Source organism: Calypte anna, chromosome 1 (assembly GCF_003957555.1).
Source record: "Calypte anna isolate BGI_N300 chromosome 1, bCalAnn1_v1.p, whole genome shotgun sequence".
Taxonomy (NCBI): domain Eukaryota; kingdom Metazoa; phylum Chordata; class Aves; order Apodiformes; family Trochilidae; genus Calypte; species Calypte anna.
Window position 1 is genome coordinate 103,794,344 of NC_044244.1, and position 144,179 is coordinate 103,938,522.

At 41.5% G+C, this 144,179-nt stretch overlaps 1 protein-coding gene across 2 annotated transcripts; it reads right to left on the reverse strand.

Moving 5' to 3' along the window:
- Positions 1 to 14,551: 14,551 nt before the first annotated feature.
- Positions 14,552 to 72,296, reverse strand: CYYR1 (cysteine and tyrosine rich 1). 2 transcript variants are annotated; one of them, XM_030469461.1, is made up of 4 exons: positions 72,184 to 72,296; positions 69,972 to 70,074; positions 20,457 to 20,614; positions 14,552 to 17,146 (listed from the first exon to the last, which is right to left on the reverse strand). In XM_030469461.1, exons 1-4 carry the CDS (start codon positions 72,284 to 72,286, stop codon positions 17,013 to 17,015), a joined length of 498 nt encoding a protein of 165 aa, XP_030325321.1. In that variant the 5' UTR covers positions 72,287 to 72,296; the 3' UTR covers positions 14,552 to 17,012. The 2 variants fall into 2 exon arrangements, with proteins under 2 accessions (XP_030325321.1, XP_030325320.1); XM_030469460.1 differs by having other exon boundaries at positions 69,972 to 70,077.
- Between the last annotated feature and the right edge of the window lie 71,883 nt (positions 72,297 to 144,179).

Genomic DNA, 144,179 nt, shown 5'->3' on the forward strand with positions numbered 1-144,179 from the left:
TCTGAAACTGTTTTAAAAAGTGGGATCAACCCATCACAGATCTGAGAACAAACCATCCGCATAAATCTCTCTCTTACCCTCAGAAGCTCAGCATAAGGTTGATGGACCAGTCTGGCCCCTTAACTAAGCACTTTCCTTTAGGGATGGTAAATTTTTACCATCTGTCAGATCCCTCATATTTGTCCCTGCTTCTGTTCTCAGGATCATTAAAGAATGAGTTCCTGCAGGTTCAAAGGAGACTGAACCTGAATCATAGGATCCTTTTTCCCCCCTTCATGCCTGTTTCCTCAGACTCTCTGGGTGATCTAAGCCAACACAGACAACAAACAAAAACCATTTTACTGTGCTAATATACAGTTACAGAGCAATATCCAGTTAATTAGTGTGCATGTTCCACAAAAAACAGTTTTATTATTATTTACCTTGCCTTCATTTATGCAGAATGCTTTGGTTCTGAAAGAAAGTAAGAGACAGTAAGAAAACTGAAATAATGACATCAAACTAGAGAAAGAAGGAAACTGCTCCAGTAAGACTCTTAAGGCCAAGCAAAACAACAATATCTCTGGTTACTGTCCACATTATTCTCCCAAAAGGCCCACTGAGCTGTACCAACTTCTGTTAAACCACCTATGTTTGTCCTTTTCATAGTCTTGAACAGTAATTTATTCCTAGATTGTCTGAAATATTAAGTCTTTGATGTTACCACTACAATGCTTAGGCAGAACATGCTGCAAATGTAGGACAACTGCTCGTGTGTGTGGTTATGTGTGTCAGAAGTGTTGAAAGAAGGGTACTTTGAGGAGGCACACAATCATGTAAGGGGACAGCTCACCACCACAGGGACTTACCAGGCCCACAAACCAGCCTTGCTGGTGGTGGGTTTCCCTAGGCTATGAGCTCAACCCAGCTTTTCACTGGGTGTAGTGTCAGTTCTTTCTTCCAACTCTAATACTCAAGTCCTTCATTTTACTCTCTACATGGGCAGCCTAGGCAACCCTCTTCAGACCTAGGGCCTCCTGGCCTGTGGGAGAGAAATATCCATCCTTGAGGCAAGACCTTGAGGCAGGACGAGGCTTTGAGGTGGCTTCAGGGGAGCTTGTAGAGTTTCATTCATTTTTTGTCTTTCATGAATGCACGCACACAGCAAACTTCCACAGCCTCATTTCCCTGCTTGTTACAGGCAGCAGAGATGATGTGAGTGGCAGTCTCCTAGAAGACTTTTGGCTAGCAGACAGGGGCACACCAACCCATTTATCACTTCAAGTTCTTTAATGGGGCCTCACCAGAACCTCACCTGGACTGCTTGCCAACTTTCAGTGGTTCTGGTGAAGAATACTGCAAAAAATGCTGTCCCTACTTTACAGGGAGGGAAGTGAGGCCTGGCAAAGATGAGATGTTGAAAATTATAGCGGTGGCAGAGTTACAAGCAAAAGCAAAGTACATCCTAGCTGTTCCATTCATTCAAGTATCCTATTAACATTATATATATTTGGAGAGGAAAATGAGGTTGAAATAATATGGGAAGAAGACATTAATGGAAAGAAAGGAACCACAAGAAAGATTTACTGTCAACTGATTTTACTGCGTCATCAGGCAATTGCTTTCCACTTTGACTGCTTTTGAGTGTCCCCTGTTGCATAACTAAAATGGCATTTGGGGCAAGTTTCCATATTGCATTTCCTGCTGCTGAAAAGTGGTGGGATGTAGGGGAAAGAGAAGGGCCACTGGACATGGGAGCAATATTTGGTTGACCCAGGAGCAATACTGATTACTGCCCAGCTGCTTCTAAGCACTTCAGGGGTATGGAGCTCCAGGTACTGCCAACTCTAAATGAGTCGACATTTTGTTCTGAGGAAATGGCTCAGAGCTTCAGGCACTGAAGTTTTAGAAGCTCAGGACAAACTCAATTTGAACATTTGAAAAATGGCACAGAAACATAAGAAAGGGAAACCCAGCCATTCTACAAAGTGAGCTAGAGTCACTGTCAACAAGATGTCTCATAAACAGGTTTATTAACGTATACTCACATTTGGGAAGCTGTTTGAAACTCAAACAAAAGCTATATTTAGATAACTATATAAACTATACTTTTCTAGACTAGTCCTCCTATTTTAATCAGGTTTTCTTTTGCAATAAAACAAAAAAACCTAGTCATTTACCTACCAACACCCAAGATGATGCTTTTAGCATAAAAAAAATGCAGATTTAGAGACTTAATAATAAAGTATAGATTATGTTCTCGAGAAAAAATAATATCTTCTTAATATATGGCTTGCAATAAAGGGTAAGCCTTGGATTTCATGCAGCAGTATTAATTACTAAGGAGAGAGAAAGAAATCACGTCAGATTAAGACACTTCTGAATCACAGCAAAGATAGAGTGCATCTTCTGAATAAACAGATTATGTTACAGGGAGTAAAATTAGCAAGCAATCTTCAGCGATGCCTGCCTCGAACAGTTCTCCATATGACTTTTTGTGGGCAGGCCCAGGGGAGAACAACTGATGGCAGAATGATTATTTCAGCTTTCCATGTTATTATTCTGCAGCCTTTCTCAGAGCGAGGGGATATTAACTATTCCACCTCTTCTCTGTGCTGTGAGGAAATTAGACTTCACATCTGCATGTAATGCGTGTGTAACAAATAATTGCTTATCACAAAAGCTGTTTGATCTGAAAGTATGAGAAATAGCAAGCAGAAGAGAAAGGACTTTGTGTGTTACTGCTGGAGGAATGATAAATTTCAAATAATTGATGTAAAATAGGATTGCTATCAAGAAAGAAGAGAAATAACCACAGGCTCAGCTGCATGGAAGACAGAGGTACACACTTTACATATTGCAGTAAGACCATTCCCAATGATTTTGGTGGATTCAGGAATTCTCCCTGCAGACCAGCATACTGCCCTCAGCAGCACAGGCCTCCCAGGGCAGCCATCAGCCTGTGTTATAGGGTTGGGCTGTCCTTCTCTGGTTAATGCTGCCTTTTAGGTGCTGTTCTTTAATGAATATATACACAATTCATCCCTCCCACAAACATGGTCTGTGAAAGTCCTGGGCTCTGAAGAAATCTCTTGCTGGCTGCCTCTGAAAAAAGCTCCATTTCCTGACGAGGTGACAAGAAAACTAATGACGTCCATGGCACCAGAGCCTGCCAGTCTGCACAAGTCTTCCCAAGACCCTTCTGATGTCACCAGCAGCCCAGTAGTAACCCCAGCTTCATGCCTTTGAATGCCTCAACCTTGACTTTATATTCTTCTCCAGCCCAAACCATTCTATGTTTCTATGAAATAACCACCTAATAAGAATGTTTAAATACTTACTAAGGAAGCAACTGGTTTATATTGTGCTTGTAGGGGTGTCCTACCTTGTATCTGGGGGAAAGACCTTATCTGGGGTATATCATCGGTCCAGTCTTGTTCAACATGTTCATCAATGGATGAGGGGGCAGAGGGTATCCTCAGAAAGTTTGCTGACAATACAAAGCTGGGAGGGGTGGCTGGCACTCCAGAGGGCTCTGCTGCCATCCAGTGTGACCTGGGCAGGCTGGAGAGCTGAGCAGAGAAGAACCTAATGAGGTTCAACAAGAGCAAGTGTAGGGTCCTGCACCTGGGGAGGAAGAACCCCAAGCACCATTAGAGGTCAGGGGTGAGCATGCTATAAAGCAGGAAGGATCTGGAGTCCTGATAGACAGCAAATTATCTATCTAGCTAGCCGTGTGCCCTTGCTGCCAGAAAGGATGATGGAATCCTGGGATGCATAAAGAACAATGTGGCCATCAGGTTGAGAGAGATCATTCTCCCTCTGCTCTGCCCTGGTGAGGCCACAGCTGGAATACTGCAACCAGTTCTGGGCTCCCCATATAAAGAGAGGGAACTAATAGGGAGAGCCCAGCAGAGGGCTAGAAAGATGATTGGGGTAGTGGAGCATCTCTCCCACAAGGAAAGGCTAAAAGATGGGACTCTTTAGCCTGGAGAAGGTTGAAAGGAGACCTTATCAATGTCTACAAGGATCTAAAGGATGGGTACAAGGAGGATGGAGCCAGACTCTTCTCAGTTGTTTCCAGTGACAGGACAAGGGCCAATGAGCACAAGCTGGAACACAGGAATTTAAATGTAAGAAAAATCTTTACTATGAGGGTGACAAGGCACTGGAACAGTCTGCCCAGGGAGGTTGTGGAGTTCCCTACTCTGAAGATACTCAAAACCACCTGGATGCAGTCCTGTGTAATGTGCTCCTGGTGATCCTGCTTCAGTGGGAGACTTGGAGCAGATGATCTCTAGAGGTTCCTTCCAAATCCGATAATTCTGGGATTGTGTGATTCACAAACCAATGGAGGCTGAGCTGGCTCTGGAAGAAGAGGTAACCATATAAATTTGAACTCCAAAAAACCCAAGCACCTTGGTGGAGGAATGGAGGAATTTTGCCCATTTCACTGCTCACTTTGCTCCCTGTGCTTTAGCAGCCTTGTCTCACAGCTGCTCTGGCAATGGGGAGCTAAGAGGAAAAAACCAAAAACCCAAAAAAACCCCGCTATGATAAATTGCTTCTAGTGATAACAAAAACGGTGCTTTATTTCTGACATTATGTGATAGTTTCTTGCTATTCACTGTCTTCTTTACAATAGTCAAACAATCTTTAAGGCAATGGGATGTTTTTTATGCAAGCTTGGCTTGTTTGGGTTTTTTTAGGTTTGTAAGGTCTCCAAAAGGAGAAAGGGCTCTGCCTTGGAGGGCAACTTAACATGGATGTACAGAGTTTCCATGCCTTTCTGAGAAGCTTTCACAACTAAATGGTAGACGGTACATTTGAAGCAGTACAACTTTCCTTATTTCCCATACACTTACTGCCACCCTGGAAGAAGAGTGCAATGTAGCCACATGAGGCAGAAATCCAAATTATACACTAGGGAATGGAGAAAAGGGAAAAAAAAAATCTCAGGTACTAAAGCAGTTATTAAAATAAAATAGTAATGTTTCAGCTCCAGATGAAGCATAAAGTCAGAAAAAAAGACATTTGATAGCATGGAGAAGTAAATGTTGGATGACAGATAGCCCCCAAAATCACAGGTCAGTGATCCCTGCTCTGCAAGAGAGGAGGATCCTTTACAAGAGTAAAGGTGTTGTCTGGTGTTTCTTCTGGGAACTGCCATGATTTGGGCTTAGGCACTGCCCAAAGTGGACTGCCAGGTGACAGCACAGAAGCACAGGTCTCATTGTATATTTCCACTTACAAGTTGTTTTTTGGTTTTTTTTCTTTGTCTTCTGCTTGCTTTGATGGGACACAATGAACGGCTGTATCACTGGATGATGCGGTCATCTTGTGTTGTGGTCTCACCTGTCAGTGCATTCAGCATTCTTTCTCAAAAAAGAGAAGCAAAGGGCTCAAAGCTGCCACTCACCTTTGGGGTCAAGGGACTTTTAGTCATGTACTAATACTTTTGCTCAACCGGGAACTTTCGAGGGAAAGGGAGAGGGAACTGATGTGTGAAAATTAACTATGGATATGAAGAGATAATTTTCCAAACTACCTGCAGACTTCAGTCTTATTAATCTCACATTTCCAGCAATGTTTTGTGAGGAACGTGGCACATCCCAGCTGGAGATGAGGTGCCAGGTGCCAGGGTTGGAGGCAGCCCAAGGAGAGGGTCTGGCAGGGCCACCCAGCCCACCTCAGGGCTCTGCACCAGCAGTGCAGACCAACTCCCCCCCCCCCCCCTCCCCTGCCCCAGAGTCCCCTCCAAACACAGATGCTGATGGCATCATCACAGAGAGTCAGGCACTGTGCTACTTGTCTTGTTGCAATAGGGCAACCATCAGGATCCACCCCATCTGGCACATAAAAAATTGAATTTCACAGCTCAGGCTCAGGTTTAAATGGGAAGGGATCTCTTCCTTTCTATAGCTCAGTTGAGATTTTTTGAAAGATTATATCTTCTCTACATGCAATGTAGGTATTTGCTTATTTTTTTGGAAGCTATGAGATATCTAATTATCTCAGTGAAAAACGGTGGTGGGAGTGTTACTCCTGCTGCTTGCAGAGCGTGATTGAAGAAAGTTGCTGTCAATATTAAGACAAACAACCCTGAATTTTATTTCTACTTGATTTTTCTGTAAGATAAATAAGACTTGGTATCAGCTTAGCCTTTAGTAAACCATTTTTTTGTCATTTTTTCCCAGCAACCTTTATTTAAGCCTAGAGATTTCCTGAGCAGAAATATGAATGCATGCACAATAAATCCGTATTTTCTGGAAAGCTCTGTGGAGATCCTATAAATCTATTTCAAAGGTAACATTAATTTACCACAGGGAGCAGACAATCAGCAGCATATGACCTGAACACCTCTCTGCCCCTTCAGGGCCCCATCAGGCCCGTGGGGTGTGCAGGAGGCTGTGGCAGGCAGCAAGCAGCCTTCCTACCTGTGAATCTTCCATAGTGGCCTCAATGGTTCTGCTGTGTGGCCCCAGCAAAAGTTCTCAAAATTTGCCAAGAAAAAACATTTGGGTAGATAAGGAAGACAGAGAAAAACCCATGAAAACCTGGGAGGCAAGGTCATCTTAGGCCAGGCAGGCTATGCCCTCTGAGCAGGTGGAAAGCTTTCCTGTGTTACGGGGATCAGGGCAGGAGTGGAGGCTTCAGCCATCACAAGAACTGATTCCAGTGGCATAATTTCAGCAAAAGGTTTAGATTGTTGAATCTGTCTGTATTACACTCCAACACAGGGAAAACTAAATTTCAAGATCAGTGAGGAAAACCAATGGTGAGCCTTAGTCAAGCTCAGTATTACTGCACAGGTAATAGAAAAAATATTACTCACCAGTGAAGCCAAATACACCATGGGAGCTTCGTGTTCCATGTGAAAATATGCTCAGAACAAAAGGTTTCTTTGACATTCTCTCTCCTTCTATACTCTGTTCTCACACTGCCTTCGTGGGCTACCAGATCTCACTCATCTCAACACACCCAACTTACAGGTACAAGTAATGACATGGGCAACAGCAGCAGCAAAGCCACTGGGGTAAGGGATTTACAGCAGTGGTTTTAGAGTGGGGTGCAGCCTCTCCACAGCCCCTCTGTATTTCTCCATTGTTGTGGATGTTGTGTCCTCTCTGCTGCCCCCCAATTTCCACGCAGACCTAACCCGAAAACTTGATGGCACATTTAAATGAATGCTGCTAGCAAGACACTTAACTGTTGACCTTGTTTTCAATATTTCTGTGGGCAAAACTGAATTATTTTGTCATGCTCAATTATATTTTTAAGGTCAAGTCTTCATTCAGACCCTAGCTACACGCTGAGTAATTTTCTTTCTGAATTACGCAGAGAATAAAAAATCATACATAAAGGAAACCATAAAAAAAAAATCTCTTCTGTGATTGCATCTCCTCTAATAAATAGAGACTATGAAAAGGTATTATATTCAGTATCAATTACTCATATTTTCAATAAGTAACTGGCACATCCTCAAGTTACAACTTCAATCAATACTGACTATAAAATACCACTTTCGTTATGATTGGAAGGGCTGTTACTGACTGTCAATTAAGACATATATCATGTACCAGGCAACAGAAGCTGGTAACACCAGGAATAACACCTGTCAGCCACTTGGGAAATATAGAGGCAAGAGAAGACTTAAAGATACTGAAGATCTTAATCTACAGCTTCTTACTTTTAAACACTGACCTCCAAGATATGAAGAACACGAAGATTTATCTGCATTTGAAAATTTCCCTTGCTTCCTGTTGTTGTGTTTCTTTTTCAGAACCAGGAGAAATGAAATATTTCTAATTTACAGATTGCACTGCACATATTTTGAAGAAGTAGCACTACAGTTGCTACCACCTCACAGCACAAGAAATTTCTCTTCGCAGAAATCCTTGGCTGTCATTTTCCAGCCCTTGTACCCAGGGTGAACTGGAGCTAATTTCCTCAAGTGAGGAAGTCTTCAGGTAAAGCCCAGAAAAGATTTACCACTTTGACTAGCCCTTAGATCCACTGAAATTTGCCTTTCATTGCAATATATCATTTGTAGGGGAAAGAGGTTTTTCTCTTTTTAATGAAGCTAGAAATCCCAACAAAATATTCTCAACTCTTTGGTATGCATCCAGATATGAAAACAATTTACACAAAAACCTCCTACAGTGCCTCAAAATTTAACAGGCTGGAGATTGCAGAGTTGGCCATACAATTGCCCAACAGTTCCCAAGGCTGGATGCAGATGCTTGGAGATGTGACCATTCCCTTCATCAGTGCTGCCGCAGCACTCTGCAGGAGGGCAAGGACAGGCAGAGAGAGGGACTGCTTGTACTCTAATTTCTTACTTCTGGGGCATGGAAGAAGGAAATGGCAGCCATTTAATTGCCCTTTTCCACTGCAGGGGTGGAAAATAGCAGCTCATCAAATAGATATAAAATGAATAAGTGTATTTCAGGATGTAGATCCCACTTTGCTTAATCCAGCTTCATCATGCAAGTCTTATGTGATGGTCATGCTAATCAGGCACCAGGTGAACCAAGCACTTTGCTTTGTCTAGACCAAAATTATTCTTCCATCATGGACAGAACCAATCACTGTTGTCTTATTTGATTTATGAAAATTCTCATCAAATACCTTGACTGCTATGATCAAAATAAATCCACCCATGGATGGAGAAATGGTTTAAAACTCCAGTGAATTTTGAGCTTCTGCTAGTGGGATGCTTTCTTTTCCCGCACTTTCCACAACCCAAGACCTAAGATAGGAATCAATCCCTTTTATTATCTTTACTGGTTTCAGAAGGATCATTGATGAAGCTTACCAGCAAGCAGATCAGGCTTAAAACAGGTAATCCTCTGAACTCATCAGCTAGAGAAAGAACATATTTTGGTCTCCTGATCCTTTTTAAAAATAAATTTGACAGGTGTGGAAGGGATAGGAACATCAGGATGCTACTCTTCTGACTTTAAAGTCAAGCATCAATAAACCTACATGTCTACATTGTGACTTTCCCCAGGCTCCTTGATTATCAGGTCAATTTTACCTTTCTACAGGACTTTGATCCTTGTGACACACAGCATCCCCTCTCTCCAAAACATCACTAATCACAGCTTGTCTTCACTGAGGCTGACCAGAAATCATAATCAGTAATAAACACCAGCAACCAGAAGGGATTTAATGATAGATTTTTCAATGAAAGTAAGCCTTGACCCTTGCCAAATTGATTGCCATGTCCCCCAATCTTTTTTCCACCCTTGGGTGCTGCACCCTAACCCCTACAGAAACAGGGAGCAGCCACTTGTACAGTGGGGCGTGAGCACCCATGGCTGGGGAGAGGAGCCCTCCCCAGTACAGAGGAATTACTGAACTGACCTGCTGTGATTGTAATCTTGAGAGCTCAGTCTCTCAGATGGGACAAGGACCATTACACATTGCTACAGTCTCCTGTAGATTTGGAAGACAGATATACTGTGATAGCACAGCAAGGGCTTCACAGCTTGTCAGTAAGGAGCCCAAATCTATCACCCAGCTGGGATAGTTCATCTCCAGGTTTATCCCTATGGACACAACCACGTATCAGCTGATTTCCCAGTCTTGAATCAGATGGCTGATCCCCCACCCTCCACCTCAGAGGAAGAGCACCACCACATGAGGAACAGTAATGCAGAAAACACGTATTTAACTTTGTTCCTCACTCTCAAGAATTTTCCTGATGAGGTCTCAGATGAGGCACAGTAGTGGAGACTGCACCACCACAGCACTTCTTTGGTAAATGCCCACAAGAGCTCTGCCTTGCTTTTTTAACACAGAAATAATGATGACTGACAATCAATAAGGGCAGTTTAAGATTTCATAAATTATTTTTATATGAGATAGCAGATACAGAAGAAACCTTGTCTCTTAGCTGTCAATAAAAGGTGGGTATCCTGATATCCCTTTATGCCTTGGAGAGTGGTAAACCACCACCAAGCCCATTACCACCCCGATACCACAGGGGCTCACTGCCTGATAATGAGCCTCAAGCAAGGGACAGTCACCAGTACATGGATTTATTCCATGTGTATGTTCTGCATATCCTGCTGTACAATCTACATTATCTGTAGTTGTTGAGTTATTGTTCAAGTTTCATGGTATAACTAAATATACAACTCCAAGTTTGAGTCTCACTGTGTGGAATCACAAGATTCCCAGGAATAGATTAACAGTTTGTTTAATTAAACATAGCCCAGTCATCAACAAGTTACTGCCTGTGTAAGGCCAAGGGACACCAGATATCTGAAAAAAATTAAGCCAGAAAGCATATTAAATTAAAACCAACAAAAACAACAATACAAATAAACAAACAAAAAAACCAAAACAAACCCACAAAACCCAAGAAAAAACAACACCAAAAAAAGGTAAAAACCAACTTTCTTGTTGAGCACTTCTTCATGAAGATCCATACAAAACAGGGAGCTATAGGTACTGAAATCACCAGGCATTCCCAGGGAACGTTTGGGCTTTGCAGCTGCACACAGCACACCCTCCCCTCCTGTTAAAAGATTTGAAGATGCTCTACAGTGAAGGAAAACAGAAACATCAAAGAGGAAACATGCTATCAACTTGATAGCTGTCAGCTGTGGGCATGACTTCCTTTTTCCATTTTCCTTGCCTCAACACACTGTCCACCATTTGGATTTTTGGAAAGCAGGGAGAGGAGCGGAGCTATACCATAAGCGAGGCTTGGGACGAGGGTGATCTCAGGATAGGTGCTAAACAGCTGCCCTTCCATTCCTGCGGAAGAGGGGATGGTTAAAACCAGAATATGTGTGACTCTGGTAGAGCCCAGCCTCCCCCAGCAGCTCCTCAGGGTGATGATGCAAGGGTGCAAGGGAAGGGGTCTGCTCAGAAAATGTTTTCCCATGGTCAGAACTCTATGGAAAAGCTCTTTGGTAAGCAGCAGTAAAAGAAGAATGCAGCCCTGAGGGATCTTGAGGAAGCATGTAAAATAAGGGCAATGAGATGAGTCACTGGTAAATACGCTATCATGTAAAAAACAACCAGGCAATCTGAATAAACTGGTGAAATCAATCTCCAGATGAGTTCCTATAATGGAGGACACCCCATCAATACCACATAGGAGCTACTGAAAGTCACAGATCGCTTCCTGGCCATAAACAAATGGTTTTGCTGGTGTTCCAGAAAACCACAATATCATAGATGTGTTGCAAAGGGTTAAGATGTGTTCTGTTACAGATGGAGAGAGCCATCTTGGCATTTATGCAAGAAAGGAGCACTGTGGGGTTCCTGTGAGTGAGCAGAGGGCTCAGGTGAGGACTGAGGCCTGGGAAAAGCCAGCATCACACAGCTCCCATTTTGGTCTCCCTCCTGCAGGCTTCAGCTGTTAAAAATCATCTGCCTTTGCTGGCTGCAGGCCAGCTTAGCTCTGGGAGGGAACCAGCTTCATATGCTAGGCTAACAAAAAAGCTCTACTTTCTTCAGAAACACCTGAGTCCTTGGGTTTCCTCTTGTTACTGTTGGCTTTAGTCCACTCTTAGTCATCACTGTGATAGCAGTGGCATCCAAAGGCTGCCTTTCCCTACTCTTCACTAGAGGTACAAAATACTAATGGTGCATAACATAAAGAAATTATTAATGTTTTCCATTTCCAGTGCTGTGTAAATACTGACCATCTAATCTTTACAGCAAACTGGACAAACATTACAGCTCTGGTTATTGCCCCCAGCACCTTGAGTAACATAACCAGAGCCAGAGCTCTCTGGATTCTTCTCTGGGCTGCTCTCCTGATTGCATGGGGCCTCTCCTGCACACTCCATGCTCATTGCTTTTGCTGTTTCTACAGTGACAGTCACTAGCCACAGCACGAGCAAACCAGTCCCTATAGGTCACAGAAGACCAAAAGTCTTGACCATTTTGCTTTTCCCCATCTGTCCTTCCCTTCTGTAAATTGAGGGACCACCACTCCTCCTTTTCTCAATCCTTTGTTCATCTCTTTCATCTGCACACCAGAACCATAACAGAGTGGGAGGGGTGTTTTTATAAAGGGTGTGCTGCAATCCAGGCTTGGACAGGGGCTCTGCTTTTCAGATGTCACACACATTGCTGCAATATAAAAAAAAATCCACCAGACTGTGTACCCACTGGAAAGCAGTAACAGGGACCACTTGATAAAAGTTTCTGGTTGTTTTTTCCTCAAGGTTTTTTTTCCAAGCATTGATGTTTTAGTGAAACTGAAGAAATATATTCTGTTTACCTTAATTCTTTTAAGCTATTTCTTCCTCAGGGCATTATATACTATAAGTGTGTGCTGTTGAAAATACCTGTTGTGTTTTATACCAAGATAGCTAAAATAATTATTTTTCCAGTTACTATAGCATCTGGAGAACTTCCAAGATGAAAGCGCATACAGAAATGCCAAACATTTACTTTTCTAACAGATAGCCATCAGTACTTTATGAACTATCCCATCACATCCCAAAAATATCACAGTGGTTTCACAATGGGTTTTGAGAACATTTGCTTTTGAATTGAAAGACACTATTATTGCTATACCATAAACATTTCAGTCCAGGTGCTCTACGAAGTAATCTAATTTTTTCATTGTGGCACTATTGAAAATCTGGTCTACTACACTTGTAAAACTGAAACTTTCAAAGTTATCGGCATTAAAAAAGCAAACAGTTACATTTTTCATTAATTAAAAAAGGCTTATAATAGCATTAATGATCCTTTCATCAGAGTGTATCACTTAGGCAACAACAGCAGCCTAGCACATTAACTTCCCTTGGCTTTGCCTTGGCCTTTTAACGCCTCCAACTGATTATTAGCTAATTTGTAAAGTCTCCCAAATGGGTCATTAGCTCTTAAATACATTTCTCCTGCTGTTTGGTATATACTCTAGAAACAGTAGGCTGATAGAGACAACTGGTAGCTCTTTCTGGGGGAAAAAAAAAAGGTAGAGAAATGCCAGATTAAATTAAGTTTGCAAAATGAATCATGGTTTGAAATATCCCCAATACCTGATTAACTAAGACATCATAGAGAATTCATTTTTTTTCTACAAAAGAGGACTGGCACCAGAGTGTATGCAAGCATATGTGCCCTTGTAAGCACCTGCAGCTCCTGCTGCTTCCAATCCTTAACAGAAATCGTGCAACCAGGCAGTCATCTAATGTGCTAAACAAGGAAACCAAGGAGAAAGGAAGGCTCATGGGATCAGGTCCTGTATTCCTGATACAGTGACCTTCCCACTCTGCCTCCCCAGCTCAGCCTAGAAATCATGAGCCAAAGGCAGAGCAACCTGAGGCCACAAGAAAATCAGCAGCATCTGGTCCAGGAACTGCCCAGGGCAATGCTGCATTCACTGACCAAATCAGTGATACTGCCCATGGCCAGGTGAGAAAAGCAAAAATGGTTTGGCCTTTCCCAGCCAGAGATCACATTTATCTATTTTTTTTCTTCCTTTACAGAATCACAGAATGATCAGTTTGAAGGGACAATATGATGCAGTGCATGAGACTGAAATAAATCAGTATGACTAAGCAAAAACTCTTGATACTAACCCACTCATCTGCAAGCTATTCAGAATAAATGACTACTTGCCAGCAATTATCTGCACTGCAGGAACTTTGAATATGGAGGTGTTGAATAAAGTATATGTTTCCACACAAATGTAATAACACTTAAGGTATAACAACACTTCAACTTTTTTGAGTTAAATTCAACTAATAAAAATTTAGTATTAGCAATTGCTCCCATTTGTTTATGCATCAATTTCTTTGCATTATTCCTCTACTTCCAAAAATCTTTCTGGCTCCCTCCTCCTCTTTGGCTATCTCAGCTTGCTTGCTTATTTTCAGTGCAATCATCACCTCTTTCTGAAAAGAGGTTACTCTGTGCCAGTTTTACCTGGTTTTGTAGAAGAGGAATGCCTTTATGTTTTATACCCTTAGCAAGGATAAGAGATGTGGCATCCTTTGAGATAAAAATTACTGTACCTGAAGAGGGCCAAGAGGAAAGCTGAGGGGGGGATTTTTTACAAGGGCATAATAGGATGATGGGGGGCAGTTTTAAAACTTGAGGAAGGGAGATTTAGGTTAGACATTAGGAAGAAATTCTTTAGTGTGAGTGTGGTGAGACACTTGGCACAGATTGCCTAGAGAACCTGTAGCTTCCCCATCCCTGGAAGTGTTCAGGGCCAGGTTGGATGGGTCTGTGATCAACCTGATGGAAATGGGAGGTGTCCCTGCCCATGCAGGGGGTTGGAGCTGGGTGATACATAAGGCTCCTCCCAACCCAAACCATTCTATGATTCTGTGATTGTCTGGTATGTTCCAGCATATGTGCATCTGCAGAATATCAGCATCCTCGCTAGTGTTTTCATAGAAAACAAACAGTTCTCTATGATTACTAAATATTTGGTATCCTATTTCCATAATTTTCTCCTGAAATAAGCCATGTGTACATTGTAGGTATGTTTATCACTATGACCTTTATGCAATATTATCAGAAGCAACATGCAAACAAAACCCTGAAAAACAGAGGACTCTATGATTAAAGACTTTTAGTTGTTTTCTAGAAATGCCTTTTTATTTAAGAAATCTGCTTTATAACTTGTTCTGACAAATGTCACAGCCGGGGAAATTTTTCCTCTAATGAAAGATTTACGATCTATTGAATAGTTTTCTTTCTTTGTATTTTTCAAGAGACTGGATTCATCAAATACGAACTGCCTTTTGATTTGTGTGTCTGCATGTACAGCACAAAGAAATAAAATACAAGAATGGGAAAAATGACAACACTTTTTATCTATAGGTAACTTTTTGGCACAGAAATATCATCCAGTGTAATCAACTGGAAAGTACTGAGATACTATCACAGAATGATGTGGCAGGAACAGAATTTCCTGCAGAGGAAACTATGTTTATTCTGTTCTTCATGCTGGCCACCACGCTGGCAGGCACATCAATACCACAGTATAGGGTTTTCAGCAGGGACTGACAAAACACCCCACAGAGAAGGTTGCCCTTCATGGGGGGTTATCAGATCTGGCTCTTGAGAGGTCATGGTACTGGCTGAAATGTTGCAGGACATAGCCCAGAGCAGAAGTAACTGTAAGGATAACCTAGTTGAGGACAGAAATGAGTATAGAACTTTCCTTCCTTAGAGAAGATTCCAAGGAACCAGCAGCATTCAAAACCTGTGACACAGCTCGGTTATCCTGACTGGATTACAGATTCCTAGGTAGCTCATGGGCCTGTGACTCAAAGCTCAGTTTGGCCAAGGGCCGTAACACAGACCTTCTGAACTTACAGTGGTGAGGACTGAGGCCATTTGAGCTCTTAAGTGGGGTTTCAAGAAGACAAGCAGCCTGGAAAGAACAAATACAGTTAAAAAATCTAAGCAAGAAAAGTCAATAAGGTCTTTTTTACAAGAAGGCCTCTGAATATCTTTTGTGCTCCAAGTTAAAAGGTTGCTTGAGTTCCTCTCTGGATCAGGTCTGAATGCCAAAAATATCAGACTTACATGGTAATGAAATGTTGTCATCTGTTGTCACCTGAAAGAAAGATGAGGGTTACACTGGAAAACATATCAATGTATCCTGATCTCGCGGAATCAGTGGTAACCTGTAGTCTTTTCCCTGAAATGGACCTGATGCCACATCCTGAGCTCTAGGTGTTGTATTTTAGTAACCTGCTATTTTGGCTGTAGCATCTCCACCTGCCCAGTCACCCAGCTCAAACTATGTTCAGCACTTCTACACCTCTGAAGAGAATCACTGTTGTTATGCTTTGCATATAAAACTGAGCAAAATAGTAGTCTTATGACTGAAGTATGATGCTTTAGGTAACAGGATACTCCATCCCAAAGTCAAACAGCTGCTGCTGAATTATGGTTATTCCCCAAAGTACATGAAATGTTTTAAATCACAAAGGCTGGTACTTTACACAGTGGAGATTAGGTAATTTTGAACAGTGTGTGACAAATGCAAAAGATATTATTTGGTGACTTACAGCTTAAAAATGCTCAAGACAATGTTCAAAAGTAATTTGATGTTCACAGCCTCTCTGCTAATCTCTTTGGTTAGAGATTATCTTGGTTATCATTATTACTGGTAAACAACATGATTTTTATTTTTAAAATATTCTTTATGCAATCCAATTCAAGACAAATCTATGATATTTTCATACTTAGTTTATATTTCTTCTCTCACTTGTGAGTTTTCTTAATTTTTTTTAAAAAAATGAAGCATCACTTGCTGATAAAAAAGCATTATACATATGTCCAATGTATACAGTATCTAAGACCATGTAAAAGTAAATCAGCTATAAATTAGTGTATTTTACATATAAAAATGCTCTTTATGTTTACATTACAGGTCACAAAGTAGTCTCAAACTGTTTAAAATCAGGCACTTAAAACAACTTATGCTTGGTAACAAATAATATCCATTATTTGTTGGTTACTGAGTAGTTCCAACAGCACTTCTCTTCAAAATCTGCTTATCAGACCACAACTCACAGCTGATCATCAGGTACCATCAGCCTGCAGCAGAAGCTGAAAATAGCTTCAGTCTTCCTTGGTTTTCGTCATTCCTCTCATTTCAAGAGAAGGCATTAACACACGCCTGAAGACAACAGCTGGAGTCTTCCCCCCAAAGTATGCCTCAGCAGCTGCCTCTTGTGCCTTCGACACAGCTTGCTGAACCATTTGTGCCACTTGCATGTTCTTACATGGAAAGCCCTCCACTCCCACACGCTGTAACAGGATGCAGCTGAAGCAAAGCACTGATGCTAAGAGCTGCTCATCAGGCACTGACTTACAGGAACTGTTTCTTTGGTCACACGCTGTTTAACCAGGAAACGTGACAGTCCAGAGTGGACAGTGTTTTTCTTCAACCTGAGCCATGGCAGCCATCCCAGATTATTTCAACACCTGGCCACATGTGTTGATGCAGACCCCATCCTATTGGTCCCTGAGCTGGTAATAATTGTCCCAGTGGTGCAGGCAGTTAATATCTGTGTGAAGCCACGTAATTATTTCCCGGAATATCCAGGGTAAGGAGGGGGTGGGGGATACTGTATCGATGCCTGTGGAGTTGGTGTGTAAGGTGGAGGTAGGTCAGCTGGGTACTCCATTTCATATTCATAACTGTATGGTGGTGGAGCCACTGAAATGGGAGAAAAAAAGAAGAAATAGTTTAAAATCTTTTCTTCAGATGTAGGCCCCTATGTATGTCCTAGCTGACTAGCTAACGTTGAGACTTCTATACAACAGGTATAAAGTCTCCTGACAATGTGCTCACTTTTTTTTCAGACTGTGATTATACAGTCACTTTGTCAATGCACGTCCTTGCTTATTGCCCTTTCCTTCTGTGCTTAGTCACATGCCCACTGCCTTGTTGTGCTGGTAACAGAGCTTGAATAGCTGAATGGTAGACATACTAGGGTAATGTGGCAGAGCTCAACATTTTTAAGGGAGGAAGGCTGAGATTTATCAGATCCATTCCCTTCCACTCCCTTCAGCAGCAACATAGATTTATGTCATCTTAAAATGATAAACTATCCAGCGCTTTCGCTGATCTCCAAAGACCTCTCACATACCCTCTGCATCCCCAGGAGATGTGTGACATGATATGTCATGTCAAACACAGCAGCATCACACCTCCCAGGGCAAACGCTGGCCATCTTCCCAGGATATTCCCAGGGCTTGGGCTGAGGAAGAACAGAGCTTTCACCTTGTTCACCCCAACAGAGAAATCTTAGATCCCAGTTTATGTAAACTGGGTCAGGCATTTAGAAACAACAAAAATATTCACAAGCAGCTGAAAACATTTTCTCAGCTACTTCTAATAACCTTAGAGAACAAGACCCCACTAGAGCAGACTCTGAAAATGTTAAGGTCCAGGGTCTGCTCATGTCTGTGTTCATGTCACCAAGGGTGCCTTCCTAATCCTTCCCTAGATGTTTCAAGCAGACTGGCAGTGAAATGGCACTTGAACACAAAGGAAACAGAAACCTAGGATGTTTTTAATGGGGGGAAGAGATTAAAATCCCAGAAAAAACATACCCTGCTCTCTGAAAGCCCAGATACCACTGTGGGTGAGGCCAAAGGAAGGGCAGTTCCTGTCCAAAACAGGTAGTGGCAGGAGGAAGAGTTGATCACAAACCATGCAGCAAAAAGCCAGGTCAGTCATTACTCCAGAAGCCTTCATGACAATGGGGATCACAGAAATAATTTCTGAGCTTCCTCGTCCTCCAAAAACTGCTGCTGCTGGGAGGAAGAAGCACTCAAACTAATGTTTGCACCAGGAACAGGGAGAGTGCAGTTAAACTGCCTGGAGGTGGAGAGAGAGTGGGGTGAGACATTGCAGGAGCAGAGCTGGGGAGGAAATGGCTACAGCCCTGAATCTTTTATTTTGCTTGTTTTTACAGCTTGCTGTGACTATTAAATTCTGAACTAGCTCTTCAGCAACTCATGGTTGAGAATATTGCAGTTTTCTTTCATTACTCATCACTCTATGCAAAACCGTGCTGCAATGATAAGGGTGATTATAGATTATTTAGTTTAACTGGAAAGTAAGAGCATGGGGGAGAAAACAGACATTCAGAGCAGTGAATGCAATAAAGCAACACATAATAAATATTGCATAGGTTGCCTATAAGCATACCTAAAGCATGTGGGATTTGCTACAACCTTTGCAACAGGAGGGAATATAAAGGTAGGGAATCTCTTAAGAGTGGGATGAGGGGACTTCATCCATGAAACAACATTGCCTTTTATTACAGTGAACTCTCAAGTTATCCCAAGGCAATCTCGCCTAGATTTGTTATTGGCAGTGTCACTGAAGCAGAGACACATCTGTACTGCATAAACACCATTATGCTGCTTGGAGAGTCAGCTTTGCTCTTTAACAATGTGGCCACTCTCACGTGGTGAGAATCCCAGACAAATGAACCTTGCAGAGCTCAGCTGGCTTGATTCAGATCCCCCTTTGGTACCCCTAAACCCCAATCCTAGACAGGTATGACTTGACAAGTGCAGTACCAAGACTGGGTCTGCATGGAGTTAGCTCAGGTATAGTCTGATGTACCAGTTCCCACTCACTATGGACACAACCACACTGGAGCAGACTTATAAGGGGTCCTTGCTGTCCCCTGGGGTGCCCAAGAGCCTGTGACAGCTTGCCAGCTCTGTGCCAGATCTGACTTAGTCTCTGGGCCTTGCTTGGTGCTGCCCTACACCTAGGAAACTTAAACCCAAATCATATAAACCCACAGTCAAACCTGCACTAAGCACGTCCAACAATAAGAGCTAACAAGCACTGCCAGATCTCAGCTAACTTTGACCAAGGCACAACAGGCACCTCTGCACCATGCTCACCATGCTCATCCCTCATCACTCTCTACAGCTCCCTGAAAGGAGGGTGTAGCCATGGGGGGGTTGGTCTCTTTTCCCAGGAAACTCTCAGCAAGACAAGAGGGCATGGTCTTATATTGTGCCAGGGGAGGTTTAGGTTGGATATTAGAAAGAATTTCTTTACGGAGAGGGTGATGAAGCATTGGAATGGGCTGCCCAGGGAGGTGGTGGATTCTCCATCCCTGGAGATATTTAAAAAGAGACTGGATGTGGCACTCAGTGCCATGGTCTGGTAACTGCAGCGGTAGTGGATCAAGGGTTGGACTTGATGATCTCTGAGGTTCCTTCCAACCCAGCCAATTCTATGATTCTCTGATTCTATGCTCCAAATTCCCATCAGTTCAGGCATTGTGCCAGGCAGATGCAGAATGCGAGCCTGGATCCAGCACATAAAGCAGACAGCAGTCCTTCCTGGGACACACAGCAGAGAATACACAGCAGAGGTGCCCCTGTACCTTAGTAGAAGCCACCTGCGATCCCACAGCACCCAGCAGGGCTTGTGAGCCCTGCCCATGGACCAGCCAGCTTGGGCAGCATTAGGCTCCACGTGACACCACTTGAAGCCTTTGTGCTATGATCCGCAGGCCTCATTGTCCAGGTTTTCCCCTCCCTGTGGCATGCTAGGCCCCAGGTTTACTGTACCAGGCAAGCAAGCTGACCGCGGGTGAGCGAGAGGAAACGCAAGAACCGAAAGATAAAAAAGAACAACTGATGTGTTGCCAGAGAGCTGCTGGCACAGGGAGAAGCACTATCTTGCACAGTGCAGCACTGCCCATGGGGAGGTCTCAGCGTGGTTCCTGAGGGCACTGTCAGCCACACAGCTGTGTGAGGGTGGCACCCAGCCAGACCTCAGTCACCCACAGAGCAGCTGAATAAATCAGCCCAGGGCAGAGCGATGGATGCACTGATGAGCGGCGCGCACGCGGAGCAGGCCTGGCCCTCTGGACTTAGAAGAGCTGCCTGCTGTATTCACATCCTGCCTTTACTGCAGAGCCATCACTTCTCAGCGATACCTATCTTCTGACCCCAGAGGCAGGGGGTGTGTAATTTTGCTCCCTTACCTGGGTATGTGCTGATGGTGTTGATGTGTGTAGTGCGGATGACCCCTACTCGAGTCCCACGGTTGTTCTTCATGCACATGCAGATACAGATGGCAATCCCAGCAATCACTCCCATTATAAATACTATTCCGAAAACAATTCCAGCTATCGCCGTGCCTCTGCGAAGGGAATGGAAACGTGCAGTCAGTCTGAGGCAAACAATGTTACCAAAACAAAATCATTTTCTCAGGAGTGGCCCCCATTTGAGAAAAATAACCTGGTACTGATTACTGAAAATGCTACAAATGTTGAATAGAAGGAATCGGAATAGAAGAAATGAAAGAACTCTGATCCCAAAATAAGAAACTCTTAAAGTTGCCTTTGCAATTGTGTCAGATCACTTTGCTTATTTACTATAAGTTAAATCCTCCCATTACAGGGCCTTCTGAATTTAAGAACTTTTATTACCGTGAATAATTTCTTCCCTGTCTCTTCATCACACAAGTCTTTTTTTGTTTTTTTCCTAAGGGCATCTGTATGATTTTCTTTTGAGAAGAAAAGAGTAAGCTATCCCCAGTAATATATTCCAGAAGCATCTAGAAGTGCCTGCCTGCTCTGCTTCCACAGGAATGGTTTTGTCACTGTTTTATCTTAGGTCAAAAAGTCCTTCTGCTGTGCTTCTGAGCTCACAGATTAAGGAGAGCCTCCACTTCTTGAGGCTGAGCAACAAGCAAAGCAAATGCCCACTCTTTCACACATCTGCTGCTGCAGCCAGCACAAGTATTTGAGGCTTAAATGATTGCTTTTAAAATGGTCCAGAGGAAAGAATTTAGCTCAGCGCCTGAAGTAATGAATCAGACTTTCCTTTAAATTATATAGGAAAAGGAAAGAAAACCTTTCTCTATACAGGAGAAAAACCTCACCAAGAGGCACTGGAGAGCTCCCAATAATATTGAGGGCAACATTGGCCTTTCTGATGAGCCCTAGCTCACTCAGGTTTTTTGTCATGCACAGGCAGTGAAGCATATGCTCTATGAAAAATGGTATTTATAGCCTGCCCTTTTCCAAAAAAAAAAACCTCCACCAGTGACTTGCCAGAAACATTCTGGCTCTGTGCATCTCTTCATCTTCCGGCAAGGATTTCACACAGCAAACTTGCTGGCAACTTTTTTACTGGGCGTTTTAATCAATCCAAACTGATAGTTTGTCAACAAAAATAAGCTCCACTTAGGGATTATTGCAAAGCAGGGAATAAAGCAGGCACTGCAATACTACAAAGACAAATAGTAAAAAAGATTCTAAAAAAGTCTGGTTTCCCCATACAAGTGTGGGAGAAAGTAGCAGGCCTGATTTTCAAAATGTCGACAGCCTATTTGCTCAGCCCAACTCAGCAAGAGTCAGGATGGACTCAGTACCTGAAAAAGGAGACTTCCTAATTAGCAATCTAAATATGAACTGACGAACTAGGTTTTAGGCTCCAGCTATTCAAGAACTTGGCCAAGATTTGCAGTACAATTACTGAATTGTATAGTATGAGTAAACACACAGAGACTTTGCTGTCTTACTAAAATACAATGCCAGGGAGCTAAACTGCTCTGTGCTGCTATGTAGCAATGAATAGAGAGTGTGCAAGGAGAGTAAACCTATTCATATTTTGCAGAATATATAAAGGTCAAATTTAAAAAACCCTAATTCACAGCAGAAATCACCTGGCAGTAAACCCAGTAGCTCAAAACACAGATGTGATCAAGTGTTTTGGTTTTAACCACCATGAGTAACTGAGAAACAACTTTATACCCCCCTGCATCCGCAGTAATTTGAATATAAAAAAAGAAAGTCTGATAGTTTTGGAAAATGTGACGAAGAGCCCTCCCGTTTTCCCATCCAGCTCTCTGTTGGAACATTCTTTCTACCTTGAGAGAAACTGATGTATAAGAAAACATTTCTTGCACTTCTAAGAAGCTGCAACCTGAGGAAAACCCAACCTCCTTCCTAAAGGCTGACAGAAGTGGGTAGCACATAGCACATTACCTTCTAGGTGCTAAATTAGGTCTATATTAATAAATCCCATTTCAAACACAGTTTAAATACAGTTTGCCTCAGCTGTTTCTGAAGGCAAAGGTGTCCCATTTTTTCCAGATGTGGTCAGACAGATGTCATTTGGTCCCTCGCCCTGAGAGACACACTCCTCATCTGCTGGTGCCTGCCATGGACACCCCAGACCCTCACCCAAACCCCGCTCTCCCCTTCTGCATGGACAGCAACTGCTCCAAATCAGTATGGTTCCAATCATTTAAATGCCAAATTCTGTGACAGTTTATGTAAGAGTGTTCAGAAAGAAAGGAAAAAGATGAAAAAATGTCTGATTCCATCTTCGAAAGGAGTTCCCACCTTTCCTGAGACACCAGGCAGGTATTTACATATACCTGTTAGCTTGTTGGGGGTGACACAACTGAGATCTTAGGGCCACTTGCAGTTCCATTGTTTTCCTTATTGTCCCTTTGGTGGTGTTGGCTGACTGGCACAATCTTGCCTCGTGCAAAGAAACAAAGTGGCAGGGCAAGGCACAGATGTAGAAAACCCCTCTGTGTCTGCCTGTATATGAAATTCAAAAAGGGGTGAAATCCACTGGCAAAACTTCCAAGTTTGAAAAGGCCTCTTAGTCTAAACAAAACTACACTGGAAAGCATAACCCACTTCTGCCAGGCTTGCAAACCTTTGTCAGTAAGGATAATAAGGAATATCTGCTAAAGATTCCTGTTGGTGGCCCCCACTGGAGTTCCTGCTGGTATAGCCATGAATCAGGAAGGAAAATTGTCACAAAAGAAAATATTCACCAGAGTAGCTCTGCTGACGAAACTGATGATGGTGAGTCTTCCTCATGGGTTTGAAATCAGGACAAAAATTGGCTTAAATAGCTAGATCCACTGCTGCTTGTGGATTTAGGTTTCCACACTGCAGTGGTAAATTTACACCACCTATGGATGGTTATGCAAAAAGAGCCAGAGATAGGGAACAGAAGATGTAGGTCACTCCTTAAATCTGGTTGCAGCGTGACTGAGTACCAGCAGAAAGGCACTCGCTGGTCTTGGTGGGCTTTAGATCAGACTCAGTGCCACACATGTGAAACTCTTCCAGGAAGTAGTTTGTTTGGATTGAAAAGGTTTGTTTGAGAGGACATTAGGAGATGTACTTTCCCAAATACCTGTAACAGAATATAGGTAACATTCTCTGATGGAGAGTCAAAGCATAAATCCATCCTGCTTCAGAGACCTGCAGCCTCTGCCAATCGGAACAGCCCCCAGTAAAATTAGAAGCTCTGCCTCTAAATATGAGGCTGCATCTCCTTAATCGTGGCAGGACAATGGTTGTGCAGTAGCTCTTCTGGGCACAAAACACAAAATAAACTCTTGAAGCATGTATTTTTTATAAAATGGTGATGTTTCCCTTTGTGATTTTAGTCAATTTTTGTAAACAAATATCCTGTAAGTATATATTTTATATTTTATACTAAGTGATACTTGCTTTGTCCCTCTTTCTCTCACTGATGTTTTAGACTTCTGTCTAGAGACAGAAAGGGATACAGTGATTTTTCATGCTCCTGCCACTGCAGAGCTGTTCAAGGGAAATTGCCTAAGAGAAAAGGGATGCTGTACAGCAAAAGACCTAGAAACCAAACAGCAGTCACACAGCAACTAGGAAGTTTGAAGGGGAAACTTTGAAATAGAAAAAATGGATGGAAAACACTTGCAAAGGACTGTACATAAACAAAACCAATGAAGAGAAGAAGACTGTCATAGAAAAACTATGCACAGAAAAGTAAAGATGGAGAGCAGAAAAATAATTTTAATGCAGAAATGCCAAGTGATGTTCTTGGGGTAAAAATCAGATATTCACAGAAGTAGCTTTCCCACTGCTTTTAGCAACATCCAAGCTGGAAAGAATTTCATTCACATGCTTAACATTTCTGGGCCGGCAGAGAAAGCCCTGTGCAAGAGATAAGGCCTTTTACTGGGCAGCACCAAATCTGGTATTTAGCAATGCTGAAACCCAGCAGGGCTCTGATGGCTCTTGCCACTGGTGTGGCTGAGGTGCCTGGAGTCAGAGAACCCATCCTTCAGGGAAACCAGTAACTTGGGTGTCTTACGTGGCAGAGGCATCACCAGTTGCTCAAGTCTGCAACCACTTGAGGTGACTGGAGCAAAGGAGAGAGACTGAAGATCAGCCCTGCTCCCTCAGGTCCTAATGGAGAAGGGAATGGAGTTCATCTAGTACCCTTTCCTTTGCTAGCATATTACTAATTTGGAATTTCAGCAAGCAAAGTGTATGTGAAACTTACTCAAGATAAGTATCACTTCTGTGGTTATATCCACTTTGGGAAGGTGGATCTTGGATGCCTAAAAATCTTACAGCTCAATAGGTTAGCGTTTCCTGAAGGAACAATGATTGCTGCATAAGCATCAGTTTTGAAATGCATTGCCAAAATGTGCAGGGGGATGCAGGTATACATGGTCTGCACTGCTGCATGACACAAACTTTGTAGTTTGTTGACCTTTGCTTTTACTTCTTGGGTTCTGCCCTAACTTCACATATGATATGTCATGGAGAATAAAACTTTCCTGGTGAGCGTGTTTTATTAGAACAAAACTGCAAGTAAAACTGCAAAGAAAAAGCCTTTTAGTCAGCTTGTCCAGAAAGCCCACAGGCTGTAATGTAAAATATTTTAATCCCATGCACACCAAGACAGTCCCTCCTGGGCCTGCCCCCTACATCCCTGCTTTCCAAGCAGAGATCCCCAGCAAAGTGCCCATCACAAAAATTTGTGCCACTGCTCCCCTGGCCTCTTCCTCCTGCTGCTGAGGTGTCCTCAGCACGGGGGCACGGTACAGGTCAGGGCAAACCAGGTGAGGCAGAGTCTGACCATCCAACCTCACGGCAGCAGAGACCTCCATCCAGCATCCAATGCTGCTTCAGCCTCCACCTAAAACCCTCCTGCTGAGGTTTGGGTTGCCCTCTTCCCCTCAGGTTTGCACTCTTGCCTCCACAGCTGCATCTCCTCAGTGTGCTGGGACAGCCTCAGCTGCTGGCATCATTCTCCTCTGAGGATGCCATGGGGACTGCTTCCATTTGCACACACCCCCCACCTCCAACTGGAAGCATCCCTTGCCCCCTGGGTGCCTTAGAGGGCATGGGTGCTGCTCAGAATTCTGCTGGCTGTCCCTGTGTCCCCAGCTCTTCAACTCTGGGTTATGTGACCCTCACAGACCTGCCCTTTTTGCATTTGTTGCCCTTCACAAGCAGATGTTTTTTCTTCATTTCTGTTTTCCTTTAGCCCCCCCCCCCCCTCTCCCTGGAACACCTTTAAAGGCTTTATTAAACTGGAGAAGCCACTAGGGGCAAGCAGACAAAAAGACAGCTCTGGAAGAGCATAAGAAAACAGAGAAAACCTGTGTATCTCTCCTGGACCCCTTCAATGTTTCACAGCTTAGCAACTTTCTGACCCAGGCAGATTGGTTTTGTTTTTAGCTCTATCACCCAGTGGATTTCTCCTCTGCAAACCTGCCCAGCCTCATCCTGAGCTCATGCAAATTTTAGCATCCACAGCCTCATGTAGCAAAGAGCTTCCCAGCTTAATTATGTACTTTAAGAACTGTCTCCTCTGATCTGTGCTGAACCAAACACCTGGGAGTTTCACTGCAGCCCCTTAGTTCTCAGCTTGTCAGCTGCCAGCTACCCCTTCTGCCCTACCTGTGATTTCACAGACCTTTAGCATCCTGCCTGGCAGCCAGTATCTTCCTGCTTTGCAGGAGCCCCGTTGTACTCAGCTGTTCTGCATAAAGGGACCACTTCATGCCTCTGATCACCCCCACCACCCATTCTCACACTTTTTCTCATCCTCTTCTGTTGTTTTCTGAGAGCCGCAGCCAAAGCACATGTGACAGAGGCAAAATAGCATTTGATGGGTTTATCTCTAATTCCATCTTCAATAATACAAAGTATTGGATCTGTGGGTTTTTTTCTTGACTTTCATACAGTTGGGAACTGTGATTTTATGGCATTATTTACCATAATACCAAGTCTCTCTTCTCAGAAGAAATGTCAGCCCAGAGCCCAGCAATTTGTGTGGTAGTTTGGGCTGTTTTTCCCTGTATGCAGTATGTAGTGTTTATGGGCCCTGGATCTCCTTCCTGGACTTGTGCCCTCTGCCAGAGGACACAGGATAAAGCTATAGCAGAGGTGAACTTAAGCCACCAGTTTGTCCAAAGCACAGACCACTCTGTAATACTGTGTCAGTCTAGAAACCAGGAATGCAGAAGTTAAAGAGCATCACACCAAAGATGCACTTAGATTGGCAGAAAGGTCTTTTCATCCTGTAATAGCTCATGTTAGCAATTTTGTAGAAATTTGACTGAGTACAGCAAGAAGTTGTTAGAAGCACGCTAAAATCAGTATTCCCACTCTGCCTTAGCTATTACTTATCACATTACTACAAGACACACCACTCTCAGTCTTCCCTTTGCTCAGCTGCTCTCTTCCATCTAATCATGTTTCCTAATTTCCAGTACTTTTTTAGTTCTCTGATTAATTTATTGCCAACTCTCTGAATCTGTTTTGCTAGCACTACATCTCTAGAATAATATGAATAATAACGCACGCAATACATTTTTTAATAGTACTGCTAATAATAATAAACACCCTCTATTTTTTTTTCCCTTTCAGCCATTCACGAAGAAGCTGAAAGGGCTTTTTAAAAAAAATCATTCCCTGAGATAAAATAAAATTTTAAAATTCCATGATCTTTGATCTTCCAGCCCAGACACTGACATTTTGAAAAATGTACTCTTTGGACTCTTAATCAGATTTGTTGCTAGTTGGAGGGAAGGGGTGTTGGACATTTATTCAATTTGGTTGGCAAACCCCAGTTTACCTGGACCAACAGCCAGACCTGCTTTAGGGGGTCTGCCCCTCTCTCTGGTTGTCCTTTTATTTTCATAAGGACAAAAACATGTAGGAAGTAATCCTCTAAGAGACTGGCTTTGCTGTCCAGGGGATTTTGGTTTTATGGCTGGGGTACCTTATGAATGTAGAGAAACAAGATAAACCAGGTGCCTCGAGTTGCCAAAGAGTGGGTGTGAGTCCACCTGTGCCTGATTAGGACAGGCCCCTATTGGTCATGAGCAAGACCAGGGGGCCAATAAAGGTGGGACCCACACCCACAGAGAAGGCTCACTCTGGTGTGAGGCATGGAGAGGCCAGCAGCTCATTGAGCCTCAGGAGCAAGAAAGGCTCCTCCTGCTGCTACATATGAATCCCATGGTAAAAGCTGACGGAGGCACAAAAGTACCAGTTGAGATACCCCATGGCTGAGACAGCAGCTTTCTCACCACACAGTCCTTCAGCCCTGGAATGCAGACACCAGGGTAGCATGGACTGAATAATCATCCAACCTGGGAAACAGCTAAGTAGTCAGCTAGTTGCTGCCTCCTGTTTTTAAAAAAATAATTAGTGTACAGAGTAGCAACCTGAAGGGACTAGGCTTGTCTTTGAGGCTTTACTTTGCAAGTTTTGCTAAGACAAAATTCCTACTAGTACTTCCTTTAAATACACATTTTACTGTAGGGAGGAACATGATTGTTAGCTTCTGTAAACAAACCCTGCCTGCCTGTTAAAACTGGGTACAAACCGTACTTAGACTGCATTTCCGTTTTTGTTTTGTTTTTTTTTTTTTCTCCTACTAGGTTTCATTTAAGGTGTGTAGTTAATGTTTAATTCCTTTTCCTCTGTGTCGTTCCCTTATTACCCTGTTGTATTTGCAAGATTATTAACTCAAACACCAAAATATCCTGAGCTGCAGCTGTACAATGAAAGAATAATGTGTAATCATTCCAGATCCTGACCTGTCTCCTCCCAGCTCCTTGTGGGTCAGTCATCACTTCCATGTTAAGCTAAATAATCTTGCAAAGGGTTAAATGATAGTACCTTCCATCTTTTAATGTTGCCAGTGCCTGAGCAATATGGTACCTTCTATAGCTTGTTAAAATGCTGCTGAGCCCCTGAGGCATATAAAACCATGGAACACTTGAAAAAAAAAACAAAACAAAAACCCCAGAGAAAATCACATAAACTGCAAACCAAAAGGAGATGTAATTACAGCTTGTTCTGGAAGGGGCTATCGTCAGACAGACTTTTCAGACAATTGGCCTTTTGAGAAATACGGGGACATTTTATGCTTACTTCCTCTATGCCAAGCCATACACTTTTCTCCCCACCACACTGCTGGGGGTGCTGCTTGGCCAGCAGTGCTGCAAAGTGCTTCAAATAAACAATCCTGGAAAGGCCAACGTAGCCACTACAGTGACGGAAGAGGAGACAAAGCAAACTCTTCCTCTAGCTGTTTCCCAGCCTGTGGATGAGACAGGCCTGAGAGCCTCCCACTGCCCCAGACAGAGGAGGTGGAGGGAGGGATGGCATGGCTTCCCCTCTCTTTAAGACTCAGTGCAGGTCTGAATCAGAAATAATTTTGTGGATAGAGGGAATGATGCATTATGGCAAGCACAATACTTAACACACTGGTGTTATTAACTGATCATGGCTAAGCAAATACATTTTGATCAGTCTCAGCCTGGCCAGCATTTTCATCATAATACGTGCACATATGCAGATGCTGGCTTTGAAACACTGAGTCCGTCTGGCACTTCAAACAAGTCAGAACATTGCCAAAATGTGAAAAAAAACACCAACCAACAAACCAATAGCTCATGTTTAAATCAAAATAAGAGATTTTAAAAAGTCAGAAGTAACAGAGGGCAGGGGGGAGCTTTTTTGTAAAAGACTTTTAAGTAAAAGAATTCTGATAAGACATTGCAAGATTTCCAGTTACCGCTTTTCACCCTCATGCTCTCCTGCTGCTTCTCTGTCCTCGTTTTGCAGCAGCTCCTCTTGCCCCACCTTTCCCTCTCAGACATCCTGTGCTGTTCCCTGCAGCCATGACCTTCCCTCACTCTGTAATGTGCTTCACATGCTTCCCTGAAAAGGAAACAGAAGCCAGAATATAATGCAATTTCCACTTTCCAGAACATTCCTCACTGTGCTCACGAATCCAAGGCCCAACCTGACATACTGACTTCCAGAGAAAACGATAGCAGAATTGTAGCTAATATAGCATTTGCTATAAATTAAGGATTTTTATTCTTTGTCTGCCTGCTGTTTGCACTGCTGTCTAAGCCTGCTGTTTAGAACACTTTCTGAATCACCAGCACTAGGAGAGGCTGAAATTGCTGCCCAGCTTCCAGAACTTTGAGCATCAAGGTGAGTGAGGTCAAGATGATATGGTGGGCTTCCAAGGAGACCACAAAGTTAGTAACCTCCAGTAATAGCTCACTTTGGGTCCAGGTTACTGCGGGTAAACACCTAGGAGAATTCCAGGATTATCTCTCTGCTAATTCTTAACATAGTCTTTCTGACAGTGCTTTTATTTATACAAGCTCTGCAAACACTTGACTTTGCATGCTCCATGAGCTCAGAGGTAATAAAGCCTGCAGCTCCCCTCCCAGGAAGCTCTTGCTATAGGAGCCTGACTTAACTATAGATACTTCTGGACCTCTTGCCTTTCAGATCCTTAAATCTCTGTGCTATTGACACTCAAACCTGCCTTGTTTTACCCAGGCATGCATATGGAGTATATTTGTACCCAACTTGAAGCCAAGCCTGTAAAGACATGCGACATGCTTGCCATCAATGTTGATAGTTCAGCACCTTTTAACATGCTTGCTTCCTGCTTTGTGCCTGTAGCAAACCCCAAAGCCATCCCAGCATGATGTGACTCTGATGTTCCAGGGAACATGGTGCAAAAGGCTGTGTTTTGGTCAGAGAAACAAGAGAGCAGGCACTAAAGGAAAGGGACAAAATATGGGGCTCTTAACTGTCTCCTTGAGGCAGAGCAGCAATGTCCTCCCTTAATTTTCCTGCTGTTGGCCTTCATGTCTATCCTCAAGAGTTTCACACCACTCCTTCGAAGCAACCTAGCTTGCAAAGTTTTGCATGGTGAAGGCTGGTCTGTACTGCATTTAATTTTCTCCATGTAAGACTCCCTCCTTCTCAACAGCCTTGTGTGTGCTCTATAGCCACTACCCTGAGCACTGTGACGAAAGCTGTAGCTGCTGGCAGAGGTGTGAGTGAACTTTTCCTCTGCTGTCACATTTCCTGCAGCTGGAACAAAGAAACCAATGAAAGAATGAACTGGTGGCAGAAAACTCTCTACCCCTTTCATGTGACAACCATGCCTTTATAAGGCAGTTTCTGAAGAAATAACAACAAAAACAACAACAAGAAGAGTAATATCACTCTCCTCTCTGGGATTCACTTGGGTGGCACAGTGAAAGCTGACAGGCACCCAGGTGACTTCTCTCGGCTGTTAAGATCTGGGACCTGATTCCTGGCAACAGCAGAGACCAGAACCAGGTGGCTCAGGAGAGCATCACTGGAAAACACTTCCCCTGCCATTCCCAGTGGCAGCACAAACTCATGCCAAACTCAACTGACTGTGTATCTCTGGCTTAAACTCAATGACTGAGTGAGCTGAGATAACATGTTATTTCCCTGGCATTTAACCACAACCAAGATTGTGAAGCAAAATGATACTGAGTGTAACTATGACACTTATTATTTGGCTCATTAGTGGGAAACCTGTTTGTACTCTATAAAGGTGCCTCTTCAAGGCTACAACCCTAGACTTTACAGGTTCCCCTCAGGGTTGAGGCATCCCATCTCAAAATACTCAAACTACAAATGTTCAAGGGCAGGTTGGAAGGGGCTTGGAGCTATCTTATCTAGTGGGAGGTGTCCCTGGCCAAGTAGGGGGTTGAAACTAGATGCCCTTTAAGGTCCCTTCCAACTCGAACCATTCTGATTCTATGAAATGGAAGTAAAAGCCCAAACTTGGTTTCTTCCACTGAGTCCATGCTTCATATAAAATGGCATGTTGCTGGTTCACGATCTCCTTCCAAGTTATGGTAAAGTTGAGGCCAACAAAAACATTTTTTTCCTTCTTGGTGGTCAGCTCTGAAGAAAAAAGTAACCAGGATGATGCTCTAGTAGATTATGTAAATCACTAAGACATATTTTTTATATTGAAGGATATCTGCTTAGATGCAACATAGCCCCTAAATACACTGTTGGTGAATTATATTGCAAAGAAGAGCCCAGAGACAGCACAAGCCAAATAAGGGCTTTCAGAAGAATGAAGACCACTGGGTGCAGAGGGAGAAGCCACCAAGCAAATGCCACAGACCAGATACTACAAAACCAATTGCAGCTCTTTCTTGTGCAAGATGAACTGGAAATGCTTTATAGAGACCTTCATCCCTGAAATGCTCCCTGCTCATTTAGCCATTTTTTCCAGGAGTCCATCATTTTTCCTCAAGGGGGGTCACAGATCTTCCTCTGGCATCCTGGTCGAAGTTACATGGACAGCAGCACCATGAGAGAGGGAGCACTGGGACTCACTTTCTGAAGCAGTGTCAGGCCTGGTGTCATTACCTGGTGACTAGGAAACAATTTTGAGGGTGAAAAATGAAGCCCTTCCACTTCCTGCAATGCTCAGTGCATGTGACACTCAATTCATGTTCCCTCTCTACATAACAATATTTCATTTGTACTATTTCATTGGCATTAGTGAACTATAAATTACTGCCAGAACACAAACTTACTCTTTTTTTTTCTTTTTTTACCCCTTCTTCTTAGAGATTGAGGGAGGAAGGAGAGGATTTTGCCTTTTATGCAGCAAAGAGGAAGACTGTAACCAAAAATCTTTTTTCGTAACAACAAAGTGAAGATAACATAGAATAAATCAAAGCAATAAAATACCTGAAAATGAACAGATGCTTGCAAAAAACACTACATTGTGGACCAGATAAAAAGGAGTTTTCAGAACATAAATGGCGGCCCCCCAAACACATTTATGCTTTATTAAATTTCAACTCAAACTGGACGACTGCACTGCTTTTAGAATTCTGTTAGCTAGACAAATTAAAAAGATGTAGGATTTTTTTTGACATTGAATAATCTCAAGTGGTTCCTAGAGGATCTGGGAGAAAAAGTCTGGATTAAGAGATTAAAAACCCAGCGTCATGAATTATTTGATTCCATTTTAAAAAGAAAATTATAAATTATGTCTATTTCCTGAGTAACAGTGCAATAGCTTTTTAAAGAGAGAGTGCTAGCTAGCACTGTGTATTTTGAGTCTAAATAAATCCATCTGGGCTTTGAATTATCCAGCATAGGGATTTTTCCCTCATAACTTCCAATAAAAATAATAAGACACTCAGAGTTTAATTTTAGAAATGCTGGAGCATAGGGGAAGAAAAAAAATGTTTTTCATCTTCTCTTTCCATCTCCTGTTTCTAATGTACTTTAATATTCAACTCTTATCCCCGTGAAAGCAATAAAAGAGCCTCTTCTGCATTCTTTTCTGTATCAGATTTATAACACCGATTCAATCATTTTTCTGATTGTCTCTTCCCAGGTGCTGCGTAAGAGCTTATGAGAACCACAAAGACCCACTGAGTCCAAGCCAGTGGGCATTCTGGCTCTAAGTCACCATTTGCAAAAACCTACAATAAACTTGAAAGCATTTACATAAGTCTTTGCAGGATTCAAACCTTATTATCTAGCATAAGCAAATTATGGTTTTAGTGGTTTGGAATATCCTTGGTAAGCATGCATGATGTGCCCTTTGCAAATGTAAAAGGAGTTAAGTGCTTGGATATATGAATCACTTTATGTTTCTGGAGAAAAGGACTATGAGTCAGAAAACTAAAAAAACCCTGAAAATTAAACTGTAGTTGCAAAAACATGCTGTGGCTCTTACAGATTCCATAAAATGATGAAAGCCTTTTTATCTGACGGTAAGTATGCTGAGGATGCAGAAGTCTCTGCACGATAAAACTATGTGCTCATGCTACATTAAATAATGTTGAGCTAGATTTGACCTCTTCCACTTCAGGAGCTGTTTGGGGGCTGGAGGAGAGCCAGTTTCTGATGAATCAGCAATAACTTCCCTTGCAATGTGTGAAATCCTTGCTCATCTGCCTGCATGCCCCAGACTAAGGACAGGGAAACCCCACTGAGCAGCAAGGGAGAGCAGGGTGAGGACCCAGTAAGTCCCTTCCTCCTGAGACAGGATGCTCCTTATTCCTGTAGAGCTGTGCAGCAGAGACCCCTTTGTCCTGGTCCCTTCCTCACAGTTTCTGCTGCCACTTTGCTTTTTATACTAATGAGAGGTAGTAAATTAACTGCCTTGATTTCTTCTGGCAGAGAGCCCAGTGCCTTCTCCTCCTCCCATGCAGGGAAGTTGAGAAGTGCTTTCCTCAAGGGCCTTGCTTGAAAACCTCAGGAATAAACTTATACATACGCTTATATTTAAATATCACACTCCTAGTGAAGTCAACAGCTTCCACATGCTTTGTTGAATAACAGCCTAAATCCACTGTCTGTCAGACAATTAAAATGTTATCCTTCCATTTTAGTTTTGCCTAAGGTAACAGCTCTGACACTTGCTTGAGTATTTGAAAAAAATAATAAAAATGCTCTGCTCTGTCCTCTCAGGAACAGGAGGAAGCCTGGCAGAAGCCTCTCCCATGCTGTGATTATCAAATTTGACAGTAGTTAAACACAACCAGGAACACCAAAGTGCAGCCAACCTTCAGGTGTCCTTTGCCATACTACACGCTCTAGTAGGTTCTTGTTCTTCAACAGAGCTGAGAATTTGTCATGGCTGGGTGAAACATCCACAAGCCAGAAGAGCTGATATCCATGCAAGTGTCTCTGGCAGCACAAATAGAGATGTAGCTACTATCTGAGCTATTTTGACAGAGCCATCTGTAAATATAACATTTTGTGACGTTTTCCTAGAAGCATCGAGTCCTGTTGTTATGTCACGACCTATTACTAATCTAAACTTTACACCCTTTTGTAACAGTGTGAAGGTAGCGACTGAATGCCATTATAAGGTTTGCAAAACATTCAACATCAAATGCATTCACAACCATTAAACTGCATTCGAGTACAGTTTTCATTAAGGTAGGTGCTTATGGGGTAATTTTTTTCCCCAAGTGTCACAATCCATTACAGTCACTTCAGACACACGTGTAATTGTTGGATAAAGCAGACAGGTCATTCAACAACAGTGTGGGGAAATAACTCAGAAAAATTTTTCCCCTGGAAAACAGACCGAATTCTGACTCTCAGTGTAAGCAAGCGATGGACACTCCTGATTGAACAGGAATTATATTCTTGAATCAAGAAATGCAGTTTAGCCAACACAGTTGACAAGAATGCTGTGATACATCTCCATAACAATTCCAGTCTGGAAACAGCATTGCTTAACAAGGGCTCAAAATAGCTGTTTCACAGTTTTATATCAGAATGGCGTATGCAGAGTCAATTTAGAAATGTATCCCAAGCATTACTAGTAGAGGAAGCTTGCAAAATAGAACGTTTTCACTGATCAGAAGAGTACGGCTCTGAACAGTTTTCCAGAAGATGGTGCAGGGGTTAGTAGCCACTTGAGAGGTCTGAATACTGAGCTTGACAAATTTAGGAAAGCAATCACATGATGGGTTGCCTGTGATAGAGAGAGCTTGGTCGCAGTGACCCAGGAGTGCAACGCAAGCAAAAGTTCTGAATTCAAAGCTAAGCTGCGGTAGGTTTAAAAAAAAATATGCAAAGACATCAAAAGGACTCACGTCTCTCTGAGTCAGTGCTAAGTCACAAAAGCTCTGGGAAAGCTCTGGGCTCAGAGATTAAGAGGCAGATCTAATTAGCAGCCTCCATTCCAAACTTCTCCAGACTTTTAATTTTTTTTTCATTCTGAAGCATAGGCATGCATCAACTATTCCCATACAAAAGCACAGGAACACCATTGTATTAAGCAAACGTTTAGTCCAGCACAGATATCTTTATCTTGTCAGGAAAAACACAGGTGAGGTCAGGTCTTGTCATGGCATGGGAGTGGCATTCTTGGTCACTTGCCTGATGGTACCAGAAGCATGTCACAGACTAGCCAATTTGAACTGCCAACTCAATTAAACTAATTGTACTGTACATTTTTCTGAGGTACAAAATAGAATTATGCTTCCCAGCTCTGGGGAAGGCAATTGGTAAATGAAAGAGCAGAGTGATGTGAAGCAAAAAGGCAGATGGCAAAATAAGGCAAAGGAAGTAAAAAATGGGTATCTGAGAGCAGCTACATTGAAGAACCAAGAGAGACTAATAAAAGAAAGACTTAATTGGTCCTCTCTCTTCTGCTCAGCATCTCTCCTTGTACCTTTTAAACTTTCAAGGCTACTCTTCCTCAAACAGGCCAAGCTGAATGCAAAGGTCCTGACTCAACAAAATGCTTCATCTCTTAGAGCTGAACATATGTTTAAATGCTTTGTGGCACTGGGACTCCAGCGCTAAAGGGAAACAAGGAAAGCAGGAACAGAAAAATATGTTGGACTTGGCAGAAGCAGCAGATTGCAAGCAGCAGAATGCACTGAGTCTAATACTTGACATGAACTGAAACAGAAGGAGGAACAGAGTTAAGAATTAACAGGGTTTTAAGTACCAACAGCCTAGCTGGCATACTGGCCGAGAAGGTCTAATGCTAAAGTTAAGTGAAGTTAATGAGCCACACTGATTTCTCTACAATGGATCAGTTTTATGAGCAGTGGTGCCAAACCCTTGGATTGTGCCTTGCTTTTTAAACAATGGCCTTGCTGTTTCTCTCCCTTTATGTGAATGGTGAACACTTACACCAGACTGAAGGTCTGGGACAGGTCCACTTTAGAAACAGCACAGCAGTGGCACCCACATTGTGGGAGATATCAAGGAGGGGGTGTATAGGGGGTGTGGGCAAGGAGAGTGTTCAAATTCCAGCTGCCCAACACAAGAGTACCAAAAACTTGCAACTGTATGACCTGGCACTCTTCTGTCATCTCCTGTCAGGAGATCACATCATGGGAAGCCACGACACTACTTTTTGGCCACATGATGAAGATACATCCAGACACAAACTGCAAAAAAGGCAATGGAGAATGAGAGCAGTAGTTGAGTAAGGCATCAGCTGCATTAACTTGCAAATTGGTACTCTCATATTGGAGGAAATTTCATCACTGTACAAAAGCAAAGCACCACCAGGAACACTAAAGAAAAATTTTAAGACTTAAAAAAAGGGAGGAAAGCAAAACATTACTGTGTAATGAAGAAACTAGAGAAAACGGAAAAATACAAAAGTGTTTTATCATAGAGTTCTCATTTTTAGGCTTTTTCAATGGACAGCTCATATTCTGAGTGTTTTTTTGGCAGTTTCATTATTTCATACTTCAGCTATGTATGTCTGCCTGAACAAAAAACATGCCTCAACAATCAGGTAAATGCATTTTTATCTGCCTGTCGTAATGCCACCCTCTTATCTACAGCAGTGAATAGAAGGTAAAGTCGATACAAAACCCATAAAGCAAGAGAATACAATGACCAGTGACTATGACTTAATGGTGTAATTTAATGGACACATTTCCTGCCATAAATATGCACTTCTACCTTTCTTATGACCTGCCAGCTTGTGAGTAATGAAGTATGTGATCTTCTAGCTACTTAATTACTGTAATGTTTCTGTAGTCTGGCTTTGCTTAGGAATTATTTAATAATCCTTTTTCTACTCATTGTGACTCTACCTTGCTTTATCACATAGATGATTACAAAGAGAAAGATTTACATCTTTTTTTTTTTTTTTTTTTTTTTTTTTTTTTTTTTTTTTTTTTCAGAGAACACATACTTGTATGTTTTATAAGACCTTAACCTCAGGACATAATTTTCAGCCTTCAATTCCTGTACTCACCAAAGCTTATTTTGGGACAAAATCACTACTATTTTGAAGAATAAAACTGCATTTTTTAAAGAATGTAAAATAAAAAGTAGTCCCTTTGTATTTCTAAGATACTTATTTCAGACTAAGAGTTCATGCCTCACAGTCACCACACTAAGATACGAATGATGCAGCTGCCAAAGAAGTATCATGAAATATCTAAGGAATCATTTCAGTCCCACTGTGCTTTTGCTTTCCTTTATCAGCAACTTATCTTGAAAGGTGTTTCATCTATTTCAAAATGTTTTTACAACCCAGCCCCCTCATTTCTCTAACAGGTTTGGTGATTATGAACAGACCCTCCCACCACAAGGGACTCAGATAATGCTCAGATACACATCTGTTTAGAGACTGAAGGTTGTGCTAGACCCATTACCAGATTATGGGTGGTCTGGAGACCCCGTTGTAAACGCTAACTTTAGAGAAGCAGAGCAAGAGATAAATTAAATCCATTTCAAAACAGCAATTTGGCAAAGTGCTTTTTCCTATTTTCCCCCCTTCAAAAACAGGGATCAGGAGATTTCAGAGAAAAAGGTTTTCACTACAAATGAGAGGCTTATCTGAAAGCTCCTATGATTTAAACCACGGTGTTCCCTTCTTCCTATTTCATTGTCAAAGGGAACAGCCATGTTTTAATGTTGCCTTTTCATCATTTACTAATTGCACAGAGAGTTGTTTCATTTAGCTCAATTAGCTCCTTACAGAATTAAACTCTACAAAAAAAGTATGTAAATCATGCTCAATCACTGACAGTTCAGGCTACTGGCAAGCAGTTAGGTCTGATTTGAAGTAAGAGGGAATTTAAATGCGTATTTGATTCAGAAATGATGATCAAATACTCTGCTTTACCTAGCTTTACAGATGTGCTGGATTTCCAGAGATGCAAACCACAATTACTGCCTTTGACTGGCATTCGCCTTTGACTGGCATTCTGCATCACACTGCTGGTCCCACTACTCAACCTTCAGCCTCAGGTGTTTAAGAGAACTCAGGCTGAGGAGAGGCCGGAGGTGGGGAGAAGCTCTTTGTTCCTGCTCTCTAAAAAGCTGCACTTCTTTTTTATTAAATAATTGACACCAGGCATGTCTGACAATAATCACAATACGCAAAATAGCTTCTCCTTTCTTTCCAGGAAGGACAAAAAAGATGTTTCAGATCTCCAGCTGGCTTGAGACTATGTAGACCTATGAAAACTGACAAATATTAATGTGGATATTCACAAGCCAAGGACCTAGCTCAGGGGGTTTTAGAATAATTTCTCCTAAGTAGCATTTAAATGACCCTTACTGTATTTCCTCTAGTGGATGGCAGAAGCAGTAATTTCTCCAACTCCTATGGCACTGTACCAAGCAGATATCCACTCTGCAGCCCACTGAGGAGCACATGCTGGAGCAGGGGAAAAATGTGGTGAGTGTTGTTGGGCACACCATGCTCCCCATTCCTCATCCTCCCTGTGCCATGCATGAGGTAGAAGAGTTGGGGATGAGGAGGGAGGTTGGGGAGCCTAGGTGGGGGAGTGAGGTAAAGGGAAGGTGTTTTAGTTTTTGTCTGTCTTTCTCACCACACAACTCTATATTTAATTTGCAAAAAATTAAGTTAATTTTCCCCTGGTAGAGCCTGTTTTGCCCATGATGGTGACTGTTAAGTGATCTAACTGTACTTATCTTAACCCATGAGCTTTTTCATCTTATGGTCCTCCACATCTCCAGCTGAAGACAGGGAGTGGGAGAGAAGCTAGACAGGCATCTGGCACTCATTTATGGACAAACCACCAAAAGCAGATAAATGATCTAGAGCCCTAAACCTAATTTTCTTCGATTTCAGCTCTCAGAGTAAGATGTTCCATGATACCCAAGTACCCAGCACCTAAGCCAGAGGAGTCAGATTTTTAATTCATTAGAATGGAGGATCTGTCTTGGAAATCCCCCAAGACCAGACCTTAGCTGCCTGCTCTTCCACCTTCCCAGAGATTTCCATCCACACTGCAGAGATTGTTCAGGTTTCTGCTAACTACTTACTCAACTGCCACAAATTACAGCCTGATACATTGTGAAAACACAAAACTGGAGCAAGTTTACCTTAACTGCATGAAGCTTGACTGCCATGTTAGGGTAGGGGGTGTAGTTTTTCATTTATGTATGGGCTTCTTTCTTTTTTGGTTTGTTTTGGTAATATTAATGTGACTTTGGAATCAGGGCAGTATAAAGTTCTGTCTCTTCCACACTTTTCCACTTGATGAGAAGACGTACAAAGTAATTCACTACAGAGATAACACAAGTGGCACAGACCAGCAAAGAATACATCCTATTTAAAAATTTAGCACACAGGTGCTCAGAGGTTAAGCTCACCTATTCTGGTCTCAAGCTGACATAATAGAGAATCAGAGGTAGAACAGCTTTTGTGAACCGAGCTGAGGGAACAGGCCATTCATTAAACTGTTATACTGAAAAACTGGAGGTAAGTGACAATAGTATTTTAACTAACTAGAATGAAAAATAGAATGAGAGGGGGAAATACCTGTGGTCCAGTAACATTTCAAATGACTTGACAGTAGCTAGTTAGCCATCATTTCCAGAAAAAAAACCACACAAACAAACATCTCCATTATTTAATATGGAAAAAGAGAATAAAGACAACCCCAACACAACAGAAAAAAAGGAAACATATTTTCTCTATTTAAGACTAAACTCATCAAACACTTGCATATCTCACAAGAACCTGCTCCTACCTTACTAACTTTATACAGGGTAACCTTAGGCACTTTTTCTAGGATGTGAGCAGCATCCTATCATGTGAAGCTGAAAAGAAATTAGTCAGTGCTAAAAGGGCAAAGCTGGGAAATGCAGCCAAGAAAATCATAGCCTAGAAACTACAGAGGTGGCAGAAAGATTTGCAGCTCTCCTGGGGCTAACAGGGAGGAGTGGATGATATTTAGTCCTTTCCCACTCTAGCAGTCTCTACTGCTGGGGAGAGAATCTGACTAAATTTTACTGGCACAATCAAATAAAACGGAGATGTCATGCTGGAAGCGACAGCATGGCTGGACAAAGTAGAGGTCACAGAGTGGGTTTTGCCTCCAATGCCTGTCTTCACTATCTGAAAAGACAAATGGATTCTTTATACACTCACTCCTATGTAGCAGGTTTCCTTTGCCAAGATAAACACTAGAAATCACATTTTTTCAGTTGTAGAAGATGATGCTGGTGTCTTAACTGGGTTTTACAAATCTTGTTTAGGACAGCAAATAAGCTTTATAAAAGGGAAGTAAACAAGAATTCCATTTTATGCAAGGAGGTACAAGGGACTGAACTGCAGCAGTTCCTGAGAAAGGAATCCAATCCTCATACCTATTAGCTGCTTCCCATAGGCAGCCATCTGCTTACTGCAAAATAAAGCTTTATAATTTCCAAGTGTTTTACTGCACTGATGTGGAGCAGCACCAGAGGCTTCCTCAACAATGAGAGCACACGGATCTGTACAGAAATGTGGAGTTTGATACAGGCTCTAGGATCCTTCTCTTTCCCTTAGCATGCACATTGAAAGGGTCTAATGCATAAAGAACGTGCTCTAGAAATCAGTGCCAAGCTGAAGAGGCCTCCAGTGGTTCAATCTGACTCCAGGCTTGAATTTCCTTCACTATTTTCAAGTTCTAACCCAAGGAAGCTGGCAGTCATAACTGTACAGCAGTTTGTGGCTATCAGCAACTTTCTGTGCTCTGTTTGTTTGGATCTGGGCTAAATACAACTGAAGCAGAAGAAGGTAGAGGTCAGGGCACTGAGGTATAAGCAAGGCTGGCAAGAAATGAAGAAGTGCAGCCCCAAAGCATACCACAGGTAGTTTCAAGCTCATCCAAGGATCCCTACTCAAGAACAGACTTTGGTTTTATTGGGTCCTTCTCCTGCCTCAGGTGTGGCAAACAGGACATTTACTGAAACACCAACCCTTCATGTGCTCAATACCTAAGCATTGAAGGGTGAAGATTAGCTGAGTGTACCTGATGGAAGTAGTAAACTTCAAGCATTTTCTTTCTTTTGTACAGTAACCTTTTGACATTTTCTCCCCCTTTGACTGGAGGATGAATGGAATGAGTGAATACAAGACAAAGAGGTTTGTTGGTTTACTTTACTAATTTTTACTACTTGTACTTTACTTGTTGTGTAGAAGAGAAGAAAAGGCCTCCAGCTTTTCTGAGATCCAGGCAAATACAGAATAGTTCTTTTTCTTGGCACTAAGTCATGGGACAAGAATAGAGTAACTTCTCAGGAGAAAGACATAGGTCTTCTCAACTATCTGCTAATAAATAGGAAAAAAATCAGCAGCACATCATGCTCTTCATTGCATTTTCCACTTCAGTGTGGCCTTTCACGTTCATGCAAAATGACAGTGCAAGCCCACAGATTAGAAGGGTAGCAGTTTGCACTCACTTTGCTCATGTATAGACATGCAAGATGAGAAGCAATAGCAGGACAGAGGGTGAAATTGAATCAGGCAGTGCTTCTAGCAGTGGAAGGAAAAAGAAGATTGTAATGCTTTTGGAAAATACTCATGGCAGATTGTAGAAGAGCCATTTATGCACAACACTTGAGCCCTATGTGCTATGCATGGCCCTAAGCTCCCGTTCAGTCTCTCGTGAGGTTTCTTCTTTCACACAATTGGTGCTGTAGCAGAGGGGGAGTTACTTGATAAGCAATGTGCATTCCTCATATCGTGACAAAATGTGCAGACCTTAAAACCCAGGAATGAAATGGTGGCACAAATGTAACACAGGAAGACAGCACCCTGTCCCCTGAGAGCCTTAATGGCACTGATGTGCACTTTTGAACCAGGCATAAAAGTCAAGGCTGTATGTAAGAAAATGCAAATGAGTTTATATAGAACAAGTCCGTCTAAAAACCCCACCAATGCATTTTCACACCTTCACGATTTGTTTTTTTTAATCTTCATGTCAACTTCCCCATGTTTCAAATGAACCAGGAACTATTACTGTATTTTCTTCCATTTCAGGAACAAGGCAGACTCTTGGCTCATGACTTGGTGATTGCAAACAGATAGTTTGCCTAAGCATTGAGTCTCCATGAACATAAAATGCTTTGGAAGCCATTATGGCATTGGCAACATAATTTTTCTATGTTATCTATGCAGTAGTGTAAATCTAACCTTTTTCTAAATTCATTGCCTCCAGGCAAAACTATTCATGCCTAATACATATCTTGGAGTTAGACACAAGATTACTGATATTATAATACTCCCTATTTCCTTTGTCATGGAAGCTCTGCATTCAGGAAAAAAAAAAAATTACATCTCTCATAAAGAAAGACTTCTCAATTTCGTTTATTTCTGAGTACTGACTCAAAGTTTGGCATCAATCTAAGAGTTACTCCTGTCCTTCCTTTTCATAAAGTTTTGAATTTGTTTCCATCATTCATAAACTACCTACAAAGTGACACCTAGAGATAGGATACTTTACAGAATGCACAACAGCAGTACAAGTAGTGGCATGTGTTATAAAGACAGTATTTATCAGTCATTCTTGGGGAAATCCTAGCTGTAACATTCTAGCTGCTTCATGAAAAATGTAGGAACTCTGAGGTAAGCCTGTAATTTTCCTCTGAAAGCCACATGGCTAAATTCTGCTAATATTCTTCCTGCAGAATCACATTTAAGCTTTGCCTTGTCATCTTTTTGAATTTAAGCTTCTCATTAACCACCCTGACAGGAGAAATATGGGCATATGCACTGTGTTGCCTACATGTGATAAGGGCAATGAGTCATGGATGCAGATATTTACAAAAAACAACCTCAAAACAAGCTAACTCTCTGTGTCAATGGTTTAGTGCCTGCTGTGAAGTTTGCAGACTATGGGAATTTTAGCTTTACTGATTGCAGTTCTTACCTCTGGGCACAGATGATCAGAGGGCACAGATGCCTGTGGGGCATTCACAATGGAAATCCTCCTGGTTATGGGAAGTCTCAGGACCCAGCATCAGCCCTGCACTAAGAAGGCCCAACCCTACCCCACATGTCCATAAGCATGACAGAAGAATGCCCAAAGAAGGCTTTGACAGGTTGCAGAATTATAGTTTTCATTGCATCCAAATTAGTGACAGTATGTCTATTGATGGAGGGAAGTATTTGCTTTTCCCATCTCACCACTGTGATTTTTTAAACTAAGTGATAAAATCCAGTCTACTTTCACTTCAAAATCTCCAATGACACAGCTCTGATTTCCCTGTTGCTTTGTTCAAGTTCCCCTTTTTTTTCACTACACTTCCTTCATCCTGGTTCATGTCTCTGAGCACTGGTGTTTGCTCTGTTAAAGCCTACAATAGAAACATGAAATGGTTGTTTCATAGGAGCTAATCAGTGAGGGCAGTCTTGGGAAAGTCCATATTCACACCCAAGCAGCAGCATGGAAGGTAAACTTGCTGGCTGCAGCAGTGCTGCAAGACCTGGAAGCTCCTGTGCTCAGTTTTTAAGCGTCCTGGGGTAGCTGGTTTAAAGAGGACAGGAAGGGACTCAGTGTCTGGAAGCATCTGTGGTGTTTGCCACCTCTGCAATGCCTCGGAAAACACAGCTGCATGCAGGGAGGCTCTGGAGCTTCTCCAGGAAGTTACTTGGTTTTTCAAAGTTTGAAGCAAGGAAATGAGCACTGCTACTGCTGAGCCAGTACCCTGCAGTCGTGGTACTGGAGCTGTGTCTGCAGGGAGCAAACCTTTCAAAGGAAAACAGTCATCATGGAGATGGATGCATGGAGAGGGACGGCCATGCAGCCCTGAGCTACAGCTTGTGTCAGTACAGAGTCAACACATGGCACAGTTAGGAGGAGTTCAGGTCCTCTGTGTCAAGACCTACACACCCTGCCTGGGGAAGCAAGGATGATGGGAAATACTGGAGAAGATGGACACCTCAGGAGGACACAAATGTGATTGCCAGAAGAGGAGAAAAGAACTTCTGACATGCAACACTTACTTTCCATTCAATTAAGAACTAAATTTAGTCTTATATCAGTAATCATTTTAAATATGTGACACTACCACTACCATTTTGGCAAAAGTGACTTTTCCTTCTGAGCAGTCTTTCAGGATTATTTGTATCCTGCACTTTTCCACATTTGGCTGGGCTGATCTCTTGCCAAGGGCTTCTGCTGAGCTTTCCACTCCTTGATCTTCTCAAGACCTTTACCAGTCCTCACTTTCAAATCAGGACCAGGAGCAAGAGGGTAGTCTGGACAATCAGCCCTGGGAGAAGCCAACCTCTCAATCCACCAACCAAAGGGAGCCATGCCACTACCAAGAAGGGCCAGAAACAAATCACATTCCAATGACTTTCTCACGTAACTGTTTAAAGCCCACAGAGAAAGAAAAAAACTCTCCTTCTTACCATGCCCAGTAGGACATTTCTTTCTGCTGATCCAGTCTGAAATAAAACACCAGGGCCTATGCCAGCGCATGCAGAAGTAGAAGCAGATGCAAACCATGCACTGTTCTTCCAGGGATAAAGTGACACAAACCCCAGAAATTCAAGACTGGAACTTTCCATTTTAAAATTATGCCAGGATTTGTAAAGCTGATACAAATCCTGCCAGGATTTCTACCATTCTGATCCATAAATCAGTGATTTCCATCCCTAGGGTAAAGAAAGGATTTATATTCAAAAGCATATTTAGGATTTATTGTCAGGATTTGGACTGTAAAGGCATGGAAGGATTTGTAAATCTCATTTCTCACTTACAAAAGCTTTTGAGGATTTTAATATGGTAAATCCAATTAATGTAATTTTAATGTCTTAGTTAAAAATCACTCAACCCTGCACCCCAAGATTTCAAACCAGTGAAAGCCATTGGAATTAGTTAGGGTGCCCTGCCACAGTATGAGGTTGTCTGGAAAAGCTTACCACAGAGACAAGGGATGCATGGAATACAGCTTCCAACGATGGGTGCTGGACAAGAAGAAACACTGATGGTACAGAGGTCTTCAACTTTATTTTCAGTACCTTCTTCTTTCCTTGCTCATCACCATCCCTCCTGAGCCTCAGCAGGGAAAGAAGCTCTTAGCCCCAGAGAGGCTGATGGAAGACCACCTCCTCCTTCAAACCCAGCTGTGTCATCTGTCCCAACTCATCTGGGGCAGCAGATTTGAGGAAGGAAAGGACCTGGTGGGTGATTAACCCACAGTTTGGGATGGCTGTCTGTGTAGCATACCTGTATCCAAGCTGAAGAACCTGATGGTACCTCCTGACACTTTGATGAACCTGCCTCCTGCATTTACTCCTGTCTGGGTCAAGGCACCCTCAAACACGCGGGGATGGCTAAGCTCACAGCATTCATAGCGCTGCTTCCCACCAGCAGATATTTATGCCAGAGTTGCTTATGCTTGAGTAAAGACTGCCACCAGCCTTACTGCCACCTGAAAGACCAATGGCATCCTGGCCTGTATCAGGAACAGTGTGGCCAACAGGTCCAGGGAAGGGATTCTGCCCCTGTACTCAGCGCTGGTGAGGCCACAGCTTGAGTCCTGTGTCCAGTTCTGGGCCTCTCAGTTCAGGAAGGAGATTGAGGTGCTGGAGCAGGTCCAGAGAAGAGCAAGGAGGCTGTGAAGGGATCCAGCACAAGTTCTGTGAGGAAGAGCTGAGGGAGCTGGGGGTGTTCAGTCTGGAGAAGAGGAGGCTCAGGGGAGACCTCATCACTCTCTACAACTACCTGAAAGGAGGGGGTAGCCAGGGGGGGGTCGGTCTCTTTTCCCAGGCAGCCATCAGTAAGACAAGAGGGCATGGACTTTAGCTCTGCCAGGGGAGGTTTAGGTTGGATATTAGGGAGAAATTTTTTACAGAGAGGGTGATCAGGCATTGGGATGGTCTGCCCAGGGAGGTGGTGGATTCTGCGTCCCTAGAGGTTTTTGAGACTGAATGTGGCACTCAGTGCCATGGGCTGGTAACCACAGTGGCAGTGGATCAAGGGTTGGACTTGATGATCTCTGAGGTTCTTTCCAACCCGGATGATTCTGTGACCAAGATCTGGACACCACTGACCCTCGAAACACCAGCCTTCTCATGCTGCGTTATCTCTGTAGGCTGTTTTTCATGACCTAAATTAACTTAGATCCTAAACAGAATCAGGTTTTCTGAGCTTTAGAAGCTCTCCTGTGTGCAGGCGCCCCAGGTCTGCCAGGATCCTCAGGGTCCCGGTGGGGAGCTGCCCCGTTCTGGCCCCAGCCAGTTCCAGACGGATCCAACCGAGCCCCGCAGGGCAGGGCTGAGCCCCGCAGGCACCATGGCCGTGCCTCAGGGGAGGGCTCTGTAAGGGAGGGCAAAACACTGCCCGGCCCTGAGGGGAAAAGGGTGAGAAACAGCCCTGAGAGCTCCGAGGGGAGAGGGGCAGGAGGTGCTCCAGGTGCCAGAGCAGGGATCCATCCCCTGCAGCCCCTGGAGAGGGCCCCAGGCTGGGTCAGAATATGCCCTAAAGGAAGCTCCAGACCTTGGGAATGAACTATTAAGGAGCAGGCTTGTCCTGAAGAACTTCAGCCCTTAAAGACCCCCACACTGGAGCAGGGGAAACGTTTGTGGAGTAGCAGAGAGGCGGTGTTATGGACCCACTGGAACTCCTAATTCCTCAAAATACCCCTGTGCTGCTCAGAGGGGGAAGGCAGAGGAGTTGGGGATGAAGGAGTGAAGTTGAAGTGTGGGAAAAGCTGGGGTGGTAGGGATAAGGTGGTTTAGCTTTTGTCCTTGTTTCTCACTATCCAACTCTATTCTAACTGGCAATAAATCATTTCCTCCAGTTCAAGCCTGTTTTGTCCATGATGGTAATTGGTAAGTGATACCTCTTTCTGTCCTCATGCTACCTCAAGTTTTTTTTCATCTTTTCTTCTACCTGTCCACCTGTTGAAGAGGCAGAATGAAAGAGCAGTTCAGTAGGTATCTGGCAACCAGCCAGAGTCAACCCACCATAGAAACACAGGAGATGTTGGCCCAGTTCAGGCTGGTAAGGTAGCAGTACTTGTACTATCCTTTTTCTGTGTCTCAAGTTTCACATTTGGTAACTCTTTCTTGCCAGTCTGTCAGTATTTTTACTTGTTTATCTAACTATGAGTTTATATTTTAGAGAAAAACAACAACCACCCTGTTCCTGATGTTTCAGATGGCTAATGCAAGCCAATAGAATTCCAAGTACTAAATTATCCACGAGAAATGAGCTGATTATAATGTTAAAAAAACCACACAAGAGTATCAGTATGCACTTGTATTTTAAGCAGAGTCAGTTTTCTGCATCCAAATTTACCAATCAGTTTCTAAGTCTCCTGTGTCAGCAGCCAGAACAGCTTGTTTCTTTTCAAACAATGAAAATTACTTTTAAAGAAACCAAACTCCAACTTCAGAGCCAGCTGTCTGCAGGGTAAGATCAGGGACTGAATCCATTAGCTATGCCAGGCCCTGACAATCTGCATCTGGTAAAGATTTGCATAGAGATGCAGTTAGTGGAGCAAGGGACCAGATCCCGGCAGAAATAAGGTTTCAATGGTGATATAATTCCATCCCTTGCGCATTTAAAATGTTTAGAAAACTCACTTCATTTCATGGTCCCTCACTGCAAACACAGAGGGGAGGAGAAAGATGATTTTCTGCTACTTTCAAAAGGAGCTGTAAAGCAGTATCTGGTTCCTAGCAGCTGTGGGACTGTGAGCAGCATAAAATATGGAGGTAATTCTGATTTAATTTCACTCAAATTCTGTCAAAGTGTGTCCAGTAAACAGGGAATATTCCTTATTATAACTAACAGTACCACAGGGTTCCAACCAGGACTATGAACCTACGCAGCCAGGAAAAAAAAGAAAATAAAAAAGACTAAACACATGCTCACAGATTTGGAAACACTTGATTCCTTCAATGTGAAGGAAGGCCAAGCTAAAGACAGCTTTGTCCAGGCTGCCCTGGGCATCAGTGCCAGAGCCAAGAAATTACCTGTGACTTTCACTAGTCTTAATCCAGCCTGAATTCTGTACTGGATGCTTTCAAAAAATGAACCAAGAGGGAAGAAGTCCCAGTATTAGCTGAGATAATTCTGATGAATCACACAAACTATAGACTGCCTGGAACACGTGTTTCTCTCCCATGCATCAGAAACTGGGATGATGCAGATAATATCCAACAAAGTACTGGGCTTGGTAAAACAATTAATTACTGACCCTTTAAAGGTTTAACAGGATAAAAAACCCCGCTAACAGAACCGTACCACGTACAATTAAGTTTGATCTTTCAACGAAGAAACCCCATTTGTACTAAAATATTGGGTGATTTATACTTTGTTTCAACAGATCGTTTAAGATTTAAGAGATTGCTGAATAAATTGTTTAAATATGCAAATCATCTGGGCATTTTGTAATATTTCTCCAAGGGCCTTTTCCCAGTAGTTCTCACCAGATCATGCAAATTACTAGTGACTCAGAAAAGAAAGCATATAATATTTTAATTGACAGAGTGTTTATTTCAGCTCCAGTTCTTTTACATCTTTCCTCTCGGATAACTAGAAACATATGACCTCCAGGAATCCCATATTCTGAGGGGCTCATGACAAGATCGAGTCTTAGGAGAGAGGGAGCACAGGAAATTAAGTGGTTTATGCAGATAAAACGAGCTGACATTATACTGGGAATACAAATAGCACTAAATTTCACTATACAGCCTGCCCTGCACACCTGATTTTCATGATGAATGATGATCTGTAATGGCAATTCATGCATTCCTTGCACAGCATCCCCAGGACTTCATTTCTCCTCTCCCCATGTCCTGCTCAGAGGCTGCAGCTGCCTGCTTCCTGGGGGTCCATGGGCAGCTCTGTGAAAGGGGTGCCAACTACTGGGGCTCAGCACCACCTTGATGCTGGGCGTGGGGGCAGCCCACCCGCCTGTGTTTTCCACCACCATGTGCTGCTGCTGCTGCAGCCAAAACCCATTCTCACGAAGCACTCCCAACTTGCTTGTTCAGGGAATCCACCTTTCCACCCCAAAGCCACAAAAAGAAAAGGAGGTTTTCTCCTTTCCCATAACTGTCTCCTGAGACCAACTCTTTAATTACCCTACTTAACCACCAGCAGCCCAAAGTCTGAACTCTGGGCCAGAAAATGAAAAAAAAAAAAAAAAAAGAAAAAAGAAAAAAGAAGGAGGGAAAAAGGCAGCTTTTTTCTTAATGAGTCACGCACTGATTTCACTTACCTGCTACCTGGTGAAAAGGGCAATGCATTTGAAATTGTAGTACAGAATAATATTAGACACAGCCTTTTTTCTTTCCTTTTTTCTTTTTTTTATCCCTATTTTCTTATAGCTCAACCTCTGTACTGACCTAGAGAGCAAGCAACACAAACCCCACGCAGTCCCTGCTAGCCAAAAGGTTGCCCCCACACGCCTCTGCTGAGAAGCAAAGCCTGCAGTGGCAGATTTGGGTATGCTGGCTTCAGCACATGCACATTTCCCCAGTGATCCACTTCAATCAGAATCCGAAAAGAGCAATTTCAGCCCTGCAGCGTGGTGTGAGCTCTGCTACCTTATGCATTATTTCAGCATGAAATATTTATAAATTGGAGAACAGGGGTAAGCTACTTCTTTAAAATGTGTAATGATTTTTTTTTAATGTATAACCACAACTTGTAAGTCTGCAACTTGTTTGGTTCCCTGGGTTTAATAGCTCAGTCTCCACTCCTCAAAGGAGCAGAGATTTCACCTAACAAGCAGTTTCTCTGAACTTTGAGTAAGATGGTATTTTTATATTTACATTAGCTCTCAACACCACATTTGCATATTTTTGGTAGAAAAGAAAAAGTAGCAGTATTTGTATCATAATTATCTTTCCCCTCAAAGTAATTTGTATTCTGTAATTAAAATGGTGGTCACAGTTTACAGTGACACACTGTCACAAAATTGGTCCTTGGAAAGCCACAGGGGACTGATGGAGGCAAATATGACAACACAGAGGGCCAAACCAATATTCCCATAATACAAAACAGTTGGTAGAAAAAACCACAGGTACATTTCTTAGCTCTACCAAACTACACCTGTAAAATGTAACACCAGTTTTAGCTGGAAACCAGCAGGTGTGACTTTAAAAAAGCTGGAAGGAAACTGGTCCCCTGTGGACACTAAGGGTCCTCAGTGAGTGCAGCAGTCCTATAGATCAGAGGACTTGGGACTGAAGATCAAACATCTGCAAATTATCCTTCTGCTTTGACACATTACTCTGCTAACAAATTCTGCAGAAGCAGTTACACATTGACCTGTTCTCTGTAACACTGATGAAGCTTTATTCTTTTTTTACCTACAGATTTAAAAATATTTACCAGCAGAGAACTAATTGACTCTCAAGAGAACAAACCCAATTTTACTTTCCTTGAAACATCAGAAAAATTATTCCAGATGTGTAGCATCTAGCAAGCAGGAATACACCATTTCTGAAGTAATTTGATTACAGAATAACTAATTACTTTTATTTTTCATGAAACACAGAGTGAATTGATATACATATATTGTATTTCCTATTTGGCAAAACAAAGGTTAACTGGCCTGCCTTCCCTCAGCCCTAAAACATGTCCTCTCTCTGTCACCTGCTAGTGTATGCCTTAATTTGTATTTCCAGCAGGCCTGCACTATAAATAGACTTCTATGCAGGTACTGTGTGTGCAGAGATCCTTATAAATGTCAGGACCACTGTGAATCCCTCCCAGGGAGCCAAGAGATGTGTGTGGAGATGAACAACCAAGAATGGCCACGCAGCCTCTGCTGGCTAAAGGGAGCACAGCTTTCAGAGGGAATGGGCAATTCCTAAGTGCTCTGCTTTAAAAAAGGTCAGTAAAAGAACACTAAAACTTAGTTACAACTTGGATTATTTGTGGAATTTTAAAATTCCCAGTTTGGAAACTTCACTGTTTATACATCAGGACAGATGCACCACAGCTGCCTTAGCAAACACAAATCCTCTGAAGATATTTGCATCCCCTTTACTGAAATGGTAATAGGAGAGTACTAAAGTGATTATTAAAAGGATAACACTTTTACTTTTTTAAGTAACCCACCTGGGGTCATCACTCCTCTTTGATTATTCATTCAGAGCACCAGCAGATACTGCAGTGAAAGATACTATGTGGGGAACAGAACTCTCTCTTTAAACTAATTCTATCTTTCTGGATATATCCTCAACACCACCACCACCAAAAAAAGGCCCCATTTCACTCAGTGAAGCACAGGCTGTGCTAAACCTATGCCATCTGGTGCAGATGCACACAGTAAGTACCAAATGAAATTTAGAAGCAGTTACAGCATGACCTGGTGCAGACCACAGCAGTAGATATTCATGTCTGAGCAGCATTATGTGCTTCCATTATTGCCCTGTCTTTCAAATGGAGCCCTAAAGCTGACAGCACATTAGCTGTTTTTGTAGGAATTTTCTCTGTCACACTCTGCCTTCTTTGTGGCAATACAACCAATGAACTGGAAGCTGACAGAGGTGGACTATACATTGCAATATACACTGTCCAGCTTCCTGGCATTAAGCAAATAGATTAAAAATGTATCTGCTTTACATTGCAGTACCTCTCTTGCAGCCAAACTCTGAAGTCCTGCTTTTAGTATACGATTTTTCTTCAGGTTCTAAATGGAGATTTAAACTTTTTACACTGATTTTTAAATGCTCTTCTTGAGATCTTGACACATCCTGGGGAGCTGTAATAAAATATATTTCCTTGTCATCAGTTCAAAAGTACTGCTCTAAGATCAGCAGTAAAATTATTTGAGAGTTTCCGTTCACTTTTTTAACAGAAAGGGGTCCAGCTCCCAGTAACCATAAGTGGCTATTAAGCCACCATAACTGGTGCCAGTCATGATGCTTACTGGTCAGCTCAGCAGCAGGACTGAAAAGCAAATGCCATTTCTGCTCAGCTGAAGTAGAAGAGGACAAGATTACCACTAGGAAGGTGATAGTCTCCCAATATTTTCCTCCACAGCCCATGGTTACAAATCCAGCAGGGTTAGAGCAAATCCATACGCTCTCAGCACATTTGTAGTTGTAAAATAGACAGCATTTTAGACAACACTTTGATCCTTGTAAAACAATTCAAGAAATGTTACAACATCCCTTAGCATAAAACTGCTGTTTCCCACTAAACATGAAAGCTTTCAGGAACTTGTACCAGTGTTGGAAAGGTCACTTAGGTTCAGACCACTATGTATTTTGGAATAGATGCTTCCTTCTTATGCCCCATTCCCAGCAAGCTATCTGAAAGCACGTGTCCCCCTTGCTGCCACCACTAGGGACAAATGCTGCCTTCTCACCCTCCTCACTGCCCTGGTGAGGTGGGATGGGAGACCTTGGGGATGGGTGGTCACCTCCACATGGCCATGGGTGAGCCAGACATACTGAGGAGTGAGCTGCCTTTCCATGAGCTGCTCATGCAGCTAGAGTGCCAGCAACCTGGCAGAAGGAGAAGGTGATTCATGAAATGGCTTTGGCTGGTTTCTGAAATCCTTAAAGCTGGCCAAGCTTCTGGAAAAAGAGGGATTAGGAGGATGATATTCCTCCATAACCCCTTTCAGCTCCCATGCTCTGCAGGTCGCTCCGTGAGATGTGCCTGGGAAGTGGCATTTATGTTTGGAGGATGACAAGCTCTGTCACCCCTTCCCTGCCTCTCCTCAAACACAAATCACCCCTGGATGGGGCAGATATGCTCCACCATTGCTCCTCATTTCTCATACCTGCCTGCTGAGCCCTGCAGCCACATCTGTGAGAGTCTTCTGGCAGACAGCTTATAATGGACTAATACCATTACGTAAAATAAACCAAACTGGTCACTTGACAGAGCTATTAAATGACAAGATGCAGAAATATTTTGAAAATTTAAAAAAACTCCAGTAAATTCACCCTGGCTTTAAATCAAGCCCCTGTCTTCTTAAAATTGCTAAAAATTTCCCTGCAGGAAACCACAGGGGAGGGAATCCCCTTCAGCAGACAGTCCCTGCACAGATTTCTAGAGCCCAACTACTTTATCAAGTTGAATGGTACAACGTCCTGCTTCATGAAGAGATGGAAGAATTACAGAAAGATTCTATACTGATAATATATTGCTATGATGATCGAGTTGCAACTGTTGTTTCCATCTATTTTAGCTCAGAGATTAAAATACCAAACAAGCCATGCATCAACCATTGCTGTGCATATGGATCAGAGGCATTTATTACCAGCTCAGTTCTACAGCCTCAACAAGATTCCCATTGACTTGAAGATAAATCAAGTTGGTATTTTCAAGACCACTGGAAATCTGTTTTCAAAATGTAGAAACTGAGCCCAAGACAGACATATAAAGGTAGATTTTTAATTTTTCTAAAAGACAGCCTCGAAAATATCTTCATAAAAATACAAGTTAAAAAATCCTGTTTCACAGATTAAATATAACACTGCTATGAAACCTATGCTAAGTATCTTAAGAGAATGAATATATTGTTACTGAAACCTATTTCAAACAGGATTGAGATTATTATCACTCTCTTTTTGACCTTTGTTGAGAAGATGCCCTGAAACCCTAGATATTATGTATTGCATCTAATGGCTCTAATTCAAATGTGTTTTCCAAGCTATATTCAACTATCAGATATTACAACACAACCAAGCTCCACCCCCCTCCATCATTTAATTCCCCATCTTGGACATTTTTCAAAAACAGGAACACAGTCACATCTGATTAAAAGCTTATTTATTAAATGTCATGGTTTAGTAGAAATAATGTAAAGATGTTAGTGGAGAGCATGGAAGGATCAAGAATCAGAGCAACTGAGCAAGCAGAGAATTGTGACAGCTTTTTAAGGTTTGTTTTTTTGGTTTTGGTTTGTTTTGTTGGGTTTTTTTAAGTAACAGGAAAGAGCCAGGATGACGAGGCTAAAATGTCAGGAAGTGCACACAGTGTACACAAAGACATGTAGTCTTCCAATACAGGGGGTAAAATTTTGGTGAAGGAAAACAAGTGTCCCAGAAACCAGGTGTGAATCCACAGGAGTCTCAACCTGCAGGCACAAAGTCTAGCCTCCTGCTGGATAACATGGAAATGGGATCTGGGACCTCTAAACACTTTTGCACATAGAAGCAGGAAAGCACTTTGTTATATTTTTAATAAGGCTGCATAGGTCATTTCTCATTGTATTATCACTGAATGCCTGAAACACCACAATAAAAATGACAATTAGTATGCTGAAATTTTTGTTGTCTTTTGTTAAGATGCTAAAATGACAGGAGAACTCATCTTGTTTCTCTTCAGGTAAGTCATGCCACAGAAAACACGAAAAGAGCATCTCTGCACTTCCTTGCTAGTTGTTCTTTGTCCTGGCCAGGAGGTACTGCTTCTCCAAGGAGAAAGCACACTCTGTTCTCTGGCCCTTGTACTTCTGGTTTGAGCTATATCCAACCAGTAATTTGCCTGGCACCAGCTGTGATGAATTTTGGTTATCAGCAGTAACAGCTGGAAGGAGGCCAGCAATTTATTTCATTTGAACTGGTAAAGATTTTTGGCAATCAAAAGCCTGAGCCTCTTACAGACCTGAACTCTCCCATATCAAGATAAGAGAGGGGCTTCTGCTGTACTGCATGCCATAAGCACTAAAGGGCCACCTTTACATTTGTAGAGATGTATGTATCCTTCTGTATTGAAAACACCTCCAGGGAAGATGTATACAAATGTTATAAACACACTGCTCCATGAAAAGCACAGAACTGAAGGCTGCACCACAAAGCATACAAAAGAGGAACAAATTAAGGCAACAGAAACCCCCTTAATCTGTCATCTGAGATCTTCCAAAGTGGGTTAATTTAAAATGTATCTTTCTCTCACACACTAGGGATTTTGCATTTACATCTTAGGTCCTGATTGGCACTGGAAAATTTTCAGCGGTAGTACTAATCCCAGAAGAACCTCACTGTAAACAACCCTCATTACACAATAACTCTTTGCTGCCTCCACTTTCTGACATGTCAGCCACTTCTTAATCCTTTTCACTTCTTAATGAAGGAGTAGTTACACAATGGCATTGCCTCATGAAAAGTCACCGATCTGTCCCCTGAGAGCAGTTCCCTGGCATGTGGCAGGGAGGAAAGGGCTGGGATCCTGCTCACAGGGACAGACAGCTCTGAGACACACACCCTCTGCGAGGATGGGGATGACAGCCTGGGAGAAGCAGCAGCTTGCATTTAGGGCTTGAGGAGTAATGATGCTGCAAGGCACAGTCAGTCCCCTCTGAAGAGATGTTCTCCTTGCAGCTGGGCTCCCTGGGTGGAGCTGCAGCCCTACCTGGCAGCTGATCCATGCCTCCCTGCATCCCTAGAGAAGAAGAGGCACAGCATCGTCCCTCCAGGGGAACAGCAGCAATGACACAGAGTCTGTGTGAAGAACAGAAAGGACAGCTTTTTCCTTCAAACTGTTTGCAACCCTGTGGTGGACAAGCAACATTTTTTAGCTCAAGCTGTTTTTGTGTTTTGGCTACTAGGCTCGTTTGGAGCTGATACAGCAGAAGAGCAAATGCCTGCTGAGGGAGCTCTTCCAAGTGACACGGTTGAGGCTGAGGTTTTGTGTTGCTGCAGTCATCATGAGGGCTTTCCAAGTCCACTGGCAGGCCAGGTAGGTGGGACAGAGACAACAAGTAAAATCAGCTGGCTATTTGCTGAGGAAGGAGAAGCTAAAAACCAAAGAATAAAAAAATGACTGGGAACACTTAGCTACAAAATAAAGGCCAGTCTGAAATTCAGCCTCAAGCAACTTCTTAAGTAGGTCAGAACAGAAACCCCAAATCTGAAGATTTGAACTCAAAGGGACAGAAACTTCCAATCCCAGTTTTCTGTGTTGTTCTTACAAAGCCAGCATGAGGATTTTATTGACAATACCAAGGAAAAGGGTACTTCTGACACCTGACCGTGGCCAGTGGAGCACAGAGAATCCTTACAGTGGCAGAATTGAAGCTATGCTCTTCTGGACAGGCACAAGACAGCAAAAAATGTGTTTGCCAGTTTTGGAGGAAAATCTCATAAGTCTTTTCATGCTGGACCATATTTTCAGCCAGTGCATGTCAGTGCAAATTAAGTGACTTGAGGATTTTTCCCAGTTAATTGACAGTTTGTATGTTATATGTCCTGACACAAGCAAAAAAAAAAAAAAAAGAAAAAGTTATAAAAATCTATCAACAGCTATAGTGGTGCTACTGGCAGTTATGAAGGTGCTGATAGTTCTGGCAGTTATTAAAACCATTCAACACAAGTGACAGATAACAGTAATAAATCTGCAGACTTGTTTCAGATATCCACACATTGTGTTTTCCATGGGCAGGGCAAGTATTCAGCCTGAGAAACAACAGCATCTCATTACAAAGCACTATCAGCAACTGCAACATGTATTGAATTATTCACATATAATGAAACCAAAGTGAAAATCCTCACTTGAGGCATAGCTCCTTCAGATTTAAACAACAGCTGCTAACTGGTAACTTGCTTTCCAGCTATGAGTCTCACAGAGCAGTAATTGCTTTTATATTAGCTAAATGAGATATTGCATATTCCCTCACTCTAAGGCCTGTATACTGATGGGGCAGCCTTCAGAGTCTCCTAGTAAGGAGCAAGAGCACATCCTCACCACATGCAAGGCCTCAGCATCCTCCTCATTGAGGTTTCAGACTCTCCCAAGGGACCCCTCCAACCACTCCTTAGTCACCAGGTGAAGGCTGAGCATCAGGCTGGACCAATGCATGTGAAGCTGCATCCTCCCTGGAGCAAGGCACCATGGGCAGGACAGGGAGGATGAAACACAGGTGTTCATCAGGTAGCAGGGTCAGATACTTCCTAAGCAAGCAAACTTCAGAGAAGAGCTGATAGCCACAGAGATACAGCCTGTCCCTTTTCTTTAATTATGGAACACAATATATCATGAACAATTCTTTAAACCTCAGTATAAGACAAGGCATAGCACTGGAGTACCAAGCAACATTTTTCCATCTTCCAAACAGCCCTGCCCTCTCTGTCACACTGTCCAGGCAGCTGGAAGCTTTTCAGGAGGAGTCCTGATGATTTTCTGGATGACCCAGTAAGCCTGACCCCTGGGGAGTAACTTCCCCACCTTGTAAGCAACAAGAACTTTCAAGTAATGTCACTTAATGGAAATGATGAGTCAACCTTTAATGAGAGTATAACCTAGTTCTTGCTAACAGGGGATTGATTCCAAGTAGCTCCAAAATGATAACAAATCACTTGAAGGAAAATAAACCATAAGTATACAGAAGCTTACCTGACTATACCTGAACCTGACAGATTTCAAATGACATGGAGATAAACTACAGGCATTACTTTCCTGGATTCCTGAAAAATGTTTGATGATCCGGTGGACACTCAGAAGAGAAGCCATGAAGAAGCCCTGGACTGGGCACCACATACAACAGCTTCCCTGCAGCCTCTCACTGTCTACCTGCCCAAGTGGTATTCCCTGGCACAGCTTCCCAGCCCTTTGGAGAGGACTGCAGGGTTCCACAGGACCCTGGGGCACCTGTCTGGGTAACCACTCACAAATCTGCAGAACAAACCCTCCTTTGTAGGAGGTAAAAAAAAAAAAAAAAAAAAAGCCCTTCTTTTAAAAAAGGATCCAAAAACCAAAACAATTGTGCTTTGTACCCAGCTAAATTGGAGTGATATAAACCAGGGCTGTTTCCTTAGCAGCACATGGGCCAGTTCAGATGCTGAAGTGGCTTGTCCTTGATGGATAAACAATACTGATCATCTTCTGCTACACCAGCGCCAGCCTGGAAGTCATCTTATAAGCAGCTGCTGTCAGCCTGTGACTGCAGAGGAATGCAGAAGAGAGACCCTGTGCCTACCAGCTTTCTGAGAGCTTTAAAATGTTTGATCAGCTCAGACCCAAAACAGAACAAATTCTTACTTCTCTGGCTAGTGTGAAAGGACTTTCCTAGGCCATCAAATCCATCACCTGCTAACACAGGCAGCTGCACCACAGAGGCTATTTCAGGAGCTGATTGATCACACTTCCTCACACCTTTCAGAAGAAAGGAGGACTGGGGAGGGGCATGAAAAGCAAGCAGGAAAAATTTCCTCTCCTGAAGAATACGGAATTTTAATGCGAAATAAATTATGTTAGAAGACAGAGACAACATCAGCTTACCAAATGCAGATGTGAAATAGCATAGGTCCCTCTTACACCACATTATCTTAATGTAGCATACTATTTGGAATACACAGCTGACATCCCACTGTATTTACAGCACCCCTGTCATATGGCAGTTTTGAAAGCATTATTGTCAAGCTGACATTTTATTACATTTCTGGAAACACGCTAATTCAATCATTAAGTTTCATTCAACAATTGTGAAGGCTAAGGCTGCTTTACTTCAGGCAGTTTAAAATGTTGTTGAAAATGGAGAATGAGGGTCATAACTTTTAATCCATCCCCCACCCTCCTGAAGCTCTATTCTTTTCTCTCCACTGGAATTTAATATCGAATTATCTCTGCAAGGAGCCACTGGAGGAAAGCAATGTGAGGTAAGCAGACTGGAGATCCTGTCATCCATTTCCATAATTTCAGTTTATGTAAATAGGCTGTCTATTTCCAAGCCAAACACAGGATTACTGCCATGGACTGAAAAAATAATATTAGCTTTCAGCCATGCAAATATATTAGCTATCATCAGAAACAGCCTCATCGAGGTCTCTGGGGACTAGCGCCACGCAGCATAGCAAGTGGTCAGCACACTGCATTGTGACAGCAGCTGCGCTCCAGAGCAGGGATGTGGGCAAACAGGCAGACAAAAACAACTGTTGGCTTAGAAGAATGCAAGATTTGCACATGAGGTGCTGTGACAAAATAGGTTTGTGGGAAAGTTACTAATTGCTTGTATTAGATTAACATTGAAGCATCACACTCACAACTGAGAGAACACACAAGGACTCCACACACAGGACCATTTTCTACCCCTTGAGAGGTTTCTTGCTGGTGAAGGGATCCAGCACAAGTCCTGTGAGGAAGTGCTGAGGGAGCTGGGGGTGTTCAGTCTGGAGAAGAGGAGGCTCAGGGGAGACCTCATCACTCTCTACAACTCCCTGAAAGGAGGGGGTAGCCAGGGGGGGTCGGTCTCTTCTCCCAGGCAGCCGTCAGTAAGACAAGAGGGCATGGACTTAAGCTCTGCCAGGGGAGGTTTAGATTGGATATTAGGGAGAAATTTTTTACAAAGAGGGTGATCAGGCATTGGAATGGGCTGCCCAGGGAGGTGGTGGATTCTCCGTCCCTGGAGGTTTTTAAGAAGAGAGTGGATGTGGCGCTCAGTGCCATGGTCTGGGAACCACAGCGGTAGTGGATCAAGGGTTGGACCTGATGATCTCTGAGGTTCTTTCCAGCCCAGATGATCATGTGATTCTGTGATCAATCTCAATAGTCTATGTCCAGCCATCAAACTTTGGCTTCAAGTAATCAAAATTCTGCCCCTAACTCAATTAATCTTTAACAGTGGTAGTTCTTAGAACTGGGTAGCCCAACCCCAGCAGTACATACCACCAGACAGGCAGTGATGCCCAGACACTGCTGCCTTCCCTGACAGGATACTATGAGCGTAAGACTGAAACAACTGACAATTGTGTTTTGAAAGCCTCAGAAGATAATGCTACTCAAGTGGAAAATAAAGATGATTACAAAAAAGCTGTGTTCTTTATACAAAACATTCAGTAACAAAATTCTTATTGCTCTTCCAGGAAAATCTCAAGGTTTCCAGGAGATGTATTTCAAGAGAGTCTTGTATAAAATACTGCCAGAGTTACTTTAGTCCCAAAAATTAAAATTAACGTGTTAAATTTATGCTGCCTGCATATTTTCTCTCCTCTTGGTTTACATTTCCAAAGCAGCAGATGAAGAGAGGTCCAAAAGTTCAGGGACTTGAAGGATTTGGTCCAAACAAAAGAATTAGAAGCTGCTGTCATGTACAGTTTAAACACCATCATATCATAAGTGCTATTTATACATAAATAATTAATTTTGTGTCTCTCCACAGCCTGATTTCCATTTCTGAATTTTCCTCAGTCTGCTAATAGAATACTTATACTTCTCTTTTTCTCCAAAGGTCTATTTCAGAGGCACTGTGATATAGTAACAAGCACTCTGCAGCACTCCTCTAAGCCAGTCACAGAGGGAGCTGGCCTGGAGTGTTCCTGACAAGGAGGTCTCCCAGGCTCCACTAAGCCTCAAACTCAAAATGCTGACTGCTAGAGACCAGCATCACTGATGTGGTGTTTCAACAGTAAAGGGATTAGAACAGAATCCTAATGCCAGCCAGTTCTCCAGATGGTTTTATTGTTGCTGGAAAATGGCATAGTAGAATTTCAGTAGAAGAAAAACACATTATGACAATTATGTGTATACATACACATGTATATATGCACACATCATGTAGGAAAGATAACAGGTAGCAGCTGCAGTCCCCTGCCTTCTCCTTGACAGTCTTCACAGTTTATGTTACTTTAGCCAGAGGGCTCCAAACTGCTCCTGGGGGGTCTCTGTCCTATGAAGTCCAAGACATCTGCTGGTGAAGCTGGAGCCTTTCTCTCCCTGGTGGGATGTGCCAATCTCCAAGGCTCACTGCTTTCCTCCTGACCCAAATAATTATTTCTGTTCTGTTCCTTTTTACAGGGAGGAGGAAACAGCACCAATGGTAAGGGGAGGAGAGGCGAGGGGAAGGGGCAGTACTTACATCCAGGCCCCCCCTTGCCCTGCTGTTGGAAGGGAAAGATGAAACGTATGGACACAACATGAATAAGCAGTACCAAGTACTGGAGACAAAACTGCACTTAATGTGCTAGTATAAGAGCACACATTTGGGACTGCACTTTTTAAGTTATTCCTAGCTTACTAAAACTGGTGTGCTATGGGCTGCTCGGCAGATGGGAATAGCTTACAGGGCAGTGGTGCCCTAATTACACCTTCAACAGATAACCTTGACCATGGAGTGTATGAAGGACTGGGTTAGAAATAGTTTGTATACGTCCCTTTACACTTCAGTAGCAGCGTAGCAAATCCACAAGGCACCTAAAAATAAGGTTCACTGCGTCTTGGCTAATCAACAGATGTTTCAACCATAGCTGTAGATCCTTAGTACCTCTTGTGCGTGTTACAAACTGTACCACAGGCCTCAATAAAGAGAGAGAACCTGGACCATTCAGCATTAAACAAAGCCTTCCTTGTGAGCAAAGGGAATAACTCCATTTAATGATAGCAGTAAAAACCTCTTATCTGTGTGGATGAGCCAACAAAGGGAGACATGATGATAAAACATGTCTGACCAGTCTGTGCTATTACTGGCTCTCCATCTGACACCAAATACTTATGTATGGAATGAGCCCCAGCACAAATCTTGTGTTTCACAAAAATAATTCATTACAGGGGAAAAAAAAAGGCTTTCATGATAGTGGAAGTGATTCTGAAAGTAAATATCACATAAGTAAATCAAATATCACAAGTAAATATCTATTTTTTAAATAGAGAAAATAATTTAAGAAAACTTCAATGAATTTATAAGGATTATATTAAGTGTAGAATTTCTATCTAGTTGTGCTTATAAAACTCAAAGCAACTTGTGGCTGCTCTATGAATTAATAATTAATTTCCTTTAATTTTCAATAACTCGCTTACATATGCTAAGCTTTGTTTCTATCCCTTAAAGAGGAACATTAAGATTAGAAAGAGAATTTATCTTTCTGGGGCAATATTGGTCAAACACTGAATTAGTGCTATGGGTTTTATTTGGATTGGCTGCACTTACGCTGTGTGCAGCATCAAATGGCTCTCTTCCACAGCTTTTGACCCAGAAGTATCGCCAGTAATAAACCTGCTGAGTTGATGCAGTATTACTTACTACAGAGCAACCAGCACAAAATGCAACAGACTAATCCTCTGAGAATCCTGTGAGCTCACTGAAGTATCAGAATTAGCCAAGAAAACAGAAATTCTCCACCTGTGGGTAGGGGAGTCAGGTATGCACTGGGTGTGCAGGGAGTGGATGACTCAGCTGAGGTGGGACTTGTCCTTTGTATCTCCCAACCCTCCAGAAGCAACACACTTTATTTGGCAGCACTTGAACTGGAAGCAAGGGTGCATGGAAGGTGAATAAAAATAAAAAAAAAAAGTATATTTTTTTCCTAACACTTGGATTCAACAAGCAACTTGATCTTACAGCTTGTCCCATCAGAGCCAGTGCATGAAGTCCCCACTGAAGTAATTATCTTATTGATTTCAACAGGATGAGGACTTCATTGCATCCACTCACTGCCTTGAAATGACAAATGCATTTAATTCTTTTGCTGAACTGGTGCTTATCATGTTATCCAAATTCTCTCAAAAGCATTGGATGTACAGATGACTGAACAAAGTTAAAGATTTTTATAAATTCAGAGGTGGACCTTTCCCCCACTTGAAAAAGGAAAATACGAAGGGGTATAAAATAATGAACAGAAGAGAGTGCAGTTCTCTTGTGATCAGCATAATCCTCAGACTCAGTCTTTACATCAGTTTTACTAAGTGTTAAGAAAACATTTATCCTTTACATGACCGAATCTATGAAAGAATCCTACAAGCTTCCAAAGCAGACCACTGCAAGTGATAAACACAAAATTATCTCTAATTTTTACTGAAAAATATTTTCAAAATAAGCAGTGCAGTATAAACAAGCTAGTTCACTGAATTCCTTATGAATACTTGCTTTTTCCCCTTAGTGATTTTTCTGTAAGCCACAGGGAGCATTTCATACCTTAGTGTTTCCATTTTCAGGCCAAATTCTAACAATCTTCCAAATGATGAAAAACAGACGATCCAGAGATATGTCAACAACTCAAGTTTTGCCACAAAACTGTGCTAGCTTTTCTGAACTTACACATTTACAAAGACCTGCAGTTTTCACTAAAAAAAAAAGTATTCTAGTTCTTATGGCTACCTACTAAATTAAAAAACTGTGAACTTCCAAAAATGACCAAACAAACAAGCCAGGTCCCGTTAGCCTTCAACATTTAAAACCAGTTAGTCAGATACAAAAAAAAAAAAAAAAAAAAAAAAAGAAGTGGGAGCTATATTTTGAGAGCCACTGTTTGGCAAGCAAAACAATTCTTTTCCCATTCTGAGCTGGCTGTCACAACACAGGGTCAGAAATGAAAACACAAAGGGCTAAAGAAGAGGCACCCTGTCTTTTAATTCTGGTGCTGACAAGGGTTTCCACTGCAGCCGTCGTCAAGAACAGATACAGCTCCGGTCATAAATCTGATTGCACATTCTCTGGTGAAGGATATGAACTGAGACAATAGGCATGGAAAAAAAAACAACTTGGAAGTTCAAATACTTCACCAAGGTCACATTTTGAATACCAGTTCCCTCGCCAGCAGATCTCACAGTGAAAACATGGTTCTAGATCTTTATTTGACCTACTCAAACTGTTGCAGAGAGCGTTGGATACATCTCTGGCAGAGGTTTTCCCAGATTGAAGCATGTTTCCCTGCATGAAAGACTGCTTCCACAGGTAATCCAGATGCTGAAGAGCAAACATTAAATGGCTGAACTGCTATTCACATATTAGAATGAAAGAAAAATGTTTTTAGCATAATTATCAGAGTCCTACCCTTGCCGATGACACGTTTACAGCCAGCCCCCAGCACTCAGCACAAGCATCCTCAGGCTCTGCTCCGTGTGCTCATTTAGGGAGACTTTCCTGATTAGAAACCACAACTCAAATCAAATGGAAAAAATAATTACTGAACCAGGTCTTTGGTGCACCTCTGGCATCGCATCAGAAGTCACAGAGCCAGAGGCATTACAGTGGAAACTGCCAGGTAAATTACAGTTTTACAATTGGAATCATGGAAAATTTGGAACATTACATGGATGAAGAAAAATACAATTTTATTTTGCACAGAGTATCACACAACTCTAGCACAGACACACAACCATCCCCAACTCATATGTTGCTTCACATGTTTACCGTGGGATAGCTGAAAGTGTCTAATTTCAATTATTTGGTACCTACAGCAAGTGCCAAGCTTCCTCATGTATTTTTTTTATTATTATTATTATTCGTTATGAACTCCAGAGGCTACAGGTCTATATTCCTAACTCTTAAAATGTTAATTCTGTTCTTTGGTGCACTTGTCCTCCATACTAACCCTCCATCCTGTATATTCATATCAAGAGAATCAGCTTAAGGAACATTTTTCCTCTCATGAAGGAAAATGGCACTGAGGTCAGCTGCTTATCTGGAAAGTACTACACAATATAAAGTACTTCACAACAAATCATACACTCAGACACACTACACGTGGCTTTTTCTTGCAGGCTGAGGCATGCACATGATTTTCATGCTAAATGTATTCTCTGCCTCTTTTCCTCCCATTCTCCCTGACTGCCTTCCTTCCTTCCTGGCCACATTGTACAACCTCTTGACTTAATACAAAAAAAAAAGCCACACCTAAAAAACACACCCTTTCCAACAAAAATTAAGTTCATGTAAATAACACCTGGTATTTCAGTGGTCACTGAACAGGCCATTGCTTCCTCATTATCTCCAGTAAGATTTTTCCACCTACTCGCTAGCAAATCACCATCCACTACCTGTAATGAGATCACAGTTCTCTAAAGTTTTTATTTACTTTTTACTCCAGTTACTGTTAAAGTTCTTGGAATCCTGTGTTTTGTTTTATTTTGCTATTCTAAATGAAAGCTGCCTCAGAGTAAGTCAAGCTGAAGTTTACCAGGAAACTTTATACACTCTGCAATATAATGTAGCATCACTGCATCTTGGCTTTCTTCTTCTGCTTATGCCAGCATTATAATTTACTACTCTTAAAGACTTACAACCCAATCACCAGGGCTGAATATTTTATCAGTGAGTTTTCTTTAATACTGTGGGCCGAACCTGGGTTTAAGTTTCTTGATTGCTGCTGAATATTGAATTGGCTCAGCAATACTCAATGGAAAGAACAACTGGACTACTTGTCCTCTTTGCTCCATTATTTACCTGGAATCTGAGATTATTTGACTCTGAATCACAGCTGTGGGCTATGAAATTATGTGAAAGGGCAAAGGCAGCCTCCAGAACCACCCCCAACAGCATGTAACTACTGTACCCTCTGCCCAGGTAACTCCTCACAGCTCAGAAGTTGCCTGTGGGCCATGACAAACACCAGGCACAATGTGGTGGAAAAGATGAAACTGGAAATTAGCCCACAGAAAATCCATCAGGACAAGTATGTGGGACAGACAATGTGGGGCCTCTCAGAAGCGAGTACAAAGAGCTCTGTCAGAAACACACTTTAAAATTTGGATTCTGAAGAAGAAATCCCTTTCATACTGACTGCCACCTCTGAGGAGTTTTGGCATTTCAGCCTGGAGCTGAAGGCAATGACCAGATGCTCCAATACCCTGAGTGACAGAAGGGAAAACACTGGTGATTGGTTAGTTATGGAGACAACTTTTGTTTTGGGATAACCTGGAGAATCAGCCATGGAGAAAACGCTCTGCAGTTCTCACAGCCCCTAGCCTGGCAGCAAGCTGCTGAAACAAGATGCAGCACAGGGAAACTGATGAAAGATCAGTTGCAAATGATTCAACAGTTTAGAAAGTAGCTTTGGAGGAAGTTTGAGTTTCTTGACTTAAAAGGGCTGTCATGATGCTCAAGGCAGGGAAGGGTGCCTCCAAGCTTTCTCCTGGTGGGGAGTGCAAATGTGAGCAGGATTAACAGTCTGAACACTCAAACATCTCTGTAACTTTTCCTTCATCCCACAGAAACAGGTCCATTATGTTCGACAAGTCCAAACATAAACCTGTAATTGTTCCAAGGAAAAACAAAACATTTTTAGAAGGGCTAACAAGCACTAGACATCAAGCAAATAAAAAATAAAATAAACAGGAGGACATGAATATGCATCAGAGGAAATAATAACAGTCTGTAGCTACTGAAAGCTAGTAGGAAGGGAAATACAGAAAGAACATTAATGCTTTAACAGCTTGCTCTGAAAGGCTACCATGAGGGGTTCTGAGGAGGAAGAATGTGTTATTTTACATTAGAGACACTAATGGGATTACAGGTGACTCTACCACAGACCATGAATGGTTACAGATGATACCTATAGTCCAGCTAAAGATGGAGGTACTGGAACACCTCATACAGGCCGTGAAATCCTGATCCTAAAGTGGGCTGATAACTTTGCATCTGTTCTTCATGTGTGGAAAGAAAAACGGGCTAATCACAGATGCACACAGCCTGGAGGATGTTTGCTGAAAATCCCATCTGACTAAAGAAAAAAAATTCCCTGGTGTCCTAAAAAAATGATGATGCTTTCTTAAAATAGAAAATTCTAAAACCCTACGTGGAATATCTCAATGCTGAATCTCATCTTAATGAGTGAAGAAGAGTTAATTAAGCACCTACAGGCTACAAGCAACCTAAGTTTCAGTGATCATGATCTAGTCACATTGACTTAATTTTAAAATCAGTTTTTACTGCCTGGTGTTTACAGTCTGTTTGCACAATTGCTGGCATATGAGTCTAGAAAGAGAAGAGTGGAGGTGTGAAACAAAACAGAGAATCCTTTAAAAGGAACCTACTGCAGGCCAAAAGATTTTTCCAAAACTGCAAGAGACTTTAACACGTGAGAGAAAAAACATCCCAGAGAAGATAATGACCAGAAACTTTGGAAAGACACACAAATTTATAAAGAATGGAGAGAGCTGACAAATTAGTGGCAAACAAATGAAGAAGCACTGGTAACCTGTAAAGTAGAGGAGCCAATACAACACTGACTACAACTAATCATCTTTAAGACAGTTTAAAAAGTACTTCTGAATGCACCCACGCAGAAGAAGTCCATGGTTCATGTAGACAGTAGGATCAAAAATAACATGGGAGAAGAAGGATATTTAAAGAACAGCATTATGTGGAATCATCAGGATGCAAAGCTTGTTGCATTACAAAATGGTTATTTAAAAGATTTCAATACACAGTTGTTAACAGAAAGCACAAAGGTTGCTAGTGTCCATTTCCATATTCCAAGGATTGTGTCTTCTAATGCAATTTCATCAATTTGTCATTTGGGGGCGAGGTAACATGAAACTTCTGTGGAAAAATCTTGCACATTATAAAACCAAACAATCAAAAATCCTAATGTAGTGCCAAATAAAGAAAAAGTAAGGTTATTCTTACGGACTATTGTTATAGTCACAATAACATCTTTTGAAATACAACTAAATGCAAGGTAGTAACCCTAGCAAAAAAAAATTGCAAGTTTAAAGCAGCAGACATGCTTTGTAGACTTCAGGAATTAGAGCTATAACAAATTGGTAAGTTCATTTATGTCTTCTCTGATCATCACTGATAGCTGCTTCATAACAGGTACTCAAGGACACAGGAAAAAATAATCCTAGCAAGGCTTCTGTCAAAACCCTGTACTAACCACACTTCAAGGATGAAGGGAAAATACAAGAGAGAGCTCAATGGAAGGCCAAAGAATTGACCTCTGGGCAAGGCAAAGCAAAACAAAGCAAATCTTACACGTGAGACTGACAGTGTTCATCCAGCTCAGCCATAAGGCTGGGGAGCTGTCCCGATGACTATTTAGAGCCACATTTCAAACTTGCAGATAAGCTAAGAGCTGACAGTAAGAATTCCAACCTCAATTTCCCTGCAAAATTTCCTAGCTGTGTTAATAAACGAACTACAGAACAGTTTACCAGGACAGATGGTCAACTCATTAGTGTCTGAGGTTTTCAAAATGAGTTTACACATGTTCAAAGAAGACACGCCCCAAACAGCTTTTTGTTGCTCAATCATGCAAAATGTCAGGTCAGTGGAGTATAATGATTCCTCACTGGACTTGGAGTATGTGAACTGGAGTACTTAAACATAAAAAAATTAAAAGAACCAAACATCGCCTGTAACAGACCCTCCAGTACTCAAACCCACCCAAATACACACAGACCTTTCCAATGCAGCAGAGCCACTCACACTCAGCTCTAATTCCATAGCTGTTTATACTTGTTAAATAAACGTACAAAAGACTAGGTGTCACATGGTTTGAACATTTCAGCAGCCACTCTAAAGACTCCTGCTCAATCCTTTCCAAAGCAGAGCTCTAACATTAGCCTAGATGCCAGTGATATTCACATAGAAGTGGGACCAAAAACCCGCTTGTGCTTTGTTGCTCTATGGGAAGCTTCCTGCTTATAATGTAATACCCTAAGCTACTGTGCCCGCACTCTTTGCCACATGTGAGCTGGAACAAGTTATTCAAAAGCTGCTCCTTCTTCCATGTAAATGGAAAAGCAATTCTAGAATGAGAAAAGAAAAATAAAGAATCAAAGCAGACATTCCCTAGGTGAGTGGGGAAAAAAAATCACTTGCCATTCTCTAACACTAATCAATCTTAAGTATACGCTTTTTTATTTCCAGGGGAATGAAAGGTTCTGGTGCTCTATCATAATTTTATTTACTTTAGCCCAGGAAGTGTCTGATCTGCGTTAAAAACTGTAGATCAATCCTGTATTAAAATACCATCACCCTGTCTACTCCTTCAAAGTGCTATAAAATATGCTGGCATGTTCCCCAGGTAGCACAGCTAAAACAAAACCTGCATCAGAGGAAGCTTTTTTAGAAAAAAGCAACTAACACCTTCCCACTCCCTCCTCCCCAAGTACCGAGCAGTCCTATGACAAACCTCTTCTTGCTTTTCAGGTTTTAGTCAAGAGTACAAACCAAAAAAATTTACAGACTGAACACTAAAGGCAAAGGAAATTACTGGTGGGAATGACAAAACAGGAGGCAAGATGTCCTGCCTTGAAGAACAGCATTTTATATTTTGTTTAGGTTTGTCCTCCCACATGAATGGGATACTTATGGGCTGTCACTTAAATTAAGCCCAGAGCCTAGAGTCAGGTCAGCACAGAAGCTTCTCTCCTTCCTCACCTATGCAGAGCTAACACCTGCACTGGAGCCTGTGTTTTTAATCAACATTTAACTCTATTTTTCTCCAGATAGGAAATATTCACACCCACTCCATTTCACCTGCTGTCGTTCTTTTTAAACACTGTGAAACATGCTATTCATACTGCAGTATTAAAAGGTCAGGTTACTCTCACCTGGACTCTATTCAGTACATTTTACCAAAAGCCAGAACATCATTTGACAAAAACAAATAAGTCCATAAAAAGGAAAGAAAAGAATCTCAAGTTAAAGTCATTTGAACTGTGGTTTGACCCAGGTATTGTGACAAAGCATTTCCACAAGACCCACAAGATTTCTGTTCACACTGTTTTCATCTGAACAGCATGAAAAAACGTTTTCACCACCTCTACAGATTACATCCACTAATTATGTAATAGTACACAATCTAAGGACATAAGCCTCAGTTTTAGCAGGCTTCAAAAATATATGCAACATTTGGGGGAATAACCTTGTTTGTTATCAGCAAGTGAAAAAAACAAAACAAACCCCCCAAATCCTGCCACTGCTCATTGCCAAAATACAGTTTCTCACAACTGGATTTTACATCAAGTCCATGAACAGTGCAAATCGATTTTTTTTCTAAAGCTCAAATATACTTACGAAAGGACATTCCCAATGTAGGCATAATATGAACAGCAGTAGGGAGTAGTCCCATCACAGCAGTAAGCTTTGCAGTCATTATCACACTGAGCCAGACAATCTTCTGCTGAATAAAAAATAACATTCATGTGGTCAAACAGCAGCAACAACAAACTGCTGTACAGCACAGCTTAAAAGAAAATGCAATCTAACAGCTTTATACAATCAGAGACTTCACTCGAGGTGTGACCTGACCCTGTAATCCAAATGGCAACCCATTCTCACTCACATGCATTTCAGTGGAAGTTCAGAGTTAGGTCCTTTGAGTATGGCTACTATGTAGCTGGCCATATCAGTTCCTTCTCATACTTAATAACTTCAAAGAAATAAAATGTAAAAAGAACATTCTGAACAACCATTCATCATGGATCACCTTTTTGCATTCTACCAAGGAGTTCAGATGGAAACCTGAGGCTGGGCTGCCTGTCCTGCTGAGCTGCAGCAGAGGAGAAGGAAGCTGCTTGGGAACTTGCCACTTCCCCCAGCCCCTGCCCAACCCCAGCCTGGGGTGTAAATTAGAGCTGCCTGGGGTTCCCTCATCCCTTGCCAGCTGGCAGCAGCTGCCCTTGCTCTGTTCCAGCTCCAGGGCCAGCGTGGCACAGCAGCATCAAGCACAGGGGCCAGTGGTGCCATCTCTGTCCCATCCCTGTGCCAGACTGTCCTGCCCAGCCAGGGCCACAAACCCTTCCAGACTGCTGGATCAGCAGACTCAGGAACAACACAAGAGAGCTTTTTACAATTAAGAAACTGGAAGAACACACATAATTTTATTAGTGTGAGAAATAACTTTAAAGCTATCAACTTCTTGTCTCTGGGTACTGCCAACACACTGCAAAAGCCGAGGCTCACACTTCCCAGATCTCATCCCCATCTCTCCTCCCCCACTGCCCAAACCTCAGCTGTAGCCTGCATGAACCCACACCATCATCATCACCCTTGATCACCTCTTCACACAAATGCACCCTGCCACAGTGGAAACCCCAAGGCAAAAATGACAAACCATGCTTCTGCATCCCAATAAATACACTGTGGCTCCCACTCCCCAGGCAGCAGATCACACTAAGGGGTTCCCACCCTCCCCATAGGTTTTACTTTCATTCACATGTCTGCTTGTTATCTGTGCTGGCCCAGCTTTGAGTGTGTTGGGACCCAGGCAACCCTACCTTACCTCAGCTGCTGCCATGTTCCTGTACCCACCCGTACCTCCTGTATGCAAACTCGCCCCTCACACCGAGGTTCCGAAGCTGGCAGACTGGCAGTGAGGGGCTTGTGCTACTGATACATCCCCAAACTTTACTCCTGCTCACTATATTGTAGCAAGTCAGCTCTCTGAACCGCCTCACGCTTGGGGTCTGCTTGAAAACAAGCACCAAAGGAGGAGGGCTTGGGAGGGCTGTGCGAGGCAGCATGGATCAGCCCATGGAGTTGCACACCAAGCCTGTGTAAAATTACCCCTGTTTTAAAGATGCACAAAGAAGTGGAACAACTGAACCACCCGTCTGAAGAACAGCCTGCCCAACAAGAGAACCAGGGCAGACAGAGGGACAGCCACCCCCAGAAGGAGAGGGGTGACTGGCAGGGGAACTGACGACCACAGAATCATAGAATAGTTTGGTTTTGAAGGGACCTAGAGATCATCCAGTTCCAACCCCCTGCACAGGCTGAGACACGTCCCGCCCGTATGCAGGACGCCCCACACCAAGGCTTTTGCTCTGTGGCCTTTGCAGGACTCCCCACACCATCAGTTTCAGACTTCTGCACTGTTACCAATCCTCTGGCACCAGCACTACCGTCCTCCGCTCTGTCCCTCCGACTCCTGGCCCGCCCGGCTCTTCGACGGAGCAGCGAAGGCAGCAGCGCCGGTGGCTCCTGCCCGTCCACGAAACCCGTGGCGGCGAGGCCGGGACCCCTCACGGCGTCTGGCCCGCAGGGCGCAGATTTAACCACCCCTTAGCCGAGAGGGACTCACACACGGCACATTCTGCCCGGGAGAGCTCTGCAGAGACACCCCGCAGGGCTGGGGCGAGCTCTGGATGCCAGCTGGATCACCGACATCAAGGAAAAGCCCCTGCGTCTGCCTTAAACTCCCCCTGCCCCGCCGCCTTCCCCGCCCTTCTTGCACCCGCTGCCTGCGGCTTCCCACTGCCCCACGCACCCACCCGGGCCCGCTGACCTGCCACGAGGAGGAGGAGTAGGAGGAGGAGGAGGGAAGGCGGGAGCAGCACCCCAGCAGCGGGGCGCCCCTCGGCCCGGCCACGCCACCCCGCTGCCTCCATGCCGGCAGCGGGCGCGGAGCCGCCGACCGCCCCGTCGCGGCACGGCGCGGAGGCGGGTCGGTCCGGCTCGGGGAGGGAAGGAAGAAGGCAGGGAGGGAGGGAGGAAGGGAGGTAGGCGGTGGCGGGCGGGCGGGCGGGCGGCGCCGTCGGGGCCGAGCCGGGGCAGCTGCCCCCCGCCGCGCCAGGGCCGCCCCCGAGCTGGCCGGACGGCGCCGTGGGTGGTGGCGGCGGGGCCGCCCTGTCGCGGCACGGCCCCTCACTCGCCTCCGCCCCCCCGCCGCCTGGGTCCGACTCGGACCCGTCTCTGCTGGACCCGGGCCCGGGCCCGTGGGGGGCAGCGGCGAAAGAGTGTGGGGAGTCTGGACCGGACTTCCTTTCTGCTTCAGTCCGACGCTGTGTTCGAGGGGGGTTTCTACGCGTGTTCAGATCGTGTTTGTCAACTGGGATTCGAATCGCTTTCTGTTGGCAAGCGCAGGAGGAGACCGGGCGGGCTGGGCAGGGTGGGTGCCAAAGACGGCAAAACTGGGCTGCAGCCATCGTGGCTGCCGTGGCCCCAGCTCTCAGCAGCCTGTGGTCAGGGAGCCTCAGTATCACAGTGGTCCTATCTAAAACCTCAAACACTCTTGTTCGTGCTGTCTAACATTAAAATTTTTCCATGAGCGGGCCAAAACCCTACTCCGTCTTTTTAAGAACTGATTTTATAACCTGCCTTAACCCTGTGCAACAGTTTCCAGAGATGGGGCCCAGAGGCCAAAATTACTTACCCCTTGGTCTCACAAAACAAAAGGGTTACCTTTGACTTTGCTTGAAGAGCTACAGGTTGAGGAGTGCCCTCTGAAAGGCTGAAGCATGCACACAAAAATGAGAAACATCCACAGGTGTTTCTGCTCATAAAGGGCTTCCTGCTGCTGGCAGCTTAGAAAGGAAGGCTGTCACAGAAACACATAATTTAATTTTGTTTTTTAAAGGATTTAGCTATTCTACACTGATGACAGAACCCCAGACCACCAAGCCAAATCACTTGAAAGCCAGTGGTTTTGTTTATCAATGCACAGCTGAGTGTTTTTTCGAATGTATGCCAGAACCTGACCATCAAGGAAGAAAAACAACTTTTCATTATTTTTACTACCCTGCAGTTTGTATCCCTTAGTTTATGCAACAGCTTGAATTAAATGTATGAAAGGAAATGTCAGTTATATTTTAGATGCTGGGAGTGAAATTTGGACCAGGTAGGCCATTTGCTTTCAAAAGAATTGCAAATGCTCCTTGTGTCTTCAGCTGGTCACAGGCCCTGGATTGTCCCTGAACAAATCCCTGAAAAAATAATATTGTTTTGCCAATAGATAGCATTGGTAGTAAAGTAAAATAGTTTTTCAGACAAAGGAGACTCAGATCTGGTAAATCCCGGAAACTCAACATCTCCCAGTTTTAATTTAATTAATCATCTTTGAGCACCGTGCCTGACTGTTTTTAGAAAAGCCTTTTGTTGCTATTTATTTTTTGTTCTTCCATTTTTGTTATTGATTCCTTCCCTTGCAGTCCTCTACCTTTCATAGTTCTCTCAGCAAGTCACATTGCAGTATTTCCCAAAAGATGTTGGGTAAAACTGCCCAGTAGTTTTAAGCCAGCACAGCACATTTGACTTCAATATTCACTTTCACAGCTGATGTCTGTGGGGGTTACTTCTTTCTGTCTGCAGAGGACAAGTTCTGTGAGCCTCTAACACTCCCTAGCCCAAATTATTACTTCCCAAGTACTGTCCTTTGGACATACAATTGAATGGTCCATCTGACACGAAGAGAAGTATCTCTGCCCTCTTTCCACAGTTCCCAGCATCATGGAGGGCATTTGTAGAAGGCTGAGGAGAGGGAAAAACAATGCCAAGGTGATCCTGTCTGGTTGTGCTAGGGTGAGATTACATCCTCCTGGGACCAAAATCTAGTTCTTGTCCTCAGAAAGAGATTTTAAAGGAAGACAATTTCATAGCAGAGAACAACAAAGCATTAGAGCTAAGTTCCTAGCCACAGCAGTACTCCTTAGAAGACTCTGTATCATCCCGGTGTGATGGCAAAATCATATCTCATCAGAAATGTTTTTTAAAAGATCATTTTGAAAAGCATGCAAGATTGATAAAATTATGTTAAGCATACAAGCCTTGAAATGCTAATCTTCAGACACAGTTGAAGGAGAAAATCCCACTCCTAGTGCACTAGTGTTTCAAAACTCACTATAATCAGGCATCTGTGTCTCTAGAAGCTTAATTAGCAGTTTAGAAACAGTAATTATCACACCTAGAGCACTAGAGGAAACTTGATAGAGAGAGAGGCACATGCTTAGGACAAGCATTTTAACTGCTTTACCTCTAGACTACCTCTAGAGAAATCACTTCAAAACAATTAACAGGGTGTCTTATATACATACAGAAGATGTCTTCTGTTGAACTCCAGCTGCTAACTGGCTGAACATGAGGGATGATAAATCTTCTTAATGTTTTACAGCATGTAACCAGCCTTCCAACTTCAGGGCTCCTCCAAAAGAACCTGGATATATTTTGCAGCAGGAGGGTAGCTGGTGAGTTGGGCAAACCCCTGGTTACAGAAAGAGTGGAAGGCTAGGAAGAGGTCTTTTCATCTCTGTCCCATATTATCCTCTAATGGCAATGAAAATAGTCTCATCTGCTGAGCATGAGCCACCTCTGAGCACCACCTTTTCCTCCTGGCTCTGCAAGATTCATGCGTGTGGTTCTCAGTCAGGAGTGGTGGCTGTATCTGCTCTAGTATTTAGGGAACCTGTGAATCTCACCCTTATTTTCATGTAGGTTTCTTGTGTAAAAGTCAACTGGCAGGGAGTATAAAAGATACACTGTACTTCAGATGACATATATAATTTCATCATACATTTCATTTTGTATCTTCTCTTTTCCTCCACCACGAAGGAACAATCAAGATTAGACAGAGGGCATAGTCTAACCTCTGCTGAAGCTAATGAAAGGCTTTCCAATGACTCCACTGATAGCTGGACTGGGCTTTTAATTTCTGATTCCCTCCTATTTCCCTTATTTCATCACCAGTCAAAAAGATTTAATCTTTTCTCCTCCTATTTAAATGGGAATAATTTAGCACTTCTAATCAGTTTCATTGCCACTTTGGGATGCTCTTTTTGCAAAATGTTTCTTTCTGAGGGTGGCCTGAATACTAAATGCAGTATTTAAAATGGATTTTTCATATCAAACTGTCCTCCTTTCACAGAGTGCCATGTCTTTTCCCTGACTGCTCCATTAGCATTCGTTAGGTCTATTGTAGTGTTGGCATATACTTATGTGTGCACTATTCATGACTATAACAGAACTATGACACACAAAAAAACTCCATGCTTGCTTTCTTTTTAAAAAATGTTGTCTGTGATGAAATTGCTACTTATCTCCCCACAAGCCATTTTATTATCTCCTTTAGGGTTCCTGACTTCTGTCAATATCTTTGACACTAGAATTTATCACAGGGCTCCTAGAAGGCTACAAGACAGTCTTCTTCCTCCCTGCACTTACTGCTGGTCTCTCTCACATGAGGAATGTTCTCAACACTCCCTCCAGTTGCTGTACAAAGCTCACAAAAAGTGTAACATGGGCATTCCATTTTTTTGTAGGCAGCAAGCAACATATCTTATGACCCCTTCAGTTACTCCTATTGTGTTAATGTAGCTGTAATCTCTGCAGTATAGCAGTTATATTCTACAAAATTATTCTAATTCTACAGGTAGAAACACATTAATTTTGCAGACCTGCATAAAAGCTAAGTGAAATCTTTACCTATATTTTGCCTTTGGAAAAGATCAAGGAAGCAGAGAAGAAGATAGGTGGATATTTTTAAATTATTTACTATGCTGATATTCCCCTGTTCATATCATTTTCATGCATTTGCCTACAGGAAGGAAAATAGTGGAATAGTCTTGAGCAAGAAATGTCGCAAAAACACAGTGCCCTTTCTGGTAGAGTGCCAGTCAGTGATTTATAAACTTATGCTGACCATAGGCATCTCCTGAAAGGTTCAATTTCATTCAGACTCAGTAAACACTATTTAAAAATACAGGAACTTGTGTGCTTTATTGGTTTTCTTAATGAACCATTTATTCAATAAACAAATCAGAAGCACTTGGTGAAGCATAGCAAACAGTAACGACAGCTCGGAAAAATTCACTGACTGCAGCAGTTTATGTGTTAAAACTGATGCTTTTTCTCTTCCGAATCACGTTCCTCCCAAACAAGCAATTTTTAAATTTCAGAAATCAGTATGAGAATTCAGAATCTGAGTAATGAAATAGTCTCTCTTAGAAATCATGTTGCTTTTGAGGACATCAGGAATATAAGAACTTAGTCCAAACTAGAATTCAGTTCCTTTTGAAACTAAGAATGAGGTGTTACACACTCATCTATGACAGAGTCCATGGCTGAAGTGAGTTAACTAGCAAAGTAAAAGGTACTGGGAGAGCTAGATTATCATCTGGCCAGTAATATTTTTTTTCCCTTTTGATTTAAAACAATGTCAGGAGGTTTATTTTGCAGATAGTATCCTGCACATGGTTTTAGGGTACAGTGGTAAGTTTTTGTGAACAGCATCTTTTTTTTTTTTTAGAATGACAGGGAGGAAGGCATAAGAGGATGAGGAACAAGCTTGAGATTACCAAGATAAAATGTGGTATAAATGTCCTGGTCAGTCACTTTTCAAATTCCTTCTGCAGAGTATTTTAAGTGATGAGTCAAGTCTTCAATTGCATTTGAAAACACTGAGATAGTATGGATAACTATGTAACAAACCATCTAAGTGGCAGGCAAAGTGATGTGCCCCAGAAGTCAGTAAATCCTTAGAGTTTGTTAGGGGCTATTACCAGCAGCCAAGATTTAGCATTATTCTAATACTTAGTTTTGTGCCTTAGGAAAAATCCAACAGCCCAGGATTCAGGGAACCATTAGTATAACTTCAAGTTTTCTCTCCTGTTGATTCAGGGATCCTCTGAACTTTGCCTGGAATTTAAAAATTATATAAAATACTTGCAGAAGATATTTATAAGTTACAAATATTTTCTCCTCTTTAACAAAGTTGACTGTTTAGAAATATATATCACTGAGCTGTAAATTTCGTAGGAAGCATTTGCCTCTGCCACATTCAATGCTAACAATCCAGAACCCCTGAAGACATGGCAGAGGCTAACATTAACGAACTATTTACAAGAAGCAGATGAATATCCCAACTTAAAAACAATTAACTTAGTAAACTTCAGGTTTCTACTCCAAACCAAATGCTTTTTTCAGTCTTAAACAGAATAATTAAGAGCACAGTCTAAATGCCTTCACCATTCAATGCAGAATAGGTTTTTTAAAGATTATGTGTGGGACAGGTACATGAAAGTTTCATTGGATCAGCAGTTACTATTGCTGGATGCATTGGTATCCAAAGAACAACTCTGTCTGGAATGGTACATTTTCTCTTACTAAGTTGACTCTATTGTGAATTTTCCCAAACATATGTATTGTCTCAGTTTGTCATTTGGCACCAATGATAAGAGCAGAATGAAGGGGGGGTAGGAAAGTCTCTATGTTTGGGGATTTCTTCCCCCTCATATATTGAACCTACTGAAATTATTTTTTCTAAGAAATGTACAGTGCAAACAGCCGAATGTCACCTTTTCTTGCAGCATCCAGCACATAGGGTGAGTAGCCTCAAGTTCCCTTAACAGTGTCCATTGTAATTACTGATGCTTGACTGGGAATTGTGACCTTCACAATTGTGAAAAATATTGCTTAACTTACTTTTATTCTTTGCTAAATAGATCTACATAGGAAAACTTGTTATAGAAACAGACACCAGTGTAGTGAAATGAGGCAAGCAGGTGCCACTATTACCAGGTAGTGGGCATGAGCTTGTGTCAAGCCCACCTGTGCCTAATTAGGGTGGGCCCCCACTGCGCATGAGCAGGACCAGGGGGACAATAAAAGGTGAGTCCTGAAGCCCAGGCTCAGCTCAGTCCTGAAACTCACAAGCTTGGCATGCTTGGCTTTAAGTGCTGCTTTCAGCACTGCACTACCTTTATTGCTCCACTAGAGCTCATCACCATTAGGGTGAGGCTGTGAGGAGTCTCGAACCCACAGCCCCAGAGCATTGCTCAGGTTGTGTCATTACATGCTTAGCCAGCTGCACTACTCAAGCCTCACCCTGCTGGCGATGAGCTCCCCTTTTATTGTCCCCCTGGTCCTGCTCATGCGCAGTGGGGGCCCGCCCTAATCAGGCACAGGTGGGCTTGACACAAGCTCATGCCCACTCCTTGGCAATTAGTGCCACCTGGTTGCCTCATTTCGCTACACACCAGACTATAGACAATTCTTTTAAATCCATTTGTAAAGTGGATTATGAATTCATACACTTATTTACTTGAAGAAAGATGAAATAGCAAGTAGCAGAAACCAGACAAGACTGCTGGCAAATGAAGAGGAGCATACAGGGTGCAAACTGTAGCTTGTATTTAGGAGGGAGGAAATGGTTATTCTGCTGATCCTTTAGGCCTGCAGTTATAAGCACTGAAGCAGGTTTTCTTCTGTAGTGTCATCTTCTTACATACTTGATTGGGTGAAGACCTATTTGTTATTTTTAAGAGGACATCATTTGTATAACATGGCTTTAACCCTCATGGTTGCAACAAAATACATGTGACTTGCAATGCTTGTCAGCTTGCATGGCCTGACACAAACCAGTATTCTGGAGAAAGCTTAATTAATCCTCTTTATACCTAAGGGTATATATAAGTTTCCAGTGTGAAAGAACAGCAGTCCAACATGCTGCTCCTGGAGATGCTGGTGGAATGTTGCTAGCCCAGCAGATACCCTGACTAATGGGCCTGGTCATGCCCTTCAGTATCCTATTCCATGGACAGAAATCAGGGAGAGGTATTTGGTAACATTCTTAAATTCTCACACAAGAACGAACTCAGTCCCCACTAGCTAGACTCAGCACCTTGCCCGTCAAAATACTTTTGGCCTGTATATCTACCACTCAGATTCTCACTGCTAAAATCACAACTCTGCAACTATGAAAGGGTTTAAAGTCATGTGTCTCAAGGTGGCCACTTTTGTTTGCTGTAGTATTTGCATTTCTCCACTCAAAATGCAGTTGCTCTTCCTTCAGCAACTTCAGAATGTGGAAGCAAATCTTTGGCTATTTTTCTGTCTCAAATAAGGATCCATCCAGAAGTGGAAGCATGCTTTCACTGAAAAAAAAAACAGTTTCTAAGCTTGTTGGTTAAATAAGATGATAAATGTTTTGGAGTAGAGTAGAACTCATTCAGGTTGGAAGCAGATAGAAGGGTCAAAGCAGCACAATCTATATTCAGCAATGTTCCTAATAATCATGGCCAATGGCACAGGAATTACTGTTCAGATATATGCTCATTAGCACCTTGGCAGCTTGATAGTTTGCTAAAACTGGAAATAGAAACATGTGCTTTATATTAATAAACTAGGGGCAAAACACATCTTTAGAATTTCTGGATGGTTTTCAGCTTCCAAAAAACCCTCAGCTGAACTTATACTTCCTATTTTCAGTGCTCTCTGCAGGCATCTTTGTATCCATCTCCATGAAGTAGAAGCCTAAAAATATTGTCAGTGTTCTTCCAGTGGTCTGCTTCCTGATCTGCAAAGAAATGAGGTAGAGCTACTACGTGGCTTTCCTAATCCACTGTGAGAAGTCTGTGACAGAATCAAGATTTGATTCTAAAGGTTCCTGAGCTCCTTTTCAAGTGCAGTTATGAATGATATCCCAAACACAGGCCTAGAAATATTAGGTAGACAAGGTTCATCAGCAGGTTATGGTGAGAAAGTTAATCCAAGACTGGCCATACCCTGCCATCACACTCTGTCACATGCTTAAATGGAAAAAGCTGCTTCAAAAATTGTGGCTGGTTCAAAATGCAGAGATTGTGTAACTACATCTAAAAGCTCTAAACATACTGTTCTTCTTAGTAATACACTAAATGCATACAAAATACATATACAGTATATATACATATATTTCATAAATATATGTGTATATATAAATATTTTCACATGTATACATACATATACACACACATATATATGTAAATGTATAAATAGGCAATGAGTTCTGATAAACAAGCATAGAAAAACGCCCATCCCTGTGGAAGTTTTGTGAAGCTGGAGGGATGAAAACCAAGCACAGTGCAGATTTCACACACATCACCCATGTAATAACTGAAGAGCAGTTGAATGTTGCAGAAAGAGGACAAGGGACACAGCCTAATGCTGTCCTCCTAAGGTTGTTGTCATTCTGATATCTGGATGGTAGGTAACCCCAAGCCCTAGTTCCAAGCCTCACAAGATGTTTCAACAGGACTTCAGAATAGTAGCTGTAAGTCTCCTCTGTAGCAGACATCATGGAAACCCAGAGCTATTTGATCTGGTTCTTGGCTGCCTTTGAGTATACCTGCTGCAAAAGTTGTTCATGATGGAGAGCCAGTGCTTCTGGTAAGGCTGAGAGGTAATGACCACAGCAGGAACTGGGTTCATGGAGGAAACTGCATTAGTCAGAGATTCTGGTGACATGGTGCACCATGTCCTGGCCTTGATGCAAGGTGGCCACTGGCTTCCTCCTCAGCCCTGAGATGTGACAGTCATCAAGTCCTGAGTCTAGAGACAGAGGAAAAGTACTGGGATTTAGAAACAGCAAAGACTAATAAATGGAAGAATAATGCTCACCCTTCTGAGAAATGCCCCACAGCCATCTCACAATGGCTTCTTGCCATAAGAAGGACTTACTAGAATCAAGGAGTTGGTAACACAAATAAAAAATGCCATTAATAAAAATGTCTAACAAGTCACAAATGTACTTTATTTATTCTTCCCAGACACTTGAGCCTTTGGAGGTTGTGCTCTCTCCTACCAAGATCAAGGCTCAGAGGCTTTTATTTAAGGAATAATTTTTGAAGAGAAAAATACCTCAATAGCAAGATACCATAATAGTTCAGGTGATCCATTTTGAAGCAATGGTCCACTTTTCATGGTATACCTTGGGTGGAAGGCTTTCAAGGTCTTAACTTTTTTTTTTTTTTTTTTTTTTTTTGGGGGGGGTTTGTCCTTTATTTATTTATTTTTTAAATTGGGCAGCAGCTTGCATGCAATGTCACCCTTGTCAGCAGCACACAACAGCTGTTGATTGTGTGCTGTGGAATTTATCATGTGGTGACACAAGATGTGGAACTGAAAAGCAAAGGGCTGGAGCAGTTCAGGCATATTGTAATGGGGTGTGTATGGTATAATCAAGACATTTTGGAACTAAAAAAATTGTCTTTTCAGAGTGATGAAAGTCTAGGTAACATAGGTTATAGGAGTTAAGATGGGAGATTACTAATTTAATCAGAAGAAAAAGCATGTCTGTGTAGGTTTAGATTTAATGGCCTCTATCCAGAATTATCCTATTATGATGGATCACACAATGGATTACCCAGTATAAAATTAGTAATTATTTTTTATAAAGGGTTCGGAAAGAAAGAGCTCTTCCCTCCTGTATTAATCCATATGCACTGGATACAGTAGGCACAGCATTTTATCAAGTACTTCAGCCCTCACTGGTAGGGATGTTCTTAAGATTCCTTTTAGATGCCAGAATGGGTCAGTTTGTGAAAACTGTTGCAGCACAGGACTTTGTCCTCACCGTGTCATGAAAGCAACACCCTGCACACTTACTTAGGGTCCCAGGAAGGCATTTCTGGGACCTTACTTTTGTTATATATGGAGTCTCTGTCTAAGATACCAGCCCTCTACATTGTATTCATTATTTCTCTCCCTCTAAGACATTCCTGTGATAAAGCACAAGTTTAAAATTCCATTCACCTGTTTATGGTGATCAGAGGTAATTATTGTAACCAGCTGATGGCAAATAAGGGCTACTTTATAGAATCAGAATTTTCAGGCTTGGAAAGGATCTTTAAGATCACGCAGGTCCAACCCCCCCGCCATGGGCAAGGACATCTCCCACCAGATCAGGTTGCTCAGAGCCCCATCCATCCTGGCCTTAAAAACTTCCAAGGATGGGGTTTCCACCACCTCTCTGGGCAACCTGTTCCAGGGTCTCATCCCCCTCATGGTGAAGAGCTTTTTCCTAACATCCAATCTAAGCCTACTCTCCTCTAGTTTGAATCCATTCCCCTTAATCCTATCACTACCTGACATCCTGCAAAGTCCCTCACCAGCTTTCTTGTAGGCCCCCTGGAAACTTCAAGGAAGTCATCTGGAAAAGTGAAGCTATGAAAGGCCATTTTTAATCAATTCCTCTTCTGAAAATTTTCTCTGAAGGCCTCTTACTTTTGGTTGTATACTCAACTGGTAATGCAACCCTGATTGAAAAGAAAAGTAACAATGAACACAATCTCAAAGATGTTTCATAGATGATGCATAAGTTTACATGGCATTAACTACTATAAATGACTGGCAATGAAAATTAGGATTTGCAGACAATTACCACATGATTGATATTTTCTCTATTCGGAACAGAAAGTGTTTCTACCTTTAAAAGAAAAAAAAAGTCTTAATTAAAACAACAGTGTTGCTCTGGCTGGCAATATGTAGTTTTGCTAAAACTTGCAAAAATAAGTTGGCAGAGGTAATACATATATATTCGTAACCATAACTGTCAAAAGAAATTTGGTTTTAGCTTCCTAAGGGAATACTATTGGTCAATAATACCTGTGTGCTTATGACAAGCAGTCATGTAGTGACCTCTTCAGGAAACAGAAATTCTAACTCCTGTTTGACAGACAGATCCTTGCAGGGCATGATGGCACCTGGGATAAAAAAATAAAATTAAAAAGAATGAAAAAAAAACCACCAAAACCCCAAACCAAAATACCTGTAAAAAAGCAGTGTTCTTGAGGATCACATAATTGTGCTTTTGCATTCTGTTTAAAAAAAACCCCAAACTACCAGACATTAGAAAAGTGCCACCTATGTTTGGAATTTGTCATTAGAGACCTTGCTGTTGTAAACTGCAGTAGAGCCACTGAAATCTGAGCAGTTGCACCAGCCTAGCAAATTAGGATCTGGCTCATGAGGCTCACGCACAAAGATTGTAGAAGGTGCAAACTGCAGGAAACAGGAAAACAAATGCCAACTCATAAGCTGGGAAAGTAACAAATTACAGGAGCAAGTATCAATTGCTTTTTGGACATTGCAATGAGAAAGAACAAAATTAACAGAGGGCTGAAAGCAAAAAATGAGCTGTATTTTCAGAATCATAGAATGATAGAATCATAGAATTGGCTGGGTTGGAAGGGACCTCTGAGATCATCGAGTCCAACCCTTGATCCACTACTGCTGCAGTTACCAGACCATGGCACTGAGTGCCACATCCAGTCTCTTTTTAAATATCTCCAGGGACGGAGAATCCACTACTTCCCTGGGCAGCCCATTCCAATGCCTGATCACCCTCTCCAGAAAGAAATTCTTTCTAATATCTAACCCAAACTTCCTCTGGCACAACTTAAGACCATGCCCTCTGGTCTTGTTGAAAGTCATCTGGCAAAAGAGACCAACGCCCCCCGGCTACCCACTCATTTCAGGGAGTTGTAGAGAGTGATGAGGTCTCCCCTGAGCCTCCTCTTCTCCAGGCTGAACAGCCCCAGCTCCCTCAGCCTCTCCTCATAGGGTCTGTGCTCGAGTCCCTTCACCAGCCTGGTTGCCCTCCTTTGGACCTGCTCCAGGACCTCGATATCCTTCCTAAACTGAGGGGCCCAAAACTGGACACAGGACTTGAGGTGTGGCCTCACCAGGGCTGAGTACAGGGGCAATAGTACTGGCAATAGAATAGGCAAGGATTTCCTTTGTGAGCTCCTCAGCTGTTGTATTCCTAGTTTATCAAGCTATAATTTAAATTGGACAATAACAGCTACCCACAGAGTGCTTAGTCCACTATTGTCTTGTAAGATACTTTGAAAAACATCATGAGAATCTGCAATAAGAGGTAAGTTTTATCTCATGGCTCAAATTCTACAGGTACAATACATCAATAAGTAATGTAGCACTTTCAAGAAAAGAAAGGATGATTTTTTGATAACACAAAGATTGCTGATGAACTTGTACTGTAGTAAGAAACATGACAACCAAAAATCAGAGAACTAATTTCTTGGTCACTTGCCAACAGAACTTGTAAAAAAAAGACTTTTGAAACTTTACATCTTCTATGTTCTACAAAGATAAAAGAAGTCTTTGTAACTCCACTGGTCAGGTGAATGCATAGTTCATGGTAGCATCCACATCTGAAGCCTGGAACGTAGCTGAATATATCCAAAGGTTTTTGATATTTGGAGGAAGAATGATGATCAGCATCATCCACATTTTCTGAACTAAAGCCATTTTACAGATTTTAATAGCTTGGATTTTAAAGGTCTGTTTCCAACAAGACCTGTTTTTTTCTTGCCATTTTCTCTGCTAAGTAAAGAAAAAAAGAAGTGTTACTTAAAGCCCAGGGATTCCTGCTCATTCTCTTCTTCAAATTTGACCAAGACCACCAGCACTGTCCTTCTTGTTTGAAAAATACTTGTTGCCTAAATTCTCTTTCACAAAGACATTTTTAAAAATCCCCATAAAAATGCAGGTGGTTATGCTAAGAGATGGCAGTATTAAACATCTGCAATGGTATTTCACTTGTTTGTCAAAAATAACTGCTTTTCTTAGTCCTGACTAAATGACATATTTAATTGCTGCAAGCCATTTACAGGTATCTAGGATATGATGAATTTGGGCATTCATCATTTTGGGCATATTTTTCTTCTGTACAAAAATAAAATGATGAAAAAGCCCCAGTTTTTTTACATTTACATTGCTTCCACTATTATGAGTGGAACTACCCATTTGGTGTAGTTAAGCTTGTGCTTAAAAGCGTTGCTCTATCCACACATAAAAGTTGTTGCTTCTGCCAGACTGTTAAGTTTTAAAGATCACTGCTTATGGACCAGTTCATTTACAATGGTTATCCTGCATATTTTATAGACAATTACACTATTTAACTGGCATTTTTATGTGTTTTAAATTACATGCATAACACATGAAAGTATAATAAAAACACTTTAGAAGTCTCAAGAAATATTAAGAGACTGCTCTTCAGTGTTGATGTTTTCAAAATTTTCAAAGTTTCAAAGTTTAAGCAGAATCCTTAACATTTGTTTACTTCAAGGGAAGAAAATGTGTGTACATATTTCCTAGAAACGGATGAGCTTCATTCATAAAAGCTTCACTGAAATGGTCCTGAAAAACAAAGGGAAAAGCTTTTCCTATAGTGTAAAGTGTTCACATCCAGTTCTTATTAGCTGCATTGCATGTTTATCCTGTAGTTAGTCAGGACAGGAATACTATAGATTTATATATAATTCTCATGTTAAGGCAATTTTTTTTTTTGGCAGATGTTAATAATTCTCAAAATCCTAACATAGGCTCCATGGTAGGGATTTGGGAAGCTTGGAGAAGCCCCAAGGAAGGCACAACAAGCAGAAGGTAAGTGATGCACCCTGATGCAGTATTTTATATATCTAAGACTTTCCTGACATGTTGGATAAGATGTATTGCTTCATGCGTACCTCACTAACAACTCAAAATATACATTCAAACCAGTTGAATAAGCACAATGTATTAACATGCAAAGATGAATGTGAGTACTGACTGTAGAAAATTTAATGGACTTGAAGGGCTTTCTTAAATGATAAATAAAAATTTGAATAACGGGTATAATTGTCATTTTACCAGATAGACTAAAATAATTTTTTTGTATTGTCATTCTGGACTGCTGAGCATATAATATGCTTTTAAAAAGCCTAATTACATACTTAGCTGGTAGACAAATTGCTCCTGTGGCAGTCATTTTGCTCTATTAAGTATGAATAAATAAGTATTTGTTCAAGATGGACCTTTCATATTGACCAGAATAAAAGGCAAGAATTTTTGGTTGCTACCTAAAAATGAAATAATAATAATAATGAAAAGAAATCCAAAATCTGAAAAAAGAAAAAATAGAGGCATTTTTATCTACAAGAATAACTACATAAAAATAAATGCATGAAAATTATTTCATAGAAAATAAGGCAATAAAGCAGTACTTTTCCATCCTCTCCCCAGGTAATGACACAGTGGTTACCACCTTGACTTGGTGTTGTCATTGAAGCTGAATTGTGTCACATTGCCCTGGTTACAGGTGGAGGTGTTGAATATTTGGGCTCTGTACTCAGCCCTGAGGAATACTGACAGTATTCAGCTCCTACATAGGTTTTGAACCACTGACTACTGTTATTTGAGCCCAGAGCTTTTCTCACCTTTCACTCATTTCGTAGTCCACCCACACAGTCCATATTCTTCAAATTGGCTATAAGGATGAGAAATTAAAATGGATTTTTTTGTAGTTTATCACTCTGAGCCCATACTATGACTTCATAGTGATGCTGAATGGAAAGGAGAAAAGGAAATGGTCCTTGTAGAAATCGATACTTGCAGAGTCCAGCTTGCCATCCTTCCTATACATTCAGTACATTTCTCTATTTAAGTGCACACCCTTGGACATACATAATTTCTTCTGGTGAAAAACTACAGTACTGTGTGACCAAGAGTGTGCATTACTGAACAGAAGCTCAGGTTGATGAAAAAGGCCCTTTATCATAATCAGGAAACCATAAATTCAGATTTTTTAATCCCTCTTCTCATCCAAATCTAGACTGTGCCAAGTCTGGGATACATTTAGTGATTACAAGGACTGTAAGTGCAGTTGGCTATTGATTATGTTTTCCAAAGAGTTTGTAATGGAATAGCATGTACAACACTGACAGTAGCTGGTTAAGGGCAGTGGGTGGAGGATTGGCTTTCCACTCACAATCAACCTATTGAGAATCTGAATTTGAAAAGGAAGAGGTCTTCCTTTTTTTTTTTTTTTTTTAAATCAAAAATTGCAGCAGAAACTCAGGAATGTCCTTTATCAGTCAGAAAGTGAATAGACTAGATTTGCAGCTCAGTGATCAAGACTCTTTAAGGTAAAGCTGACATCTTTTAAGAACAAATATATACAAAATTGGGATAGGGATGGCTTAACTGTCTGTATATGAAGAACAGATCCATGCTACAGAGAAAAATTTGCTCAGTGTGTGCTATTCTACTTCTGATATGGTAGGATAATAGTTTAACAGAATAATGTCTTGTCCAGGCCAGGGTGGATGTCTACTTTATTCAGTAATGTGTCTCTAATGGTGACTGAGAAGGGGTGCATAGGATAGAGCATAAGGAAGATGCAAAACCACACTGAAATAGTTTCTTCAGTGTGAGACTCAGACTTCTTTCTTTTGATAAACCTTGAAGGACCTGTCTGAATTTCTTTCTGAACCTCTGAGAAGGTTCAAAAACCTTTACAGCCTCCTTACAGTAAGGGATGCCACACCTGTATTATATAAGGTGACTATTTTTGTTTACTTTGAGCCTGTTGCTTTCATGATTCATTGGATGTCCCTTTGTCCTCACACAGGGAAGCAGCGCATAATCATCCTTGGTTTACCTCTGCGTTATCATGACTTTATAGATACCATAAAGTTCATTTGTCTTCCAGGCTGAAGGGTTCTAGTCAGCTTAATCTCTTTTTGTGTGGAAGCCCCGTACCTTAACCATCTGTCTTACCTTTTGCTTCACCTTTTCTAATAATACTGTATTCTCTTGAGATGGGGGAGTGAAGGTTATGAATCGTACTGAGGATGCAGATACCATCTCGATCCAAACAGCAGCTTAGTGATGTTTGTTCTTTTGTTCTCTGTTCTATTTGCTTTTTTTGACCACTGCCAAGCTTAGAGCTGATATTTTAACAGAACTATTTATTATAATTTCATGATCTCTTTTCTGAATGGTAATTGCTACTTCAGAACCCATCATTCTGTATGCAAAGTGAGGGTTGCTTTTTCTCTTGTGAATCACCTCACAAACAGTGAAATTCATATGCTCTTTTATTCACCCATCATTCTTCTAAGAACCTTCTGCAGTCTGTCACACTTGACTTTTTTCCTTTCTTTCAATCTTTGCCCTGAAAAATTTAGTGCCATCTGCAAACTGACACTGTGCTCTCTACTCATTTTAGATGATTTAGGAGTACTTTAGATTGCACAGGTCCTAGCATGAATTTCTGTAACCTCTCCCCTTTTGCAAAAATGTCATTTGTTCCTACCCTTTGTTCCCTGCTTGTTAGTAAAATACTACTTTATGAGAGGACTTTCTGCCTTTAGTCTGTAGCAACCGAGTCTCCTGACGAACTTTCTACATGGGGAGGAGGAGGAAGTCTTGCTGAAAGCATTCTGGAGATGAAGTAGGTTATGAGCTTGTGATGCTTGTCATTGTATTCAGACCACTCAATCTGCTTGTCTCTACAAAAAAATAATGTGATCTTCCCCAGTGTCATATTTTTCTGTGCACTTATGAATTTTGTTCTTTAGTGCAACTTCTGTGAGTTTGCCCTACACTGATACCAGGCCTGCACGTCTTCATTTGTCAGAAGTTGAAAAAGAAGAAAAAAACAAACACGATGCTGATGAAAGCTGCTGAGGAAAGGAAGTGTCCATGTTTTGATTTTTTACTCTGAAAGTGACCAGTTGACTTACTCTGTTAAGTTCTCTGTTCCAGGAGATACACTCCCTGCCATAATGTATGGTAGGGTCCTACAGTAGCTATTCTCCCCTTACAGTGATAATCTGAGATGCAGTTAATGAGAAGAATAAGGATGTTCCTCATTGCAAGGACATGGCTAACCCTGGAGTCTTCATACAGATCCTAAACAGTGCTGTCATGAATTAAAGTTTTCCACAAGTAGAGACTGCTTAAAAAATCCCACCAGTAAAGACCTCAGATTTGTGCTGGTTATTTATGGACACAGCCATGTGTTGATGTTTTGTGAAACACACCTTAACATGTCTTTTCCCCTGTCCTCCAGTATTTTAAAAAGGTAAATAGTAGTTTCGTAGGATAGTCAGAGCTTCATGCGTGCCATATGACAATAAGGTTGCCATGGAGACTTCTCATCCTCGAATATTGGTGTAATTAATGTGGAAGAATTCAGCTCCTTTTATCTGCAGGAGAGTTACAAGATAGTCTCCTTTTTCTTTTTTTTTCTTTTTCTTTTTCTTTTTTTTTTTTGTGGACATTTTTTTTCTAGTGAATATCCATGTTTGTGTAACAGAGCAAGGCATGTAAATCTGCAGTCTCCTGACCTCTGAAACAATGCAGAAAATAGAGAAATACAATGTTTGCTTCTGCAAAGATCGAGATAACAGCCTATGTGAGAAATGCATCAGTAGCAACACGATAGTAGCTACTTGCAGTAGGATGCATACAAAGCAGGGAGAAAGCTGAAAAGATGATGAATCACAAAATGGCATTTCCCCCCTCTGCCCTGTAGTATCAGTAATAATTTGTCATGAGTGATATCAAAATGTCTCTTTAATTAAGGCATTGAGAGTGTAGTAGTCACCCAAAACACAAAAAGCTGACCTGGAAAATGTCCTTTACCTGGTATCACAGAAGTAAATGTGTTGTTGTTTGGGGATGATAACGAGAAGTAACATGTTGCATTGACAATATAGTATTGTCAAAAAAAAAGTTACTAGATGAAGAAAGGGATGTTGGCTTTAAGTCAAAGGAAAGATTCTCTTGCAATTCTGTAAAATTCTTTCTCTCTGGACTGGAACAAAGTTTGGCTGCCTTATGTATTAAGGCTACTTAGTTTTTTCCTTCTATCCTGTCTGTCATTAGGGATTCAAATCCTGCCTGGATTGGTTAATTCTTTTCTCTGCAGAACTAATGAAACCATGACTGCACAAGAGACAAGAAAATGAGCTATTACAAAAAAAAAAAAAAAAAAAAGGAAAAAAGGATTTCAACAGAATGTTTGAAGGTAATTTTTATTTTGCTTTTGTTTCCAACTATTTAATTTCAGCACCTCATGCTCTGTATAAATCAGCAAGGCTCCGCTAAAATTTCTTCACTTTTAGTATTTCACTTCAGAATTTGAAATAAACAACCTCTAGACTGTCTCCCAACAACAAAAAAACCCCAAAACCCCACATTATTTTTTCTTCATATATTCTAGATATATAGAATTTCTTCATAATTCTTGATATTTCCGTCAGCGAAAATAATACATGTTCTCAATTCATATTCATTAACTCAGCTCTTATGCTGAACCTTCTTAATGGTCTTTTTTTTTTCTTCATGGAGGCATAAACTAAGGTACAAATCAGGCAGAATTTAGCCACTGTTAAAGAAAAAAACATAGAAAACATCACCTTTCAAACTCTTTGATACCCTATCTCGTATTCAGTAGAGTTCCCAAGAGTCACAAGATTTCTTTTTTCACCTGTATTTCATCCTCTTTGCTATTTTTGAAGTGGAAATACAGGAGAAATAGCTACTGATAACAGCCACCCAACTTGGGCCTTGTGACTTTATTTTAGTGAGACTATTTGAAGTAAGAAAACCTCAGCTTTCCCTTCAACACACGGTCCAGTTTGACACCTAGCATGAAGCTGTCAGGTAGTCTTAAGAGGAAGCATCCTTCAGGGGCAGCAGTGCCTTACAGCGTGGAGGTGAGAGGGGCCAGACCAAGACACAGCACTGAAGTGGTCAGAGCACAACCAAGTGGTTATTGGTAAAAATGTACCTTCCTTATCCTTATGCTCCCTGCAGAAGATGGTCTTTAACCAGAAGCCTTTTGAGCAGGTTTTCAGGGGCCTGACACCCACTGAACAAAGGTGCTCAAAGACCTCGAGGATACTAGGAGTTCTCTGTCCATCAGTGAGTCTGTTCTTATCCTCCTCCATTCAACATTGTGTTCATTCTCACTGAGAGAGTAATCTTTTAGTCCATACCATTTTCATCTTAATTGAAAACCTGCACTCATGTTATGGGTAAATTAGCAGATAAGGTGTGTCCTCAGATGATGTGACTGGCACACTGCTCCTTGTCTTCATAGAAGTTCTTGTGAGCCAGATGACCCCAGAGGGGTGTGTTATTCCATCTGAGTGGGACCCTATGTCAGCTGCATCAATGGAAAGGGAATAGCACAGGGAGGCAGGAAACAAACTTTACTAGGAGGTAGAAACTGTCAGAACTCTCCACACAGGGCTGCATGCAGGTATGTTGGACTCTACTATTATAGCTACATCCACTGTGGAAACATTTCATGGTAACCAAAAGAAAAACAGAGGGAGGGAAAGAAGTGTCTCTGCACCCATGACTGTGTACCTGTGACTGAAGTGTTGTTGAGGTAACCATGATCTTACAGCAGACACACAGCTTGTGTCTGCTCTTAATAACCTTCTGATGTAGCCATTAAGCAACTAGAAATATCAGTTCCAGATTTCTGGAACATGTCCATAGCTTGTCATAAATCAGCTTCTCACATAAAATGTACATGCCTTATATTTTCATTTCTCTTTTGGGTTAATTTCTAAGGGTCTTGCTGTCTTTTTTTTTTTTGCAGAATTCTCTTGAAAGTGATTACAAAAGGATCCAGTAAACAATGAAAGTCAGCCAGAGTGCCTGGATTCTCTAGTGAAGTGAGTTACAATGATCCATATGGAATAAGAGAGAAGACACTTTCCTATCTGAGAGTATTTACTGACATGAGTTTCAAGATCGCATTTTCACTTACAGAAAAATGTTGTCTGTAGAAGCAGATCTTCTTGTCATAGGCTTAGATGGAAACATTATTAGCAGCATTTGGTGTCCAAATACCGCAGGTGGTCATCTCAGTTTGGAGCACAGGGATTATTGTGTGGCACAATCCACCCTGTGTTAGTTTTGGCTCACAGAGGTTGCACGGAAGGGTGTAGAGAGAGTGAGTACCTACCATTGCTGTGTGAAATGCATATTACTGTGCCAGTGCTCCAGTAGCCTGTTGGCCATCAGAGAGCAAATTCCCAGGTAATGCTGGTGCATTTTAAAAGGAAACCCTTGCCAGCAGCCTGGTTGTACTTAGTGATCAAGAAACCAGAACTGCCATACAAGCTGCAGTGAGAGTCAGCATCAGATGGGAGTGCAGGGACACCATAGCTTGCTTGAAGCACACTTTTGTTCCTTCTGTGGTTTATGTTCTGCCTGTGGCACCTAAATCTGCTCTGCTGTTGTTCTGATCCAGAGCAAGGTTCTCCTGCTCAATCCCCTATGTTAACATTCTCAACATTTTAGACAGAAAGTCAGCTATGTTGCTGAACATTGCAACATAGCAATGAGAGCTATGCTCCTTGCAGCACCTTGCTCTGGTGTGCTGTCAGCATTTGTCAGTTCTGCCGTGGGAGACTCCAGCATCCCAGCCTGGCTGGACTTGTCCCAGTGGAGCCTGCAGGATGGGACCTGGCTGGAGAAGCAGGACACTGCACCACCCTGATGGCCCTGCAGCCTCCCTTCTTCTACAGGTAGGACTTTACAGGTGTGAGGTGTCCCTGCCCATCCAGGGGGCATGGAGCTAGATGATCTTTAAGGTCCCTTTCAACACAAACCATTCTATGATTCTATGATTTAAGTTACTAATTGCTTTTTCTCTTTTGAATCTAAAACCCCCTCATGGTTATTTGGTTCTTTGGCTGTAAAACCTTTTTTTCCTTTTCAATTAGTAAGAAGCACCTCGTATTTGCAGACATCCTTGACATCAGAGCTGAGGATTAAATGCAACAAAAAAAAAAAGACACAAACAGAAATAATCAAGTGTATCTCCTACTCCTCTCTACGCACCATGATACAGTCAGTGCACATTTGCTACACCAGTTGTGTGATTATGTATTCAGGTGATCATCTCCTATCATGGCCTCCTAAATTTTCCTCTGATAGCAGTGTGACCTCCAGCCCCCTCTCCCAGATGTGTGGCTGCACTATGCCCTTTCAAGAAGAAGGTTGTTTGCCAGCTTGGATCCCACGTACCCAGGTTGCACTGAGTCAGTGACTTTATCCTTTCTAATGTTTTCTGCTGTCCTAGCACTTGTGCTCACTGGAAGCGTTGTTAGCAATGACTTCATAGAGCCTTACAGTTCACATTTCAAATATTAAATAGCAGAAAAACAAGGCCAGTGATAGAGAGGTCTTCAGAGAGAGACAGCAATCTTACATCTTGTCCCTTTTTACATTTATGTTTTGAGATAATATCACTTTAGATCCATTTAGTGACAAACATTCTAAATAGTTCTAATTTCAGCCGGTTTGAATCATTCTCATTTCTTGACCAAAATACAGAATAGTGTCCACTCAGGTAAACTGTACAAGCCTAAATGCATTACCTATAATAAGCATTCAGACAGGGGATAGTTATCTACAAGAGCTGGGGTATTTTGATTTTGCTTCTCAAAAAGTATAACCCCAATTCTGCTACCTTCAGTCACACTCAGACTTTATTACTCAAGCATTTATTGAATCCATTGGGAATTCACAAATTAAGACCACACTCAAGGCAAGACCAGTATCTAGTATCAGGATTCAGTTCTAAATAGTAGCATTATATGAATACTCAGGGTATTTGAACTGTTCTTTTGAAAATGTAGGGCAGAAATAGAAGTGACTTACATATCACAGGTATAGAAGTGTTTCTTTCTTGATGTATTAATTATCAGAAAACCATCAATCTTCCCTCTAAGGTTTTCTGTCCCTTCCCCCAAATTTAAATAACTGAGGAACACTTCTGAAACTATCTGCTGTAGTTTATAAACCATGTGTTTTGAAAATCACTAAGAGTGCAAATTTCCTAATGCTGCTTGATTTCTTTCACAGCATCAAAATAGTTTCAAAAGACAGGAGCAAAGCGCTCACTGTGGCAGAAACAGCTATTATGACAAAAAATATAATGATAAAATCAGTTTCTAATAGCTAAGAATGATGACAGGCAGACACAAATGCAATATGGATCTTACATTTTCCCTTACATTTTATGGCTTTAAAATGAGGACCTTCCACATTGAAAAATGGGGTGGGTTTCCTCCTGATGTTTGTCTTCTCACTATGAATTTCCCCAGTAACTGTTGCTTTCTTAGGCAATCAGATCTTTTTATATTCTAGCACACATGCTGCCATTTTAGTAGAATAAAATGGACTGTTCTGAGAGTAAATGAGTTAGAATTATGTTGAGAAGGGTGTCTGCCCCAACAGGGTCCAGTTCTTCAGCTTTCTGCTCTGGTGAATACTCTTACTGAAATAAACACGATTGCTTTAATTGTGAAGGTTTTCAGAAACGTGTATAATTGATCTCATTGCTTGGATCCAGTTGTGCAGCCTCTAATGCTGAGGATAAAGAAGGGTAATGGATACAACAAATAGCAGACTCAAGTCCCTGCAGCTTGGGAAGGTCTTATTCCAAGATTCAAGGAGGAATTTTTTTGAGCAGTCACGGGGTAATGCAAAATCCTGACAATGACAAAGCAATAATAATTGAGTTTCAATGTATTTTATTTGGTTGGCTTAAGTGAAGTGAAAATACATTAAATAGACTTTTGGCTGTTACAGATCATCCATTGAGTCCAGAAGAATAAGGGCTGAATATCCAATGTTCCAAGATCAGTCTTCTTTAAGCCCTCTTTTCTTGTTACCTCTATTAATCATAAAGACTGTATGATGCTTCTTTTAAAATTACTTTTAACAGAATTACTTTTAACAGCTAGTTCAATACTGACAGCAAGCTGTTATCCTTTTCTAATGCATTATCTTTTTGTATTTTATGGGTCACAGACTAGGGTATATGAAAACTTTCCCTCATGCTGACAGCACAGGACAGAGAGACACAAATCCCATTAGCTATCTAAATTAGGCTATCAGATCACAAAGTTTCTGTTTTGTTTTATTAGAGCTGCTCAGCACTCTGGCATGACTCAGAAACTATCCCAGTAATTTTCTTCACTTGGATCTCCTATAATTGTGAAAAAGGGCATTGGGAAGAAGGATAAAACAGTTCTCACTGTAATAACAATCTGTTCACTTACCTCTGGGTGCAGATTTGGATTTTCCATCTGTTTTTCCCCATCTCTGGAGGCTTTGGGGACTTCACTGACTCTTCCTGTGCCTTGGTGTCCCAGCTGTGCAAGTAAGATATAAATATTGCCTCTTTCTGTTGGCAGAGTGCCAAGCAGAGAGAGCTCCAGTTGCAGTGCCAGTAACCAAATGAAGAAAACCCATCAAAGAGATTTTATCTAATGCCAAGAGCCAAAGAAGTCTAAAAGCCTTTCAGCACCTGTCTTTGAAAATAAGATGGACAGCGAGCATATTCATAAAAACCCCAGAAGTCAGTACCAGCAGAGATGAGTAGAACATTAGTGTGTTTCTACATATGAAGAGAGTTGATTAATATTGTTTTCCTTTTATTTCTTTTTCTTAAACTTGAGAATCAAGTTTTCAGTCTGAGTTAATTGCTAGTCAGCAGATCTATGACAGTTTCCTCCAGGTAAGAGGTCTGCCCACTGGATGGTCCCTGAGCTGTGTGATGCACTGCTGAGGAAATGCAATTTTAGGGCTAATATTAAGTTCTTTTATCACAAACTTGTTGTCATGTGAAATACAATATCAGCATGTATCAAAAAGAGAAATATGAGAATGACAGCACTGAAAAAGCCCCATAATTCCATTTTTAGTGGGATAAAAATCTCTTTGAAATTATTCCAGGGGACACGAAATGCAGAAAACTGAGTCATACTGCAATGATTAGAAAGAGACTGCTGCTTCTGATGACAGTTTTGAAGCAACCAGGACTGCCGTGATCATACCTGTTCCCTTAACAGGAATCAACTAAGGCTGGTTACAACAGCCTTTTGGACTAGTTTACCTACTAGTTTACTAGTTACTAGATGCAAAAACTTGACTGCTGCAGGTAGGAGCCATCAGCCAGCCCACTCACAACTGTGTTGTTTAAAACTGCTCCATCTCAAATCCAGGAGAGGTACTGGATAAGCCATGTTGGTGGTTGCCCAGGATGTTTATGTCCAGTCCCCTAGGGCACTCTTAGTCCTACTGTCCCTGCCCAGCCCCCTGGGGTTCCCCCACACCCTGCCTAAGGCTCAGGACCCCATCCCAGCCACCAAGGCTGTCAACCCCTGCCCCTCACAGTTCTGCCCTACCTGGGCATCCTTGGTCCATCCCCAGGGCAGTGCCTGAAGCCTGGGCCTGCCCCACGCCCCTGCGCTGCTCTGCTCCTGGCTGAGGCAGTGGGATGAGTCTTGCCATCCCAGTACCATGGTCTCTGGGTAGCCAACCACCTTGACAATGTAGACCCAGTGTCAACTTTATGAATAATAGTTCTACATTAAAAGCAATTTTTGGTCAGTCTCAGATTTTAAAGTAATGGCAGATTTGGAAAAATTGTTCATTGACACAGAACTGTTGAATCCATAAGTATGGAAAAAGAAGTGGTGTCTGTAAGTCTTACTTCAAACTGTCTTGGGAAGGTTCCAGTTGTTTTTTCAGTGTCTTAATAAGCATGCTTATTCTGGATAGATCATACAAACACTGCATATGTTAGGAGAAACCTAATGTCTCAACTGTGAAACACATTAACAGAAGTTTGTTCTTCATCACGGAGATGCATGTGTTCAGGCATGCCTGTAGTGACAGAATCACTGCTGCATAGCAATGCCAGAGGGACCCCATTTCCCCCAAGCAAAACCAGTAATCAGAAGTATTCCTCAATACAATTCTTTGACAGTAAGATAGATACACATAAAGAAAGGAAGATCTCTTGCAGAACTGTTGCAATTATATAGACATCGACCTCTAATTAGAATGTCAACCTTCATAAGGGACAAACCCTTTTTGGAATAACTTCTCCCTTCCCTGCAGGTTTATTGTTCCTTGGAGAGAAAGAATAACTTTTCATAGTGTGCATTTCAATAGCTCAGCAATTTATTACTTCATGTATTCACCTTTCCACGAATCAAGGAATTTTATAATGGTTCAAGGAATTTTATAATGGTTTAAAAGGAAGACTTTGTGTACACTCTGGAAGCTCACACTGCAGTGGGTCTGTTAACAAAGGGACAAGCATCCATGTCGTAAAAGACCTAATAGAAAACTTGTGGTCAATGATGTGAAACTTCAGCTGGATGAAAACCACAGTGGAGTATAGATATCTGAGTAAGAAAAAGAACCACAAATGTTATAATCAATAATATCATTAAGCATAGCCTAAGCATGTAAACAGAAGGAGAACAGTCACTACACTGCACTACGTTTCTCCATACAGGTTGGTCTTCTAACATGGGGAAATGCACTTGTGAGAGCATTGTGTGATTTTAATGCAGAATCACTCGAGCTTTGTTGTTTTACTCTGTGTGCTTGGCATGGAACATGCTACTTCAGAGAGGGAAATGCTAACAGAGCTTCCACATTACTAACATGTTAGCTGCCCTAGTCTTTTTGAGAGCTCAGCAGGCTGCCCTTTTCCCCATGGTGGATTTCCTCTGTTAGACAGGAAACACCCACACCCATATATTGCCAATTTTCATCACCCTCAGCATCTTTCAGGGTAGTTCCAAGGAATGAAATAGATAGCAATTTTTCCACTCCACATTCATAAGCTTCTTATTCTCTTGCCAACACACTGTGTTTTAGGGAACAAGGAATCGATTTCTTGCTGATAAAAGAAAAAATTTTGAAGCCATTAACTACATCCCCATTGTTGTAATAAGAAATCAGCCTTATTATGCCTAGAGAATTCTGTTACGAAGAGTATCAACAAGGAGGGCCAAGGACATGCAGGGCTATTCAGGTATGAAAGGGAAGCTGACATTATATTGTCAGTGGTAAGAAGTTTTTACATTTAAACTGGGATATAAAGGTACAAGCTGGCAATGAGGCAGCTGGGGTGAGGAGAGACACTTTGCTTGAATAAAAAACTAAAAGAAACCTCACTACATTCCCTCATTTTGGAGAAACCACCGAGAAGAAAGGCTCCGGACCGGGGGTCCCGCCGGGGCACCCTTCCTTTAGAATCCAAAAAAAAGCCCGGCAAAGGCACAAGGGAGGAGCGGGCAGCCCATCCCCTTTGCCCCACGCCCCCGGGATCAGAGCGAACTCCTGAGGAGCGGCGGAGCGGAGCCGGTGCGGGGGGCTGGAGGGGCCCAACCCCTCCGGGGTGAGCGCAGCCCTGGGGAGCGGCGGGGCGGGCAGGGGAGGTCGTCTGGGAGAACATCCAGAGATGGTCTTCACTCGGACAGAAGACACAGTCGAAAGAAATGCGGCGACCCAGGGTGAGCTGCCGCAGAGCTGCGTGGAATGTCTGAGCCCCTCCCTCTGGCGGGAGGGCGGCAAAGACAACGCCTGGAAATGATCTGCTCAGCCTGGTGGCTGAGCCTGGGGAGGAAACGGAGGGATTAAGGAACATATGAGAATGTGAAAGGGAAATTGATTGGTGGAGCCACACCCTGCCATCCTTAGGGAAAAAAAAAAAACAGCAGGTGAAGGCTCCACGAGATATAGCCGGGTGCCAGGGAGGCAGCAGACATCCCCTTTCTTCCCAGGTGCCCTTGCAGAACAGATCCAGGGCCCTGGTGATAGAGATCCAGGCAAGCGAGGATGCTGCTGAAGCTCCATCCAGGGAGTTGCCGAAGCAACCAGCTCTATGCATTAGAACTGCTTCTGAGAAGAGCAAGAGCAGGGCAAAAGTTACAGCAGATTCCCTCCTGAAGGGAACAGAGGGTGCTGGATGCTGGCTGGACCCCTCCCACAGGGAGGTCTGCTCCTTCCTTGGAGCCCAGATTAGGGATATAACTAGGAAACTTCCTGGCCTGATACAGCCCTCAGTTACTACCCTCTTTTGATCTTTCAGGTAGGCAGTGATGAGACAGAGAGAAGAAATCTGAGGTTAATGAACAAAGAGTTCAGGACCTTGGGACAACTGGTCAAGGGATGGCAAGCACAAGTTGTGTTCTCTGTTGTCCCTCCATTCCTGTGGAATGGTGAAAAAGAAAGCCAGACACATCGATGCCTGGCTCCAAAATTGGTATTACCAGCAGGACTTTGTGTTTTTTGATTTACAGGGCACCAGGTCTGCTTGTAATGGATGGGAAAGCCCTGTCCTGCAGGGAGAAAAGGATATTTGGGCAAGAGTTAGCAGGGCTCATGTACAGGGCTTTAGACTAGACTTGAAGGGAAAGCAATAAAACCATGCACATCAGTGATGACCCTAGAGGTAGCGGGCCAAAGATGGGGGTGAAATCAGTAGCCCAGCTCAAGTGCATCTACACTAATCCACATAGCATGGGCAACAAACAGGATGAGCTGGAAGCCATTGTGCATCAGGACAACTGATGTAGTTGGCATTACAGAAATATGGTGGGATGACTGTCCCGACTGGAATGCTGCAGTGAATGGCTATAAGCTCTTCAGAAGGGAAAGGCAAGGAAGGTGATGCAGTGGGGTAGCTCTATGTTAGGGAGTGTTTGTATTGTATAGAGCTTTATTCTGCTGATGATGAAGTTGAGTGTTTGTGGGTAAGGATGGGGGGAAAGGGAAATAAGGGGATGCTGTGCTGGGAGTTTGTTACAGAGCACCCAACCAGGACAAGGAGGCAGATGAAGTGTCCCATAAGCAGTGGCTGAAGTCTCACAGTCTCCAGCCTTTGTTCTGGCTTGGGGCTTCAGCTGACAGGATGTCTGCTGGAAATATAACACAGCAGAGAGCAGGCAGGCCAGGAGGTTCCCTGAGTGTATGGAAGAGAACTTCCTGACATAGCTGGTAGGTGAGCCTACCGGGGAAGCTGTCTTACTAGAGATCCTGTTCACAAACAGAGAAGGACTGGTGGGAGATGTGGTGGTCAGAGGCATCTTGGGCAGTGATCATGAATTGATTGAGTTTTCAGTTCTTACTGGCGTAAGAAGAGGGGTTAGCAAAACCTTCACCTGGGACTTTCAGAGGGTGGACTTTGGCCTGTTCAGAACACTGGTTGAACAATGTCCCTTGGGAGATAGTCCTGAAGGGCAAAGGAGGATCAGGAAGGCTGGATGCTCCTCAAGAAGGAATTCTTAAAGGCCCAGGAGCAGGCTGCCCCCATCTGTTGCAAGATTAAAGGATGGAGAAAATGGCTGACCTGGTTGATCAGGGAGCTTTTGATGGGACTTAGGGAAAAAAGGAGAGTTTACCACCTTTGGAAGAAGGGAGAGACAACGGAAGAGGACTACAGAGATCTTATTAGGTTATACAGCAAGAAAGTTAGGAAGGCAAAAGCCCGACTGGAGCTCTGCTTGGCCACTGACATAAGGAACAACAAAAACAGTTTTTTATAAATACATCAACAATAAAAAGGTAGCAAGGGAGAATCTCCATCCCTTACTGGATGGCGTGAACATTGCAACCAAGGATGAGGAAAAGGCTGAGATACTTAATGCCTTCTTTGCCTCCATCTTTAGCAGTCAGACCAGCTACTCCCAGAGTAGCTCAGTCTCCTTAGCTTGAAGATAAGTATGGAGAGCAGAACAATCCTCCCAGAATCCAGGAAGAAGCAGTTAATGATCTGCTGCTGCACCTAAACACACATAAGCCTATGGGGCTGGATGGGATTCACCCAAGAGTAGTGAGGGAGCTTGTGAGGGAGCTCTCTAAGCCTGTCTCCATCATTTATCAACAATCCTGGTCAACAGGAGAGGTCCCAGGTGACTGGAGGGTGGCCAACGTGACACCCATCTACAAGAAGAACCCTAAGGAGGATCTGGGGAACTACAGGAATGTCAGCCTCACCTCAGTACTGGGAAAGATCACAGAGAGGATCATCTTGAGTGAACTGTCATGACAAGTACAGGGCAGCCAAGGGATGAGGCACAGCCAGCATGGCTTTATGACAGGGAGGTCTTGCTTAACCAACCTGATCTCTCTCTATGGCCATGCGAGCTGCCTTCTGGAGTAGGGGAAGGCTGTGGATGTTGCCTACCTGGGCTTTGGTAAGGCCTTTGACACCATCTCCCATAGCAGTCTCCTGGAGAAACCAGTGAATCATGGCATAGACAAGTGTTCTCTTCACTGGGTAAAAAACTGGCTGGGTGGCCGTGCCCAGAGGCTTGTGATTAATGGGGTCAAATCCAGTTGGCCACTGGTCACCAGTGGTGTCCCTCAGGGTTCAGTTTTGGGGCTGGTCTTGTTTAATATCTTTATCAATGATCTGGATGAGGGGATTGCAGATGACACCAAATTGGGTGGGAATGTTGTTGAGGGTTACAGGCTTGGGGAAAAATGGCTGAAAAACTGACTGTCAGAAAAGCAACCTGGGGGTCCTAGTTGACACACAGCTGAAGATGAGGCAGCAGTTTGCCCAGGTGGCCAAGAAAGCAAACAGCATCCTGGCTTGTATCAGGAATAATGCAGGAGTAGGGAAGTGATTGGGCCCCTGTACTCAGCACTGGTGAGGCTACACATCAAAAACTATGTTCAGTTCTGGCCCTCCCTGCTACAAGAAGGACATTGAAGTGCTGGAACATGTCTAGAGGAGAGCTACCAAGCTGGTGAGGGGCCTAGAGAATGTCAAATAAGAAGCAGCTGAGGGAACTGGACATGTTTAGTTTGGAGAAGGGGAGGCTGAGGGGAGACCTTCATTGCTGTCTACAGCTGAAAGGAGGCTGTAGGGAGGTGGGTGTTGGCCCCTTCTCCCGAGTGAATAATGACAGGACCAAGGAAAGTGGTCTGAAGTTGCAGCAGGAGAGTTTTAGATTAGATATTAGGAAGAATTTCTTTACGAAAAGAGTGGCCAGGCAGTGGAACAGCCTGCCCAGGGAGGTGCTTGAGTCACCAGCCCTGGATGTATTTAAGAAACTTGTAATGTTGCACTTCAGGGCATGCCCTAGTGGCCAGTATTGTTTTGGTTTTTTGTTTTGGTTTTGGTTTTGGGGGTTTTGTTGGGTTTTTTTTTTTGGTTTTTGGTTTTTGGTTTTTTCTTTTTATGTCACAGAAACATCCTCCTCAACACTGGGGATGAAGAAATTTCAAAAGGAAAGAAGCAAAGACTATGATCTTTCCTGCCCCACTGTTTTTGTATGTGTTGGGTTGAAAGTTAGGAATCTGTTTCAGATTTTTTCCATGCCTAGAACAGCATATTTCACAGAGGTAGAACCAGGCAAATCTCAGTCCTGCCAAAACCACCCATACATTTGCTGTCAGGGGGAAATCTCCTGATGTCTACTGACTCCTTGTGTATATAGTGCTTGTCACTGCTGCAGGTTAAGTGATTCTGAACAATTTTGATCAATGCTCCTCAACTGTTTGAAAACAAGAAAAGAATCACTATACCTCTGGATGCCTGGAATATAAAGGAAAACATAATAAATTTATTAGCTGTCATAAGAAGGGAGATGAAGAGTCCAGAAGATTGCATGCTTATTGCCCTAAATCCCTTGACAAGAAACAAATTGCAAAAGATTCTAGGTTTTCACCAAAATGCAAATCAGTTAAAACTGTGGAGCCTTACCGTTCACTGAATATAAAAGTTAATAATCCATTTTTAACAGTTTTAAATTAATTCTAGGAATATATTTCCTATTAATCTGCTGAAGTGTAGAGCTGAAATTCAGAGAGAAAATAATGATATTTTGAATTAATTATATTAAATCACATTGTCTGGACTTTCTGCACCTGGTTTGAGTTCTGAAGTAAGACTTATAGTACTAGATTAATTACTTTTAGTACTCTTCTTTCCTGTTATTCTTCTTTAAAACCAACCTAGAAAGAAACCCAGCCTCTTACTCCACAACCTTCAAAATTCAATTGACAAACAAAAAACCACCAAAGAACCGAAATTCTCCTCCAACTTGTATAACAAAACATCCTATTAACTGCTTTATTGACTCACCCTGCATCTTGTATTAAGATGAGAACCTTTTCTCAATTTTAAAGATAACACCTAGATTCTAAAAGCTGTAAGAAAACATAGATTTACTGTATCTGATTTTGAGATACAGAAGTCTAGCAAGGAGTTCAGATATCAAAGTGTCTGTACAACAAGCAGAAGCGTAATGTTGAGACACACTAGTTATTTTTAAACAAGAAACAGTCAAACTGAAACACATGGACCTCTATACCACTATGCCTGCCTCCTCCCAGAACCCAGCCTACCTTACTGAAAAATATCTATAATATTATTGTATTAGTGCTGTGAATGTAGGGCATCGTAAACCTTCTCTTCCATTGAAAACTGAAGGTGAAGTCACACCACTGGCCTTCAAAATTGTGTATTTCCTTGTACACTAGTAAAAAAAAAAAAAAAAAAAAAAGGTTAAGTTCATATACTTTAAATGTAATGATGTTCAGAGTTGAAAAGAATCCATTCAGACATGTTCTGCAATAGCACAGCAGGGAAAAAAAGAACCAGTCTGGCCTGGCTATATTGACAAAATATAGCAAAGTAAAATTTGGGAATGCAGAAGTAATTAATATTTACCTTAAAAAAAAAAAAAAAAATTATAGCCTACTCATTTCCAGTCACTGGCACAAACACAGAGGAAAAGAACTACTACTAACTGTTACTTCTTTCCTTCTTAGGCAAGAATTCAAACAATCTTGAAGGCAGGGGAGATTCTCTGTAAGGACACCAGCCCTCTATTTTCAGCATGTTCCTCAGAGCTCCTCAAGAGTACAGGAGAAACTCTGTTTCTCTGTTGTACTCCCAGAGCATGGCCAATGTTGTATTCCTTTAGAGATAACCCCCAGAGGCAGTTAAGGATAGGATAGGGTAGGGTAGGGTAGGATAGGATAGGATAGGATAGGATAGGATACCCCTCCCATACTCCAGGCAGTTGCTCTTCCATGCTTCATGTCATTACTGCAGCAAGGGCATAATTTACATTGGCTTTACAGCCACATCTATACAAAACTGGGTGGAGAATATGTGCAAAGCACTGATTTTAGCTTTTCACCTTAAAAAAAAATAATTAATTTCAGGATGGTATTGCTTAATCTTTCTTGTCCAAACCCAAGGATACCTATGATACAGTTTGTAACACTTAAACTTCTAGGAAGGATTATTAGTGATAATTAACCTTGCTCTAGTAAAAATAGTGTGCCCTTGTGTCTAGCTTACAATGCTTAAATGATCAGCTCAGTCAGCTGTATCACAGTACTTTTGATGTCATCATATTTTACTACTTAAAGATATTGTCTGTCATCAGCTATCAGCAAGATATTCAGCCTGTTGCACATGAACAGTCGATGACTGATGGTCTGTAATTCTCAAATTATAATAAATCTAAAGGAAAGAGTTATTGTGCTACATATTAGCTGAGTCACTGCTCATTACAATACAAGGCATAAATGTGGGCCTGAATCTTCTGAAGTGCTCTGGACTCAATTAATGTTCTTTCATAATGCCTTGAACTTCAAAAATAGATCAAAATACAAAAATTGCTCTTTTGAGAAATAGTATATTATAGTTCACCCAAAATATGTGCCAGCCTACTGAATCTTTTTCATCTTAACATCCTGATTTAGGGCCCTGGGAGTCCTAAATGCAAGCACTTCTTCCACAGTCAAAATTGTGTGGGAAGGGTGGTGACTATCTTCTTGGAATTGATTCTAAACTTATTTTCTTGCTTTCTCACTTGCTTGAGGAAAGATGGTTTGCTTTGGCCCTATGCCAGGAGAGTGCTGCAGACATCACCTCTTGATGCAGCCACACCAGCTTCTTCAGTGGAAGAGTGAAAAACAGGTTTCTACATCCTCTCTACACTTTCCACTGCCAAAAAGTCAGGACTGATAGAGATCATGGCTTGGGTTTATCATCACACAAGTTGATATCAGGCTTCTTCTGCTACTGAAAGGCTGCCTCCTCCACTCTCCTTTTAAAATCTGCTTTGGGTTCTACTGTGGTTACTTGTGAGACTGACATTCAAAGTGTTATAAGCTTAAATGAAAGGGTAGAATGTATTATAGTACCAATTCCAACTCCTTTGTTAAAAGAAAGCTTCTTCTACCTAGATTTGTCTTACCTCACTGCAGATACTTGGACATTAGATGTCTGACTTTACCTACTGCCTAAATTCCTGCTGTGCTCAGTGATACAGACAGGCAGCACTCCATGTGACTGACATGCTGGTTGTGGAGAGATGGCATTCTGCCAGGGGATGCTGCCTCCCTGTTCCTTCCTTGACTAAGATTTGATGCATTCCACCCCGGGGAACACCAAGGGACTGGATCAGCTTCCTAAACATTAATACTTTTTATCTGCACAAAGAATCTGTAAGGAAAGATTGTAATTTAGAGCTTGAATTCAGTAGTCCAGGTATTAGAGGTAGGTAAAATTTTAAGCATAATGTAATATTGCATCACAGTTGCCATATATAAACATCCCTGGCTGAAACATGTACTGTTTACCTGACCCCTGTACCTGATTATTTCTCAGGAGAGAAAAAATAAACATGTTGCATGGTGCATATGAAAAAATTTCCCATATAATACTGCATGTGACAGCTCTAGTATTTTTTGGAGCCACAAGTCCAAATGTGGAGATAAAGATTAGTGCATTGTGGGTTGTTCCTTCCAAAGTCTTACCCAAATTTGGCCAAATTATGTGCATTTGGAAACACCACTTCATATTGCTCATCAGAACATCTGGCAGTTGTTAATCTCTGGTAATTCCATCTGGTGTGGATTATGCCTTAGTATAGTTCCTCCAAGGGCTGCACAAAACTCCCTGCTGCAACTTGGAGGCTACAAGTGCCTGTTCTGTGCTCTCAGCAATCTCTGCCCTGGTCCCAGCAGCACTCACTACCCACAAAGAGCTGGGTTAGAACTGAGGAAAACATCAGACTGGCATTAAAGGAACCTGGGACTAAAACTGGGGAAGGCTGGGGGGGGGAGGGGAGGAAGGGAGGAAGGAAGGAAGGAAGGAAGGAAGGAAGGAAGGAAGGAAGGAAGGAAGGAAGGAAGGAAGGAAGGAAGGAAGGAAGGAAGGAAGGGAGGAAGGAAGGAAGGAAGGAAGGAAGGAAGGAAGGAAGGAAGGAAGGAAGGAAGGAAGGAAGGAAGGAAGGAAGGAAGGAAGGAAGGAAGGAAGGAAGGAAGGAAGGAAGGAAGGAAGGAAGGAAGGAAGGAAGGAAGGAAGGAAGAAAGGAAGGAAGGAAGGAAGGAAGGAAGGAAGGAAGGAAGGAAGGAAGGAAGGACAGACTCATTCCTGAAGCCAAAAGTGGAGGGTGCACTCTTCACTAGAGCAGACTCAGTGTCTGAGTTGGGCATAAGGATTGATCCTGGTCTGCATCAGCCACTTCTCAGGAGGGCAGTAAGCAGGGAATGAAAGATGGCACCTCCCTTAGTGTCAGCTATAAGAGTGGAGCCCATGACTCATGTGATTCTGTTTGGCTTTTAAATACTACCAGAGAAAAAGCCTCCCAGAGAACCCTCCTCACTCCCCAGCCCTACTACATACCTTTCTGTTTGAAATAACAAGTCATACCACAAGATATCAGGTCGTGATTCAGTCCTTCAACCTTTTGTCACCTAGATTGTATCAGGAAAATAAAAGTCAAGTTTGAGGCAACAGGCACCGGAATTTTTTTGCTTTTGCCAACCCAATTATGCAGGCATCCTGCACATACCTGCATAAGAATGTAAGGATTTCAGTAATAAAATAAATATGGCATCATTATTATTTTTCACCTTTTGGCTGTTTGTTTCCACTATCCATACATCAAATATTGCTCTGAAAAAAGTTCTTGTTTATAACACAAAGGAAAAAAATAAAGCTTTACATTTCACATCATTCTGTGAATTAAGGAAGAGAAAGAAAGAGCTTGGTAAAAAAAGGAGATTTGCTAATACTGAGCATGGACCTGGAAAGGAATGGCAGTACAACACAGGCCTTCTCATTGCTTGTCACAGTTGCATTTATTCTTGTCACATGAGTGGTGATAGAAATTGTGTCCATCACATTCTTCTTGAAAAATGGGGAACAAATACAGCAAAGCATAGAAGTATGTACTTTCAGTGCTCACTCTCTTCTATCCGGTTCTGAGAGCAGTAGTAAAAAAAGAAAGTTATTAATCTCTTTCTCTGCCTCCTCCTATCTTTGTCATTATTATTCACTGATAGAAGAGGAAGGGGGAAGGAAGGTTAAAAGGTGAAATTGTTTTGTGCCTCATCTTAGAAATGAACTAATCCTCCCAGACCCCTTCTTATTTCTCCAGCTATCAAGTGAGTCTTCTTTTCAGCTGCTACCAACCAACACAAGATTTTCTGAAGCAACATGTTGCTCTGGCACTTTCCAGATTCCTATTTTTAAAATTTACTATAAGAAAGCAACTTGCAGCTTTTGATATCCACTGCTTGCCTTGAAACATGCAGTAAAGAAAAAAATTCCATAAAATGAAAGAAATCTAAGGCTTCTTACCACCCCCTACCTGCTTTTTAACCCAAACTCATTGCCTACTACCATTCTTGAATTTTTTTTCTCCCTTTTTTGTTTGTGACTGAAAATTCAAAACAGAGGGTTTATATTTTATGGATTGAAACAAACCATCCAACAATAATGCCACTCTCCTGCTGAAACTGTTGACACATCATTTGTTCACAGATGAAGGCTCTGTACATTACTCATAGGCTTTGGGTTTACAAGGTCAGTGAGTGAAACAAAAACATGGGAGATAGTGATTTAAGAACTTTGATCTGGGTGTAAAAAGAAGGCCTATCATCCTCCAGTGTAGGATATTCCACTAGATGTTAATGGAGCAAGTCAATCAAAGTTAAAACTATGCTTAATATTACAAACCTGTGCTAATAGTAGGATACACTCGAAGAGGCCCCTGATAATATTATGCACTGCTACCCTGAAGACATGAAGGGCATACATTAGTCACATAATATGTGTTCTAGGTGCTCAATGAACCTTTGTCAGAAGTAAAATGTTTAAAGCCCTCATCCATCACTGGCACAACTGGGGTGACTAAAGCATGTAGAACCCAGCAGTCAAAGAAGAAGAGTGCCAGAGTTCTGCCAGTTTGTCCCCACAAAATGTGCCCCGGTGCATTCAGAGGCAAGTGATCTGCAGCTAATGCTTTGGTAGAAGAGCTCATGGATCTGCCCATCTTGGTACCAAGCTTGGGCTTGTTTGTAAGGTAACCTTTGACTGGCTAAAAATTAAAAACACTAAGCTGTCCTTCAGTTTGCTTTTCTGTGTTCAGCCTATTTGCATTGTATATATAACATCCCCATCAGCATATCATTTGAGAGAAACTTTTTTTTCAGTGTGGTCATACCCTATTAACTCTCATGCATATCAGTAAGGGTTAGGAATTGAAAAGAAGTAGGTGGCATTAAAAAGACAAGGAAATACCACTATGCTGTTGTCAGAGCAGTGTGCTGCTCAACCAAGATGGATTACATTCATCTTTGGATGGAAGATTACATCCTCCATCACCACTCCCTTCTCCCTGGGCCTGTGCTCAGAGGCTGCAGAGCTCCAGCTGACGCAAAGGGAGCTCCTTGCACTGAGGCTGGCCCAAGAGGCACAGAGAACATCTTGATCTGGGCCCCATCTCTGAGGACAGTTTTGGACATGCTGGACAGGCATTGCTTGCAGGCATCAGTTCAGCTGAAATTATTGATCACTTGATCAATAATAACTTGATTATGTTCACTTTTAAGACTCTGTGGCTGAGACCAGGAAGGCTTTGTAATAACCATGGCAGGAAGGGTGCCCTTCATGGTCTTTTCCACATTATGAGGGCATAAAGCTGTACCAGGCCTACAAGCTTTACCTATAAACTATAAAATCAACTAACTTAGCTGAATAAGGGCAAGATGGGAATAAAGAATTCTAGACATTTCATTACTGCAATGCACCCTCTGACAATCATTCTACTGCTGCCATTGCAGACACGTCTCCAGTTTGACTTTTTTTCTACACCTCTAAGTCATGTGACACTTAAAGAACCTAAAATCATACATAATCTGTCATTTTAGAAAGATCACTTCACTGTACACTGTATAGGGACTGCCCTACTGAGGGGCTGTCATAACTCAGCAAGTCCTCCGGAGGACACTGGGGACAGTGCAGCGTTGTTGATTGTATGTTTATGCTTCATGACTAAAATAACATAACATAAACCTTTTAAAATATTTGCTTCCTCCACGGAAAGGCTACTTAAACATTATTTCCAGGCTATTTCCTCTCCTAGACAAATATTACCCTTTGAATGCAGCTTCTTTTAAGAACACTTATCAGCTCATATAAGCTATAATGATATTAGAGATGTACCAGCATGATGTGGAAGAGTGATAATTAAGACACAATGTGGCACCTTACCTTAGCCAAGGAGCAAATAAAAATGACTGCTTAGACTTGAACTGGATTGTATTTAGTAACTTCAGGCACCCTCTCCTGGATGCCCAGCTCCTAGTTAGCCTGGGCAGAGCCAGATCAAGTTCACTGAAAAATATGATGAACTGTGTTATTGTGAGGGGTTTGGACAGCAATTAAACTAACCTTACTGCACACTGAACCAGATGCTAACGTGTCTGCAGGATTTGATTTTCAGTATCTCCAAGCAAAGAACAGGAGAGGGACAGACCATAGGCCAGGAGTGTTAGTGGTGCTCTAGCCATTTTTTGTTGGGTATGTCACAAGGTTCACAGGGAGCTTTACAAAGAAGGTAAGAACCACCATTTTGTTAGAGTCAACTATATTCATTACATTTGCTTTCTTGTTCAGCTTCAGCATTCCTGCAGAATCAGAAGTGAGGACCTATCTCCTGCTGTATCAGTCATGCCAGGCCAGGCAAGGCTCTGGGACTGGAGTAAAGCTGGCAGGAGAGACGGGGCCAGCTACATTTAGCATCTGGCCTTTTTTGTCTTCCTTCAGGCTGGGAATGCACCTGAGTGCATGGGACTGTTGTAGATGATGCAAAAGCATGGCTCAGGTGTGATCAGGATAGCTGAAACACTTTCAAATTGGTAGTTCAGAGTGGGTCATACACTTACACATTTTCATGACATCCTGTTTTTTTAAATCAGCTTACATGCATGGCTATACCTAAGCAACAAAAAAACAACACATGACAAAAACCCTGACACTTATTGCTGAAGGAAGCAATAAAATGGCAAATTATCAAATACAGCATTAATTTGTTGCATTTTTGCAGCTGAACACCCATATAATATGCTTTTCAGAGGTATCACACCAGAAGCCTGAAATATCTTTCGGCATCATATTGGTATGAAATAACACACATTTTTCTTCTAGTGTAGAAAAGGCTATGAATCATGCATATGCTCTAAATTTTTAGGTTCAAGTATTCAGATTTAACAGCTTGATAATCATATTGTTAAATGCATTTACCTAATGTAAGTTCAAAATTGTGGTAAGTTCATCATGTATTGTAAAAATAAGATGAAGCAATTTAACTAATTAATACCTATGGCCAGCTCCTTCTGTCTTTTTCCTTTTATTTTTTTTTTTCTGCATAACCAATGGAAAGCAACATTGCCCAGAAGGGTACCTTATTTTGGAGGCAGTGGCTGGTATTTCTAAGAGCAGCATGCTATTTACTTGAATCTGTTAATTATTCAGCTTTCACTCAGACAGTTTTTAAGCAGTCTCATGTGACTCTCTTAACAATCAAAATTCAATCAGTTGTGCTGGATCTCACTGCTGGAACCACTTGGGTGAACATTTGTGGTCACGGAGACTTGAATGCAGGATCAAGACATACACTGGTTAGTCCAGACTGGATGTGTTTCCTCAGGGACTCTGCTTTTTATGAATTTGTAAAGTGTAATTTGGCTTTTTAATGATATTTAGGAATTCAGAAATAATTTCTGTGGTTATCAGCTAAAATTGTGTATAAATGAAATGCTGCAGAGGCTATTCCCACTGGTAAACCCATTTACTGGAATTTTCATGGCTATAAACATCTGAATGCAGGTAGAGCCATTTCATTTTTAAAAGGCAGTTTCCCAGGTCTTTTGTTCAATAATTTGTCAACGAACAAATGCTAAATTGTTTGGTATCCCACAGATGGAAAAACTTAAGTGATCAGGCAGTACATAGCTTGGTGCTGTTCAGCAGAAGAATTTTACATCCTGCATTTGATTCTTAACTTTCCAGCTGAGAGTAGTGAGTAAATGCCTCCTGCCCCTTCTTTTCCTTACATCCTCTGCTGGGCAAGGCTCCAGGCCTGCATCAGACTCAGATGGATTCACTGCTGTTATGCAAGAAAGGGCCTCAGCTGTTAGGGAAAAGCAGATTCCTATGGATGTGGGGGATGTGGGGGGTGTGAGGGGAGGAAGAAAGACAGGGGCCTTATCTCCAAAGGTGCCACCACATTAAAAACATCTAAAAGATTTGTTAACCAATACAGGATCTGTGAACTCCATTCTTCCTTCCATTTTAAATTTCTTGTCTCCTTTCTCTCTGTTCAATAATAACCAAATTGAACTGTTAAGATAGTAAATCTTCAAAGCTATCTCTCTCCTGTTTTATTAATGCAAATTCCTACCTTTTGCTAGGAATTGCCATTGACATTTGAAGGAATAGAGCAGAATACTTTATATGAAGGTTTTTATTCATCCATATAAAGGAAACATCATATCATCAATGTTATCACTGATATTATTCCTTTGTGTTTCTCAGTTGAATTGGCAAAAAGCAGAAACTTTTGGGCTTAATAGTGTAAGGTGTACATAGTGTAAATTTCCAGACATTAATAATAACAATAACAACAACAACAATAATAATAAAAATTAAAAATAATAAATAAATAATAAATTAAAATTACAATGGGTTATATAGAAACATCACATAAAGAGAACAGGATAAATTGTGGCATTCTAACTAGGGGCAAGTTATTATCTCTCAACATTCAGATTAGTCATACTTCATCTCTTCTCCCACAGTCCCACTATGGTTACTGAAATTAATCTTAGTATCAGTCAGGCAGTCAGTGCTAGGATGATTTAGGATTTCAAATCTATTCTCACACCTCCGGCCCCCACATTAAAGAACTGAATGTAACCTATTATGTTTCTGACTAAGAAAAGTTGTAAAGTTGACTAAATTTCTTCTCTTTTTAATTGTCTTTGTAAACTTTGTAGGTGAGTTCTAGTTTGACTAAAATTTCCAACAGATCTTTTAACACAACAGTGTTTAGTATTGATAACTTCTACAAAAAAAGCTGTAATTTACGGAGACAAGATATTTTTATTCCTTTTACCTCACTGGCCTCTATGACATCACAGTTGATTCTGATAAAATCAGTAAGGGCCATATATGTTTTAAGAATTGTGTCATGCATCTCTCACAATGTTTTATTTTGATCCTACCATTCATTCTAGAAGGTCCATGACCATTGCCATTGGCTAATCTCTCCTTTATCACTGGAAAGTAGCCCTCTCTACTGGCCCTAGTTGCAGTAGGGCCAACTACTGCATTGTGCAGCATCAGAAGAGGTGGGAGGAATGTGAGTATTTTGAATCCAAACATTACAGTTGTTAACCCCCTCAACAGGTCCATTACAGGAGCTTTAATAACTATCAATTGGCCACAAAGTCAATGGCATTACAAATGCCAGAGAGTGTTACTGGGGTGTATATGTGTGGATCCTGGGACTTTGCACACAGTGGGCCAGAACCAGGCATAATGAGAATCATGTTCTCACAGCTAGGGCATAAGGCACAAATATAATTAATTTTAATTACATGATTTCCATTTGCTTTCTTAACTACTGAGTTCTTAACTATTGGCTAAATGAGGGTCTTTCGTTTTTCCTTTGGTTGGTGTGAAAATTGTCAAACTAAATTTTTTTGACCCTGGATAGTGCCATGAACTTTATTACTAGCAAGTATCTGTTCCATGCTACATAAGCAAAGCACCTCACAGCCCCTGTGGAATCACCTTGAAAGGCTTTATCTTGAAAGTTTACAGCCATATCAGACAGAAAGAAAAATGGGGAAGAAAGCCTGGGAAAAGTGATGGGTATGAAAGAAAATGCAAGAAATAATTTTTTCAATGATTATTTCCTGTAAAATGAAGGCTGATAAAAGAGGCTACATCTACTCTTTTGTTCATAGGAGAGTTCCAGAAATGTATTAGAAATTTCCAAAGCTTCTCGTACCTGATATAAGGCCTAGCTTACCTTGCATATTCTTACCAGCCTACCACTTTTTCTCTTAAAGTGAACAGGGTCAGGAAGAGAAATAGAGAACAGATAGTTCTTCAAACTGAAAGTTTTTCAGTGCAGAGACTAACTTGTTAGTACTCTTCACCTATATTTGTGTTGTGCCCAGCATGGTAAGCTACTAATTAGAGCCCATGGGTGGCTGCTGTAAGAGAAACAGAACAACAGAAAATGGTTATAGCACAGAGGTAAGGAAGGGCAGCTGGGAAAGAAAGAAAAGTGAAAGAAATTACCTCTGAGGAGATGTTAGAAGAACAGCAGGATGGTACTTAGCACTGTTTTTCCTGTGTGCCATTTTTGGAATAAAATGAAGTAAGATAGTAATGGCTATTTACCAGTTTCTCTTCTGTGCTAAGCAGACTAAATCTCTAAACAGATAAATTATTTCTTTAGCAGAGTTAGAGATTTGCACAGACCTGACATAAAGAAACTAATCTTTATTTCTCTTTATGTCCCTATGCAAAATCTTGTCTAAGCTACCATCTGGCTAGATGGTTGTGTGAGTATCTGCTGCTGCTACAACTTCTGCCACAGTGATTTAGAAAGAAAAAGGATTAAAGAAACACTATGAGGCTGATGCCTCGGATCTGAGCCTTTTCTTCCCTGCTTATACTCATCACCCTTATGCTGTGTTCTGTTACGTCATAAAAGAACACATCCTGATACTCCCTTATGCCACTCTTGAGCAGACAGCTAAGCTTTAAAACACATTCTTTTGTTGAACATGGTGACCACAAATAATAATTATGGTACTTATTTCAGAAAAGATAATGCAGCAAGCAGTAGCCTACAGCAACAAAGCTCTCTTTTTTTTTTTCTTTCTTTTTTTTCTTTTTGTTTTTTCACGTACAAACTCCATGAACTAAATTAAAAGCTCTTGATGAAAAAAAAAAAAACAAAACAGGAACCCTAGACAAATCAAACAGAACATGCGAGCTATTTAAAGTCTGGAAAAACAAAATTCAAAGCAAATGGCACCATATTGAACAATTTGAAGCCAGGTTGTTTTACTTTAAATGGCACTCAACTGATCATTCTGTTTACTTGTTCTGGGTTGGTAAATTGCCTTAGCTGCACATGTTTTCACACTGGGATCATCAGTCCCTCCTCATAAATTCTTTTGCTCGTCATTTATGGAATTTGATGTGATTGTTTTATCTCTCCTTTTTTTTTTTTTTTTTTTTTTTTTCTCTGTTATTGGATTGGGAGTGGGAGCAACAGAAGTTAGGCTTTATAAAATCTCCTCATAAATTTTTACATGACAAAGATATTTCATCTTGCCTAGAGACACAGGACATGAAAATACCTGAGTATGAGGTACAGATATGAAGAACAACAACAAAAAAACCCAACCTAAATATTTCTAACAAGTGATTTATAGATTATACCAGCAAATCCTGCAAGCCAATTGTCATTCTTGTAAAGTTTGGGTTTTTTTAGGAAACTGAATTGGAAGCTTCCAATCAGTGCTCAGTTCTGCCTTTAGGTACTTGTTACTCACAAATTTAAAATCAGTCCCTCTTTTTCTCAAGCATTGATGAGTCTGCATAGAGAGACTGTAAAGTAAAACATGATGATTTTTCCTTGGAACTGCACCACTTGAGTGGTGCTAATGGCAGAACTTGAGAAGAAAGTTTACATTTTTGTCAAAGCTTTGCTTTTAGGATGGAACACTAGGAGGCGGAAGAGCTGATTTTCACTGTTATGGGACCAACATGAAATATTCTACTTGAAGGGAGGAAGAGTTTTCTCTGAGACCAAGCCTCGTCTGTGAGCTAACAGTGATTTATTAAGTTCTTATTAGAGATTTCTTGACCTATTTGTATCCAGCGCCTACTTCCTTTCTGAAGTTGTTTAAGGAGCATTTCAGGTTAAAGTACAATTTATCAGTAGATAGTAGTTCACACAATTCTTTTTTCACAAGTTTGATGATCCTATAATATATGATCAGTAAAGTCCTTTTTGAGACAGAGAAAGAGAGAAACAATTATAGTGGCAATCTGTCCCAGCTGAAGAAAAAAATAGTAATCAGATTAAAAACTAATTTTCTCTGACTGACTTAGCATTTTTATCTGTGTTGTGATAGCCTAGTATAGTTTTGCTTTGTGTAACATTTCCAGGGTTGGGGCTATCATAAAAATAATGTGAGCAAAAATAAGAAATGAAATAAGTCCTTGTTGTATAAATAAAAGTCCATTTCCTTTCTGACTCCTAGTAAATAACTGTCTAGAAATGCTTTATTTCTCTTTCCATAGTTTTTAAAAAAGCGTTATGAATTTGATCTTTTCAGTCATATAAATCAGTAATATTTAAGGTGCCACCATCACCCTCATGTCCTTCTCTTCAGGGCTGCCCTCAATCCTTTCTCCTCCCAACCTGTATTGGTGCATGGGTTTGCCTCCACCCAGGTGCAGAACTGTGCACTTGGCCTTGTTGGACTTCATGCAGTTTGCATGAGTCCCCTTCTAGAGCCTGTCAAGGTCCCTCTGGATGCCATCTCTTCCCTCCAGTGTGTTGACTTCACCACACAGTTTGATGTTACCAGCAAACTTCCTGAGGGTGCATTTGATTTCACTGTCCATGCCACTGACAAAGATGTCATATAGCACTGGTCAGAATACTGACCCTTGGGTAACACCACTCATCACACATCTCTCTTTGAACACTGAACCATTGATCACGACTCTTTGGGTGAGACCATGCAGCCAGTTCATGGAGTGGTCCACCCATCATATCCGTATACTTCCAGTTTAGAGATCAGAGTCAGCCAGGCATGACTTGGTCTTAGTGAAGCCATGCAGGCTGGCATCCATCACCCTTTGTTATCTGCATACCTTAGGAGAGCCTTCAGGAGGATCTCCTCTTTGATCCTGCCAGGTACAGAGGTGAGACTGACTAGCCTGTAGTTCTCTGAGTCTTCTTTTTTTTTTTTTTTCCATTTTTGAAAATGGGGTTATATTTTTGTTTTGTCAGTCAGCAGGAACTTTGACAGACTGCCATGACTGTTCAAATATGATGGACAGTGGTTTTGCAGCTTCAGAACACAGTGTGTCACAATGCCACACAAGCTGCATTCTTCATTCTCTTCTGAACAGATCTGAACAGATATTTTATTGTTTGACTGTATATGTCAAAACCCTCCGAAATAGGTTGAGAAAAACATAGGAATGAAAAGTCAGCATCTGGGACAAGTTCATAATATCCATAGTCCCTACCATAACAGACAGAACTAAAAGCACCAACTTTTTATAGTTTTGTAAATAAATCCTTTTAAATCTAATCTTTGTGAAAATTTTGAGGAAGAAAATACTCCCACAGAATGAATTATTGATTTATTTTTTTTTAATGCTAGCTACACGTAAGTAAGTCCACTTTTATTGTTTGTCTTCTATCTCATTGTCTCTTCATTTCCATAGTAAAATAAGAAAAAGAGGCATGGCAGAGAAAGCAAAAAGAAGTGGTAGAGAAACAACTCCTCCCTCCTTCCAAATTTTAAAAAAGTGACTGTCTGCTCTCTGAAATGCAGGAGATATACAGCCCTATTTAGAGAAATCCACAAAACCATAGCATATAAGAATCTTGATGACAAACAAAATGTGCCCTATTTCACAGGTGGAATCCCATGAAAATCTAATGGGTTTTTTCCTGCTTTGCCTTCACACAAATACTTTGCTCATTTCCTTTTCACCCTCAATATGCAACTCCTCATAAAAAAAGCCACCAAAAAAATTTCCCCATGCTGAAAAGAAGGGGTGGTTAGATAGTACCAGTCCTCCATATTTCAAACCACATCAACTCCTACTTGCAGAAAGAGTATGGAAGATGGTTAAATCCATCATTGCTTTATAATGCCAGAGAGAGTTCCCTGCAGGAAAGTATCTTTTGGAAAGAGCATGCAATATTATAAATGGCTATGTTAGATTTAGTCATCAAAGGATGATATACAGCAGCACTTCTGAAAAATCAAATAATACATCCGATACATTTCTACTGCAAGACAAGAAGCCAGCTTTTGCCACTAGCACAGTGCATATACTACTGCAAATGTATGCTGCAAGGGTTTTCTTATTATCTATAAAATTGATTTTCTAGATAAAAATTAAGACACAGACCAGTGAATTTTGACTGGGCTGTGACACCACTGACTTACTCCAAAAGCTGTAATTATGCCCAGTTATGAGAAGTCTTCAATAATCTGTACATATTTCTGCACATTATTATATTGCAGTGCTAGCACAATCATAAAAAAAAAATACATATTACAATGCTTGCAAAAAACGATACAGTGTGAATGTAGCTTGAAGGACTATTATAGAGAAACCCACATGACATTAAAAAAATGAGACCACAACATCTAATTTTGTTCATTTGAGTATTTAGATTCAGTTTTGTATTCTGGAGCTCTATTCATAAGTATTTTTCTTTATGTTATGCCTGTATTTTTCTTTAATGACTGGTAAAAAAGTCATAGGAAGGAGCCTTCAAATGATAGTGTCAATTTTCCTTTAGCAGAAGTAATAAATTGCACACTGGAATATTTTCAATACCGTAACCTAAGCCAATACAGGTGAGGCCTCTCAAGAAAACACTGAAGAATCCACAGTGAAATAGTAGTCTTGACAACTAGATATTAATCATTATTGTCTCTTCACTCTGCTCAAGTGATACTTTGTGGAGGTTTATGAGCATTCAATGCAATTACTTTCTGGACTGGCTATAAATCAATAGACATTGCAGTGTGTTCTTCCTATTGCCTCTTGAGGTACTTCTCTTTCCAGTCTCCTCAGGTACATCTCTCACTAGGAGGAAAAAAATAATCCTACGTTTAATTCATCTTGGGCTGCCTGCATAAGACTGACATCCACTGTAAAAAAAAAAAAAAAACAAGACAAAACCCCCTCACATACTAGAGATTTATATTGCCAAATATCTCACTAACTTTTTGCCTTCTGAGCAGGCAAATGAAGCCCAACACCAGGCTCTAAGAAACATCTTATTTCAGTCCTGCCAGTTCCAGGGGTTCCAAGTTTATGAATTTTTACATTCCTACAGCCACATGCCTTTATTGACTTAAAGAAGTAAATGTCACTATTCTAGGTATAGAAGTAACTTTCTGGCTTCTGTTTCTCTTTATGCATAGCAATGTGGTCTTACTTTCCAATTTCTGCCCAACCTCATGAAGTTTGAAAATTTTCATTTTTATAAATGACATTCTCATATCCACTCACATCCAGAAGTTAAAATACCAAAGGAAAAAAAAAAGACATAAAACTGGTGGAGTCAGTCACAGTACTGTCAATCAAACAGCAGATATACTTTAAAAACTAAGTAGTGTGATTTCCAAAATATACCGAGGTGAACTAAAGAGGTATGCTATAAATATCTGATGCTTCTGGGAATGATGTGTATAGAGTGATTGCACAGTAAAGTGTTGCAGAACCCTTTGCCAAAATGAGCAGAGTCAAATGAAAGGCAGCTGCCCAGGATTACCTAAGCACACATCCAGGGAAAGTAAAACAATGGACTCCAGAAGGAGCATCGCCCTACATCTGATAATCATCTTTATAACCACAGAGGTGGCCTCAGTCAGTCCCTGTGACAGTCCTGATCTACCTGAAAAAAACCAAAAAACCCCAACAAAACCAACAAAACCTAAGTTGTATTAAACCTCAGAAATGTTAAAAATTTGCTCTTTGAAAAAGAGGAGACTGCAGGTATAATCTGGAAGACTTTCAGAGGTTTTGCCAAGGGTGACAGTGGCAAGCTTGGAGCCAAGGCAAACCTGCCTCAGCTGTCGCTGTGGAGTTCAGCTAATGAAAAAGAAATTATTGACCTTAGTCTTTCACTTTGTGCTGATTTAATTGTGCTTTGTTTTGAGGAAGCTGTCTCTGCCACCTGGCCAATTGTCACAGCTCCAAGGGGAGAACCTGCAGCTGAGGCTGGACCAGCTGGGAGCTGCAGGTGGGGAGGGAGGATGATGAAGCCCAGCCTTGGATTGGGCAGTGATGGAGAAGGAAATTCAAGGCCCACAGCCAATGAAGATAAAAGGACTTTATCTTGTGACTGGAGGAGAGTGTTTGATGACACTGAGAGAGCATCATGCAACAACCACTGCACTTACCCAGCAACTGAATATTCAAAACTTCTGCAGGTCACATTGTTTATCTTCAAATATGAAGTTATCAAACTAATTTTGTTGATGCTCAGGTAGAAAAGAGAAAAAAGACCAGAAAAGTTGTTCTTTTATGTGGATTTATTAAAAAGCTTCCTTACCCTTCAGGTAGCTTAAATGGATTCTCCTCCACATGGCATTTTGTAGAAAATAGAAGCAGAGCATCTGTGAAGTTCAACATAGACTAAAATGACCTCAGAAAAAAAAATTAATAAGGAAGTGAAAATATTCACTAAGTTGATAAAAATGAACTTCAATGTAGTTACAGAAGAGCAGAGGAATTTCACAGCATATCAACTTAAATAAAAAATTAAAATCAATATCAATCAAGAGAAGTACACATAAAATGAAATTACTCCAATGATACATATGAAGTGACAGGTCGTCAAGACAGAAATAGTTATTTCATGGAGACCTTATAGATGGTACAGATGTTTCTCTAAATATATCTTATTGCTGCAATTGACCAACCAAGAGTAATGGGAATGGGCTAAGAATGACAATTTCCCTGGGAAGTCTGCTCTGGTTCATGGGTCTTCAGCTTTGTGCCCCCACTCTTCAGCACTCCTGGGAAAGGACAAGGTGTAGAGAAAGTAAAGGACTCTGATACAATCTTCCAGAGATTCAATACCTTAATAATAGTTGAGATCTTTCTTCTAGCTCTTCCTTCATAGCTAGAAAGCTCAACACTCTCTGCCTTCTCAGGCAATGTAGCAGCAGACTAAACAGAAGTTCCTCAGAGCTTTTTTTTGGAGGCAATTTGACCTTCCCAAGCAGGAGAGAGGGAAAAACCTTGGCAAAAAGTTCCATTCCCAGTGTTTGCCAGGGCAAATTTTCAGATACTTTTAGTCTCAATGACTATCAGCATCAGATTGCTTTGTTAAGAAACAAGGACTGTCTTTGTGCTAGCATAATCCATTTGACTTGTAAAAATCATTCTCTATATGCTGGAAAACATTTTATTTTCCAACATAGAACACAAAGAAGGCTCTGACTTTAGTTACAAAGTTGAAACTTTTCAGCTGCAATTTTGCTGCAGTTTAAGTACTTCAAGAATTATATTGTTTCTTACTAATGAAATCTACATTTAAGGTATCAGTTTTATCTATATGTAGAAGTCATTTATCTTTTCCTTAAATTTTTAAAAATCATCAATACTGAGCAAGAGATAAAAAGTATTTAATAATCACAGTACCTAAATACAAACAAATCCTAAATCAGGTAAGAATAAAACTTGGCCATTGTGCAGATGAACATAGAATAACAAAAAATCATAGAATAACTTGAGTTGAAAGGGGTCTCTGGAGAACACATGGAGCAATACTCTGATCAGTGCTACCTTTTTACCTGGCACTGGTTGCCAGGGCTATTCTCTAGTGCCTGGATCATCTGGCTTAATATCACAAATCACTCAGGAGAACTGTACTGATATTAAGATGAATAGATTGTTTTTAAAAACTTTTTGCAGGGTAGATGACATTCAATATGAAGTGCAGCAGAAGGAAAATTTAATAACTCCAACAATATATACACAATAATAGGCAGATAAATACCTCAGTACAATCTCAGGTACTTAAAACAGGTGGATCTAATGTGATTCTTGCTCAACCCCTCTCTAAAAATAATGACTTCAGAAAAGTAGGAGCTGTAAATGGTCTAAGTATCACATGGGTCTTCTCTGATTAAGCTTTCTAAAAACACTAAAGTCTGGAAAAATTCCAGTGTCTCTGATATGTCCAGTAGCTTTCCACTGGAGTACAATGCTAGGTAACTCTGTGCGTTCAGTAATATTTCAGTACAGGGGAAGAGGAGCATCTTCCTATTTTATAAAGGATATATTTGTACCTCTAAGATTTTTGAGTGAGTGATGTAAGAATTTTGTAATGATGTAAGCCTTTGAATTTGTACCAATAATTGTTTTTACTTTTACTTTCATGATTTTACTCTGAGGGTATGGTTTACCCTATGGTTAAATATGGCATGAGGTGGCTACAAAGAAGCACAGTCTTTCAAAGAAATAGCTGTAATGAATAACTGCATCTTCAGAAACGACCAACTGAATGTTAAGCACAATCATTTAATGCAATCATTACCCGAATGCAAACATATGTTAGTACTTATTAACAACATCAAAATTAATGATTTCCAAATGAAATGACAATAACTTCAGAAAAGATCCTTTTGAAAGAGCGGAACACCGAGAAGAGAGCTCTGCCAGCTTGAATGCAAATCTCTCTGTCTCACAAGGCAGGGGAATGGGAGAAAGCTGTGTCATGCAGCCTGCCTCTACAGAAGCACTGACATGGCTGAGGCAGGCAGGCAGACTGAGCCACTGCTCACATCAGGACTTGTGGCCGTAGTCTCTAGTTAACTGATCCCAGAAGGAAAAGCAAACATTTACAACCATCAGAGCCTTCAAGTTATTTCTTGCTTGGCCTTATGAACCGAAAAGCGAGGCAACTCCTCCTTCCCAGCCACTGAGCAGGGCTGGAAGTCAACATCCCTGCACCTTTGGGAGCTGTGCCCAGGGTGCTCACACTGCCCTGGCACACGCTGCACACCCCTGGCACTGCCACACCCATGCTTAAGACTCAGCAAAGCTCTTCTCTCCACTTGCCCATCTCTGATCTACCCAGCACACTGTCTCACCTGACCACTGACAGAGACCTACCTCATAATTAAAACAGCCTCTCAGATGAGTTGTTACATCTTTGAGGCATTCAGCAGTCAGTATTTACCAGCTAAGGTTGCTCTGGACTTGTGGTATTTCTTTGACATTCCCTGCAATTAAGAGGTGGTATTTAATGCTCTGTTGGTCACTGCAGCAACATGTCTTGTTCTGAGAAGAGGGATGGTATCCTCTGTATCCTCTTTCATTGCATTCATCCACATTTGAACATCATGGCCTTAAAACTCAAATACACAAATTCACTGGTGTGTGTAATACACTGAATACAGCAGATCAGCCTTGCTGCAGTGAGGCCAGAAAATGTATATTCCTCAGGAGGGAGAGCTGATTAAATTAGAGAGACTTGATTTTATTTATCTCCACCAATACGACATGAAATTTACCATATCTGCCTACTAATGTGGGTTCATTTTTATTGCATTGAACTAATTTAGGGCTGCATCCTCCGTTCCAGTATCAGTGGGAGTGTTTTCATTGGTCTCAGCAAGCAGTAAATCTACAGTTCTCACTGAACTGTGCTTTTCTCTGCCAGAATTAAGTATCTGCAGATATTAGACATCCTGCAAGAGAGGATGTGGGGCTCAGCACAGCATCTCTTGTGATCAGCCAAATATGTGACTGCAGTTCTACTTATAAAAATAACCCTCCTGTAACACAAGGATCATTCCGTGTGTGTGTCTAAGCTTCAAGATGGCAAAGTAAACCTTCATCTGAAACCATGAGAAAGGAAGATTTTCAGAAATGAACAAGGAAGTTTTACAGGGTTTTCCATAAGAAACAGCTAACTGCATTCAAAAATGTATCCCCAGAAGTATATGCTGCTTTTTCCATTTTCTTTTTCCTCCCTAAACTTTCCCTTTTGATCAAATTAAGCAGCCATTCTACTAACAAATACTTCTGCTAAACAGCCATATGTTCATTTTTAATATTAGTCAAATGAAATTAATTAGTTTTAACTTTCTCTCCTCCACAAGCCTATCAAATTTTCTTTCAAAATTACTTTTATCTTTAGCAATTCTCTCATTGTGTTTATAATTATGTATTCTCATCCATCAGAATCTTATACTGGGAATCTTAGATGTCTATTTGATTAGAAGTCAGTCATATAAGCAGCCCTCTGAAATAGTGAGACTAGGTATTACCTGACCATTTCAAACTGCCAAATCCTTCCTTAAGCAAAGAGATTTTGGTTAAGCAATGTATTTATTTCTCCTCCCAATATAGAACAAAACTGCCTCTTTGCAATTGCCAAGTTATAAAAATGCTTGGAATTTATTCTCTCAGCTCTGCTGATATAAACAACTGCAGTGCCAGGAAGAAGGAAGCAATTATTACATGAAAACTTAAAACACTTTATTGAATGTAGAGCCGTTATCCAACCTTTGTAGGTAAACCACCTATGCAGAAAGTTTGGAGGTGGGTGTTATAATTAATGAGTATTTAGAAAATTATGAGTATATTTTAAATTCTTACATAATTTTCATGTAACTGACCATCAGTACGAGTGTTGCTCTTGGCAACAAAGAAAAGTGGAAAGGGGAAAGGTGCCTCCCAATAGACCACTAACACTTTCAGGTGTTTCATTGTTATCCTCCCTATTGCTGACTTTTTTCTGAAGATTTCTGTAGCACTTGATAAACAATACATTAGTCCTCTGGATACTACCACTGCTGAGTATATACCAGGGACATCCAGCTTTGTTGACAAAGTTTGTATTTCATCAAGGAGTTCTCAGTTTCTCTTGTGTCAACACTGACAGCATGTTCATGGTGATGGTCCTGACAGCCCTTATGGAGACTGATGAGTAGGAGTTTGATGGATTAGTTGTTTAGTCCAATGTTAAATTATTCCTGAATGTCTTTGTATGGAAGAAAACACTACTCCAGCAAGATACTAGGTTCCATTTATCATTCAGTTACTTTTCCAACAGCTCAAAAAAAAAAAAAAGATCATCTGCAGACAAGAAAAGATACTGAGGAAGAAAGGTGAAGACTGACTGGTGGGCAGCCTGACCAGCTAGTTAGCAATGGTGGGTAGGTGAAAATAAAACATTCTAAGGTTATTTTGTCAAATATCCTTTCAAACTGAAAAGGCAAAAATTTTAATTTTCAGTTTCTCAAAGCAAATTAAAAATTCTTCCTTTCCACCTTTGGATTCAGAAATATTTGAAGTCTCCATGAAATACATTTTGGGAGTTGGGAGAAACTTGATATGCTATGATTTTTTTTTTTTTTTTTTTGTACATGTGTACATAACTTTTTGCACAATGTACAAAAGTTAATTCATACATTAGCTAGGGACAGACAGGATGAGATGACCCATGAACAAAAAGCATTACTGCTGTTCTACAGGCCTTTTAGGACAAAGGACTGGTCTCAATTAACATACTTATTCACTTAAGTTAAAAAAAATTCAGTGGTACCTTAGATGGCCATGAACTACGTCTGGAAGCTCTGATGTCACAGGATGTCTGTCACCTGCTGGGATGGATTGGAAGGGTAATGTTGAAATGCTAAGAAGTGCAGAGAATATCTATCAAACATCTGGTTACTTCTTTTGGCTAGATGCAATTACACCAGATTAAGGACATGGCATAAAAAGTAATGAAGCCTAAAGCAGCACGAAAAGCATTTTTTCAAACATAGCAGTTAAGAATAAATAAAAGAAAAAAATTAGAAAATACAGACCACAGAACAATGGAGTGGTTTTTGTTGGAAGGGACCTCTGAAGATCACCTAGTTCAAACGTCCTGCCACAGGAAGAAACACATTCCAATATGTCAGAAAATAGAGATAAAATATTGAAATAGGGCAGATCACATGACTTTAGACATATGATTTTTGTAGAGTATGAAATAGCTAAGTTTTTACCATACATGACCCTATAGAGTAAGTAAACTGAACCCACAAAAGTCCATGCCTGCTGATCAGCTATTATACTTAGGCAATTCACTCTGCTAGCTAAGGAGGCTGATGTAACCAGCTTCTCTAAGATGAAATGGGACATCTAATTATCCACTTTTATAGCTCATTATGCCTCATTTTGAGCTTGAAGCACAAATTAATTCAGGGGAATTCAGTGGCTGTGTTAAACTGGAGGCCATATTACTTAATCATGGAAGTCCTCATTGATGTTAAAAACGCATATCATTGATGCTATCTTAAATCAATACACTCAATATTTAGTATTATTATTCTATTTTTAACATTTTCAAAGGTTCTTTGAAGCTGCAGCCTGGTGGGCTCCTGTTGCTGCAAGTGTGGTATGAATGCAGATGCCTTAGGTGCTGCAGGGAGAGGCAGCCCCCATCCCAAAGGGCAGCTACTTGTCACAGGTGGCTCTGGGGAAGGAAGGTCAAAGGATGGGAAGGCACTAGGGAGCAAACCACAGGGATCTCCCCCTGACTTTGCAACTCCCAGACACTTCCATGTTAGTTTAGTGCCTGTGCAATGGGCCAGATAGTCATCCCTGAGAAGCCAACTGGTTTGCCAGCCACCAACCTGGCCCTGACATGTGCCACATCACTGAGACACATGGACCACATCCAAAACAGGGGGAAAAAGTGAGCTTCCCTCACTTTTCCCTCAGTAAGGGCCACTCTCCTGGCCCTTACTCCCAATCGAGTGCATCGTCAAGGGAAGGGGTCAGCAATCTGAGAAGGGGGTGATGAGCAGCAGTCATCAAGCCTGTGGCCAAGAGCTAGTGAAAGGACTAAAAGCCCTGGTGGATATAGAGTAGGATTGTTCTCCAGCCTCCATTGCAGGAAGATCCTCTATGTTCCTCTGCACCCCTGAAAAATGAAAGTAGGACCCTGCAGAGATGCTAATGCAGGGTTTTAGGGCCCAGAGATACCTGAGGGTGCCCATGGACTTCCCCCACTGCACACACAGCAGGGCTGTGCCCAAACCATGGGGCAGGGGCCAGACTGATGAGTAGATTGGGATTCACAACTCTACCATCAAAATCCCACCTCTTCTCCTGCAGGGGACACGGGACTCAGACTGGATCTCCAGCCCAGTCCCTAAATCTTCTGCAGCAAAGGAGGGTGGTGGGGTCACATCAGACAAACACCAATAAAACTGATTTAACTGATTTCTCCTAAGGTACATAGTAATAAAAAACCAGACTTTTTTTATCCTGCCCAAAGACATAATGATATCAGATACCAAATCCCCTGGGAAGAGATGGATCATGGGACGCTTTTAAGATTCAGCTGGACAGGGTGTTGGGTCATGTCATCTAAACCGTGTTCCTACCTAGAAAGGATGGACCAGGTGATCCTTGACGTCCCTTCCAACCTGCCCTTCTATGATTAAATCATAGATTTTCAGTATTGTGGGAAGAGATTTACTGAAATAGGTATGAACAGCTTGCCTTCCCATCAAGGGAATGGAGTGTTTCAGGACACCAGAAAGCCCACGTTAATTTGTTTATCCTTATGCAACCATGCACTTAAATTTACTCAACATCTGTAACGCTTATAACGATTTTCTACCTCATCTAAACCGAAAATGTAGCCAGTGAGCCAAAGCATTTTGAATTGTGTGATTGTGTCTGGCATGCCGAAAGGCGCTTCACTCTTTTTAAAAAATTATTTTAAAAAATAGATTTATATATTTGATATATACATGATATTATATATATTAAGTATATATGTTATATATATATTATCATATCTATACATATATACATATATTATACACATATATCTATTATATATGTAATATAAATAATATTATGTATATTATACATATTATATATATAATATATTGTATATATTATATATAAAAGTTTAAGACTAAAGTATTTTAAGGTAAAATTTAAGACTAAATCGGTTGGTATATAATTAATTAATTTATTTAATTTTGTTGGCGGCGGCGAGGTTGAGGGGGTGGGGTGGTGCCGGATGCCGTGAGTGGTATCCGGAGGCGAGCGCTGCCTGCCACCCAGCGGCCATCTAGAGAGGGGAAGGGAAGGGAAGGGAAGGGAAGGGAAGGGAAGGGAAGGGAAGGGAAGGGAAGGGAAGGGAAGGGAAGGGAAGGGAAGGGAAGGGAAGGGAAGGGAAGGGAAGGGAAGGGAAGGGAAGGGAAGGGAAGGGAAGGAAAGGAAAGGAAAGGAAAGGAAAGGAAAGGAAAGGAAAGGAAAGGAAAGGAAAGGAAAGGAAAGGAAAGGAAAGGAAAGGAAAGGAAAGGAAAGGAAAGGAAAGGAAAGGAAAGGAAAGGAAAGATAAACAGTGAGGGGAGAGGGGGGGGTCGGGACGATGTCAGCCTCTTCAGGAAAGGTGTGTGTGTGGGTGTCGAGGGGAAGAGGGGGGCCTGTCCCTTTACTCCCTCAGGAATCGGGGGCTCTCGTCCTCCCCTCTGCACCCCCGGTGATCTGATACCTCCAGAACCGGGGTCTTTGGGGGGGGGTTTGGACCCAGCAAAGGCTGAGGCGTGGGTTTTAACCACAGGCGGGGGCCTGTGGAGGCCGGGGAGGCAACGCCGTCACTCTGTGGTGACTAAATACCCTTCCATGGCAACTTGTGCTTGGAACTTTAAAAAATGCTCTGTATGCACTCTTTCTTTGCTGTTAAAAAACAAAAACCAAAACACACACAAAAAATTCCAGTCAAATCCTTAAGCTTGGAACCATTATCTAAAAATGCCTGTATTGTATTTATATATATATATGTACGTATGTATTTCTTATAGTTAATTAAATTTGGACCTCATATAACTAGGCAAATGAGGGGATTCAGTTTGCTCCAATATCGAGCCAATTTTACAGCAGACTAAAGAAGAAAATGGCAAATACATCACCACAGAGCTGCCTCTACATGTGTCTTCCTATCATTTTCCCCCTCTTTCACTATAGCTAAATGCACCTCAGCCATTTGCAGCCACCCCTGACTAGACACCAGCTGGGCCCATTTCAGCTGGCTCTGTGCAATGCATGCAGATGCCTTGGGCTGGAATTACTACCTGTGCACTGCCTGTATTTGTCCTGAGCACGCCCCTGGACTTTCGTGTGCTGCCATGAAGAGGCAGCATTAAAGTAATTTATTGGTTGCAGGTCAGTGTAACGTAACTCAATTATGACCAGATATTTCATGACCAGATATTAAAATTATGACCAGATATTAAAATGAAAGAGTCAACTAGCCAGCAATTTGAGGGGTCTAGATGAGAGCTAACCAGGAAAATCTAGATATCCACCTTTCAAGTAAAGCGTTTTCTCCCTATTTTATTTAAAAGCTGTGCTGCTACCATTAACTTCCCATGCAAATATCACAAATAGAGACTGCAGAGCAACCCTTTCAGTAATTAAATGCCAATGAGCAGTAGTGAATAGAATATTTGCATTTCTTATCATATGCTTCATATTCATGGCTAGGAGTTCTGTGCAGTTTGTGCAGTCGTTCAAGCAAATAATAAATCAAATTTCAATATAGAAGAACCTTTTGCTTTATTTACAGATTTACAAATCAGGCACGAGTTTTTATTTTTTAGAAAATTAACATCATATGCTGATGTTCACTAAATAGCCTGCATTAAGATCATTTTGCTAAAAAAAGCTACAGAGTGAGAGCATCCACTGCTGGTAGTGATTAGTCTGACAACCCCCCTGCTTGACTATAGCAGATGACACTGCCTCAGAAAGCCCAGATGATCCTTTCACAACCTACAAACCTTTCCACAGCAGTACTGTTACTAATGGCACCTGAGACCAAGGTGCTACAGAATTAGGTGCTAAAATGAAACAGTTAACAACAGCCATGCTGCAGTTTTGATTTTGAGTGATTAGTTAAGGAAGGTTTTGCTGTCCTGGCACTGCCAAGGGAAAACCAACCATTATCCAGTTTGTTCAACCTGTTTTTAAGTAACCAGCTCAAGCCCTTGAGTTCTACTGAAGTTCATTGTAAGTGGTAAATCTACACTTGGTCTGAGAAATTAATCCAAAAAATCACCTGAATCCCTGTGCCTTAATCTCATTTTAAAGCACTTTGTTTACACTTTTTCTGAGAAGTACTTTGAAGCTAGAAAGAAAAGCAAAGGCATTCATTCCCTGTCTCACACCTGAACAAAGAGCCACCTATGACTTGAGGGACTTGCAAGCTGCTTATCTGTAATTTCCAGATGTTTCATCAGTCTGACCTAGGTGAACAACTCACACTCCAGTTTCCATTATTTAGTGAATAAATTACTTTATGACAGCTGGGGTTTTTTTGTACCAGAGGTGGTGCTGCCTCCCTCGTTCCTGTAATATGGTCAACAAACATTGGTGAGCAAAAGCACTGGGATGACAGCCGCAGGACTGCCACAATGCTGTGGTACAGCACTTGTACTTTTTCCCTTCACTTCTTTCTTGGGAAGAGAACAGGACTGACTTTGGCTTTCTTTGATGTATGAGTATGCATAGCTTTGAAATTAAGACCTCAAAGCATCTGCTCCAACAGTTGATTTCTACCTATTCCCAGTAAAAACAAAAACAAAAACAAAAAAACCCCCCAAAACCCCAACAACCAAAACCCCACAAAACATTCATTACTATCTCAATGTCCTTTTCTGCTCTGTCAGTGCTCTTGACAGTCACATCCAAACTAGTACACATAATGTTGTTATTGGCTGGAGGCAAATAGTTGTACAGAGAAGTCTAATAAAACCCTGCTCAAATTTCTACAGATGCATTTTTGCCTTTCAGATGAAACATATTTCTCAATGCTCTTACTGTAAAATTCAGAATAATTTTAAGATGCACTTGAAACAACCAAAGAAAACCCACTCTGAAACCACAACCCAAACCTCATAAAACCTAATTAAGGACCTGTGTCTGACATGCCTTTAAGAGTTTCTGCTACTGCTGAGTCCAGTTTCTCAGGCAACAAGAAACCTCTGGATACAATCTCAGCAAACTGGTTGTTCTGCAAGATGCCTGTTACTGCACCAGAAAAGAAAAAGAACAGCAAACAAATATGAGTGTACATGGGGGTATTTGTCAACAGATCCAAGGAGTCAGCTCTTCAGCTTTTTTAATTTCTAATTTTACTTGCCTTGCCAGTTGTGTTTCCACAGGCTTGCAGTAGTCCTCCTTTTTAAAACTCTGCAGGTTGCCTCATCCAGCCTAAAGCGGGACATTAGTCTGTCTCAACTGAAATAAACCATGATGCAGGACATGCCTTTGAAATCCATAAGAGATATGTCTCTGATTGCTGTGCTGCTCCCATCACATTCCTATCCTAGTGTCTACTACATGTCATGGCTTGGCAGGAGCAAGTCAATCTCTGGCTTTTCTCAGCTAACACAGGCTACATCATCATCCTCCATAGATTCCTCAGCTTTGCATAAATAGCAAGCTTCCTCTCTGAAAGCTTTTTTGTATCACATGCCTCATGTCTCCCACCTCGCAGAGAATGGAAATGGAAACTGTTGCATCTGTCAAGGGATAAAGACTCTGATGATAATTACCAAACGAAAGAAGAAAAAGCTATGAGAAACAGCTAACGCAGATCTAGTCACTTTGTTATGTTACTGACCAAAGAATTTGCTGGCCAAAGTAAAACATTTTAACAGTGGAAAGTGGATGGTCCTGCCTGGACTTGTTAATGATGCAAAGAGCAATTCTCACATTAACTTTCTGAAGTATGTAGAAAACTATAAAACGCATATACATCCTAGAATAATGATTTTCCAAGAGACATTTGCTTACTGAGGCTAACAGATTATGGTAATAAGCTATCATTTACTTATCTTAAAAGTAAAATAATTCTAGCTATTCTAGAAATAATTCAGCTAAAAAGCTGAAGCAAAGGATGTGATAAATACTTTCAAGGCACATTACAGAAATAAAAGTATGCATGATATTGATTATATGCAAATACAAGACCATAGTGATCTATAATGGTAGGAAAGGCTTACTGAGAGAGGCTGTATCTTTTACTAGAATAACAGAGAGCTGGATAAAGCCCTCACAGTCTTTTCTTCAAGTTTGAAATGCATAAAAACCTTTGCATACCTGACTAGAGCTGGCAATCTTCTACTAGATATTAATATAAAAATAATTTATTTGTGAAGAAATGTAGTTTTAGAGCAGAAAAAACTCTTTGCCAAATCTGAAGTATTCACCATGAGTTATAGCCAAGAGGAGAAAGAGCTGGAATGTTAAAAGGATTTATCTTACTTCTTCTGAAATGGAAACAGTGACCGAGCTCATAAACAAAAGAGACAGAGACACAGCCACATGCACACAGATCACGTTCCATTCACGAAGTAGCAGGCAATCCTCCACAGCCTAAAGCAGGACAGCAGTGAAGTTTGGGCTCAGATGTCCTCACATTTGGTACATCTGAGTTTTTCATATTCTAGAGAGCATCCCAACTGTATTTTGATCATTTTCAGGAACAGCTTTCTTGCTTGCTCCAATAACCTGTGCCATATTTTAAGCTCACTAGATCAGTGAGGGGGACTGAGCCAAAGTCAGATATTATGTGGCCATTGTCAAGAGTAGCAATGAATAAAAGGACAATGAAAAAAAGCAGATTCCTTGCATTTCAATGTCTGATTTTTAAAAAAGATAGTTTGACGTTGAAAAAAATTTTTGCAAAGAGAAGGTTTTTCAGATCAACTCTTAAATCTCTTATGCTGAAAATCTCTGTTTCAACATGATATTCTAATGTACATGTAACCAAACACCCATATGCAGCAGTATTTCTTGTCAGACAGAGCAATAACGATTTCATTTTGAAAAACATCCCATTTTCAATCTAGTTTATGATCATGAGCATTTTCATATGATTGGAATCAGAAGAGAGCCATGGTGAAAGAAAAAACAGCATAAACAAACAAAATAGATGCCTAGATGAAATGATTTATTAAAAGAGACTAAGAGATTTACTGTTTGCAATTTGTAAAAAGGAAAACAATCACAGCAACATTACCAATTTTGATTTCTGGTATTTTTAATCTCAAGAGATAAATGCTGTACAAAATGAACTGAAATTAAAACACACAGCTCACTCACTAGTGAAATACAGCTGCCTCTAGGATGGGAAGCAGCAAATGCTGATAGGGATGAACCTCAGAGGACAGCAGGGATGGGGAAACTGCAAAAGCTGTGTGATGTAACATCTGCTTCCATGGTAGAGAACTGAGGATTACTCCATTCAGACCAACAATAACCCACAATGTTGGCAGTGTAGAGGCAGAGGCAAACTTCACTCCTCTTGAACCAGTAATTCTTCTTTCTCATCTAATATCTGTCCCAGCTCCATGGCTGGTGAGGGATTAAAAGCTCAGGAACACAGACACAAAACTTTTTTATGGTTTTCCCTGGGAAAAAAGCAGGAGAAACTGCCAGGGATTATTCCCCACAGCTCACAGGGTGAAACTCTGAGGATCTTCCCTGGCAAAGAGAGTGCCAGACATCCTAAGGGCAGGGCTTATGACCTGAAAGGTGTTTCTAAGGCAGGCGCCAGCTTCAGCTGAGCTCCTGTCTCCTTCCCACCATCACAATCCCCAGCTGGGCCTATTAAACACACCATTTCTCAGGATTTGCCAGGGTCAGATTGATCCCATCTCTCCGTGGTGTAAGAAATAGCATTAGTGAGGAGAGGATCTGAGTGATTCAGGACACCAGGAAACCCCACCCGCAACGGGTGGGTCGGTCGCACACCCGGTATCTTGCACATCCCTCTCTCCTTCCATGTGCTGGGAAGGTGCCTCTTCAGATACCTGAGTCTGATGGGTGTTCTCTTCCTTCAGGTTAAACACCCACATGACAACGGAGGCACAGGAAAATACCAAATAATCGACTGTGTTTCTTGCCTGCATGGCAGTTTTGCCCCGGTGTGTTCTTTTTGGCCTCCTGACAGCTCATTCCCAGGGGAGAGAGCAGCAACACAACAGCGGTGCAGCAGCATCTTGCTCTCAACACCTCCAATACACTTCAGATGGGGAGATCAGCTTGCAGTGAGCAGAAATATTTCCTGACCCAGATTCAGGCATTTTATAAATTTCAGGCCTCTTCCCAGCTGTAGAGATAAACACTGTGCTGAAGCAAGAAGCAGTGATAGCTGTCAGAAACCATCATCTTTGCCCTCCCTCACTGTGTGTGGCACAACAGTTAAGGAAATTTATATGGGATTTCACAACAGCAATGAACACGGGCTTTGGTTCTGAAAGCTTCTCCCCTTGCTTTGTTTCATTGTTTCTGCCGAGCAGTGCAGTGGTAACTGCAAAGCTGTGCTGCAATGCAAAATGTTACACAACAAACCATTTGCTCAGCCCCCAGACTAAAAGACACCTAAGCAGAGATATTTCATCCTCTCAATTTCCACCTCCTTCTGCAGGAACCGACTGGTGCCTCCAGGCTTTCTGGAAGGTTCCTGCAGTAATTCATCGTGTGCAGTGCCTGTTGTCACCATGTGTAGCTGGTTGGTCACAGAGGGCTGGGCAGGGACTTCACACCCAGTGGCATGACACGCTGCAGTGACATCCACTGTGGCTACCCAGACCACTGAATTTGGAAAGGCCAGGAAGACTTTGCAAGACAAATTTAGGAGTTTCGTTAAAAAATAAAAACACTGATGTTGAAAAAAATCCCTATTTAAACCTGGTTTAAACCTGTGTTCTGCAGACGGCAAAAGCACAAATTTCACAAGACTTTATTCTATTTTATTTTGAGGCTAGAGAATACATTTAATTCTACCATATTAAAAAAAGTTTTTAATATCTCCTAAGAAGAGATGTCCACTCTTCTGAAGATGGCAGCATGGTTAATTACTGACCTTGGTCACTACCTGGGACAAGAAGGTATTTATACAACACAAATATTAATTGATACCTGAGATTAAAATTGCTAGAGGGGGAAATTGTATGAAGGTGCTTCACAGGCTTAAAAAAACCCCAATAAGGTCTTCTATATGTATAATTTTAAAATTGGAGTTATTTCTTATGAAAATTTGATGACAATTCTGAGAGGACTTTCTCCTGGATTGTGTACCCTGACCAAGCAGGTGTGCTATTTTGCATCCACACTAAACAGTTTTGTGTGCTTTGTGGGACATATTTCATAGAATCCCAGAATAATTTGGGTTGGAAGGGACCTCTGAAGGTTTAGTCTAAGCCCCCAGGAGTAAGCAGGGACACCCTCAACTAGACCAGGTTTCTCAGAGTCTTGTCAAGCCTCACCTTGAATATCTCCAGGGATGAGTGCTCAACTACCTCCCGGGGCAACCTCTTCCATTTTCCTACTACTTTCATGGTAAACTTTTTCTTAATATCCAGTCTAAATCTACTCTCCTTCAATTTAAAACCACTGCTCCTCATCCTATCACTACAGGCCCTTGCAAAAGGACCCTTGCTGGTCCATCTCTAGCCTTCCTTTAGGCCTTCTTCAGATTCTAGAATATCATAGAATCACAGAATTTCCAGGCTGGAAAGTACCTCTGAGATCATCAAGTCCAACCCTTGATCCACTACCGCTGTGGTTACCAGACCCTGGCACTGAGTGCCACATCCAGTCTCTTCTTAAAAACTTCCAGGGACACAGAATCCACCACCTCCCTGGGCAGCCCATCCCAATGCCTGATCACCCTCTCTGTAAAGAATTTCTTCCTAATATCCAACCTAAACCTCCCCTGGCAGAGCTTAAGTCCATGCCCTCTTGTCTTACTGATGGCTGTCTGGGAAAAGAGACCAACCCCACCCTGGCTACCCCCTCGTTTCAGGGAGTTGTAGAGAGTGATGAGGTCTCCCCTGAGCCTCCTCTTCTCCAGACTGAACACCCCCAGCACCCTCAGCCCTTCCTCACAGGACTTGTGCTGGATCCCTTCACAGCCTCCTTGCTCTTCTAAATACTGTTCAGACACTATTTCATGGCATCAGAGTTGCTGCACTGGGACTGTGCCCTCCAGTCAAAAATGACGCAAAGATGATCAAAGGACAGCATTAGTTGTCAACCTTGGCTCCAAATTGCTTTTTATTAATTTAAAGATTATAGTGGTGAGATAGTAGTTATACTGCCAGGGATATCTGGCATGCTCTATATTTTTCTCTTGTTGCTAAGGTAAAATGTTTACCATTATCTAAACCAAGAAGACTGGCAAAGTTAGATTTCCCACTTCCACATCCTCCATGCTTTTCCTTCATCTTGTTGCAATTCCCCTCACATCCTCTCTATTGAGTCCTTCCAGCCATTGTCCCCATACACATGGCTCAGGCACTGCCAGAGTCATGGATGACCAGTCCAGCAGTTTGGGGTTATTCCTGCATCTCTGCAGCCTGGGAAGCAGTCCTGTGAGCTCTGCTGGATGGAGGTGGGGGATTTCCTGGGTGCTACTTTTCCCCTTGATTCCTGGGTGGCTGAAGCCTGCCCATCTCTCTCTTCATCCCACATGGGATGAGCTGGAGAGCCCCTGGCTGGCTGAGGGGAGCTGGCATCGTGTCCTGGCCCCTGCAAGGTTGTCTCTGTCTTGCCCACTCATGGTTGCCAAAGGGAACCCACCAGACTCTGGAGCCAGAAGGGTCACTGGAGCAGAGCCATGAGTCAGCATGGTGAAAACTCCCCTTGCTCTCCCCACAGCAGGGCCATGTTTTTTAAAAAATTCAGTAAAAACCCCAAAAATGCAGCAGGGGCTGAAAATGACCCAACTGAAAAAGTCTAATTGGATTTGGAAAGGGGAAGCCTGTTTCAAAAGAAAATTCCTGGGATGCTTGTTTTTAAAGTGGCAGCAGCAACCTCAAGCAAGCAAGAATGCATCTGCTAGAAAATAAAAGGTAACACACGGGCTGACCTCAGGACTTTCCCTAGCACAGCTCTGTTGTCCTGAAAATGTCTCACATCCATGAGAGCAAAATCATCGACAGTACAAGAAAATCAAGGTATCTTGCTGGAGACATTTCTGAGCCAATTTGTCACACAGTGCAGTTCTCAATGGGGTAAAAAGGGCTTGTGTAAACCTAGACAGGAAGGCAGCTTTCATCCAACAGGCAATATTTTTTTTACAACTTTTTAGTATGATTTTTGAGATGCTGGCAACTTAGCCAAGTTCTAATGATGCTTAAAGTGGGTTGTAATTGCATCGAGCAGCTGAAGGGAAAGGGCTCTGTTTATATGACAGTGCTATATGCTGGCTTCAGCTGAGACTGGGGAACCACTGTGCTGAACGTACTGGAAAACAAAACCTAGAATAAATAGTAAGTCTGAACAAACAAGACAGGCAAAAAAATTATTACCCTTACTGGCTGCAACAGAGTCTGTCTTGCATCTAAATCAAAAAGCTTTCAGGGGACTACATGGTTTTGTTCATTATGGTAAGCTGAAACTAGAGACAAATTAAGAGACGGTAAAAAGTTGAATGTCTCTATTACCTAAGTGATTTCTTCAGAGGGCCAAATTATTTCTAGCCTCTGGGGGGATTTGGTCTACTCTACAGTGCTCATATTCTGTATGAGAAAGCCACAGTAAAAAGCTGCCTTGCTGAGGGATTAAATGAATGCTTTTGCAGATCAGTGACTGTTTTTGAACTTGCTTTTGTATCAGTTGCTTTGCTTTCAAATCCTCAGTTCACACGTTAACTGTAGAGTTGTTTTACTCTAAGAATGTATGTGAAACACACATAGAGGAAAAATCTTGTTGTGATTAGGCTGGGTAAATGTAGAGAAAGACTGAGCTTTCCTCATGATCTTCATTCTCATGAAGCTGTCACTTTCAGGGCAACTGTTTCGGACACAAACTGCAAATTTATAAAGGACATGCAGAGGAAACAATTGCTTTATTTAGAAATTTGTTAGTCTAAAGAGTTACAATTTTTGGTCTGGACATGAAGATACTCTGTGTTATATAATATCTGCTAGCACCAAGATACAGCAATGAAAGGAAAAATAATAGATAGGTGTATTGCAAATACAGACATAATAAAAGAGAAAAGACTGGTAAAGTGTCTGGATGCCAGCAGTTCCAGTGTATGGTTTATGTTCAGTTTTTACTACACCCTCTTCCTGTTTCCCTGAGAGCTTATCTTTGATGAAAAACACAAACATTGTTTAAGGTCTGACTAATACCCATGAAAATAAGGACAGATGGAGACTGACATGAGAACTCCCATTTCTGTACATTCTCTGATGTCTTACTGGGTAAAGTTGCTGAGTGAAGCATTACACTTACATCTGGACAAGAGATGATCTGCAATTGCTCAAGTTTGATTTTTTTTTGCCTAGAATAGGATCACTTTTTACAAATCCAGGTAATATTTATCAGCAGTTATACACAAGCAGACAGTTCTCACTGGGTTACTTGAAATGACTAATGTTAAGTGTTCAGTACCCCTAACCCTCTTTGGTGTGTATTTAGGCTGACATATGACGCAGCCTTTTTTTGTTTAAGAGCTGAGTGTCATTTAAAATCAGGCATCTAAGCAAGCTCTTGTACTTTCAATATTTGCTTTCCATAAAAACCTCTTTAAAACTTAATGTTCCTTTGCACTTCTTTGCAGGAAAAGTAATTTGCTAATATCAAGCATTAAGGAAAATTTGCACAAGGGCAGGAAAAGCAAATTTCTGTTTTGTTCAAACAAGACACTCCCTTCCTCAATTTTGGCTGCCTTTCTTTGAAGACTCGTAGGCTCTTAAACTCAATTTACATCTTTCAAGTTGAATGAAGCACAATTTCTCACCGCTTCCAAGTGCCTAACTTCAGAAGTAACTGCATAGAGATACATACCAAATCGTCTCAAAATTTATTCAAAAGCTTAGCTTCAGCCATTGCATGGTTTTGTTCAACAGCTTTACTTATGTAAGATGGTAAATGGGTCCTAAAGCACTGAAAGAATCGGAGTTGCAACTAAGTTCACAGCATTACTTCTTTCCTTCTTTGAAATTCTTTCAATCCTCCCTGGTCCACTGAATGTGTCTGAGCACACCTTGTCCTCCATCATCAAACACTGAACTGCAAAATCATACTGCAGTGTGACTTTTCTATTTACAGTCCCTTTGAAAGGTTTGTTATTGGACAAATAGTAAAAGCACCAAGATACTTCACCAACAGTGAAAAAAGGGTTTTGAAAGAGTTCTGCACTCTAGTTAATTGGATCATTCATCACTGAAATCTGTCTTTAGAGCATAGTTAGTGTTTGCTTCACAGCTAATCATTGGTTATTTTATGGGGATGCATACATTTATTAAAAAAGATTATTGGCCTATAATTTTACAGATTTCTGCATGCAACCAATTATGTAACTAGTACGTTACTATTAATAAAACTTCCTTCCATAAATCAACCAGCTTGAAAGAATATTTCAGTCTAACTTCTGCATTTCAACCTTTCTAATGTTTTGTTTTCACTCCGCATTTTTGCAATCTCTGTTTTTGATGGAGAAGGAAAAGCAGGACTCTGGCAATCTAAAACACATTTCCAAAGTTGTGATAGCTAATTCTTTAAAGAATAACCTAACTGGTCAAGGCACCCCTATAGCAAAGCAAAGACTCAGTACACCAACTTCATGGTGCATCTAGCCCCATGAGTTCAAGGGGCAAGGGACCAGAGGTCATTGCTGAACCTTAACCTCTCTCACAATGGCATGCAGAACTGCCTGGCCAATTTCCTCTGGGTTTTATTTAGCAGGCATGTGGCCAGCATGGGAAGCAGCCTTTCCCACAGATGTTCAGTATAAAAGAAGCAATTTATCAGTGAGAGTTATACAGTCAGGCTGTGATCAGAATAGATCAGGTCTCTGTGTAACACAGCAGTTCCCATGTTCTCTGAAACAATGGGTTACAACAGCTAAATTAAAAGTAAGTTGCGCCTGAAGCCTGTTTTCTTGTATTATTCTCTTTTAGAGGACAGTGATTTACACCCAGTACTCACCAGGACTGATGTTGCTGGGAGAATGGGAAGGGTCACAGGACAAATGGTGGCACTGTCCAAGGTGACCAGCTGAACAGACCTCTGGCAAATGCCAGAGTTTTCTGACAGTCCAAGTCCCATCTCTGCTAACCATTCCAGCTGTTCCCTTTAGTATAAGCATTTTTCTTCCTCAAAAGCTTTCTAACATGGTTTTCACGATACTTTCCTTTTTTTAAAAAAAAACAAGAAACAAAAAAACCCTATTAAGTCGAAGTCCCTTTCCCAGAACAACTGGACTCCATCCTCTCACATAGGTGCCATTTACTAGGAGAAGTACCTCTGCATTTGTTTCACGTGCACAAAATACCTCAGCCATAAATCATTGTGTTCATCTGGGACCACAAGGATCCTGGGTATTAATCCATGCTAAACTCTGAGATTAGGGAAATTCCCCATCAGGCCTATGAATACCCCTGAATGTATGACTTACTTCTCTCTAATATAATGAGACTGATTGGTTAGATGTGGTTTTGATTTATATCTTAGCAGCACATTGGAAAACATTTGGATTCAGCCTGCTCTCTCTGCAGTCAGTCATATTTTCCTCAGACAATTTTCTTCTCTTGTGTGAGGCCCATGGTCTTCAATGATCCCACAAAAACTTTCTAGCATCTTTGTAGACTTGAACCATTACCTTGAGTATTTCTACCTCTGCCTTCCCTTCTAAAGCCACATGGGCCATTTATTATCTCAAAGAACAAGAACATTTTCTCTTGTGAAGTTTGACTCGCAACCATGATAAATTTGATACAATTTACTGATTTACTGCACTGATTAGACTGAAAAAAACTGTAAAGCAATCACTCCTGCACTTGCAAATAGAAACAAAAGTGTATAACCTTTCTGGGGCAGGCAGGGGGGAACTGACCCAGCCTGTGCCTGTGATCTCCATGTGAAGGCCGGAGGGTCCCAGTGATCAGAAAGGGATTGTGAGTCCCAGGAGAGCCACCAGCTGCTCCAGCACTGGCTCTGCTGCTGCATCAGCCTGGAAAATGTCTGGATGCAATGTTGCACTTAACTCTGAAACCCTGAGCCCATGGAGATGGAGTGTCAGAGCTTTCACCACGAAACCCTAGTGAGTTTCAAATTAGCATAATAAAAGAGAGATGCTTCAAAGACTTATGCGCTTAACCACATTTGGGCAAAATTTCATGGGCAAAGCAGTTTTTCCACAGAGACACACATGGCTGCTCTTGTCTGGATGTCAAGTTGCTGCTACAAAGCATGACGATCTTGTCTTGTCCCAGTAGAACACTTGTAAGAATTCAGGGACATGGGAAAATGCATCATGCCACAATTATCCTGAGAACAGATGACTTCTTTTTTGGCAGAAATTTAAAAAAAACACATCAGTAACTGTAAAATAAAACTGCAAGTGTTCACCCTGAGGCAGAGGCTTGGCACAAGAAATTTCAGAGCACTGGAAACTAATTTACTCCAGCAGAAGCAGGATTTTACAAGGGAAATTGTTGGCCAAATAGAAGTATTGGCTGCATTGCCAGCTCTGCTTATAAGAAATAATGCTGCTATGCAAATCAACCAGTTCTTGAAAATTTAAAAACCCCAAATGTTGTGCCTCAGTCAGATAGCCAAACGGAAAGTTTTTTACTTCAGGAGATGCTAGCCATATTTTCAGTAATGTCTTTTCAGGAAAGGCTTATAAAAAAGCAAGAAAAAGAGAACTCAGCTGGCACAGTGTTACTAGAAGCCACTTGGAAATTCCTCCATCTGCTCTGGTGCCACACTTTTCTACTCCCCCAGTTTCAACTGGTGTTACATCTTTCCCAGGCAGGGTGAGGCCCCTTTCGGGCAGAACTATTACCACGTTGTCTGCCTTCTTGGTTTCAGCACAGCTCTTTCAGTAAACCTCTCAAGCAGGCATATGTTACTCCATTTTGCTTGACCCTCTCCTCAGCACGTCGGTACTGATGTGACTGCAATGTCTCTTCACAGGGGACGATGGAGAATGGGGACTAGACAGTGTTCTAAGGCTCTGTGCATACAGACCCCTGCCATGTTCACGTCCTTCATGGGTGGGGTTGGATATTTTTCTCAGAGACAACACAGTGTATATTTAAATGCAATCACTTTGGCATTTTGAGAAGAAAAGTAGTATTATCTTTCTGTTCTTTGCCCTCTGTTCTCTTATAGCATGAGTTATATACAGAAAAACTGTGAATTTCTAGCTGTTGTCATCAAAAATAAGAGGATACATAGGAGCTTGCTCTTGAGACACATATGAAAGCAGACTCTGGGTTTTCTGGTGTTTGCTAAAACTTGCTTTTTACTTGGGAAATGTGATCAGTAGTGCTGTAGTCTAGGTGTGCACAGGATGGCGGATGCTATATTAACCAAGCATGGATACCAAAAATTTTGTGTTCCGTTATTACAGACCAAAATGAAAGAGTCCCAAATAATAATTTGCACTGCAAGACAGAACATCCCCACCTCAGCTTGGGTAGTGGCCCCTCTTGTCATAATGAAGAGGTGCTACAAAAAAATGCTTTGACTGATCTATCAAGCTACAGTTTTGGTGTCTTACTTTGACTAAACTCAGTGTAGCAGGCACCTACTGCCACTCTGGACTCTTCTCCAGCTATGCATGATGGAATAGTAGAAGATCTTTGTCTTTTGACACTTGCCCAAATATTTATTGTACATGTCCATATCTGTATAATGCTTAAAAGAATCATCATAGAGAAAAGTAAAATAACCAGGAGGGGGGGGGGGGGGGGGGGAAGGGAGGGGGAAGTCAGTAAAAGGAGAGAGTAAAAAAAAGAAGGATCAAGTAATTTTTGACATGTAGAAAAATGCAGCAAAACTAAAAGTCTCCTCAGATCCTGAAAGCAAAGTGAATAATTTGACAAAAATATAGCTAAATCTTGCAAGGATAAATATGATGCACTTCAATATTTTAAAGCTAGGTCATATTTCATATTTAGTTTTCTTACAAAAGACAGATGAGTATTCTAGCATTAAACACATTTCCCCCAATATGCTCTTTTATATTTTATACACAATTTGAAACATCTGGTAAATGACTTGTTTTCCTGAAGCACAAGCATAGAGCATGCCTGGATGATCCACTGCTGTTTGTAAAGTGTTTCTCTCTATGGAACACTTCCCTTCTTCCATTTCCTCCCCATTTCTGCTGTGTTCTTTTTCTGAAAATGACAGCACTATTCTGAAAGCACCATAACAGATTAGAGTATTGATTGTGCTGTAAGAATGAAACAATATGATGCAACATTTTGCTACTAAAAGATGACAACATTAATATAATGGGACTTTAGAAATAAGTATTGTTTTCTTGAGAGTGATGAACTGAGATGCCACACTACTGTAGTACTTGTGCTTATTTGGAATTCGTCATTTATTTAGACTGACTTTTTTTGACAGGCAGCTTGGTACAGAGGTGTTATCTGACTCTTATAACTTGTGAAATGTCACAGAATTCTATTTATCTTTCAATACATGCCTTAGTCATTTTTCCCACTCACATCCTAGGTGATACATGAGATTTTTCAGTTTTCAGCTACATTTATAAGTAGCATCTAAACTCAGATCAGACTTTTTATTGCAGTGAAAATACATCCTCTTACAGTACTGTATAGCCATCTAATGGCTACTTTTTGAGGATGCCACCTTCAACCTTGCAATTAAGAAAAAACTCAGTCATAACAAATCTTGGGTAAGAGTGGCTGAAATGATGCCTGATGGAAAAGGACCTGAGGGTGTTGGTTGAGACCCAGCTAAATGTGAGCCAGCGGTGTGCCCAGGTGGCCAAGAAGACCAACAGCATCCTGGGTTGTATCAGAAATATTGTGGACATCAGGTGTAGGACAGTGATCATCACCCTGTATGCGGCACTGGTGAGGCTGGATCTTGCCTAACTGTGGTCGGTTTTGGACCCTGCACTACCAGGGCATTTTGGTGCTGGAGTTTGTCCAAATAAAGGCAATGACGCTGGTGAAGAGTCTAGAGCACAAGTCCTCTGAGGAGTGGAAGTGGGAACACTTGGGATTGTTTAGTCTGGAGGAAAGGAGGCTGAGACCTTGTAGCTCTTTACAACTAGCTGAGAGAAGGTTGTAGTGAGATGGGTATCAGTGTCTTCTCCCAAGGAACAAGTGATAAAACAAGAAAAAACAGCCTCAAGTTGTGCCAGGAGAGATTTAGATTGAATATTAGGAAAAATTTCTTCATTGAAAGGGTTGCCAGGTACTGGAACAAGCTTTACATGTCCCACTTCTGGGGACGTGGTAGAGTCACCACCCTTGGAGATATTTAAATACATGTAGTTGTGGTGCTTTGGGACATGGTATAAAGGTGAACGGGGCAGTGTTGGGCTAACAGTTGAAGCTGATCTTTTCCAACAGAAATGATTCTGTGATTCCATGGTTCTAAGATATTCTTCTTCTCTTGTGAGCCCAGATGAACTGCATTAGGCAGACATGGGAACTGTTAACTTCAGCTCTTTGACTAGAAACACCATAAGAGATAGTAGAATAAACAAATCTCTGCAGTGCATCTGTATAGCTAACAAAGTTATATGTTGAGTGCTTACTCTAATCCTTAAACTCACAAGATCCATGCTTTTTCTAAAAAAAATTTTAATCTGAAATTGGTTACATTTTTAGCAATAGAATTATAGCAGTCTGTATACTCAAAGTTGCATTCCAGTACAGCAATGTAATACTGACCTTATACCAGCCTGTATTCCACTGATCCAAATTCATACCTTCAGTTGTTTTATTGCCATCTGCATGCTAGCATACACATTTTTTGTCTAGCAGGTATTAAGAATGAAGTGAGAAGACACTGCAAGCCCAGTCTTGTAAACCATCCAAGAATGATGCTCTCTTGACATGAATAATTCATAATAGAAGATTTTGCATATATGAGTCCACTAAGTGCATAATTTGAGTGTGTAGCTTTATGGACTGAAGATTATTTCTTTTCATTCTATCTGTGTGAGATTCTTTTCA

Coding starts and splice junctions, on each gene's coding strand:
- CYYR1 (XM_030469460.1), bottom strand. CDS start 72,286: ATGGAGGCAGCGGGGTGGCGTGGCCGGGCCGAGGGGCGCCCCGCTGCT. Junction 70,078..72,183: donor ACTCCTCCTCCTCGTGGCAG/GTCAGCGGGCCC, acceptor TTTTTTATTCAG/CAGAAGATTGTCTGGCTCAG. Junction 17,147..20,456: donor CACCATCAGCACATACCCAG/GTAAGGGAGCAA, acceptor CTCCCATTTCAG/TGGCTCCACCACCATACAGT.